Genomic DNA, 144,179 nt, shown 5'->3' with positions numbered 1-144,179 from the left:
AGTATTAGAGAAACAGAAGGAAGAAATATCTGACATCCTGTTCTCTGTGCAAAAGGTGTGTGTGCGCTGATGGGATGTCTCAGTAATGTTACGTTCTATAACATTCCCTCACTGCTTTGCATCTCATCACAAACTGGTAAGACAGACATCAGAGACCAGCCCACAGACTGTCGTGTGATAGGGTTGTTTTCCATTTGTTCCATGTGGGGTGAGCCTGGGGGTTTCCTTTCCAGAGCAGGTGGGTCAGCAGGAGCTGTACTTGCAGCAGGGGTGAGTGTGCGTGTGAGTGTGCCCACAGCACACTGGCCTCTCCCTTCTGGACCTTCTGGACCTTGGGCTCCAGAAGGGAAACAGGACCATCTCTTTCTGCCAGAGGTGACTGGAAATTAGGAGTCACCTCAACAAAATGAACAACTTTGCTCTGCCTGACTTTCCTCCTACAGAGAGCCCACCAGTCCTAGGAACATCCATGGAGAGAGCTTCTAGCAAGCTTTTCAGTCCCAGAGTTCAGAATATATTTGAACATCCAAGGCTTGCCAGGCATTTAAAGAAGGCTTGAACGTGAAACATGGAGGTCAAGATGTAAGAACAAAATATTTTCAGAGGAAATATAAAAATGGAGAGAACAGAAAATATTATTGCTAATACCTCCATATAAAACATATTTCATTCATGAAAAACCAGTGTGTCATGTTCACTTTTTATGGAAGCAGAAGTCACTGCTAGAAAAATGTAAAAATCATGATCTGCACAGCAACGAACTTTCAGGGAGTCAACCTAAATAGCTCACACCTGGAATGTCACTAACATCTCATCACTCTCTCTTCTTTCTCCAACAGAAACAACCCTTGTGTCTTCTCATGGCATGCCTCACTGCTTGGCTCGCTTCAGGCTTTATAAGGACAGAAATCTAGAGGATGCATTCTCCAGAATCATCTTCATCCTTTTTCTAGTTCTTCCTCTTTCATATCTGCTTTATCCATTGATGGCCTTGTCCACCATGTTTATTTAGGCATATGCTCTCCCAAGTTTAGACTTCATTTATGAAGTGGTTTTTGGTTCATTTCGAGCTGCTTTCTGATCTATCCTTTTGGTTTCTAAGACGTCCCTTCCTCTAATCACTCACAACTTTTAAATTCTGATCTTTGCTAGTGTTTGGCACATTCTATGACTTCTTTAATTCTATTCAGCTTATTCTGAAATATTGGGTAGGAATTTCCATCTGTTTTACGGATGAATCTACCAGGGTCTTTCCAGGTGAGCTCTCCAGGAAGCCCACTCTGAAAGGATGTGGCATGTAGGATGTTTATTAGTAAATGCATGGGATTCACAGTTACCCTGGGCAGAGAAGATGATCATGCTGAAGGGACTCCCAGGGGCAGCATCAGCTGCCCAGGGGGTGAGATCCATAGTACAATGACCATTCAGAGGGGCCCTGCCTTGGGCCAAGATGGCCAGAACTTTATGAACTTACATCAGTCAATGTTTGGGTGTGGGTAGCTGTGGGAAAGAGAGTTACTTATGGTAAGGTGCTCACATAGCCCTGGAGCCTCCCCACCCATAGTACAGTCCCCACGGGGCATTAAACCTTTATGTGGAGGAACATATGCTTATCACTGTCACTACACAGGCACACCATTAATTCCAACAGGGGTGTTGTTCTTCTGGGTTTTCCCTTGTCATAACTTTGTGGGTGATCTGAGTGTGATCATTTCTGAGTTCATCTGGGTGAGACTGGTTTATCCGCACACCCAGAGGGGAGACTGGGCCACACCACTACACTGCTAGCCTTGTAGTTGGAGCTCCTCTTGAGTGGTCACCAGAAATTATCCAGCCATTCCCAGAGACCATAAGCTTCCTGGTTTTGATGTTCTCAGGTCGGCGAATTGGATTTTAGGTTCTTGCCACTGAGAGTTATTTTTTCTTCTTGTTCTCATGTCTTTTCTACTGAGTGCTCCTTCCCAGTTTTTAATACCGTATTTTGAGTTTCTTGAGTATATTTTGTTGATTCAATTCTTAAAAACGTGGTCATGGAGATTTTAACTTCCCTTTTGCATTCACTTTTTCCCTTAACTTATTTTTAAATTGAGAAATGATTTGCATAAATGAAAGTCAAGTATTTTAAGTGTAAGTTATTAGTGAGTTTTTGCAAATACATTCACCTACTTACCCATCACAGCAATCACAAAATAAAACAGTTCTATCACCCTAAATCTTACTCTGTGCCACTTTCCAGCTCCTTCCTGCCTTGAGACAACACAGTATTGATTTCTCTTTTCTGGATTTATTAACATATAATGGCATATAGCATTGTGTGAGATAACAGTGTGCGACGTAACAATGATACACACGTGTATATTGTGAAGTAATCATCACAGTCAGATCAGCTAACAACTTCAACTCCTTACAAATTACCTTTTGTGTGTATGTGGTGAGAACATTTAAGATCTACTCTCTTGGCCACTTTCAAGTATATAACACAACAGTGTTGTTAACGAAGGTCGTCATGCTTTACCTTAGACCCCAGAACTTACTCATCTTACCACTACAACTATGTGCCCTTTGACCAACATCTCCCAACCCCCCTGCCCTCCCCCTTGGCAACCACCATTATACTCTCTGAGGCTGATTTCGGCTCTCTGAGATTCCATATATAAGTGAGGTCATACATACCTATCTTTCCCTGTCTGACTTGTTTTGTTGAGCATAATGACCTCAAGTTCTATCCACGTTGCTGCAAATCACAGGATTTCCTTCTTTTTTATTGTTGAAAATAAAATCATGGCACTCTATTTTTTCATTGCTGCATCGACTTCCCTTGTATGAATATGTAAAAATATACTTACCCATTTATCTGTTGATAGACATTTGGGTTGTTGATTCTAATTGGCTATTATGAATAAACCTGCCTTGAACATATTTTGTAAAGTTCTTTTGTGGACAATTGCTGTTATACCTCTCTCTTATGTCTGGGTGTATATATTTAAATACATATTTAAATACATATTTAAATACATTTATATATATATATATATATATATATATATATATATATATATATTTAATTTTATAAGATGCTGCCCAGTGTTTTTCAAAGCAGTTGTGCCACACGATACTCCCACTGGTTGCCTCATATTCTCTTCAACTTTCAGTACTGCCAGGTGTTTTGTTTCGTTTTTGTTTTCGTTTTTGTTTCCTAAATATATTAGTCATTCTAGTGGGGTAAGTAGCATCTCGTTTAGTTTTACTTTGTATTATCCTGATATCAATTGTGTTGAATGCTTTTTTCGTTTTCTTATTGCTCATTCATATGTCTTTTTAGAAAATTGTTCTAGTCTTTTGCCCATTTTAATAAGACTGCTTTTTAATTGTTGAATTCTAGGACATGTTTATAAATACTGGATTAAAGTCGTTTGTAAGATACGTGTATTGTGAATATTCCCTCCAAGTCTGTAGCTTGCATTTCTGTTTTCTCAATGGTGTTTTTAATGAGAGTGAGCTTTTCAATTTTGATTAAGTTTACTTATAAATGCATGGTTTTATGTTTAGTGCTTCTCAGGTCTTGTCTAAGAAACATTTTCCTAAGCCAAGGTGAAAGAAACCTCACACATTTGTTTCTAGCTGCTTTCCAGCTTTAGCTTTAATATGTAGTGTTGGGTTCATTTAAGTTTCATCCCTGAACCGAAGATATCAAGACACAATTTATATATAGTAGTAGACACCCAGTTTAAGTGTGTGACCCACTGTGTTTTGACAAATATGTGTACCCATGTACTTACCACAATGATATAAAACATTTCCATCACACTGAAATTGTTCCACATGCCCCCTCCCAATCAGTTCCCTAGACCACCACTGCGTTTGACAATACTCTAATTCCATATGAATAGAATCACCTAGTATGTACTTTTTGCTTTTTGGCCTCTTCCATTAAGCATATTTTTGAAATTTATTCACGATGTGTGTGACTTTGGAGTTCATTCTTTTTGTTGCATTGTGTAAATACACTGCAGTGTGTCTAGGCAGGCACCCACTGATGGGCGTGTAGCTCTTTCTCGGTTTTCAGCTCTTAGGTACAGAGCTGCACAAACACTTGTGAGCACACATTTCCATAACGCATGGGGTTTTCCATTCTTTATTAAGCAAATACCTAGGTGTGTAATTGTGGAGTCATGTTCGTTAACTTTCTAAGAGATTGTCCAACAATTAGGCTAAGCAGTTTGACATCTGACACTCTTCACAGCAATGTTTGCAATTTATTTATCAGTTCTTGTCATCTTCAACACAACCTATCAGTCTTAAATTCATCCATCACGAAGATGTGTGAGGGGATCCAACTGTGGCTGAACTGGAATTTCTTTCTGAATATTTTTTGGTGTGTCCGTTGTCTATTTCTGTATTTTCTTTAGTTGAATATTTCCAACATCTTTTATTTATTTCCCAATTGGAAGGCAATGGTCTTTCAAATTTTTTGGATTGGATTATTTGTCCTTCTATTGGATTGTAGGTCTTTGTATTTATTACATATATTTTTTTTTTTTTTTTGGTCACATGTATATTATCAAAATATCTCCACCATGGTGTGATTTACTTTTAATTTTCTGTCAGTGTCTTTGAAGAACAGAGTTTTCTCTCATTTCAATAAAGCTTAATTTATTGATTTTGAATTTTATAGCTCATACATTTTGAGTCATATTTAAGAAATGTTTGCAAAACCCGACCTCACTAAGAGTTTATCTAATGTGATTTATTTTTAAAGATTTTATTTATTTATTTGACAGACAGAGATCTCAAGTAGGCAGAGAGGCAGGTTGAGAGAGAAGAGGAAGCAGGCTTCCTGCTGAGCAGAGAGCCAGATGCCAGGCAGAGAGTTAGATCCCAGGACCCTAGGATCATGACCTGAGCCAAAGGCAGAGGCTTTAACCCATTGAGCCACCCAGGCACCCCCCAATGTGATTTTTTAGAAATTTTATAATATTAGCTCTTCCAGACAGGGTAATGATTCATTTCCAGTTAAATTTTTGTATGGTGAAAGAAGACAGCAAGATCTTTTTCTCCACCCAAGTGCATCATTGTTGGAAAAATCATTGAACTATATTCCTGGGCAGGCTTGTAGAAAATTAATTGCTATGCTCATGTGGATCTATTTCTGGACACCCTACTTTGATCTATTTGTCCACATTTATACTAATTCCAAACTGTCTTTTCAGAGGTAGCTTTGGAATCAGTGCAATTCCCTCTGGATTCCTTCCTGTAGGTTTCTCAGGGAAGCCATCTGTAGGAGCAGATACACCTCAGAACTTGCTGGGAAGCAACCCTCTGAGGCACTGGAGATGCCATCCATGGGAAGTGCATCAGTATGGAAATTTGGAGGAGAATTGCCAATGGGGACAGTGTAGCCACTGGTTGTTCCTTGCACTGAGGCCCGCAGGTGGAGGAGAGTATAGATGAACCAGGAACAGGGGTCCCTTTCTAGCTCTGTTGTCCCTTCAGAATCTTCTATTGGCAAAGCTTTCTGTCATATCAGCTGGCAAGGGAGAAGTATTTCAGTATCACAAGAAAAAAAATTATAAGAAGGTTTGGAACTGAAATAAAATTCCATGTATAGTTTTTACAATCTACTTAGGGTTAATGTTATGACTATACTTAAAAAGTAGAAGGCTTGGAATTGCATAGATCCATTTATCCCACTATCATTTATGCTAAAGTACATTACATCTTTGTGCATTAAAAATCCATAGGTCCTCTGCCCCACCCCTATCAATAAAAAAGAAAGAAATTGAAAAAAGGGGCACCTGGGTGGCTCAGTTGGTTAACAGGCAACTCCTGGTTTTGACTCAGGTCATGATCTCAGGGCCATGAGATCAAGCCATGTTAGGCTCTGTGCTGGGCATGGAGTCTGCTTGAGATTCTCTTTCTCTCAAATTCATTCATTCATTCATTCATTCATTCATTAAAACCCCATAGGAAAATGTAGTATATATATATTTTTGCTTTATTCAATGTATTCTATTTTTAACTTTTTGAGGAACCTCCATACTGTTTTCCAAAGTGGCTGTCTTATGACCCAGCAAAGGCACTACTGGGTATTTATACCAAAGATATGGATGTAGTGAAAAGAAGGGTCACATGCACCCCAGAGTTCATAGCAGCAATGTCCACAATAGCCAAATTGTGGAAGAAGCTGAGATGCCCTTCAACAGATGAATGAATAAAGAAGCTGTGGTCCATATATACACTGGAATATTGCTCAGCCATCAGAAAGGATGAATCTCCACCATTTGCATTGATATGGACGGGATTGGAGGGAATTATGCTAAGTGAAATAAGTCAAGCAGAGAAAGACAATTATCATATATTTCACTTATTTGTGGAACATAAGGAATAACATGGAGGACATTAGGAAAAGAAAGGGAAAAATGAAGGGGGGGAAATCAGAGAGGGAGATGAACCATAAGAGAATATGTTCTCTGGTTTCAGGGGGATGGGAAATGGGGGTGGGTGGCTTAGCCAGGAGATGGGTATTAAGGAGGACGGACACGTGTTGCGATGAGCACGGGGTGTTCTATGCAAACAATGAATCATGGAACACTACATCAGAAACTAATGAAGTACTGTATGGTGACTAGCATAACATAATTTTAAAAGTGGGGGAAAAAGTAAGTATTCTAAAAAAATTAAGAAGAAAAATATTTTTTATGTTTACTCAATATTTATAATTTTAATGCTCCTTTCATCTTGATGATAGCTTTTTTAATATCTGTATTTGTTCCTATGATCATGAAAGTAAACATGAGGTTTTTGGAGGATGAGTCATTTTTTATTACTTACAGCATGATTGATTAGGTTCCTAATGACCTAATTCTTCTGGGTTATTTGATGAGAGACAAATGTCACCATATACGCATGGAGATCTGTACTGCATATGAACAACCTTGAAATTAGTAATCTGGGAGCTTATATAGGAGAGAAATAGTTACCCTCCACTCCTGAGAGAGAGAGGGGGAAATGCGCTCTCTTGTTATTTGCAGTTCTTTCAAGATAAACACCCAGTTCCAAGGTCCTATGTTTCCTCCCCTTTGAATGGAAGCACATACTTCTGAGAAAGTCAATCTGCCACTAATCATTTAACATATTTTATGTTTCAAGCCTTGTCCTTCAAGCTAGGTTACATGTTTATTTACTCAGAAAGCCCTCATTATGAAGGAAAATGAAAACATGTACTTTCTGACACCGAACTACTTGACATCCCATCTGTTATAATTTTTCTTTAGCTTGAAAACCTTCCTCCAGTATTTAAGGTAGTTCAAGTCAATTAAGACAAACTTTCTTAGTTTCCTGTTACAAAACATATCTTTTTTTTTACCTTAAATCATAAGGAGTATTTTCAGTAGAAATAGAATCCCAATTCAGTAGTTTTATTAATTTATTTTCTTTTCTCATTTTTAGGTTTCTGTTCACTGCTTTCTGGTACTGATTTTTTTTTCTTTTTCTTTTTTCCTTTCTTTCTTTCTTTTTTTTTTTTTTTTTTTTTTGGTCTGCTTTCAAGATCTTTAATTCAATAAGCCAATATATAGTGCATTATTAGTTTCAGATGTAGAGTTCAGTAGTTCATCAATCGAACATAACACCCATTGCTCATCACATTAAGTTCTCTCTTGAATGCCAGTCACCCAGTTACCCCATCCCCCACCCAACTCCCCTCCAGCAACCTTAGTTTCTTTCCTATGGTTAAGAGCCTCTAATGGTTTGTCTTCCTCTCTGATTTCTTTCCATCTAGTTTTATCTTCCTTCCCCTATGATCCTCTGTGCTATTATATTCCACATATGAGTGAAACCATATGTTAATTGTCTTTCTTTGATTAACTTATTTCATTCAGGTTTCAGTTCCAGCTACACCTTTTTTGATGGCTGAGTAATATTCCATTATATATAGTATAAATAAATATTTTATATGTACACATATATCCATATATATATTTATCCATTCATCTGTCAATGGACCTCTACAATTTGACTATTGTGGATATTGCTGTGGTAAACATTGGGGTGCAGTTGCTTGTTTGGATCTCTCCATTTGTATCTTTGGGGTAAATACCTAATAGTGCAATTGCTGTCATAGGATAGCCCTTTTTTTAACTTCATGAGGAACCACCATACTGATTTCCAGAGTGGCTATACCAGCTTGCATTCCTACCAACACCTACCAAGTTCATGTCTTGAAGAACATGACAGCAATAGACAACAAAAAAGAAATGAAAGGGACGCCTGGGTGGCTCAGTTGGTTGAGCAGCTGCCTTGGGCTCAGGTCATGATCCCAGCGTCCTGGGATCGAGTCCCATATCGGGCTCCTTGCTCGGCAGGGAGCCTGCTTCTCCCTCTGCCTCTGCCTGCCTCTCTGTCTGCCTGTGCTCACTCGCTCTCTCTCCCTCTGTCTCTGACAAATAAATAAATAAAATCTTATAAAAAAAAAAAAAAGAAAAGAAATGAAAGGCATCCTAATAGGCAAAGAAGAAGTCAAACTCTCAGTTTTTACAGATAACATCGTACTTTATGTGGAAAACCCAAAAAACTACTCCCCAAATTGCTAGATCTCATACAGGAATTCAGCAACATGGTAGGATATAAAATCAATGCAAAGAAATCAGTTGCATTTCTATATACTATACACTAACAAGGAGGCAGATGAAAGAGAAATTAAGGAATCAATTCCATTTTCAATTGCACCAAAAACCACAAGATATCTAGGAATAAACCTAACCAAAGATGTAAAGGATCTGTACTGTGAAAACTGTAGAACACTCATGAAAGAAATTGAAGAGGACACAATGAAATGCAAAAACAGTCCATGCTCATGGATTGGAAGAACAAATATTGTTAAAACGCCTAAGCTACCTAGAGCAATCTACACATTCAATGCAATCCCTATCAAAATATAATTAACATTTTTCACAAGATGTTCTTTTTATTTTTTCTTCTTCAGTTTGGCTCTGAGGCAAGAGGGTATGGATTTCTTCTTATTTATCCTGCTTGACATATGCTGGGATTCTTGAATTTGCAAATTCATGTCTTGAAGAACATTCATGAAGTTTCTGGCCATTATTTTTTCCAATAATGTTTCTGCCTTATTTTTTAGTTCATTCCTGTCTAGAGCTCTGATTACACATGTGTCCAACTGATCAGTGTGTGGTTCCTCATGTGCTTAAGGTTCTGTTCATTGGTTTTCATCATTTTCCTGTCTCATTCACACTGAATCATTTCTATCACTCTGTCTTCATGTTCACAGCTTCCTTCCTCTGTTACCTCCATTCTGTTGCCTATCTCATCCATTGAAGTTTTATGGTTTGTTTTGTTTGTTTTTCCAGATAATGTATTTCCCATTCTTTTTTTTTTTCTCTTTCTGTAGCTTCTATTTCTCATCTGAGAATTGTTATATGTTCACTCACTGCAAACACATTCTACTTTTTATCTTTGGACACAGTTGTCATAGCTGTTTTAAAATCTTGGCCTACTAATTTCAACACTGAATTACATCTCATTAGTTCTAAACTGACTGCCTGCTTTCCTGAGAATGGCCATATTCTTCTGGTTCGGTTTACATAAAATAATTTTGGATTTAAAGTGTGACTTGGTAAATATTTTGTTGTAAAGACTCTGTTATAATAATTTGACAATTGTTGGTGTTTTTAGTTTTAGTAGGCAAGTAACTTGGTTGGACTAAAACTGAAAATTTGTTCTCTTGTGTGGTGGTTCAAATGTCTGTTTAAGTCTGTCATACTCTGGGCTGCTTTGAGTCTTGCCCACACAGATGTGCTTCGGGGATCAGCAGACATTTGGACAGAACATATGTGTCGAATGAATCTCTCTCTCTGGCCTTCCCATTTCCAGGATTCTATCCTTACCTCTCAGCATTCTGATTACCTTTTTGAGTTTTAATCTTTTTACAAACAGTGCTGACTCTGGCCTTCATTAAAACCAAAAGCTATGTCAAAGAGAAGCTTATCCCTGTGTACTTACCTTCTTCCTGGTGTTGACTACATGCTGGATCTGCCTGCTGTAATCCCATCTTAAGCACCTTCATGGAGTTGTGCTTTGTGGGGTTTTTCTCCCAGATTTTGTAGTAGGTATCTTCAGGAGGGTTGATCCAGTAGACACTCACTCTGTGAGACCAAAAGCAGAATTTCTACTTCCCTTTACTTTTATAAAAGTTTTAACCCCATGATTTAAATAGAATATTTTTATTTAATATTTTCCCTAATTCACTACTTAATCATTGATTCACTTGAAAATTAATGCAAGAAACAGAAAATTATGTAAGTTTTCTTCAAAGAAAACTTAATTCAAGTAACTATAAATTATTGGAAAGTTTGAAAGGATCAAGAAACTGTCACTGGAATTATTGATTAAAGAACACAGGACAATAGCTGAAATCTCTAACCGAGGAAATGCTGCTGCTGTCAAAATTTTACTGCTTTCTCTCAATACAACACTTAGGAGAAGAAACTAAGTCTAATTCTTCCAAAATACTCAAATTCTTACTATTTTGTTTCTCTGTACAAGCAATATTTAAAAAAAAAAAAAAAGATGACTTTAGTTTTGCTTCCCATTTTCAGTACCAAGAAGGAAACTGCAGGTAGAGGGTGAAACTGAAAGAAAGAAGAGAGGAGAACTAGAGAAACAGATTGAGCTCTGATGATATGGTCCAATGACATCATGGTCTCATGACTTCATGGTCCAATGACATCATAGTCTGTGACTCACACTTTGCCAGCAGCTAATCTCTTGATGTGCTGATGTATGTTCAGAGAAAGGGGCAATGGATTCCCCTTCATTTTTATGTACTGAATCCAGTATAAGTAGGAATTTTATCACTTTTTGCAGTACAATAAGAAATAATTTATCTAGGAATCATTTCATGTTTCGGTTGAGATACAAACCCTACTCCCTCCATTCCTCAGTATAGGGTTGGGTAAAAAGGTTTGTGAAGTCAACCGCTCAGTGTTCCACCTTCTATTCTATCTAGGAGGAATTTTGATTAAATTCCATATATAGCTGTGTAGACTGACAGCTGTAGCCTTTTGAATTGTATCACTAAGAATGAAGTTTTAAGACTTTCATCTACATTTTTATCCTGTTATTCAGACAAAGCCAGCTTGTGGAGAAAGAAATCTAGCACAAAGAATGAACCTAGGTAGAGTAAAAGAGAGAAAGAGGAAAAGACTTATTCAATAAACACCCATTCACTCAACAAATAGTTATTGAATATCTGTTATGCATCGGGCAATATCCTAGAGATGGGGTTTATACATTTAGCAAAACAGAGAGGAAGATCCCCATGGAGTGGAAAACAGATATGTAGAGGAAAAAAGAATCCTAACTGTACATAAAGTTGTGAGACATGTTAGAGAGAAGTAAATCATGGATGAGGACACTTCTCAGAGGTTAACCTCCTCTGAGTCAAGACTCAGCATAATGATGTAATACAAGTTCTTGAATTGAGCCGTATCTGGTCAGATTTGACCTGGACTTCCCAGTCGTTTAAGCTAAAAGTCCCTTTCTTATGCTAATTTGCACCATACTTCTTTCACTTGAAAACCAAAGGTGCTAACATAACACAGTCGTCTTTTACAATGTAACTTTAACCAGTAGAATATCTATTTATCTTATATAGGTAGGTTATACAGATGCATCAGGTAGATAGACACATGAAAAACAGATGATAGATGATGATAGATAGATAGATAGATAGATAGATAGATAGATAGATAATAGATAATTATAAGGATTTGGCTCAAGCAAGTATAGAGGCTGACAAGCCTCAAGATATTCAGCTGTCAGATTGGAAATCCAAGAGAACCAGTGGTATAATTCCAGTGTAAGACTGAACTCCTGAGAACCAGTGGTGTAAGTTGAAGTCCATGTGCAGATGCTAGGGCAGGAGAACACAGATGCCCTAGCTCCAAGACAAACCTGTCCTACTCGGCCTTTTTGTTCTATTCAGATCCACATAGAGGAGTGCAATCTGCTTTTCTCAGTCTATTAATTCAAATATTAATCTCATCCAGAAAACCCTCACAGACACACCCAGAATAATATACAACCAAATACCTGGGCACCACATGGCCCAGTCAAGTTTATATGAAAAGAAAAATAACCATTATATCTTGTTAGTTTTTATACTAAACAGTAGTCTTAAAGTTTAAGTATCCTCTAACAGCCATTTTCATTATATCAAATATAGAACTTTCTTTTTCACGTCAAAATTGTTTATATGTTATGTATTAAAAAATTTTGTTTTCACTTTTCTTCTCAGAGGTTCAATATTTTTAAAAGATTTTAAATTGTTCCTTTGATATATACTACCTTCTTTTTCTTCACCTAATATATCTTTCTTTTACTTTAATGCAAGGCAATATTGTTTATTTTTTCTTCTCTCTCTCTCCCTCTCTGGGGCAGAGAGAGGAGCAATGGAAATGAACATTCCTGAAAGCCTTCATTCATCTGATAGAATCCTAAAAATGTGTAAATATAGAAATTAGAATTCGTTTTCTATAGCAGTTGCTAGAAAATATAACTAGAACCTATGGTTCATGTGTTCGCATTGTCCATACGTGGGAGTGGTGCCTGATTACAATGTTTCCTGGGCAAGTCAGCCACTCACAGCTGTGTGGACCTGCCATTTGGGGGGCCACACGTAGTATTTACAAACAAAACTTTACCAAGGTGAAGGGTCTCAATTTCAGTTTTGTTTACATACGTTTCTCTGAATGTGGAATTAAGGACATCCAGGGCTATTTCTTCACTTGCATGCATTAGCTACATTGAAATCTTTGAGATGGAATTAGGTTTCATCTAAGTTTACTGGAAGCCTGAGTTTAACAAAAGATAATGGTTATTTTTAACTTCCTAGAAAGCAGTGCCTGAGAAGGAAATAAGAGGCAGGCCCTAAATCTGTAACTGTGTCAAAATGTGATTCCAGAAATGTGACTAAGAGCAGTGTTTGTCAGATTTCTTCTTGCTCAGAAACCTTAGGGGTCTTTGAATGGGTGCTGGGCAGCAGCGAGGCTGAGGACAGGTCAGCAGCGCCCTGGGTGGAAATGTTAATTCAGGAAGATGCACTGAGGAGACCAGATGTCCCAGAAACCCCAGAATTCATGGCTTTTTGGAAGGACTCACGTGCACATATGACAATTGCTGGAAGCAGCAGTAGCTGTTGTTAGATCTCTGCTGGTCACCTCTGAAAGTGATATAATGGCAAATAAAAAGACCCAGAGTCAGGATGAGCTCATCTGGGAGTTTCTTCTGCTCTGCTGGCGTCTGCTAGGGATTGCAAGTAGGAACATTTCTGCCTGGAGCCCCTCCAGGACCTGCAGCAAACAGCACTGTGGGGGTAGAACTTGCTGCCAAGTGCCTTCAGTCTTCTCTCACATCCTCGTGTGAGTCACTCATGATTCATGAGGGAAGGTACAGACGGTGGGATTTTTGTATTCTCTCCCTGAAGAGGAAGCACAACAATTTCCAGGGAACTTGCAGTTCTGGAAATTGTGTTGGCTGAATCCAGCAATAGAGGAGTGTGACTTTTACTCTAGTTTCCAGTGCAGGATAGGGAAGCGAGGCACACAAATGCAGAATGAGCACTTCATTGATTTTTCTCCAGTGCCACATTTTTCGTCTATCTTGGGTCAGGCTCTCTGAGAATTGCTGGGATGAATGAGGATCACTGGGGGGCCCCAGGGCCACGCCCTGGAGGGTGCTACTCACAGGTTTTAGTCCTAATCCCTTCTCTTGGGGCAGACATTGATTGGAGATTTGTCATCTCTAGGAAGCTAGCAAAAAGCAGAGAGTCAGGTCTGTGACCTGCATGCAAACTCTCCACCCTTCCCGTCAGCCCTCAAATCTGCTCTTTGCTGCTGCTCTTCCAGGTTTCAGTTCTGCCAGCTAAGACCTCACACTTTTCCCCTTCCCTCATAGCAGGCTCCCACGCCCTCTCCTCTGTGCAAAATTTGTGGGGTTCAGATGAACCTAGACTAACAGGGGGACTCTGTTTCTTCTTTTGCATGATAGAACAAGACTTGATTTGTCCTGCAGGAGTCCAAGCAAAGAAAGGGCTTCTTCCTCACATGAAAGACCTTGGAAGAAAGAGCCCCGTGTCACCCTACATTATGGGTTCTGACATTCATGTTTCTTTCCTTAATCTGCAACAGATTTCAGCTCCTAATGAGCTACCAAGCAACTTGGGACTAATTGCCAAATAATTGCCAACGCCAGTTTTTCTCCTGTTCCCTTTCTATCCAGTTTGACCGGGGAGATTTGAGGTCCATGGTGTTTCCTGCATCCTCCTCATTGAAAGCCCTGGAACTGCGCCAAAAATAATATTCCAACAATGGCTCCCTGGAGATTTGGGAAGTATAAATATAAACCAGCATGTTGGCACCAGAGCTAATAAGAGACCAAAGAAAAGTTTCCAATGATGCGTTAGGGGATGTTGCTCAGAATTCTCAGCAGAGGAGGTAGGAATACACAGTTTTGGGCATTGGAGTGTCAGTCATGGAGAGGAATAGAATATATCCATTTCAGGATAGAAAGGGTTGTAGTAAAACTAATGTTTTAGTCTCCTCTGGTTAGAATCTCTGGGTGTCACGGAATTCTAATAGCCATGTGCTAAGGGCACAAAGAGAAGTAGGCCCTGTTGGGTTATTTTATCTGGAAAACTAAGTGAAGTCCACTGATAGACAAGTGCCAGTCACAAATGATAATTTTGGGAATGTTCTTATAATCCCATAAACGTTAGTCTCGTTAGTGATGGTTACAAAGAGCATGTGAGGAGAGCAAGGCACACATGTGCATGGCAGCTTAAAAACATGGAGGATTGTATAGGGTTTGGGGAAGATAAAATAAAATAGGACATCACCAACTGAGCTGTAGAGGCCCAGAGAAGGCTTCAAACCAGTTCCATAAACTGTATTTCCCAGAGCTCATGGCATGGACCCCTCCTCTCTCCACCATCCCTGAGAGCCTGGCTCCTCTGGGTAATTGAGTCCCCTAGATAATTGAAAAAGAAAGGGTAAATACGTATGACTCCTTGTCAAGAGTGAGTTTCCACATTTAGTTCGTTCAACCTCCACTGTTGACTGTCACATGAAACTATTCCCTGGTGACAGTGGTGTACCAGTAAAGTGTAACAGGGGACAAAAGGGTAAAAAGACTGTCTAACTGAGATGTTTTCCCCTTGCAGACCTTCCGCTGGCTTTAGACCTCACTACCAAATACTGTGTGGACAACAAATCCACAGCATAAGCCTCAGGGATGGAAGCTGAGGAGGTAAATGAATACATTGCTCAGGGAAGAGCCTGGTGCTCGGCTATTGTAAGCCATCAAGAGAGGCAGAGAGGACTGTGAAGAGCCAGAGTCATAGTTAGAAAAATAGAACCAATATCCTGCTTCCAGCCTTCTCTTAAAAGCAAGGGAACCTACAGCGAAAGCACTCAGAGCTGGCATGGATGAAAGTCTGTATGTCAAAGGTGTGGGGTCAGTAGTCAGTTGGTCTCTTGAACTGAGCCACCTTAGCTAAGGAATTTCATTGTGCAATCTACATGGTGTTTTTATTGTCTGCAATTATTTGGTTGCTTGGGATGTTCATTTATTACTTTATTAAACTCAAACTTAATTTTAATTGAGTTGAGGGGGAAGGATCTGCCCATCCTTTAGTGGGGAAAAATTGCAGGGGCTAAATCCCTCAAGATAAGTTGTGTCTAACACAGCAGCGAGCTCTGTTGGAAATCCAGGAAAAAGGTGCAGAGATATAACAGCTCATGCTCAGGAAAGGTCTGACACATTGGACAGATTTCTGTCCTAGGTTTAAAACTACAATTATAGCAGAAATCTAAATCAGGTTTCTCTTCCTGGCAGAGTGGTATGCAGGTGGTAAAAACCAATGGCCAACCTGACCCTGAGAACCTGAGCTCCTTCCAGAGCCACTTCAGGGCACTAAGGCTCCTTCCAACTCCCCTTTCTTCAGTGGGTCAAACAGGTTGTGGGATCGGATCAAAAGATAAACTGACATCAGCACATTATTATTATCATCACTGAAAATATGCAAAAATAAGAGTCGGGTCTGATGTCGGTTTTGTGATTTTGTAAAAATAAAATTATAGGGCCAAAAAGAAATTCTTAGGTGGAAATACACTTCAAGCACATCCAAAAGAAAACATCAGAAGAGCTAGCCACCAGTTCCTGAAGATTAAACAGCATCGGTAGCAGACGCTGACATCTACTAACAGTCTGCAGTGTGCATTTGCTGTGCTAAGTCCCCTAACTTCCATAAGGAACTGGGAAGAGAGGTGCTCTTAGCGTCTTTATGCTACAGATGGGAACACAGAGGCACAGGAGGCTACACAGATGAAAAACGGCAGAGCTGGGTTGTCACATGGGAACTCTTCAGATATTTACTAATTGCTATTTGAGATAGGCAGTGTGAAAAATTTACTTTGACCTAAGCATTGTAAGAAAGGCAGAAATGTCGTGGAAACAGGTGTACTCTGAGTTTTGAAACAGCTCCATAAACTGACACGATGGACAGGACATTTCCTGCCAGCATCTGCCTTTTCCCTTCTATTTGTTGTTCCTCCATCATAGTGGGATATGCTACCTGCATCTTTCAGGGTAAGTAAACAGTCTATTCCTTCATTCCTGTTCTTTGTAGGTCAATCTTGGGGACCGAGTCAACCAAGCTAACTTCTCCTCGGTCACAGAGTTTGTGTTGCTGGGGTTCTCCAACCTTGGAGAAATCCAGCTCATCCTCTTTGCTGTGTTTCTGTGCCTGTATCTGATTATTCTGAGTGGGAACCTCACCATTATCACAGTCATACGCCTGGATCGCAGCCTCCATGTACCTATGTACTTCTTCCTGGGGATCCTCTCCATCTCTGAGACATGCTACACCTTCGTCATCCTGCCCAAGATGCTCCTAAATCTGTTGTCTCTGCTCAGAACAATCTCATTCATTAACTGTGCCATTCAGATGTTTTTCTTCCTTGGTTTTGCTGTCACTAATTGCATGTTGCTGGGGGTCATGGGCTATGACCGGTATGCTGCTATCTGCCATCCACTTCGGTACCCTATCCTAATGCGCTGGCAGGTATGTGGACAGCTGGCAGCCACCTGTGCTGTGATTGGCTTTTTGTTCTCACTGACAGGCTCATTCTTAGTCTTTGAACTCCCTTTTTGTGGTCCCAATAAAATCAACCACTACTTCTGTGACATTTCACCAGTTATCCAGCTTGCCTGTACAGAAACCTACATCAATGAGCTGGTCATCTTCGCTGGTGGAGTTCTAGCACTCATGGTCCCCCTGACTTTCATATGCATATCTTACGGTTTCATTGTCCGTACCATCCTGAAGATCCCATCCACTGATGGCAAGCGGAAAGCCTTCTCCACCTGTGCATCCCACCTCACTGTGGTCATTGTCCACTATGGCTGTGCCTCCTCTGTCTACCTTCGACCCTCAACCAAGTTCTCATCTAACAAAGATAGGCTTGTGACAGTGACTTACACAGTTGTGACTCCATTGTTGAACCCAATGGTGTATAGCCTCAGGAACAAAGATGTCCAGATGGCCATAAGAAAAGTGATTGCCAGAGGAAGGTTTTATCCTAAAGCTCTGTGATGAGAGTACTTGGCATCTATGGAAACCTCCTTTCTGAGGATGTAACAATAATGATACAGCTGATGATACTGTCACCTTTAATTTACATAGCATGGCATAGCCTCACAGTGCAAGCTTCCCCAGGATATTATTTTGATAAGCATTGTGGAGTGCAGCTGTGAAATTGAGTTGATTGTTAATCAGATACAAGTCTCAAATGCCTTTAAACTTGCACATGTAAGTATTTTGATTTCCCAGAACTGGAAACAGGCGTCCTTGGATGCGCAGACCAAGTTCATTCCATTTCAGGAAGGACAACACGTTGTGAAAGGTCATTCCGTCTAGAAGGTTCAACCATCACAAGTTCTCAGTGATATAGAAAAATCTTCGTAGGGTTTTTCACAAAAACCATGGGTAAAATGGAATACATCTAACTGAAAATTATTACTATAATCAGGAGCCATCCACACTGGAAAGGATCCAAAGCTATCACTTCCAATCACTCTCTCATCACGGAGTCCCGCCTGTAGTAGCCCAGCCTCTGACTGAAGGCTAACTAGGGGACCAGACAATATTAAACGCCCCGAAGTGTTATGAAGTCCCACCTTTGTTTCTCTTCCTCCTTTTGGTCCTAGTTTTTACCTCTGGATGTGCATATCTTCCATCTACTATTTCACGTATGTGGTGACAACTGAAACATTTTAACAGGATGATGCACTGTCCTGTCTCAGCTGACGACTCCTTTGACCTTCATGACAACTCAGAGCCCACAGACCCCTCAAAATCCTGGCCATCCATCTCTTCATTATTTTCAAGAAATTTCCCATTTTGTTAAGAGTATTGTTCCAATGGGTCACCGGGAAATGGGGACAATATTCCAGGTGACAGGATAGTCATCTGTCTTGTGCTGGAAGTCAATTTTATGTTAATACACCTTAGGGTTTTGTGTTTTGTTTTCTCTCCCATTTCCTGTTAATTCTGTCACAGGCGTGCTCTTCCCTAACTCCTACGTCCCTTAGGCTACAGGATTTTATGTTGTATATCCCCAGTCCTATCTTTACGAAGCCTATTTTGGTTAGTTTAGTTTAGTTGTGTTATTCTCTAAGGCAATCTCATATCTGGTATTTTGCCCCTTAAATCTCTGCCTTTAGCTTGTGCCTAGAATATCCAGCTCTTTTCATACTTTACTTATAACCTCGAGGCTACTGGTCATCTCTCGTATAACTGCATTCTGTTCCTTCCAGAGCTGGAGGCTACACGGTCCATGTATTGTACAGAAACACAATTAACAGTGGCTGCACGGAAGCCCATGTTGATTATGCTCAGTGGCAAGGAGCCCTGCGCTAGATACACATGCCTGCCAAGCCCTCGTTCTGAGGGTGCTCGTGCTCAGAGGCTTTGCACCCTCATCTTGGGTGCTCCACAAAACAGAGTCACTTTCTCTGTCTCCGGAAGGTTCCATTTAGGGGCACTTACACTTTGACTTCGGCTCCACGTCACAGAATACGTGCTCTTCTCCAGCAACTGTGAGTTCTAAAAAGAAATAGTTCCTCCCTTTCACAAACTACACTCTGGGAAGGGATGTCAGATTGGTGGGCAAGAAGACGAGATGCTCTGTGGCACAGTAGGGACTCCCTGGGGGCTCCGGCAGTCTTCCAGTAGTCTGATGACGGAAGCAGGAGCCTGAGGGAAACTGGGCATGGCTTTCTGAAGTACCATCAGAAAATCTTTTGAGGGGCTTGAAAAGTCCCCTCCATTGTCACAGAGACCGGTGCCACAGTCCTGCTCCCTGTCCAGTCCCCACGTCCCCACCTCGTACCCCTTACAAGGCACGGTGGTGGCAACCATGCACCGTAACAATTATGCTATTTGTAACCCCTCTTAAAGCTCAAGTTCTACGCTTTATTACTGAGGGCTTCCCTTCTTTCTTCCTTCTTACAAAACCCCATTGTGATGAGGGTAAGTGGGCAGAAAAGGTGCAGAGCGTAAGGTTTCCGGATCTAGAGACGATCCTGAGAAGGCGGCCTCACCCCTGCAAGACTCTCCTCGCTCATCACACCACTTTTCCTGACTCTCCAGTCAGAACCTCTAGCCAGCCCCCCTGCCTACTGTCCTCCGTTTCACTTGTCCTTTTAAAATGTTTGTTTATGTAAGAAAAGAAGAGAGAAGTGTTGTATGGCAAGACCTCAACCTTAAACACCCAGAGATCTAATTTTTCCACCATTCCCTTTGAAGTGAATGCGGCCGGAGAAAATTCTGTAATAAATCTGATTATTACAATAAGCTGACAATCAACATCTAAAATGTACATTTATATATATATATATATATATATATTTTTTTTTTTTTCCTGAAAAATATCAACCTATTCTTTGCTGAAGCTGCCGCACATAGGTTCCCTTCTACCTAAAACATTAACTCACGGGTCCCTTGCACAGCCCTCTCCCTCAGTCCTTCCAAACACAGTGCCAGTCCAGGACCCCGCATCATTCGTTAGGGGAAAACTCCAAGGAGTGGACTGAAATGCCCTGTTCCTCTTGTCTCGGACTTTGCAAATGTACCTGCCCCACAGTCATTCCTGTATCTTCTTCCATCCCTGCTGTAGCCCAAGCGTCCCCTTCAGTGTTCTCGGTTACACTTCCTTCTCCGTGCCCGCGTTCTGTCCTCTCCCTGCTGACTGATGCCCTGAACCCTAAGCAAGCCGGCCTCCCCCATCCTGGACGGCAGGGTTGACACTGGGGCGCAGACACGGAGCAGGCGTGTGTCCAGGTGTTTTCAGACTGTGGGTTTACGCCAGATCACACACGCCCTCCCGAAGCGGGTGTGCGAGAAGCCGCAGCCCCGCTCGAAGGAACCAGGCAACCGACGCCAGAGGTCGACCCACGGCCCCTTGATCGTGACCTTTTCAGGCAGAAGCGCGGAGGCTGGACGCTGGGAAAGGAGGAGGGAGCGACGGGCTGATGCCGGGGCGACCACGGAGTGCACCAGCTCCAAAGGCCGGCCCTGACTTGCTCCTTCCGCACACGTTGACCGAGCACCTGCCCTGCGGGGAGATGCGGGGTGAAGGGACGCGGGTCCCGGTTTCCAGCTCCCTGCCCGCGCTCCCTCCCGCAGGGTCCTCCGCGGAGGCACTCGTGGTCCCCGCTCATGACCTAAGGATGCTCAGAGCGACGTCCTCCACGTTGAAGTGATGCTCCCCTCCCTTCCTACACTTTTAAAAATATTTTATTTACTCATTTGAGAGAGAGAGAGAGAGAGACAGAGGCCAAGCCGGGGGCAGGTGCAGAGGCCGAGGGAGGAGCAGGCTCCCCGCTGAGCAGGGAGCCGGATGCGGGGCTCGATCCCAGGACCCTGGGGTCATCACCTGAGCTGAAGGCAGACGCTTAATGGACTGAGCCACTCAGGCCTCCTTTTCTACATATTTTTAAATTAATTAATATATATATATATATATATATATATATATATATATATATATATACCAACATCCTCAAATTTTATTTATAGTAAGCACTGGGTGAGGTGCATAAACAATGAACTTGGAACACTGAAAAAATAAAATAAAATTTTAAAAAATCATTTCTGGGGCGCCTGGGTGGCTCAGTGGGTTAAAGCCTCTGCCTTCAGCTCAGGTCATGATCCCAGGGTCCTAGGATCAAGCCCCGCATCTGGCTCTCTGCTCAGCAGGGAACTTGCTTCCCCCTCTGCCTGCCTCTCTGTCTACTTGTTCTCTGTCAAATAGATAAATAAAATCTTAAAAAAAAAATTAAAAAATAATAAAAAATAAAAAATAATTGCCCAGAGAAAATAAAATAAAAATGTATATACCAATGTCCTCAAATTTTATTATTTATTTATAATATTAAATAATATATTTATAATGTGTTATTTATATTTAAATACAACTGTTAATCATATAAATGTATTAATAATTAATATTTATTGCATTAAATAATATATAACATGTTCTATTATGCATGGTATATGTGTATATATAATGTATGTATATCACACATGTAATATATATTATGTATAATAATAAAGGTGTAAAATATGTTATATATGTATATTATACATATATTATTTAATAATAAATATGCGTTATGTTTATTATGTATTTACATTATATTTATTATAAAAATATGTATATATTTATATTCTTATATTATAATAATTAGTATATATTATATAATATTTACAAATATACAAATAATAAACATATATTTATTGAGTTAAGTTATAAATTTTTTAAGTTGCCTTGAGAACTTAATGAATATTAAAAAGGTAAGTAATGACTCTTGCTCTTACCAAGATGGGTTAATAGAAATTGGAGTTGAACTCCCATCTTAAAAAATTAAATTCTGGGAAAAATGAACATTTTCCGGACATTGTACAACAGGCAGCATAGGGGCCCCAAGAGAAAAGAAGGCACAAACCCCTAACACTTCCATCGTCACAGAGAGTTGCCCTAAAACAAACACCTATAAGGCAAAGGTGACATAAAATGGAGTTGCTCAAAACGGAATCTACTCGATTAATTTCAAAAGGCAGTAAAAAATGAGATTAAAATTTAACACCAGAGATTACTCAGTTGGATAAAAAAAAATCTACTTATATACAATCTCTAAGGTGTCTACTTTAATTATGAACCACAGGTCACTTAAAGATTCAAAGATGGGAAAAATACATGCCATGACCCCCAAATTGAATCCAAGCTGTAGTGACTGTATTAATATCAGCTAATGTTAATTTTAGAACCAGGGACATTCTTTGAGATAAAGGGTGTAATTTCAGAATAGTAAAGTGTTCAATTTATCAAAAAAACATAAAAATCCCAAATATATATGTATACAATCATAAAAATTAAAAATTCATTAAAGAAAACACTGATAACTGACAAACCTGCCGTTATAATTGACTCAGTAACTGAAAGAACAAGGCTACCTCAAATAAGGATATAAAAGGGCAAAGAGGGGCGCCTGGGTGGCTCAGTGGGTTGGGCCTCTGCCTTCCTCTTGGGCCATGATCTCAGGGTCCTGGGATCGAGTCCCGCATCGGGCTCTCTGCTCAGCAAGGAGCTTGCTTCCCCCATTCTCTCTGCCTGCCTCTCTGCCTACTTGTGATCTCTGTCAAATAAATAAATAAAATCTTTAAAAAAATCACAAAACCTGTTGAATAATTATATTGTATACCTGAAACTGACGATACTGCATGTTCTTAAAAAAATTTAAGAACCCTAAAGGCATTATGACAAATGAGCCTGACACAGAAGATTATAGATTGTATGATTCCATGTATATGAATTTCTAGAAAAGGGAAAGCTAAAGGGACAAAAAGCATGTCAGTTGCCAGTGGTAGGTCTAGCGGTATGAGTAAAAGACTTAGTGAGAAAGGCACAAAGAAATTTTGGGGGATGATGGAAATGTTCTGTGTAGTGATTGTTGTTGTTTGACAACTATATACTTTTCCAAAACTTAATGGACTTTAAAAAAGGTGAAATTTATTGAATGGAATTATACTTTACAAATCTGATTTTAAAAAGGCTGACTGCAGTATAAGAAGTGAAAAGTAATTGCTAATAAAATCTACAGTAAGCAGACATAGAAAATCTTCTTTTTAATGTTAATATTTTGAAAACACATGGTATACATTCTAAAATTTACCGAGATTTTCACAAAGCTTGGGCCACTCATTGGCTTTGAACTTTTGGAATCCACAAATGATAAGATGATGACTTTATTTGGATGAACACATACCAGTGTCTCTAGAAAAAGAGAAAGGTGGGAGGAAGTGGGGAGGGAAGGAGAGAGGCAGGGAGAGAGGGAGCAAATCTTCAAGTCTGTAAGAGGGAAGATGGCACAGAGTTAGAAGGGAAGAAGAAAAAGAGGGAGAACGGAAAGAAAGATGGGGGAAAGGGAGGAACAGGAAGAGCCAAAATGTCAAAATGTATTTACAATTCCCATTTTCATCTTCTGTGTTCAAATGTCTATTTATTCAATTATCCCTTCTACAAATACGTATTAAACACCTCCTATGTGACAGAGCTGAATGCACAGATGACACATTAGTAGACAGACAAATCCATGCTCTATGGACTCCGCATGTTAGTGGAAGAACAAAATATGTCCTCATTTCAAATAATTCTTGGAAAATGTTTAAAACTTGTCTACTGAGCTAGAAGAGGCTACCTCTTGGGGATCTGGCTCTTCAGCCATGCTCATGCATGCACAGACACGCAAACACAGGGGATCAGTGTTGAAGTACTGGAGGCTGATGGATAAGGTGTGGGGTGTGGATTCATGTGCTCCTGACTCAGGCCTTAAGGGATTCTGTACGTTTTTAATTACTCAAAGCCACGTCTTCCGTGGGCCCACTTCCTTTACAAAGTATGGTCTTCTTGAGGGCTACCTTTACTTCACGATTCCTCAGACAGTAGATGATAGGGTTGAGGAGGGGGACAATGACAGTGTAGAGCACAGACACCGCTTTGTTGGAATCATAGGCATACATGAGCTTGGGGCGGGCGTAGGTGAAGAGGGTTGTGGAATAGAAGAGGATTACAACTGTCAGGTGAGAGGCGCAGGTGGAAAATGCCTTTTGGCGGCCCGTGCGGAAGTGATCCTGAGGATGGTGCTGAGAATGGAGGCGTAAGATGCCACCACTACACAAAGGGGGACGGCAATGACCATGAGGGCCAAGAAGAAGTCTACTAGCTCAGCCTGTGAGGAGTCCTCACAGCAGACATTGAGGAGCGGAGAAATATCACAAAAGTAATGATTGATGCGGGGTGTGCCACAGTAGTAGAGTCGGGCTATGAACACCATCTTAATCATGGCAGTCATGAGCCCACAGAGCCAGCATCCCCCAGCCAATGTACCACACAGCTGGTTGGTCATGATAACTGAGTAGCGTAGTGGATTACAAATGGCAACGTGGCGGTCAAAGGCCATGACAGCAAGAAGGATGTACTCAGTGCAGACAAAGGTCACAAAGAAGTAAAGTTGAGTCATGCAGCCATTGAAGGAGATGGTCTTATCATGGCTGAGGAAGTCTACCAGCATCTTGGGGCTGATGACTGTGACATACCACATCTCCAGGAAGGAAAGATTGCTCAAGAAGAAGTACATGGGCTTGTGCAACTTCCCATCGCTGCGAATGGCCAGGATAATGAGAGCATTCTCCAGCAAGGTCAGCAGGTAGGCTGCCAGGAACATGAGGAAGAGCAACATCTGGAAGGCCGGCCGTGTTGGAAATCCCAGAAGAATGAAATGTATGGTCGCTGTACGGTTATCTACTTCCAGAACCTTGCTGATCATACCTGGCTGGGGGCACAGACAAAATCAGTTTTTCCTGTGTCCTGAGCACCAGCCTATGGTTCCTGACATTGACAGAGCCCAGCAAACTCATGTCAATAGAAGTCCTCCTGCCATTACAACTTTACTTCCTCCTACGGCATGATCAAAACCAAAATTTGGGCAAAAATGTACTTTAGAGAGCTTATATTTTATTTTTTTCTCAAATTGAGCCAAGAGTGATAACTCATCCAAGGTCCCATAGAAGTGAAATTGGAAACTTCAGACTCCAGTTAGTTCTATACCTTCCTAATACATCTCCATTGAGCATAGGAGGATGGCCTTCATAGCACCCCTTCACTATAAGCAAGAAATCCAATTTACTGCATATGGGAAGGAGATAGGAGACTCAAGTGTTCATCACCCAGATTCTGGGTGACTCTGGAAAAGTCTTATGGCCCCACTTACCTATAAGAAAAGATTTCTACTGTTTTGTTTTGTTTCCTATTTAACAAGGTCATAGAGCTTAAATGAAGCAATATTTGAGCAAACACACAGGGTTAATAGTAAATTTTATATGAATATTCACCAGCTTCCTGGAGAACAAAATCAAATAGATATTTTAAAAGGTAATGTTTTCTTTCATCCAATTCATTGTATAGAGTACTTGATTAGGAGTCTGGAAAAAGTAAATCAAATCCCACTTTTGTCTCCCTCCAGCTAAGTGAGCAAGTGACTTCATTTTCAGAATACTAATTCTTTTATTTTCAAGGTGGATATAATATAATTTCATCACATCTGTAAACATCTAATGAGCTTTAAGGTTTAAATTAAATTCCCATGGAAATTCTTGTGACCTTTCCAGGATGCTCTGCTAATTCTCCCTGCCAAAAACTCAACACAGATCGACACAGCCATTGTTAATGAAGAAGGAGGGGATTGTAAGACCTTTCCAGGGGTATCAGGAAAAATGGAGAACCTGACGCCTTCTGCCATCAGTGAGCCTCCTGTATGGTTACCCCCCACCACCACCACCATGGATGCAGTCTCCTTCCGGGGGGCTGAGAATCACTCCGAACCTGAACCTCAAACCTCCCACCTTCCATGTGGAGTGCCTCACCCTTCCCAGGCTTTCTCTGGCATCTACGGCCTGATTCCTCCCTCCCACACTCGCCCAGAGTCAGTCTCTCTCCTTCTCTTCTCCTCAACAACTCTGCTTGTGTGCAGGACGTATGACGCACGGCTGGGGAAGGCTGTCTGTTTTTCCTGAGCTGGAAAATGGCCGCCCACCCCATCCACCTCCCTCTCGCTACCCAGACCTCGCTTTAGGATCCTAAAGGGAGGCAGAACAGCCATCTCTTAGGGACCCACGTTAGAGAGGAACACAGACACGGATAAACAAACCAATACCTGATAGTGCAAATTCAACAAGCAAGTTTGTTTTCTGGTGGAACTCAGCCTTTAATTCACACACACACACACACACACACACACAGGGCACAAAATGGCCCCTGCTTGCCATGGCCTAGGATTCACGAGGTAGTGTAGGGATGGTGGAGCTTACAAACAAGGGATGGTCCCTGAACCCCGAACTCCCTCAGCTTCTTTCTACTCTTCTCTGAGGGTGAGGATCCAGCAGCAGGAAACTTGTTAGTGAATAACTTAGGCCCACCCTCCAGCCAGGCTTTTGCTCAGCACACCTCTGTCCTGGCAAACGGATGCATGAGATCAACCTGTTTCCAGCTACTGAGGACCCATGAGATCAACCTGTTTCCTCCCTCCCAAATGGGGGGAGCATGTCCATTTGGGAGGCACATCCTCGATGCCCGGTAATAAGACACCAGTCTCTTGAGCTGTATCCTTGGACTCATTCCCTCTTGCATTTCTCTATTCCAACAATGGGCAGGGAGGGCATTATACCTGGAAGTCCTTTCTTCCTGGAACCCTTCCCAGGGTCCCCCAGGAAATGTGATGATGCAACATATTGTCAGGACTTCAGCAACAGGCACTGGCTGTCATTGTCAGAGGAGATGCCTCCGCCCTGAAGCTGGGCTTGAAGGCAGCCCCTGCAACTGGAGATGAAGACCTAGCACATGCGGGGGGGATGTTCTCACAGGCATCGTGCATTCTTTCCTGTACTTCCCCCAGGAATGTCAGGGTCAGAGGCAGCGCCGCTGGGGAAATGAGCATGAGAGAAGGATCGGACAAAATAAAGGAGGAAGAAGAAGGTGTACAGAATTCTGGCAAAGACATCTGACTGAGCAATCTTATCATTTAAGCATAGGATTAGCTTTGTTTTCCAGTAGTCCACTAAAAGAGGAAAAGTCACATAAGAGAGAAAAAAATTGGAATTACAGTATGAGCACCTCTGAGCCTTGAAACTCTCCATATATAGAAGATGTACATATTACAGAGAGATCGACAGATGATAGATAATAGATGGATGATGGGTAGGTAGATGGATAGACAGACTTGTATCTATATATATAATATGCTTTGCCAATAGTCCCATGCTATGTAAATGCAGGACGGGGTCTAGGTCTCAGATCTCCAGGGCTGGGCCATCTTAGTCCCATCAGTGGCTTCCAAGGTCACTTATCAATTCTGTCTGGCAGACAGAAGAGGAAGAGAGCAAGGCTCCGAGAGTGACAGCCTTTGTTCCCACACAAGATTGGCAGCAAGCAGGTCCCTGAACAGAATGGGCTGCCCCCGTGGCAGACGAGGCCTCACGTTTGCAAGATCTGACGGCACAGTACTTCACGTGAGCCTCACCGTCGGCAGTTAGCCCGGACAAACATCATAGTGCCTCGTTGAATCTTACCGTCTTCCTCTTACGGTATATACCGCACAATGAACAGTGAAATCTTCTAAAGGGTTAGAAATCATCCGAACTGCAACCACCATCCCCTTTGCCAGACCCGCCCTCAATTAACGGAGAAACAACACTCTCACTCACGTCCCTGTGTTGCACCTTCCCCCTCCCCCATGTCCTCATTCTCCTTCTCTCCTATGGTCATTCCACTTTCTCTGCCACTTTCTCTCTGTCTGTTTCCCAGGGCGGAGCACTCCTGGACTCTGCATTTTGCGAGGCATACAGGTGGGCCGATGCAGTAAACTGAGGGATCTTCAGGAGCACAGATCACTGGGCAATCAGATTACAGCAGAGTCTTAAAACGACATGACAGCCTACATTACCAGCACTTCTTCATCCGGCTCAATATGCACCTGTGAGAGGGAAATACCGCTGAAGCAAAATCTACTAACCTCACTCCCCAACTGTACGGTGTACCTGCACTTAAGCTCACCACACAATAAGCTCACGGAAGGCAACTAGTTTTAAAATACCAATAAAATGAAAGCTCCTAAGAACCAGGGATTGAAATAAAAATGATTTTAAATCCCCTGGGAATACCTAAGAGCCTTTTTTCAACCCACCATTTTCCCAGTCATGTAACTGAGGACTCTTCTCCAAGTGTTGTCAGGCATGTCCACTGTGGATGGAGAAAAGAGGAGAGATCATGTAGACCAGGAGGAGGAAGGCCATGTCCCCAGGCTCAAGAGGTGCTAGGCAAGCCCAGTTGTGTCTGTTCAGCTTGAAGTAGGTGTAGAATGAGCTATTTATGCTCTGCCAGCTTCTGAGCTACTAGAGGAACAGACAACTCCCTCCCGCCCACAGGGGACCTCCCAGTAGACACAACCCTCAGGAAAGTGTTTGGCCTTTCCAGGGCCCAAGAGGACTCGGGAGAAGTACTAGGGAAGAGCTCAGTTAAATATTACAATTTAAATGGCACAAGAGAGACCTTAGGCTTGAGGCACATCATCTTCCTCCCACCAGACTCTGGAGCAGAGGAAGGTGAGAGAACAGGGCATGTGTGTGTCCTCTTCTCTTTCTGGAGAATGGTCTCAAAAATCATAAGATCCTCTGGGGAATATAGTGCTATAACTGAAGTCATTCAGCAGAAAATCAGAATGGCATCTACTCACTCTTATTTGGGGACCCAAGTACATGTACACACACATCTACAAGCTCCAAACACCCTTAGATGTCACACACACGAGTGTCAGTTCTATACACCTACACGATTCTCATGTGTCAGTGACTCAGTAGATGAGCACATCCATATGTATTTCAAAGAGATTTACATACCCCCATGCCCACCACAGCATTATTAGCAGCAGCCAAGATATGGAAACCACCTAAATGCCCATCAGTGCATGATTGGATAAAAAGATGTGCCATGAGACTCTGGCCATGAGAAAGGAGGGAATCCCACCATGTGAGACAACATGGATGAACCCTATAAGCACAAGTGCTAAGTGAGGTAAGTCAGATAGAGAAAGACAAGTACTGTATGACATCGCTTATATGTGGAATCCTTAAAAAAAAAAAAGTCATACTCATAAAAAACGGATGGTAAAATGGTGCTTATTAGAGAATGGGAGTGAGGAGATGAGACTCACGGAGTTTAAGGGTACACATTCGCAATGAATAGCAAATAAGCCATAATTTTCAATGCACAGTATAATAGATATAGGCAACAATATGGGACTATAATCATGTAACGTGACAAATATGGCTACAAAGACAATCATATTACAATATATAAATGTATCAAAGTGCCATGTTGTACACCTTCAATTTACCCAGTGTTATGTGTCAAATATATTCAATTAAAACAAACAAACATAAAAACAAACAAACAATAACAACAACAACAACAAAAAACATGAGTTTTCATTGCTCTCTGTTAGCTCTGTGGGCAAACACATGTCTCAGGTCTCTCCAAGTACTATGTTCCTCGTTTTTAAAAGGCAATGGCAACATTAACCCAGAAGTTAATAAAACAAAATACCATCCCTTCTTGTTACAACTATTTACAACCATTCCTTGCTACAAAGAAAAAAAGCTATAGTTAAAACTCTGAGCGCTTAAAGGAAAAAAGGAATTCTAATTTCATTCTATTGTTTCTTGTCACAGAAGAAAAAAAAACAGTTAATTAAGGGATAATATTGAAAGATAGGCAGAGCCTATAGCTTTGAATGAGTGAGAAAAAGTGCAGAGCTTATGTACTGTAATATGTCTGACTCATTATGTTTTAGTATAATTATGTGCTTAGCTTTAGTAAAAATAAATAGAGTGATTTTTAAATGTAAAGGTTGAAGTTTACTGGAGAAATTCACATTTTTCCTTGTATTTTATAGTTGTTTCTGAAAATTGTGCTTTCTATTTCCTCTCAATATAAAAATTTTGAGGCAGATAACCACATTGTGTGCTTTCTATGCACTGTCTTATGAATAAAAAATTACACAATTTATTTTTTCTTTTTAAATGCAAGAATATTCTGAGTTAATTGTGATGAAGAGTGCCCCTGTTTTAAAATAAATGAAGTTTATTTAATGAATCATAATGAACACAGGCTCTTCTCTTGTTCCCTTTCTGCTATCTCTCTCTGGTGGAAAGTTGGCTCCATGATATGGAAACCATGGAAGAAGAGGAAATAAAACAAAACAAAATAAAATAAAGTGTGGCAACATAAAAGAACGTAGAACTTACTTGCAGTAGCTACTGGAATCCTAGGTATAGTGTCTGGGAATTAACCCACCACTCTCCGGCTAGCCTGTGAATTACAACTTTAAAGAGACAATAAATCTCACACTTCCTGGAAAGACAAAATAGGAGGTGTGGAGGGAGGTGTCACCATCTTAATCTGGCAACTTAGTAAAATATATGTCATTTGAAAAATTTTTAAAAATCTAAAACTAAAAATCATTTGAAAACTTCTCAAAGAATGCAAGGCAAAAAGCAGATAAATCTATTACATCAGGCACATAAAGTTGAAAATGAAAGAAAGCACAAATCACAATGACTCCAACAAATGGGGATTGATTTTTTATTGTTTAATTTTAAAAAAATAAACAGAACTCGGGAGATCCCTGGGTGGCTTAGTCAGTTATGCAGCCCACTCTAAGATTTCATCTCAGGCCATGATCTCAGGGTCCTGGGATCAAGCCAAGCCCCGTGTTGGGTTTCATGCTCCCTGGGGAGTCTGCTTGAGGGTTCCGTCTTCCTCTCCCTCAGCCTTTCCCCCCACTCACCTACTCTCCTTCCCTCTAAAATAAACAAAATAAACATTAAAAAAAAAAAACCAACTAGGATACAGGAATTAGCTGGTGCTGGTTCTGCTTCTCCACCATGGTATCAAAGACCCATGATTTTCATGTGTTTCTGCATCTCCAGGCTCAGTGAGCTGACCACCCTTCCTCGTGTCTGTTACCTCGTGGACTACTGGGTTGTCTTAGCAAAGAAAAATGAGCCATCCACCCCAGTGAGTACACCTTGGGCACCTCTCACACTAGATGAAGAGCAAACAAGAAGGGCTTCCACCTCCTGCTGGGATGAGATGACCGGACGAGAACCATACCTGAAGGCCATCTGACCTTCTCTACCTCTTCCTTCCAAGAAGGTTGGTATCAAGCACAAAATCCAAGACCAAAATGGCTAGGAAGAGATTAACGTTCTATGCTAATATTCTAATAGAGTTATGATCCATTCCGATCATCTTTGAAGGGAGTGCAAACTTTACTGATTCAACTCAATGACGAGCTGTGATATTGAGTTGTGATATTGAGTGATTGGGTATTGGAAATGCTGAGTTTTCTAATCAATTTATCACCCTTTCCACATAATTACAAAGGGTGCTCTGAGCTTAGCTTTCCACGTAATGGTCTTGAGGACCTGCTCAGTCCTCCAATCTCCATTCATGGTTAGTAAAACAGACACATCTTTTAGAAGTGCATAATCATATGATTTATGACAAAATGATAATAAAGATGGGGCTTAGAATTTATTAAATAGTTACTGCACATTAGCTATTACATGCCGGAAGATATGAGTCTTCACCAAATAATCAAAGGGCACCCTTGGCTTCAGTGTCACTTAGAGAAATAGAGGACAGAGACACAACACGCAGGCAGGCAGCTTCAGGAATTTCTCTCCTGTTGAAGGAGTACTGAAAACAGATGGGGCTTTGTCTCTGGGCTTCAAATTCATAGGGCAAGGGAGAGGCCATGAGATTCACACACAGGAGCACATGGTCCACCTCGATTTGGAACTCTCAAGCCCCAGAAGAGCTATCGTCTCTTCTAAAAGCTCTGTGGGGTCCATGGTTTCCAGAGTTCCCAGCAAAAGGCACGCCAAGTTACGAAAGCAGCCTGGAGCTGTGACTTACACCCAGTTACCTATAATACTTATCATCATTCTCCCAGTCCAAAGGACTTTTGCTCATTGGACCTCATTTGTACCATATGCAGTGTTGCTTAGCAACATTTACCAGGCTTCCAAGAGCCCTGAGCTAGAAAGTTCACAGAAGGTGAATTCTTTCCCGGTGTATATGAATATCAAGTTGTCACATTATATGCTTTCAATACCTTACAGTTTATTTGTCAGTTGTAGTTCAGGAAAGCTGGGGGAAGAAAAAAAAAAAAAAAAAGGTGATCCAAGGTGAAATTTACCTACGAAGAGAAAAGGTGTTAACACTTCACTCCCAGGTACACTAGTTGATATTCACAGCAAGCATATGAGGTAGTGATAATATTTTCATTGTAACAGGGACGACGTAGAGGTAAAACTAAGATCCAAGTGAGATTTCTTGGTTTTAGGAGCAAAATTCTTAGCATAAAACACCAGGCCTTCCATAGCTCTATGAATGGAAAAGAGAACATAGTAAGGCAAAGCTCCATGGAGCCAATCTCAGAAATGTTTCTTTAAAAGGCTATTTAGAAATTCCATGAAAATAAAGTAACTTATATTTTTAAAAGGGTCAGATTTCTTTGTTGCTTTTGTTATTTCATTTTAGAACCTGGAAAACCCAAAATGATTATTGACCAAGTAGTTTTCTTTAATAAACAATCATCTTTTCCCCTCACAAATTGTTTTAAGCACAATTTGCATTTACGAGTATTTGCTCACTACAATTTTTTATCATCATCATTATTATTCTACATATTTCACAACTAAAGAAACATCAAATATGGTTCACATGCGCAGAACGTAACCTTGAGTCAGGGTGTGAAAATCTCCCTAAGCAATTCAAGAAAGTTTCCAAAACTCAAAGAAACTCAAAAGAATGTATATAGTTCAGGCTTTGAATCTGAGGCATCTCACTCACTCTAAGGGAGATACCTGCGTCCCATATCTCATTCCTTCATTCCCTCTCTCATTAAGACATTTTCTACTCTTAGGGCGCCTGGGTGACTCAGGTTGTTAAGCATTTGCCTTCAGCTCAGGTCATGATCCCAGGGTCCTGGGATCGAGCCCTGCATCAGGCTCCCTGCTCAGCAGGAAGCCTGCTTCTCCCTCTCCCACTCCCCCTGCTTGTCTTTCCTCTCTCTCTCTCTCTCTCTCTGTCAAATAAACAAATAAATAAATAAAATCTTTTAAAAAGAGAGAGAGAGACATTTTCTGCTCTTGTGATCATTTGCTTCAGGAGCAAAACTTAAAAAGTATTTAGCAACTGGTATAACCCAGGTACCAACTAATTAAAGCAGAAACTGTCCCGAGCGCTGGAGAAGATTCTGAGAGCAACCTATATACAAGATTGCGACTGCATTTTGTTGACTCTGGAATCAATACTAATTATGTCAATCCCCCTGAGAGTCAAAGAAGGGAGAGGCCGATGAATATGGGACCGTGTTCAGATCGGTGCACATATAGCTGAGTATCGACGTGACGCTTTCCCCCTCCTTGCCTTGCAGACTTGTATATAAGACTTGTAGACTTGTAAGACTTGTAGAGGTGCAGAGTATTGATTAGGTGACATGAGTTTCGGTTCTTGGGGTGCAATAATTGTACTTTTGTGATTCCTCATGGAAGTGGGATTTGAGAATTTGGATCTTTGAAACTGCTACGATAAAGCATATATCACCTTGACATACCCATCTGTAAGTCCCCTTTCTTTTATTTTCTCATTTGTAACATAAGAGGGTTGATCTAAAGTAGGGAATCTCCAGCTAACTATGAACCAAGAGTTGCTATGAAGTTGGAAACTGTGCACAGCATAGTTGTAACCTAGACATACTCTATCAGACCCTCTACAGACTTTTTTTTTTTTTTTTCTGGGAATTTGCATCTTAACCAACCCCCAGGAGATTCGTATGCAGCTAACTCAACTTTAGTTCAGAAAACCTGTTCAAGATCAATGACTCATAAACGTTTGTTTGTGTCAGGAGATTCCCAGAGGCTATTTAGCAGAACCACCTACTAATTGATACTTATGTTCCCTCTGAGCCTATTTTATGATTCCTTGACGTGGCACTACTAAGACGCTGTTCCTGCCTGCCTGCCTGCTAGGTTCTGCTGCACATCAATCTGGAACATCCCTAGAATAGTGGCATCTGCCCAGGACCAACTTTCTGAGAGCATCCTTCACCTCCTTGTTCCTCAGGCAGTAGATGGCTGGATTGAGGAATGGCACAATGACGGTGTAGAGCACAGAGATGATCTTGTTGTGGTTGAAGGTGTACATGGCCCGGGGCCGCGCATAGGTGAAGAGGGTGGAGGAATAGTAGATGACAACCACTGCCAGGTGAGAGGCACAGGTGGAGAAGGCCTTGCGACGGCCCTGAGCAGTAGGAATTCTCACAATGGCAGCGATGATGGCAGCGTATGATGAAACCACAGCCAACAGAGGGAGAAGGATCATCACCAGGGCCAAGAGGAAGTCTACCAGTTCTGCTTGCTCCTTGTCAGAGCAGGTGAGGTTGAGTAGGGGAGAGATATCACAGAAGAAGTGGTTGATGATGTTGGGTCCACAGTAGGACAGTCGGGAAATGAAAAGAAGCTTCATCATGGAGCTGAAGAAACCACTACCCCACGAGGAAGCTGCAAGGCGGATCGCCAGGCTGGAAGGCATGAGAGTGGGGTACCGGAGGGGCTCACAGATGGCCAGGTAGCGGTCATAGGCCATGACCGCGAGCAAGACACATTCGGTGCAGGCCAGGGCAATGAAGAAGTAGAGCTGGGTCATGCAGCCTACATAGGACACTCTTCGGTCCTGGGTGAGAAATGCTCCCAGAAGACGGGGAACCGTGACATTGATGTACCACAGCTCCAAGAAGGAGAGGTGGGCGAGGAAAAAGTACATCGGGCGGTGGAGGCTTGGAGTGAGCCAGATTGTAGAAACGATGAGCGCGTTCTCCAACAGTGTCAGCAGGTAAATTGCGAGGAAGAGGACAAAGAGGAGTAGCTGGAAGGGTGGCGAGGTAGGGAAGCCCACCAAGACAAACTCCGCGACGTGGCCTCCACTCAAATTTCCCATCGTCTCTGTCCACCTGCCTACCTGAAAAACAACAGGAAGAGCAAGATGTTGAGAGACTGGAGGACCAAACTGCTACCCTCCCGCGCAACCCCAGGTAACAACCTTGCGAAGGCGCTCGGTAGTACGCTATCAATTACCGCGACATCTTTTAGTGCCTTCACTTCGCTGTTTCATCTCCCAGCTCAAGGGAAGAGTTCTCAGACTTGAGGATTGAACTTGAGAATTCAGCAATCTAACGGCAGTGGGTATTTGATAAATGCTTGTCATACCGGTCTTACTATTTCCATTTTTGTTTTCTTATCCATGACATGCTCTTCCTTCACTCCCTGCAAAACTGTAAGCCCCAGAGCATCTGGACTCAGTATTTGTTGAGTGAATGAATAAAAAAAAAAAAAAAAAAAAAAAAAAAAAAGGAGGGATAGCTAGCTGGAGACTGAGGGCTTCTCTCTCCAAGAAAAGAGGAAGTGGTAGGTCGAGGACATCACTGAGCTATAGGCTAGGCAGCCTGGATATTTCCCAAATATCCATGCACAGTTAGAGAAATAATTCAGTAGAGATGAGCTAAAAGAGTTCTTTTTAAAAAAAAATATTATTATTTTTTACAGAGAGAGTGCCAGTGGTGGAGGAGTGGGACAGAGGGAGAGAGAGAGAGAGAATCCTGAGCGGCCTCCACATTTGGCATGTAGCCGCCCCCCCCCCCCCCGCCATGGGCTTGATTTCACAACCCTGAGATCGTGACCTGAGCAGAAATCAAGAGTCAGATGTTCCATCAACTGAGCTACCCAGGTGCCTCATTCTTTTAAAATTAATTAAATAACTAGTTAATTAATTAATCTGAGAGAGAGAGAGTGAGCCCAACAAAGAATTATTTTTCCATTCATTTTACAACTATTTTTGAGTACATTTTCTGTGCTAGAATTAGGTTGTCTCCTTGCAGGGCTGGTGTGGAGGTTGAAACATGGACCCCCCCAAAGTGCCCACACCCAAGCTCCGGAACCTGTGCATATTACAGCTGCTGACAGTCTCTGCAGGTGTGACGACAGTAAGGGTATTGAGACGGTGGTCTATCCTGGACCATTCAGGTGCACCTTAAATGCAATGTCAAGGGTCCTTATAAGAGAGAGGCAGAGAGAAACGTGAGCTGGACACACGGAGAAGGAACTGCGGAGGTGGAACGGGGCGAGATTTGGCGACGCTGGCCCGGAGGACTGGAAGCCCAGGGACTACGACCCGAGGCACGCCAGCGGCCACCAGAGGCAAGAGGTGGATTCTGCCCCGGAGCCCTCGGAGGGAGTGTGACCCGGCCGACACCTGGCACGTTGATTTCACACGGCTCACCAGAAAGGAGAGAAAGAATCAATCCCCATTATTTTGAGCCACCAAATGTGTGGAATTTGTTACAACAGTACAAAACGGATGCAGCCGTTGAAACCTGAGATTGGAAGAGACCATCATATGCCCCTGGCCTCCCCTCTGAGCCCGGCAGGCTCCTCTCCATATTGCCAGGGGAGGGCACCTGACAGACACAAACATTTGACCTGAGATTCGATCACGAGCTACATATCATCACACTCTCTCATTTTTGGTGGGACTTCCCATTTTTTTCTGTAAGCAACATAAAAAACAATACATCATGGTCACAGCGCTGCTGAGCGGGGAGAGAAGGCAGCTGCAAGTGAGGGGAGCACAGAGGCACAGAGAAGCTGAATCCGGATGCTGTATCCTCGACCCCTGTAACCCTCTGTGTCAACGAGACTCAAGTTAAAAAAAAAAAAAAAAATTGAAAACAACAAAATCCCACTCCCAACCACAAAAGACAAACTAAAACAACAATACGTGGGCGTGCCAATTGTAAACTGGACATCACATTATTTTTATCAAACGTTTAAATAGTTGCGTGGAATCTAATGTCCACCGCATGTGAGCACTGACATTTTAAATGAGGTTATTATGTCACTCCTTATGTGCTCAGTGATACCTACATGTTGGTGAGAGGATATTGATGAAGACGTCTTTCAAAAATTACGTGAGTGCATGTGCCTTTTTAAAAAATTGAAATTTCAGGGGCGCCTGGGTGGCTCAGTGGGTTAAAGCCTCTGCCTCCAGCTCAGGTCATGATCTCAGGGTCCTGGGATCCAGCCCCACGTCGGGCTCTCTGCTCAGTGGGAAGCTTGCCTCCCCCACTCTCTCTGCCTGCCTCTCTGCAACTTGTGATCTCTGTCGGTCCAATAAATAAATAAAATCTTTAAAAAAATTGAAATTTTACTTTAATTTTTCTCACTGAACTCATAATTCAAGGTATTATATTTTTATAATTACAAGTCTTTTATTGATTTCTCTATATCTGCATGTCTTTCTTATCTCTTGTACTCTGGAGGCTATAAAAGTTTTGAAAAAATTTTCTATTAGATTTTATTCTGTAATCAGCATGCATTTCACCAAAACAATAAAAATACAGGACATATTTTAAAGTATCTTATTTTTTATTGGCGTATCATTTTATAATAACGAGGACTGTGCTTCCTCTCGGTTCTTGTGTGCGTCCGTGAAAACCACTTATCATCAGAATGAGAGCAGTTTCAAAATCCATTCCTTTCTTACTCTTCATTTTGGAGATATAAATACCGAGGAAACTAGTTCATGGAAATAAATGACATTGATACACCACAGTTCGGGGGATGAAAGTCGTTTGGTTATAGTAATAACACTAAATTATTTGAACTTTCTATTAGTTATATGCCAGAAATTACACAGTCATCTATCATCAAAATGGTTTTTATTGATCTATTAACTGACAACTCAATCAGCTTCCATTCAGTTGTGTTGAAAGAAATAAATTGGAAAAGGCAGACTTGTAAAAGGACGTGCTGCCCAGAACGGTTCCTTCCCTCTCCCAGCACAGACGCTGCCCCCACACTACCTTCCCTCTGCCAGACGTGGTGGGTCCGTTATGCCCTCCTTTGGACCGAGGGAGAACAGGTTTTGAAAAGCAGAGAGAGAAAGGTGAAGACATTCTAGGAAAAGCTGATAAGATCTTTGAAGATCAGGGAATGTTTCCCTTGGAAGGAGTCATACCTGGATCTTGGAAAGCCTTTCTGCACCCTCCTGAGCGCATAAACCTGGGTTTGGAAAACGGACTTAATGCATCAGATACTTTTCTGAGAGCACGTTTGGAGAGGAGGACTGGGCAGCCAGTCGGGGGGCAACAAGAGGAGCAGGACAGGAAGGAGGCATAGCGTGCCCTAGGGTTGATTGCAATAGAGGTTGGAAACGGCTCTAAAAGGCCAGCTGGAAATGCCAAAGCCAAGTTCAGGGCATTAGCTGGTGCCCTAGAGTGAGCAATGTCCCCACGTCTGAAAAGGGACCGACCCCACCTCACCTTTCCTCGGTGTACAGATCCGTGCCTAGAACATGGCAGGCAACGAACACATGAGCGGGTTTGAGTTTCAGCCTTGATTTGTATAATCGTGAATCATTTACTTCATTTGGTCACACATTTTGGAACGTACACACACGGAACACAAGCTAGAGTTCTTTCCAGCTGCGACACCGCATGAAAGTTGCTTGAAAGTCCTGAGGGTCGGGGTGGGAAGAAGCTGTTAGAGAGCAGGTGGAGGGTGGAAAGTACAGACTGGAAAGTACACACCGTCTGGTTTCGGGTGTGTCTGGGGCCAGTCTTGCTCCGCAGCCCCTGGTGCCTTCAGTTGTCTGCTGGTTGCATCGCAAGCCAGCAGACGAGGTCCCCAAGACCCTAGCTCCCGCCCACTCTGCAGTGTCACTTCCCATCACCATCACCCTTGGTTTCCAGCTAAGTCATTGAAAACAAAATGACTGACGTTTGCTGCTCAGGCTGGCCTGCTGTTGCCAAGGACTTTCTCCTCCAGCCGGAGCAATGCTGGCCCCTCGCCCCTGTGGCCCCACCTCTCCAGGCTCTAGACCTGCCCTTCCTTTCCGAGGAGGCCCTCCTAGACAGAGTGCTTCGGACTCTCGGCTGTCAGATGCCTCAGGTCGCTCTGAGTTACCCATGCGCTGTGCACACTGATCTCTTGTGTTGTTCGTTCCTTGTTTTCCCTTGTTTAACCTCTGAGCCACGTCTGGTCCTTACGGTCGGGCTTAGCCCAACAGCCCTCCTCGGCTGCCACCTCGACAGGAGGTCAGGGCAGCATTCCGCCACGAGGCCAACACGGGACAGATGAGCCTGAATTTCAACACTCACAGTAATGAGCTCTTCTAAAACATCCTTCTCGTTCGACAACTTAGGTTCCAGAGAATAATTAACAAGGAAGATCTCATTTAACGAGGAATAATCCATAGCGTTTGCCCTAAGACCCCGGAGCAGCTCGTTACCCGCACTCAGGACCGGATGACGCTGCAGGAGGCACCTTGCCTTGGCTCTCCTGCTCCCCTCCACGTCCCCTCCCCCATCCATTACCTGCCACCCCTGCAGGGGAGCCGCGGCTCTTTAAGACACCTCCACGCTATAGCTCGGGTCGTCTGCAGATGAACAGACACCATGAACATCAGTTCTGGGAAGACTTTGTCCAGGAGTCCCTCGCATCTGTACTGGGACGAGGACTCTATTAACAGATCTGCCAGCACATCGGGAGTAGTTATGCATTGACCTGGATTTTCCCTCCTCCAGAGCAGAAACTCTCACTCGTTTCTTGAGCCTCATTAATTCAGTGCTTTGCAAATAATAGATACAAATAAATGTCTCTTGAGTGAGGTAGTAGGTAAATAATGTCATAATTTAGAAGCTTCGCAAATCGATACCCCTTCTCTATTTCAGAGGTGGAAGGCTGAACCCATTTCTTATCTTAGCAAACGGGCTGCTGCTCCTGCTGGTGACATGGGCCATTCTTCCTTGGTTAGGCCGTGTGACAAAGACAGGATCTATGTGAGCATGATCTGCCCACAGCGTGGAACGTACTCATGATTGCAAAACGCGTTGGTGGTCTGTGGGCGTGAGACCATGTGGACATCACTGGGGACACCCTGTGTCCTGACAGCAGCACGAGTGCCTGGCCTCCTGGCTGTTTCTCTCCCAGTGTGCCCCTCTTCCACGTCATAGAAATGGAGCCTGACCGGCACCTGCCTGGCCCCAGGGCCCCAGAAGAAGCCACACAAACCTTTCTCCAGAGACCCCCTGCACCCAGCCGCCGCCCAAGCTCAGGGAAAACGCTTTGTCTTGTTTCCCTTGAATTCTTCACTGGATTATCACAAATTGAGTAACTGTAACTCAGTAAGCCATGGCACGAATCAAAAGCTGAGATCTGTCTGAAACGTAATTATCATCCCGGTCTGTGTCCACATGGCATATATGATGTGGGAAACAGAGACCAAAGAAAAATCATTAAATGTCCTTACCCACTGACAAGCTCTTAAAAGAGGCAGAGTGACATTCCCTAGGGACTCAACTGCCTGCACCTTAACACTTTGCTAAGGGCAAGGGGCAATCCTAGCCTGACTGGCCCCTACACCCAGCAGGGATCAAGTAAGTCTACTTGAACAATTGTGTCCTTTGGGAACTTTATCTCCAAGCCCTCCAAGACAGTGTTGACAGTCATTCCCAAGCCTATGGCCCACTGATGCACATCTAAAGGATCTCGTGACTATGGTTTTATTAGATGGCAATAAATGACCTTTTCCCAACAACAGCTAGCCCCTCAAGGTCCTGGAAACCTTGCTTCCAAAATTCCTTACAGATACGCCATCCCCGGCCCCCTCCCAACCTGCAAGTATATAATGGACCACTCCTCACAGCCTCGGGGCAGCAGCTCTTCCTGCCCACGGGTCCTGTCCCCGTGCTTTAATAAACCACCATTTTGCACCAAAGATGTCTCACGAACTCTTTCTTGGTCACTGGACATTTCTTGGCTCTGGACATTACCCCACCGAACCTCACTTACATTCTAAGACTTCATCACCAAGAGAAGACGTAACACAATCGATACGATGTGCAAGGTACGATGAGACCTTCTCCTGTGCTGGCTTAATCCCCCCAGCGGCCCTATGAGCCCAGCACCGTGGTCCCTTTTTAGAGAGAATAAAAATAGAGGAGTGATTTTTTTTTTTTTTTTCCCAGATCACACATGTAGGAAATTGTGGACTTTAGATATACCCAGAAAACTCTGGCCGTGGAGACCTGGCAGCAAACTGAGTCACCATCCTCTCTGTGTTTCCGGACACAAGCAGCGGCTCACTGGTGCAGCTAGATGGACTCAGTCAGATAAAAACAGATGTGTGTTGTTGGCTCATCTGTGTTCAGCGGTCAAATTCAATCAACAGTTTTCTAACGTTCTCATTTGAATGTGGGCTATGAAGCTCAGGACCAAATATGGTAGATATGGTTTTGGTCCTGCATTCAGGCAAAGACGGGGCTACTCTCCCAACATGCCAGGATGGGCCCCCGCCTGTCCTCCTATGAGCCTCTGCTCTTAGCAGTCCCCTCTCCCTACACAATGTCCTGTCCTCAGACACGGTCACAGATCCCCAGCACTCCACTTCAGTGGAACTGAGAATCATTCCTCATCCCCAGGAGCATTTTAAAGGCACCTCTTGGCATCAGCTCTGTAACTGCACACATTTGGATACTAGCAAAATAGCAGGGTTCTCAGTATGAGATATTTTCATGACTAAGCTTGTTCAGGTTTTAAGCCAATCAAATACCTGGAGAAATTCAAGAGATTTTCAGGATTTTGAGGGATTTGGAGGCCATAGGGAATGAATGAGGCAAAAGTTTCTCACAGGGGTTTGCCTAGTTCTGTGCTTGCCTGGCCCTGCATGTGCTCACATGCTCTGTCTTTGGAGGCTGGTCAGGAGGCTGGTTACCTGCTGCTTCTGGACCGCTGCCGTTGGCTCCAGCCGCTTGTCAGGAAAGCTGCTTTTTCCTGTTGGTCTCGGAATCGTCTGTGGCATGACAGGACAGAGGCTTGGCAGGTGAGCCCTGAAGCAGACAGGGGCAGCGGTAGCCAGGTCTTGTCATGTCATCCTTGGGGACAGAGTCCCTTAGGATGCATTGCCATGGTGACCTACTTCTCCCCAACAAGACTGGCTCCAAGACACCCAGAGGCCGTTCTGTCATGAAAGAGCAAACTCCGGTGGGACATAGCCCGTGAGGGAGCCAGGATAATGCTGTCAACTCCACCGCCTGAGCACTGGCCAGGTGGCGTCTGATGAAGTTCTAGAACCTAGGTGAGGTTCGGTGGGGTGAGGTCCAAAGCCGATGACCAAGAAAGAATTCTTGAGACATCTTTGGTGCAGCATGGTGGTTTATTAAAGCATGGGGACAGGACCCGTGGGCAGGAGGAGCCGCTGCCCTGGGTTGTGAGGGATGGCAGGTTCTGTACCCTGCAGTTGGGCGAGGGTGAGGGAAAGAGTGGTTTCAACGGAGCTTTCATATGCTAAAGAGGGCCTACAAGGTGCCTGGATACCAGAAGCCTTGCAGCTTGACCAATGTTGTCCTTGGGCCAGCCATTCACATCAAGATAGTTCGGAGATTCCTGTCCTGCAGGATGGTGATCTCTGCAAGTTAATTATTTGTTTCTCGTTTACAGCGGTCAGGGGTCACACGTATTACCGAGGGCAGCGGGTGGGGAGGGGGTGCAAGGTGCCAGCTTTTGCTTTGTCCTCAGTCAGCCTCGTGCGCCCTCATCAGCGTCCACATCCTTAGACAGACTTAACAACGATTCGCGTTAAAGTCCGTCTGGCTTCCTCAAGACTGAGGAAGTAGAACAACGAAGTGAGAAAGTTCCAGATACATTGATTGACCGGTATTTTAGATCATTACTTCGTTTTTGAGAAAATATCTGTCAAACTCGGACTGCCTTCGTCAGTGTCGTCTGCCCATGAGTGAGGAGGAGATGCTTCCTCTCCACATCTGCGATCCAGCGGGGTTAGCCTCTTTCCCTGCTCTCCCCAATTCATGTCCCTCCATGGATAGCACTGGGCTAGGAGGGGGCCTGCGCGGCCCAGGGGCTGAGGCTGGCCGGGGGACTCATTTCAGGCACCGGATCCCTGGCTTAAATCTGAATCTGTTCCTCAGCATGAGGGCTTTTCCTTGTCCCAAAACCCTGGGTCCCCGCCTGCCCCTCATGCCCAGGCAGCTTCAGTGTGTCTCTGTCTACCTGGGCTGTCAGGAAAGGGACAGTTACCTCCTGCGGTCTGTGCTGATCTCCCCATCACTGGAATTATTCAACCAGAGGTCGAATTGATGTGGGAAACAAAGGCAGAAGGAAATGTAGATACAATTAGATGCCCTTCTCAACCTGCGGCCCATTGACAAATACCTGAAGCCCACAGAGGACAGCCTTCCTCCAGGAAGCTCCAGCTGTCCTAATGTTAATGCTTTGCTAGAGGGGAAACAACCTTAGCCCCACAGTAGCGAGGCCAGTGGGTCCTGTGAGTCTCCTTTCACACACGGAAGTCCTTTGGGAACCCCTCCCCACTTTGTCTTTACTTCCTCCGTCTAGCAAGCAAGGACATCACCCGCCGTACCTCCCTGCCTCTCACCACCCCAGGGTGGCAGCTCTTTCTGCTCTCGGGTCCTGCTCCTGTGCTTTAATAAAGCCACCATTTTTGCACCAAAGACGTCTCAAGAATTCTTTCTTGGCCACCGGCTCTGGACTCCAACTCCCCAAACCACATCAAAATGCCCTCCTGTTTAGGATGCAATATTGGGAGGAGAGAGAAGGGGAGGGAGTGCCCAGCTCTAGAATTCCCCACGCCTCTCTGCAAAACAATAGGCCTACAAACCATAGTACTTTGCAAAACATTAGATGATGCTATAAGGATTGGGAGAATTAGAGTTATCTCCCTCTTCGGCTTGAGGGGTGAGCAGTGAGAACTCAGGGAGGAATTCACTCTTGACCTATGAAGCCCAAAGAAAGGCAGCGATGTTAGAATTGTTGGCCTGGATCTTAGGTCTGTCTTCATATTACAAGCCTGGAAATAATAAAAAGTAATCACGAATATGATAGAAATCGATGGGACAGATGTAAGCGGAGAAACAGACTCTAGAGAGAGAGGAAGGTGAACAGACATGCTGGAGGAACGGCCTGTGGCCGACCAAAGAAGGAAAAAGACCAACAATGAGCCAAGAAAGGAATCACAGGAGTACAGTCAGATAGTTTCCGGAAGCGGAGGGTGGTGACAATCAGGAGTGAAGTGAAGCAGAATGGGCTGTGCTTACGCTCCTTCCAAGGGAGCCCCAACAAAACAGCTGACATGTAGGGAGCACTTTGACATGGTGGACACGTTAGGAATTTGATAAATATTGCATCGAATTATATTAATACAGTGCAGCGACAATTTCAACCACCCAAACCCCCAAATTAAAGTGGCCTAAATAAAAGAATTCTATTTCTCTATCCCAGGACAGTACAGCGACAAGCCGCTGTGATTGGCAAGGGGCGCTGGGCAGGTTTACAAGGATGCACGAGGCTCTGGTGGGTAGCCAGCTCTGCCATCCTCAAAATAATGCTTCTGGGTCCAAGATCCTTGGTTTTCTTCCTTTGTCTTTTCCTGACCATGCCCAGCACTCTGGGCTGGAACATAGGCTGCTCACAATAATAACAAATGCAGGGTCCTTCGAAAGGACAGCTCCCAGGGTCAGTATCCGAGATTTGTTCTGACCCTCCCAAGCTTCTCCTGGTTGTCTCTTTCTTGTCTGTTCTGGGATTCTTCAGGGAGGCTGATACTCTGGGGCAAAGCAGTCTTTTCTGGGGACAGTATGGCTGAAACCATCTCATCGTCTTATCTCACGTGGGTCTGTGTCCCGAGTGTTGGGTCCCCCAAGAATGGGTCCATGGTCAAAGGAGCGAGACTGAAACAAAGCTAAGGTCAAGCAAAGCTCCAAGCATCAAGAATCAAACCGACCGTCAAACAGACCGGTCGGGGCCACCCCTTACAGAAAGGGTGACCTCTCTCTTCTTTATAGACTAGCTTTTAAGGTCAAAGGCCATGTGGTTGGGCCTGGCCACATACAGGTGACCAATGAGATTGTAATACAGGGAAAGCTGCACAGTCCTGCTAGGTCACACATAAGTGAGCAACTGAATTACAGTTTACCCTATAGTAGAAATTTAAACTAGCCTATCACCTCGGTCAGAATTGGTGCCCAAAGGACACCCAAAGGGCAGGGCCCATACTCCTTGGTAGCTAGGGAGACAGTATGCGCCCCCACTGATAGGATGCCTCCATCTGGCCTGATCCAACCTTGTATTTGGGCTTTGTTACCTGGGACTGGTTTCCCAGACTTGTTTTTAAGTAAGTTCCCTGAAGCAGTGGGGGGAGGAGGTGGAGTAGGGCAGGGTCAGGATGGAGCTGCTCTGGCTAAATAGGCCCGTACACCGAGCACTCCCACAGATCTCTGTGAAAGCTCCAGTCCACCTTACACCACCACTTCCTGGCCTTTCCACAAGGAGAATGGGAGTCTCTTGGAAGAAAAACTTTCCTTTGTGGTGTTGTTTTTCCCCATAGCCAGTGCAGTGTCTTGAACAGGGTAAATTCTTAAAATATGTGGAAGAAACAAAATGACCACTTTGCACATTTACGTTGGGAACAGAAGTGACTTGATGCGCGAAAGACGTCAGGATTCAGAGCTGATGGCCAAGAAAGAATTCTTGAGATGTCTTTCATGCAAAAGGGTGGTTTTATTAGAGCGCGGGGACAGGACCTGGGGGCAGAAAGAATGGCACAGGGTTTGCAGCCCATTATATCCTTTCAAGTTGGGAAGGGGTCAGGGATCGTGTAAATCTAAGGAATTTGGCAGCAAGGCTTCCAGGGCTTTGAGGGGGCAAGCTGTTGTTAGGAAAACTTCATCCATCACTGTCTGATAAAACTTGAGTCACGAGACCCTTCAGATGTGTATCGGTGGGCCATGTGCTTGGGGATTTAAAGATAAAAGAAGTTTCCAAAGGAATTTGTGTGTGTTAAAGTTGACTTACAGGATCTTAGAGGGTTGGGATAATGCTAAGCTAAAATTGCCTTTTGCCCTCAGCGAAGTATGAACGTCAAGGCAGCTGGGCTCTTGCAGGAATGTCACTTTCCTGTTTCGGGAGTCATCAATGGGCTGCAAGTAGGAAAGGAGTTTAATTTAATTTTGCTTCCGTTTCCCACATCGCATTGATCTCTGATTTTATTTCTTCAGATTTATTTTATTATTATTATTTTATTATATTTCTTATTGACAAGACAGAATATCTTACTGCTTTGTATCAGGGACATTTATAGAACAAACATTTCGCAAAATCTAATGAGAAAATAGATCAGAGGCAAAGATCTTGAGTTACAACTTGTGGTTTAGATTGTCTGAGAAAGTGACAGTGTAGAGGGGAAAGCGCTATGCACACTTCGTGCGGGTGGGAGTCTGTAGCCGTGGTTACCGCCAGCTTGCTGCCTGCTAATCCTCTGTGTGGACATGGACAAGTTATTGGTCTGTTCTGCTGTTGGGGAACAGTTGAGTAATTCCCATACCTAAGAGTAGAGAAGTAGATCCCCGGACCGTAGGTTTCTCCAAGGTCAGTGTGTAATACAGGCTGCTCTCTGCAGTGACTGAGCCCATGAGCACTCTTGGGGGAACACCGGAGAGTCTGTGGCCTCCTCTTTACCCCACCCTGCCAATGCTCACCGCCCACGTGGGGGAGTGAATGTCCATGACCATGCTTACCAACAAGATGAAGCGTCTTTCTGTATTTATTGGACATTTGGATCTTTTCTTTTAGGAAGGATCTCTTCACGGCTCTAGAACATTTTTTCTATTGATTGGAATGTTCTATGTATGATATTTTTGTTTATTGTTTGGTTTTTGATAGGGATTGTATATATACTGTGTAAGAGCCTTTTGCCAATTGTATCCGTTGTATATATTTTCTCTCTGTTGGGTCCCCCAAAATTGGGTACGCCAATAATGGGTCCGTGATTAAAGGAGCGGGACTGATACAAAGCGAAGGTCAAGCAAAGCTTTATTTCGCGCCAAGCATCAGGAATCATACTGACCGTCAAACAGACTGGTCGAGGCCACCCTTCCAGAGAGGACGACCCCGCCCTGCTTTTCAGACTAACTTATAGAGCAAAGGCCATGCGGTTGGCCCTGGCCACACACAGGTGGCCAATTAGATTATGACACACACAGGAAGCTCCACAGTGATTCTAGGTGACCAATTGAATTACAATTTACCATAGTAGACATTTGAACCAGCCTATCACACCTTGGTTAGGATTGGCGCCAAAAGGCTCCTTAAGGGCGGGGGCCCATACTCTTTGGTAACTAGGAGACAGTATGCATCCCCCCACTGATTGAATACCTCCACCTGGCTTGACCCACCCTTGTATTTGGACTTTGTTAAGTGGAACTGGTTTCCAGGACTTGCTTTTAAATAAGTTGGGGGGGGGGGCGGCAAGGTCAATTTAAGCTTTACAACAAAATGGCGGTTCAACTGGCGTGGGGCTGCTCTGACTGAATAGGCCCTTGCACTCTCATTCTGTGGAATTCCTTGCTTAGCCTTTATATTTTAAATAAAATAAAGTATTTTATATTTTAAAATAAAACACAGATTCAGAAAATCACCCAAAGGAATAGAGAGCTTAGTGAAATTTTTATTATGCAAACACCTTTCTAATCACTGCCCAGATCAAGAAAAGAATTTTACCAGCTAGGAATCCCTCTGTGTGCCCCTCCCTTAGAAAGTAATCTCTATCCTAAATTTTACATTAATCTTTTCTTTAAATTTCATTTCAGTTTTATGTGGCTCGCCTATCCATCTGCTGAATAATGCTGTGTTTTAGTGAACACAATTTCTCAATTTCAATTTAATCAATCTTTTCAGTTTTACTTAATGCTTTAATGCCCACTTTAAACAATCTTCTCATGCCCTAAGAATATTGTAAAGGTAATTTTTTTTATACCAGCAATAATTTTAATATATGTAAAAGTTTTCTTGTTTTGTCTTTAAAATTCAGGTTTTGATACTCAGAAATTGATTTCCTTGATGTAGTTATTTATGGAGACAGGTTTCCTCCATATAGATATGTGTATATGGAAATCCAATTTTCCTAGCATGAGTTTTCGAAAAGTCTGTTGTTTTCTAAGCCATATTTATCATAAAGCCAATGCCTGTGTGTGCGTGGGTCTTTGGGGGTTCTCTGCTCATCCTCTGTTGGCCTGTTTGTCACTTGGGCCAATTCCACATGGTAGCTGCATGAGTCTTGATGTTTGGTTAAAAAAAAAATATATATATATATATATATACACACACACACACACATGTATTATACTATATATAATAAATATGAATTTATATAAGTAATATATAAATATACATTTAAAAATAGGACCTTTATGAATATATAAATTTATTTAAATATATTAAGTATGTTTATATATTATATTGGATATATTTATATTTTTAAATAAATATGAATATATAAATAAAATATAAATATGAATCATATGAATATATAATAAATATAAATAAAAATATATCATAATATATATATATGACATATATATGTTATTCTTTAAGAATGTCTTGGCTATTTGTAAATCAATTTTAGCCCCCCCGTATAGCTTTCATACCCAGAAAAGGACACTATGAGGATTTTCCCTGGGATTTCTTCAAAGCATAGGTTAGCATGGGGAGACGGACATCTGTACCACAGAGTCTTCTAATCCGTGACATAGTATATCTCACCATTACATAGGTCTTTTAGTTTTCTGTGCAGAGGCCTTGCATGTCTTTTGTTAAATTTATTCCAAGGGCTTTGATATTTTCAAAGCTTCAAAATGCGATATATTTTTTAAAGCCAGATTCTAAGTTTTGCTAATGATAGGGATGTAGCTGGTGTATATATGTACTGAGTTCTCAGCCCTGTAATGATTGATCTGCAGATTATTTCTGGATTTTTCTAACATACGAAATTTTGTAATTCATGAGAAATGACCATTTTTCTTCCTTTATAATCCTTCTGCTTTTTGCTTCTTTCTTACTGCACTGTCTGGAATGAGATCCCAGAGATGGGAGACGCCGTTCTTGCTTGTGCCTGATTCAGCACCGTGGTGTTTACCTGTGTCACCGCCCAGTGAGAAGCTGATTGCCGAGTCCCCATTCTGGACCCCTGAAACCAGTGTAACGTGTGGCGACTACACTCAGATACAAACGGAATTCGACAGCCTCATGAGTTTAAAGAACCTTCTTTTAATTCCTACTATGCTAACAGGTTTTATTCTTTCCCTGAGAGGATGTTAAATTTTGCCAAAATTTTTTTCTTCATCAGTTAATTACATATAATTACACAATTACATAATACATAATTAATTAATATCCTTTATGTTGATAACATGCTAAATTATATTGATTGATTTCAAATGTGCCAATCTTGCATTTCTGGACTAAATGAAGCTTGAGTTTTACCCAAGAGTTCTGTGTCTATGCTCCTGAGTGAGATTTCAAGATCTAGTTTCTACATTCTACGGGCCCAAAAGATGAGTTGGGGATTTTACTCTTTTCTCTCCCATGGGAGGTTTGGGGCAAGTTTGGCAAAACTTCCCCTTTAAAATTTTGGCAGAATCTACTACTAAAACTAACGAAGCAACCCAGAGGTGGGTGGGTGGGTTGGTTGGTTGTTGGTTGGTTTTTTAATGTGGTACATATGAATTAAAATTCCATTTCTTGAGAATCAAATAGCCGTTCTCCCTATATGAGCTTTACGAGAACTTTCCCACTTTACATAAGTTCTCAAATTTATGTTCATGAAGTCAGTCACAACATTCTCTGATCGTTTCTGTGGTGTGACCTGAGAAATGCTCCCCTTCCATTCCCATCAGAGTTGACTCGTACATCCTGTCTTCATTGTTTCATCAGCCTCGCCAGAAAATAATAAGATTTATTGATATTTTCAATATTTCAACTTTTGACTTTTTAAGTCACTGTACTGTATACTTATTTAATTGATTTCTGCTCTTGTTTATTCATTTTTTTATTCATAATCTTTTGTGTTCATTTATTCTTTTCCCAAATTCTTGAGATGAATGCTCAAGCTATTGCTCTCCAGCCTGTGAACTTTTTTAATATGCATTTTAAAGAGCCTCTGTTTCCATCTGAATACCGAAAAGCTATATCCCAAAGCTTTGACTTGTAGTATTTCCATTTTCTCCAATTCAAATCATTTCTCTAGTATTCATAAATTTTTTAATTTGATTCATGATGCATTTAGAAATGTGTTTCTTGATTTTTAAACACGCAGATATTTTCCAGCTCCCGGTTACTTACTTATTTCTATGTCAACAATGAATATTAAATCGGTGACTAGTAGAGTCCACCCCAGTTACTGTATCAGGTATATGCAAGCTAATTGGTCCAAATTCAAGTTCAGAAACTTGTATCTAGGCTTCATCATGTTTTCTACACCCACCTTGAGTGAGTAAATTCTTAGCATCTATTCCCAAGATTTTATGGCTTCCCTCAATTGAATAATCCATTCTCGGAGTGGAACAGGAGTCGAGGAAATACTTGTCATTGAGGCAGTGACCATGACTGAAGTGGGTACAGGCTCTGCCTGCACACCCACCACAAGAATGGTCCCAAGGAAGAAAATAGAGTCGTGGCAAGAGGAAACTGTAATCAGTGTGTGCTCATAATATTTTTCATCCATTATCTCATTTATCTTTATAACATCCCTGTAAATAATGGAGTTCAGACCTTGCCTCTATACTTTTCATGTGTTCGATGTACATCAAGCCTTAATACAAAGGTTATGTCCATCATGAGAAGGCACAGACCTGGTTAACAGCAGAACTGAGCAACGGACTCGGAGAAGTCTCGAGGCTCGTGTGTTCAGCTAGTGCATAAGATCCCTTGCTAGTCCTGTGTGGTATAACCTCTACCATGTTTCTAATTCTAAGTCTTCTGGGTGATATCAAGGTGTAATGCTGTGTTCATGTGGTTTCCTTCATTACACGTTATATGTCTGCCAAAATAATTCCAGAATGCCTGCCACTGTGGGCCCCTTCAGTACCATGATGTGTGTGTGCGTGTGTGCGTGTGTAACATTCGCTTTTGAATATGGTCATCTTAAAGAAAATGGGGGTTATTTCCAGCCCTCATCCATTTCACAGAACATGCAGGCTCTGCTGTCCTGTCTGCTTGGCGGATCAATGTTCCAAGATATCCTGCATAGTCAGAAGTGAGAGTCTGTCAGTGGAAGGACACAGTCATGAACAGTGTTTTTAAAAACCTTCAGTAATCAAGGGTGCTTGGGTGGCTCAGTCGGTTAAGCATCCAACTCTTCATTCTGTCTCAGGTCATGATCTCAGGGTCATGGGACCGAGCCCCGAGTCAGGCTCTGTGCTCAGTTTAGAGTCCGCTTGGGATGCTCTCTCCCTCTCTCTCTACCTCTCCTCCCCTTCATGCTTGCTCTCTCTCTCTAATAAATAAATAAAATGTTAAAAAAAAAATCCTTCAGTCATCAGTATGGCAGTGGACTTAACAAATGGAGGTATCAATCCAGATATGCACAAGGAGACAGTTGATGATTTCTACATAGTGTGTCACCTACTAGAAATGGCTTATCTCCTAGGAGGCACAGTCCAATGTCTCACAGTGTTTCCAAGAAAAATTCCTCATCTCTTGAATCTTTAGATATTTTTAAGCATCTCTTAGTGTTGTGGTCATAAAGGTTGTTTTTCCCTTCTACAATCTTGCTTTTCCCCATCCATCAGTGGAAGGCTGACTGGCAGAAGCCGAGGGTCTTTACAAGAGCCAGTAGAAGTAGAAGTAGTTGAACAACTTTCTTAACAAACTAAGTAAAACTTTGTGATGCTTAAGTTCCCGCACTCAGTCTATGGATTCCTCCATGACAACTCGAAAAAGGCAAATGCCCCAGGCTTCTCCTGATGTCACAGGATAAATGCGTACTGACATCAGGGGACAGTCACTCACGTAGCATTAATCCAAAATTGTTTTTTCAAGAATCTCCTCTTTCCAAGCACCTTTCTTAGGGCATTCTTCATGTCCTTATTCCTGAGGCTGAAAATTAGAGGACTGAGGAAAGGGGTAATGACCGTGTAAGGGACGGCCATGAGCGTGTCGTCCCCTCCTGAAGCTTCTGGCTTCAGATAGACAATGGCTGCAAACCCAAAGTGGACAAGGACCACTGTGAGATGTGAGGCACAGGTAGAGAAGGCCTTCTGCTTGCCCTCGGCTGACGGGATCCTGAAGACAGTGGAAAGAATGAACATGTAAGTGATGATGATGAGCAGGAACGTGCCTATCAGGCCAGTCACGGAGATCACTGTCACAACGGACCCTGTGAGGTCGCTGTCTAGACAGGACAGCCTCACCACTGCTCGCATGTGGCAGAAGAAATGTCTGACAAGGTTGGGGCTGCAGAAGGAGCCCCTGAATATCAGCGCAGTCTCTATCAGAGAGATAAGGAAGCCTCCAGCCCAAGCAGAGGCCACAAGTCGTCCACACCCCACGTTGGTCATAAGCAGTGGATATCTGAGAGGGTTGCAGATGGCCAGAAAGCGATCATATCCCATCAAGGTCAGGATGATGCAATTGGTGCCACCAAGTCCCAAGAAGAAACACATCTGCAAGCCACACCCCATGACGGAGATGCCTCTGTTCCCAGTCAGCAGATCTGCCAGCATCTTGGGGATGATGGTCAGCGTGTAGCAGGTCTCGGAGAAAGAGAGGGCACCAAGGAAGAGGTACATGGGGATGTGGAGAGATCTGTCCACCCAAGTGAGACCCATGATGGCCAGGTTACCTGTGAGGGTGAGAAGGTAGAGGCCAAGAAAGACCAGGAAGAGGAACATCTGCACATGTGGGTACACGGAGAAGCCAATAAGAATGAATTCTCCCACGACTGTCTGGTTGACCTTCATTGTTTCCGTGTCTGAAATCTAAAAGAAAGAACAAATAAATACTCCATTCTCCATGATTCTTTGAAAATTATGTTGTGACGAAGACAGATGATCAGCGTTATAATTACTAACTGATTTTTCATTTAGTTCAGCAAAATACCCTGTGTATATAGGTTATATGTTTTCCTAATTTTTAACCCACTTGTTACATCTTTGTTCAGTGATCAATCCTTGATCACTTATTGGGTGACAGACACACCTTCAGGCTTATTTTTTAGAATGACTTTACTGGCTGGTAATATAATGAGGGGAAAAATATTCTGATTGGTATCCAGATAAAGGAAATTCAGGTGCATTAGGTGAGCCAGATTTGATCAGATTCTGAATTTTTAAAAAAAATTAAAATAAAAACCCTACCAAGTAGTTAATACGTAGTCAGAGTCTGACAGAGCAACTTCCACATATAACATTGTGAATATCTAATGAGTGAAGGTTGATAATTTTTTGTTAGGAAATTGGGGACCACTTTTGGACAACAGCTTATAATTGTAAGGAGCCCAAAGTCATGATCTCTTCTTGGAGAAGAATTTAGGTCCTGAAAGTGAAGAACACATTCCCTCCCCTTGCCCTGAGGAGAGGGAAGATCGTGATACTCCAGGACCCTTCAGATGAAAAGTGACCAATAGAGTACATGGATGCTATTGATAAACAGACCCTTTACACAAGCACAGTGCAGGTAGCAGCTGAAAATTTGCCCACTTCTTCAATGCCAACCCTGGCATCTGAAAAAGATAAATTCTAGAGATTCTGTGAATTCATCAATCATTCTGCATCTGATTTAATCTCAGATTAAACTTCTACAACATGCCGTCTTTCCCTATATTTAATGCTATACTGAGCTGCTGATTTTCCTTTCCTTCACGTCAACATATTTAATAACTAGCACCGGTAGGGTCTGCATTTTGCCAAATTCCTTGTAATGTTTATTGGTTTTATTCTTGACAATGAAAATGTGAAGCACATGGCACGGCTGTGACGTGTGTATGGAAGCTGTGGTTTTTGTGTTTTAGAAATAAGATAGTTGTGTCTATGAAGTGGCATGTTTGGAGCTGGAATCCACCTGTTTTGAGTTTAATTGTGTATTCTTTCCATTGATCAATGTCTCTTCCTTGAGGAAAGAGGCTATCAGTCACAGATTTCTGTATTTCTCACAGCGCTAACAAAATGCATTACGAAAGTAATGGCTCCCAGTATGTGTTGTATGGATAGGTTAGTTATCCAAAAAGCTGTGGAATCTATAAACAGTTTCCCTTTTACTTTGTTATTCAGCACTGTGGAGCGTGAGGAGCACACAGCTAGACAGACTTCCCACTCTTTTTTTTTTTTTTTTTCCGGCTCTTTTATTTTTATTTTTTTTTTATTTTTTATAAACATATATTTTTATCCCCAGGGGTACAGGTCTGGTAAACCTGGTGATTCACAGACTTCCCACTCTTAATTAGATTTTGTTCAGGCAAAGATTAAGTCTTCTGTCAGCAGCATCGAGCTTGGTCACTGACAGTCAAAACAGGCAATAAGGAAATGGTCTAAGTTATAATTATACACTTTAACAAGCACAAATAAATATAAATAAAATAAATATGTAATTATAAATTTTATCATCAAAGGCTACAAAAACAACTCATGGCCCGATGGACTCTCCTCAGAGATCTCCTGCTGCTTCTGTCCTCTTAGACCTGATGAGGCTTGATTTCGTTTTTGGCTACGCGAGAATCATGGGTCTAATCTTTCTCACCACGCTTTCTCCTTTCCTGTTTCCCACTTTCTCTCACTGCATCCACACCTGCTATCTATGGGCAATTATCTTCCCAAAAGGAAACTAGAGCATTCTTTTTTTTTTTTTTTTTTTTTTTTTTTTTTTTTTTTTTTGTCTTCCTGCCTTAGGCAATTATATTAGAAGGGGACAGTGTCTAAACGATCCGTGGGCTTCCTTCGCATGAGGTACGTTAAGCAAGACTTAGGCCTCCTTAACATCCAAATTTAAGATCTCCACACCCACACTTGAAGCTCGTAGTTCTATTTTCCCCTGCAAACGGCCTTCTCACGCCCTTTGGACTGTCTCAGACGACTTTGTCCTCTCCCAGAAGTACGAGGTCCTCCTCACCCTTCTGCTCACGGCTGAGACCTTGTGAACAATCCCTCCCTCAGGAGAGCACGGACGTCTCCCAGTTCTCTCGACTCTCCACAGGAATTCTGAAGAAGAGCCATCAGATTGTGGAATGAAAAGATGAATAACTAAGTACCCCAAAGTGGCGTAAGGGGCAGAAGAGAAGAGCAAAACAAGTTGTTTTTCATACCTGGCATCCTCAGTGCAGACCTCACGGCTCATTTTTCCTTTCTTTTGTTTTCTTTCTGTCTTTCTCTCTCTCTCTTTCTTTCCTTCTTTTTTTTTTAAAGATTGATTTATTTACTTGAAAAGAGAGAGAGAGAACAGGATGGTGGGGGAGCAGTGCAGGGAGAGGCAGAGGGAGAGTCTTAAGCAGTCTCTGTGAGGAGCATGGAGCCTGATGTGGGGCTTGATCTCACAACCCCGAGATCGTGACCTTGAGATCATGACTTGAGCCCAAACCGAGAGTCAGATGCTTAATTGACTCTGAGACCCAGGTGTCCTTCAAGCTCTTTCTAACATACCGATTGCAGAACAGCCTGATTCCCATGATATGCCACATTCCCTCCTCAACAGCCCAAAGGGCTTGGGTTCAAATCCATCATTAAATTCGGGAGCATTTTGAACATGCAAAGAATCAGCAATTCATGTCCCAAGACAGATGGTCCCTTACCTAGTTCTTACCTAATGGTGCGCTCAGTGCCTACTTGGTGAAGCTCCGGTGTTGGAGGGTGACTTCCAGAATCTCCACTACTCTGACACATTCTGAATGCCTGTGTGTGTAGGGGTGAGGGAATCATACACCTCACCCTTACCTGTTTCTGAAGTTATCCCTAAATCGACTTGTGTCAAATTTAGTTTGGGATATGGATCCACTGACAAAAGAAATGCACACCCTTTCCGAAGTCCCAGAGAAATGCAATTTGAAGAAAATGCAGGGACAATTAATTGTGGGGAAATCAGAGTCCAAGAGTCTCCTACCTCGTGTGCTTTATCAGGGCCCTAGGGCTAGCTCAGTGCTGGGCTTATCCTCTTCCACGATGGTCTTCACATGGCTGGAAACCTGCTTTGCTCTTTGCTCAGAAGAGACAGAGATCTGCTTCCTACACAATCATTGATTGAACAGGCTACATTTTTCACCTCGTCAGTGTTAGTTTAGTGACCTTGGAAGTCCATGAAGCTTCTGGGTCTAAGGTTGGGGAGTGAGGAAAAGGCCCCGATTCTGTGCAAGCGTTGGTGTCCTGTGGCCCAGAGCCTCCGACATGAGTTGTGAGGCTGGGCGGCATGACCTCTGCTCTGTGTCTACCACTCGCCCAATCCCAGTGGTTAAGAACCTTCTCTTCCACCAGTTTAGGATGTTGCCTGATCATTACGAGGACCCGAGGCTCCTCCGCTCTGGAGGTTTGGCTCTGGTTAGGAGACCCTCGGGGATTCCTCTCTCCTTTCATCAGAGGAAGCAGGAGAACTTTCTTACTTGAGTTTGTAATTTTCTCTCATTAGTTACAGGGCTTTGTGGAACACGTGCTAGTAAAACTCTGCTGGGAATCTCTGGGGATTTAAAACTTGCAGAGTTCATGTTCTGTCCTTGTTAATTCGCAAGTTTTGTTTTGGCAGAGAAAGGAGGGAGGCCCATCCCTGGCGTCTCCCTGCCCCGACACTCTCACCCTCTCATCACCAGCCCCTGTCCTGGGCATTTGGGAAGCGCTCCCAGTGTTTGAAGATGAGGCTGAGAAGGAATGGGCTCTTCTTACAAGGAATTTGCACCTTGATGGAGGAAAGAAGATGGAGGTACACTGTGTGTGCCGAGGGCTGAAAGTGCTCAGACAAGACGGGACATATTGGACCCGAGTGGTCCCAGGAGGGAAAGACCAGGAAATAAGAAGGCTGGTATCATGTATTGTCATAGTCCAGTGCTTGCAACTATGTAACGACACAAAATTGATCAAATAAATATATTTCAAAAGAATAATTTGCATATATGTGTATTGTGTATATATAATGGCAATGAGATTTTTTTTTTAAAAAAGCTTATTTGGGGCGTCTGGGTGGCTCAGTGGGTTAAGCCGCTGCCTTCGGCTCAGGTCATGATCTCAGGGTCCTGGGATCGAGTCCCGTATCGGGCTCTCTGCTCAGCAGGGAGCCTGCTTCCCTCTCTCTCTCTCTCTCTCTCTGCCTGCCTCTCCATCTACTTGTGATTTCTCTCTGTCAAATAAATAAATAAAATCTTAAAAAAAAAATAAATAAAAAAAAATAAAAAAGCTTATTTATTTCAGGGCCCCTGGGTGGCTCAGTGGTTAAGCCTCTGCCTTCGGCTCAGGTCATGGTCTCAGGGTCCCTGGATCTAGCCCCACATCAGGCTCTTTGCTCAGCAGGGAGCCTGCTTTCTCCTCTCTCTCTGCCTGCCTCTCTGGCTACTTGTGATCTCTGTCTGTCAAATAAATAAATAAATAAATAAGTAAATATCTTAATTAAAAAAAAAAAAGAAGAAGATTAGCCATGTTAGTGTTGGTGAGGATTGGAAGAAGTGTAACATGTATGCTATTGTTGCAAATGTAAAAGCTAGAACATAGTTCACAATTTTGGAAAGTAGTTTACAGATTCCCTAAATGTTTGATCTATTTGAGTCCCAGGCAAATGGTCTATATCCATGTTTCTCAGCACTCCCCTCTAAATACACCTACAAAGCCTGGAAATAACAATCCTAAGCATGACTCGGAAAGGTGAGGCAGAGACGATGGACTGGCCCAGGCAAAGGCAAAATGAAAACATTAATAAATACATAATCAATAAATAATAAACACAAGCTAAGGCTGTTCTCTCTGGCAAAGAACCAAGAAAGGGGAAGTCCAGTAGGGACGTAGTAGGGAGACCTAAAACCAGTGACAGTGGACGCCCTGATCTGCCTGGTCCTGCGGTGTCAGCCCCCTCCGCTCCCCCACACCATCCACCCACAGCAGCATTGCCAGCAGAGCCTGGGGGGGCGACCTGCCGTCCACCTCACACCAGGGAAAGCCATATCCTGAGCCACAAGACAAACCACAAGAATTTTTTTAAGCGTTTCATTCCAGTTAGCTAGCATACAGTTTTCTTTGAGTTTCAGGTGTCGACTGCGGTAATTGTACGCTTGCAGACTCTACCCCATGGTCCCCACAAGGACAGGCCTCCATCCCCATCCCCTCTTCAGCTGCCAGAAGTTTCAAGGGACGGGAACCCTACAGAGCACATGTGGTTCTCTCACCACCATGGGATCAAGCTAGAAGTCAAGGACAGAAAGTCTATAAACACGTGGAAAGGAAACAATATTAAGCAGTCCACCCGGGATTACAACATGCCCGTGTGTGGGATGCGGCGAAGCGTCTGAGAGGAGGGCAGTCCCTAATAGGGAATTGAATTCCTGTCTCGAGAACCCAGAAAAACATAACAAAATTCATCCCCAAGTTCATTTATAGGCTTGACGCAGTCCTTTCCAAATCCCAGAAAGGTATATATAGATAGAAAGATATATAGAGATAGATAGATAGATCTACATAGATATAGATATACATGTCTACATAGATATCTATCTATAGATAAACATCTAAATCTATAGATACACATCTGTAGATATGCATCTATATCTATAGATAGATAGATAGATAGATATCTATATCTAGATATATCTATCTTCTCTGCAAATACAAATCTTCTCTATATATCTAGATAGATCTACCTAGATCTAGATATCTATCTGGGATTTGGAAAAGACTGCATCAATAGAGATAGAGATAGATAGATATGTATCTCTATCTATCTCTATCTATCTCTATTTTATTTTATTTTATTTATTTTTGTAGAGAAGGACAAACATTTTAATTTACACGGAAAGGAACAAGTTCAGGAACACCTGTAACTCTCTTCCAAAAGAAGAGTCGAGCGGAAATCACTGCATCCAGCGGGAACACCCACCGCAGACCTGCGTTCATCAAGACGCGGTGATACGGGCCGAAGCCGCGGAGGAGCCCGACTCCGCTTCGTGGTGTTCTGGCGGCCGTGAAACCTTCCCACTCCCACCTCCTGCCCTCCTGGCACACAGCTGGGCAAGCTGATGAACAAGCCTGCCGCTCTGTCCTGGGGCGCCTGCGGGAGGTGCCAACCAGGAGGTGCCAACCAGGGGTCCCACCGGAGCACTCGCTCGCTAGCCCTCAGGGAGGGGACCGGCCCGTCTCCTCCCGCCCTTGGAGTCCGCCTGGTCAGTGCCCGTTGGGTGCAGAGCTGCGTCCCTGTTTCTTTACGCGGGGAGACAGACGGACACGTGTACCCACGTCTGTAAAATCTCCCTCTCCATAAAATCCCGTATTGCATGTACTGGTGTTTTAATGCCGCTCCTACGGTTCATTTTAAAAAAATGTAGTCAATGGAATTTAGATGCCAAAGTAATTTGCTCTCTTAGATCTTCCATTTTAAAATATATTTTGTATTTTTCTCTGTGAACTTCTCGGATATATGTGTCCCTAAATATTTGTTTATGAGTTTTTGATGGGTCACCTTACCATACTTCTTGGTAACAAAAATGTCTATAGGTTGATTCTTTTAAAGTGTTTTTATCGTCCATTCTGAATGACAGCCTTGCTGGATCAAGTGGGCTTGGCTCCATGTGCTTCTCACTGAATTCCTGAATACATCTTGCGAGACTGTGGACTCTGGGAAACACACCGAGGCTTTCAGAGGGGAGGGGTGTGGGGGTTGGGTGAGCTCAGTGATGGGGATTCAGGAGGGCATGGACTGCTTGGAGCACTGCGTGTTATGCGCAATGAATCACGGAACCCTACGTCAAAAATAATGATGTGCTGAATGATGACTAAGATAATATAATAAAAAAACCTCTTATTAAATGTGAAAATTAGAATTTTAATGTAAAATTATCTCTGAGTAACAGTAGTGCTTTAAAAATTACCTTATATATCAATGAATGATATTTCTTTTTGCTAAAATGAGCTCAGGATCACCTTTACTCCAAAAAAAGTTTGCTTTTTTGTTTGTTTGTTTTTAAGAAAAGCAGGGCTACTCAAGCTTTTAAAATTCCTTTTAAGTTATAGTTCATTAGTAGCCGAATGGTCTATCATCAAAAGGTATTTTTAATAATTTAATGGAGAATGAATTTATCAGTTCTTTTTTTCTACTTTCTCAAAAACAGTGATACAGAATCTATTCCTGGAAAGGACTTGAAAAAATATTCTTTGTCTATCACGAGCATGCAATTTTTCAGTTTCTGAGAAGTTTATCGTAATAGGGTTTTCTAGTTGTCACAAAATGATGGCCAACTATGATCATTTATCTGTTATTTATAAACACATTGCCTAAGTTTATCTATTCGGAAGTATGGGGGAAATAAAAACACTCTGGATCTCAGTCACCTGGTCGATAGATTTTCATTAAAATCCTCTTAGCCTCTCACATGCTTTGGCTGTCTATCTTTTTTTTTTTTTTAATTTTTTATTTTTTATAAACATGTATTTTTATCCCCAGGGGTACAGGTCTGGGAATCGCCAGGTTTACACACTTCACAGCACTCACCAAAGCACATACCCTCCCCAATGTCCATAATCCCACCCCCCTCCCCCCAGCAACCCTCAGTTTGTTTTGTGAGATTAAGAGTCACTTATGGGGGGCGCCTGGGTGGCTCAGTGGGTTAAAGCCTCTGCCTTTGGCTCAGGTCATGATCCCAGGGTCCTGGGATCCAGCCCTGCATCGGGCTCTCTGGTCGGCGGGGAGCCTGCTTCCTCCTCTCTCTCCCTCTGCCTCTCTGCTGACCGGTGATCTCTGCCTGTCAAATAAATGGATAAAATCTTTAAAAAAAAAAAAAAAAAAAGAGTCACTTATGGTTTGTCCCCCTCCCAATCCCATCTTGTTTCATGGATTCTTCTTCTACCCACTTTTTTTATCCCTCAATTTACTTAACTTTGAAAAGGCGGGAGTTAAGATTTCATTCCTTGGATTTACTTATTTTATTTAAATTCAGTGAGTTGACATATCATGCACCGTTGGTTTTAGAGGTAGAGCTCAATGACGCGTCAGCTGCAAACAGCACCCAGTATCAGACACCACTGCCCTCCTGAATGCCCGTCCCCCAGTCACCCCATCCCCCCCCCGCCCTTCCAGCCTCCCCCAGTGTGTCTCCTACAGTTCGGAGTCTCTCAGGGTTTGTCTCCCTCTCTGATTTCGTCATATTTTTTTATATTCATTCGATTTAGGAAACTTAGTGATACAACCTAACTGACTATAGGACTTTCACTTCCAGATGCCAGAGTAGAAGGACCTTCCCGTGCCTCCTGCCTCCTGTAACTGAAAACGCTGGACATTATACATAAAGCACACCGAAGTATCCCAACGCTGGGAAGGACAAGAATAACTGCGCCTTTGGGGCCCAAGGAACAGTACGGTGACCAGTTCTCTGGGTTTTCTTGTTGCCTTGTACTTCCCAGTCCTGGAGCTGCTGAAGTAGACAGCCTGGAAACACCAATCAGACCCCCCCAACCCCCAAAAAAGAAACAAACAAGCAACCAACGCCCTTACTGCTGATTTTGTTGACCTTTTCTATTGTTTTTCTAGTCTTTATTTGTTTCTGCTCCCACTTTGTAATTTCCTTCTCCCTGCTCTCTTTGGGTTTTGTGTGTTCTCCATCTTCTAGTTCTGTCGGGTGTGAAGTTAGGTCGTCTGTTCAAGATCTTTCTTTTCCCTTAGTGTGGGTTATTTATCATCATCAACCTTCCTCTTAGAAGTGCTCTTGCTGCGCCTCCTCAGTTTTGTCATGGCGTCTGTGGCAAGATAGGTTTTTATTTCTCTTTTGAGTTCTTTTCCGACCACTTGGTTGTTCAGGAGTGTGTTTTAAATTTGTATTTCCATAATTAGTCAAGTCTGAGTTCGAGACCTGAAACATCTCCATCACTTCAAGAAGTTCTTTCGTGCCCTTATCCAGTCAGGGCTGAGGGGACCACGAGCGAGGTGATTTTCTCAAACGTTATACAACGTTCCTGTTCTTTAAATTCATAAATGGAAACAAATTCTAAGAGCTGTGTTGCTTGTGGCTTCTTTTACTCAAGGGAATGCTTTTAAGAATTTCCATGGGATTACACGTTTATTCCTTTTTGTTTCAGGATATTGTTTAGTATTCCCATGGTCATGGTCATTTGGGCTGTTTCTAAGTTTTTCATAATTACAGATTAAACAGCTAAAACATTTATCCAAGTCTCCGTGTGGCCACATGCCTACTCTCTCTCTGTTCAGCTTTGTACAAATTGGCTTTTCTTTCAAAGTTGCTCTGCCATTTCGCTCTGCCATCTGCTCTTTGATAAGCACATGTTTAATTTTTATGGTTTGATTGATCAATTTTTTATGCCTATGCATTTTTGTCTCCTGCCTAAAAATATTTTTTCGCCTTCCCCAAGGTAATGAAGACATTTTCTGTGTATTCTTTTAGTTGTTTTGTCTTTTCAGACATTTCGGTCTACACCTCATCTGGGATAATTTCTGTATACGGAATGCAGTGAGGTCTACGTTTTTATTTTTGTTTTGCACTTTTTTCTTACCCCGAAATTCAGTCATTCCCGTACCATCGGTTGGAAAGACTTTCCTTTCCTCATTGATTTGCAAGGCAACCTTACGGAAACTGATGGTACTGGATACAGATGTGACTGTTTCTGGACTTTGTATTTTTTATCGATCTATATACCCACCTTTTTGCTGGTAGCAGTTTTTGTCATTATTGTTACTTTAGAGTGATTTTGAGTTCAGGTGTTTAATTCCTATGATTGTTTAGATCTTTTCATTTCCAAATGATGTCTAGAATTAGCTTCCCAATTTCTACACACATCCTGTTGGAGTTTTTTTTTAATAAAGGTACATTGAATCTATAGATAAGTTTGGGAAATCAAAATTACAATATTGAGTCTTTTTATCCATGAAATTTAATGTATTAAATTTACTTAGATTTATTTTAATCTTATCTCTTAATGTTTAGAATTTTAAAGTATAGGGTACTTCCTCATTTTTTAAAAAATTTAATTCTAAGTGTTGATTTTAAGCATCTGTGTTTTGATACTATTAAAATAAAATGTAATTTCTTATTTTTTGCAACTAATATGAAGAAAAACAGGGGCGCCTGTGTGGCTCAGTGGGTTAAAGCCTCGGGTCTTGATCTCAGGGTCCTGGGATCGAGCCCCACATCGGACTTTCGGCTCGGCAGGAAGCCTGCTTCCTCCTCTCTCTCTCTGCCTGCCTCTCTGCCTACTTGTGATCTCTGTCTGTCAAATAAATAAATAAAATCTTAAAAAAAAAAAAGAAAAACAATTAACTTGAGAACTTGCTAAATGTACTTATTAGGTTTGTAGACCTTCTGTAGATTTAGTAAGATTTTCTCAGTACACCGTCATGTCGTTTGCAAATGAGGAGTTTCATCATCCTTTTCAAATCATTAGATCTTTTATATATTTTTCTCACATTATTACACTGGTTTGAACCTCCAGTACAATGTTGTATAGAGTAGCCAGAGTGCTTATTCTAGGGAAAAGAGTTCAATATTTCACAAAGAGGTATGATAGTGGCTTTAATTTTAAATAGAAACAGAGTTTTTTAAAAAAATCAATGGATATTGATTTTTACCAATAATTTTTACACAAATATTGAGATGAGTAGATTACATTTCTTCACTTATTTGACTGATTTGGTGAATTATGTTAACATTTTCAAATAGTAAATTAGTTCTGCATTCTTGGAATAAATCCCCTTTGTTATGAAATATTATTATTATTATTTACATATTGCTGGAATATAGATTTTTCATGAAATAGGCTCAAGAACATGTTGGAGATGACAGAAGAAAGGACTGATGACAGGAAATAAATCCATAGAAATAAGTTGATCCGAAGAAGAAAAAAAGTTAAAATGAATCAATTCCGTGAGATTTTCCAGACAATATCAAGTAGTCCAATGATTAGAATATCAGAAGGAAATGAAGAGATAAAGAGAAAAATAAAGATAAAGAAGAAAATATTTTAAGAAATAATAGCTGGAAATTTCCCGTACATGGTGGAAGACGATAACGTACAAAGTCACGATGTTCAACAAATCACACGGAGGAAACGTACAAAAGCATGTGCCCACCCAGCATCCTCCAACTGATGCCAGCCGCAGGCAAGGGGAACGCCTGGGAACAGGAGGCATCCGACCCGGCCCGGGGAGCAACGCGACACCATTAATGGCAGCTCGGGCATCAGAAGGTCGGGGGACAGAGACTCAGTAAGTGGCATGAGGGAAGATGAAGAGACGTACTTGTTATTCCGGAAAACTAAATTCCACAAGTAAAGGCAAAGTGAAGGCATTTTCAGGTAAAGAAACATGAAGACCGCGGCCGCGAGCACGTGCTTTAGGAAGCACCGAGGGAGGGCGGACGGGAAGGCGACCCGCGGGGACCTGGATGCGCAGGAGCGCGCCAAGAACACGGTGGGACACGGAAGACGGAGCTGAGCGCGGTGAGCGTGGGGTTAAGCAGAGAAGAGTGTACGCTCGTACACTAGTATTCTCCGAATTTCCCTAAAAAAAGGCCCATATGCTTGTTTGAACATCCTGACGACGCTGTTAGTGACCGCCAGTAAACGCGGCTCTGCCGTTGCAACTTTCCTGCGTTTTGCAGGAAACCATTCAGAACTCCGCTGCCGGAGAGGGGGTGACGTTCACCAAGCGTGCTGGGACCGAGACCAGCAGGGGAAACCGCGCGCCGGGGACCCCTCGGAAGCCGGCAGTCGCGCTGCGGGGAGACCAGCGTCCAGGGCTCCGCGGCTCTCGGACGGACGCGGGTCCCCACGCGCGGCGCGCAGTTCAGAGACGCGGGGCTGAGTCCCCGTCTTCGCTCCTTCTCCCCACCCCCGTGTTTGCTCTCTCTCCCCCCAAAATAAATAATCTTAAAAAATATATAAAATACAAACATGCGTCTGAAAGAAGCGCAGTGGACAGACGAGGACGTGGGCAGAGGGTGAGGCTGAGGGAGGAGCACGCAGGGGTGGGGCTAAGGGAGGAGCGCGCAGGGGTGCGGCTGAGGGAGGAGCGCGCTCTCGGGTGTGGACGTGACCGTGTGGGCCTTCGAAACCCGGCGCGCCCTGGAAAGGGTCGTCTCCGCTCTTGAGACAAAAGCAGGGAAGGCGAATCCCTGTGTTCCTACTGAACACCTCACCAGGAGACTCTAAAACCATGAATCTGAGCTCTGTGACCTGGGGACGGGGGTGTGTGTGTGGGGGGTCGGGTCACTTAAACTCTATGAGGCTCTGTTTCCTCTACTATAAAATGCAATGGTTCACCTTTTTTTTTTTTTTTTTGAAAGGCTATGTTTATTATTTTATTTTATTTTGTTTTGTTTTATTTATTTTTTTTCTTTTATTATTTTTTTTATTTTTTATAAGGATATATTTTTTATCCCCAGGGGTACAGGTCTGTGAATCACCAGGTTTACACACTTCACAGCACTCACCAAAGCACATACCCTCCCCAATGTCCATAATCCCACCCCCCTTCTCCCAAACCTGGTTCACCCTTTTTAAACCAGGTTATTTGAAGTTCTCAAGCAGATTTAACATGTGAAAAGAGCGAATATAATACTTAGGACATAATGGGATTATTGTTTACATCAGATCGCAGCATCTCTTTCCCCGCAGGAGTTCTCCGCGGTACCGACAGTCGGAAGTGCGTCCTGAGACAGCGCCCCGGGGACTGGGGCCCCTCCGAGACAGAGGCTGCTCCACGGAAGCAGAGAGGACTCGCCCCGTGGGGCCACAGGGGCGGAGGCTGTCTCGGGCTCACCTGGGAGCATCCCTTGTGCTCAGAGAAGCCTCTGAGACGGGTCTCGGGGCTCTTCCCCTGCAGGCAGGGCTGTGCCGAGGCGTCTGGGGCCTGGCTGCTGAGAAGCGGGGCTCTGCTCTCCTCCCCGTGAGCCTCGTCGGGTGAGTGGAGGCTCCCCTTGCCGAGCCTCCCTTGCTGGGTCTCCCAGCCGCCGCAGGGTCTCGCCTGGACTCGCACGGAAGAGGCTCCGCGGAGGGCGGCAGAGATACGGGACTGTGACAGAGCTCCGTGTTCACGGGTACCGAGGCCCACGGTGTCAGAGGGTGGTCGTTGTTTGGGGGCTGGACTGTTGGATTAGGAGTCGGCACTTGCTCTCTGGTCCCGTCTCTGTCCCCTGACCCAGAAAATAATATCCCACAGGCTGCCGCGCGTCCTGTTCCAACAGGGTGCGTCCGTGCCCACGTGTGTATTCTTACGTGGGTGCCTGTAGGATGTCGGTATGAACGGGAGTCCGGTGCACCCTCTGCGTGTTGATGTGCTGTCTTGGAAGGCAGGTGTTGGTAACGCGCCTGATGGACTTGTGGATGATGGACACGGTCACCGGGGGAATACGGGTGCACAGGGTTTTGGACCTGTGAACTGGGCGTGGTTGGGGATGAGTGCTTTACCTGTGGCATGCGTGTCTCTCTGTGTAGTGTGTGTGGGTGGGCATGTGTGTGCACACTGTGTGTCCTCGCACACGGACATGTACCTGCACGCAAGTGAGAGCGGGTCCGTACATCTATCTGTCTGGTGCTGTCGATCCCTTCCTGAGGTCTGGTTGCTGTCCCAATGAGAGGTTCCTTTCTGAGTTACAACAGGCACAAAGAAAGGAGAACCCACCTCATCCTGCCCTCTAAGGAAACGAGGCACCTGCCGGCCAGGTGGAAGGCGTCAGCACACAGTTGACCAGGGCCCCCTCAGGATGGGTCAGGCCAATGCAACCGCCTGGAAGGGTTTTGTGTTCCTGGGCTTCTCCAGCTTTGGGGAGCTGCAGTTCCTGCTCTTTGCCCTCTTCCTACTTCTGTATCTTGCTACCCTGACCGCCAATGTCTTCATTATCGTGGTCATCAGGCTGGACAGCCACCTGCACACCCCCATGTACCTCTTCCTCTCCTTCCTGTCTTTCTCTGAGACCTGCTACACGTTGGGCATCATTCCTCGGATGCTGTCCAGCCTGGTCATGGGGGACCAGGCCATCTCCTATGTGGGTTGTGCCACCCAGATGTTCTTCTCTGCTTCCTGGGCCTGCACCGACTGCTTCCTTCTGGCGGTCATGGGCTTCGACAGGTATGTGGCCATCTGTGTCCCGCTGCACTACGCCAGCCGCATGAGCCCTGCCTTCTGCTCCCAGCTGGTCGGCACCTCCTTCCTCAGCGGGTACCTCTTCGGGCTGGGAATGACACTAGTCATTTTCCGCCTCCCGTTCTGCGGCTCCCATGAGATCCAGCATTTCTTCTGTGACACGCCTCCGGTGCTGAGCCTGGCCTGCGGGGACACGGGCCCGAGTGAACTGGGCATCCTTATCCTCAGCCTGCTGGTCCTCCTCGTGTCTTTCTCCCTCATCACCGTCTCCTACGCCCACATTCTGACGGCCATCCTGCGGATCTCGTCGGCCGAGGGCCGGAAGAAGGCCTTCTCCACCTGCGTCTCACACCTCACGGTGGTTGTCGTCCACTACGGCTGCGCCTCCTTCATGTACTTGAGGCCCAAAGCCAGCTACTCCCTGGAGCGGGACCAGCTCATCGCGGTCACCTACACCGTGGTGACCCCCCTCCTCAACCCGATCGTTTACAGTCTGAGGAATCGGGCCGTGCAGACGGCCCTGAGAAGCGCCTTCCGAGGGAGACTGCTTCGTGGAGGATGAAGGCTCCCCCAGCGGCACCATCTCTTCTGCGCAGGCTGGACTGAGACCAGGAACCCAGGAAAATGGGCCAGATGCTCAGGGTCTCCGATCAAAGCCGTCCTCCCCCTGCAACCCTCTGGGAGAGCCCTGTCCTGCTGCCTGCACTTGCCCAGGGCTGCTGGGGAACATGGAGCGGGGAACCCGCTCAGTTCACTGTGTTTAACTCGCACTGAGCTCGGAATCTGAACTCGCACTTTCTCACCATCACTGCAGAAGTCCAGCTCCTTAAGAATTTCCCAGCTGAACTGAACGAGTGGAGAGCAGTTTGGCCTGCTCGAGTTCAGAGCCGCTCTGGCTGGAGTCCCATCCAGGGGTATGGTACAGAGTGTTAAATTACTGCATAATTAGAGCAACCCACCTCTGATGCTCTTCCAAGATCCGTTTGAATGAGTAGCTTGAATGCTCTGTTAAATGAAAAGGTAGGCTGTTTTCTCTCCCCGCGGGGTTCTTTCCCCTTTATTATTATTTTTGTATCACTGTCCTCTGACTCATTGTCACTTTGTGCTCTTCCTTGTCATTGGCTTTCCCGGTTGGTAGATTGTATCTCAGAAAAGACGTAGATCTCCTGTTTTCTTTGATACTCGTCAAAGCTCCGTGACGGCCTCATAATCTTGGGTGTTGAGGATTTCCTCGCTTGTCTCCCTCCCTAGCATGGATACCGTCCTGTGGGATCTGCTGGGGACGTGTTCACTTCCCGCCTGCAATATACGGTGCTCGGCCCCAGTGTGCTTAGGGACCAATGAAAGGGTAATGAAGCCACACGGCTGTCAGGCCCTATAACTTATGGTGTGATGCTAGGTCTCTGCCCCCATGTCCTCGTCTGTAAAATGGCTGTAACCTTGCAGTTTTGCATTGATTACTGAACAGGACTATGCATGCAAAGAATTTAGCACCAGACCTGGATCATAATGATCTTCCAATAGATGTGAGCTGAGTTTACTGTGAACGTACTAAGCAGAGTACGTTGGCTTTTAGTTTAGGGAGAGGTTAATTGCATGAAGAGTCAGAGGCTTCGTGTCTAAGGTAGTACTCGAATGTGTTCCTAACTGGTGGGTAAGTCTTGACTGCAATTAAGTGGGAAGAGAGTATATTCCAAAAGAGGGAATAGAGTAACTGAAGCTTTGTGGCGAGAGGCAGTCTAGGCCTGCTTCAGAGTGTGGTGAGCTCTCCAGAGGGACTGAAACTGTGTCCCAAACGATGCTAAGTTAGTTTGGGTGAAGACTTCTTTGCAGACAGGAGGTTTAATACCTGGCCTCAGACTTGATCCCTTCATCAGGGAGAGTAAGCCTCTGAGCAGAGATTAGAGTGGCATCTGGGAACCGATTTCGGAAGATTAATCCAGCTGCAGAGAGGATGACAGAGCCCGGCAGAGAGGGACCAGAGGCAGGGATCAGTAAGGAATCCACTGCCGTCGTCCTAAGCAGAGACCTGGGGACCAGAACCTGGAGAGTGGGGCAGGAAGATGAAGAAAATGACAAACAGAAGAGATTTTGAAAATGCAGGATTCGCATAATTCAGCAATGAGGGAGCACTGGGGCACGATTTGAGAGAGAGAACTTACATTAAGGGGGTATTTTTCTCAAATAGGAATCCAACTTTTTTCCATGCCCTCAGGGAAGAATCATAGCCTCTAGTTAGAACTTCATGGAAACTGAATTTGGGAGAAAGGAAGCCAGAGTCCAGAAAAGAGAACAGGTTGGAGAGAGGTAGGAGAGTCAGTCAGATGGCAGAAAGGGCCTGGGTCTCAAGCAGTGGGGATCACCAAAAAACTCAGGGATGTAGCTCTAGGGCGGGGGCTTAAACACAGGCTCCAATCTATAGATTGTAAAGGAAAAGAATTAGTAAGAATAAGTCAGGGGTTCCAGTTTAAAGTAAGTGAACAGAAGGTCAAGGGAAGATGAGTACCGGGAGGAGCTTAATCACAAATCACAAGGAACATTTGATAAAAGTGCTAATTGTTAGAAGTTGAGTATTTATAGACCTAACCAAGTTACATATACTGCTTCTGCATTTCCATTTCTGCTTGCGTGCCTAGGTGGTCAGGATCTGACTTCAGAGGGAGCTGTATTTGACGCCAACGGTGTCATCTTCTTATGGCATTTCGTTAGTTCTTCAGACAAATATTATCTTCTCTGGACTTTATACTATTCAATCTCTTTCATAAGATGTCAACAGCCCTTAGCCATAAAGAGCATTTCTTCACCTATCACATGCTTAATAATCTGATTTAGGTCTTGCAGATACTTGGTGGGGGTTGGGAGGAGAACACAACCATATTCACCTTGCCTTGGTTATTACAAGCTGGAGTCCCCATACTTCTTGGTAAGTGTGATATCAATGACACTGATTTTTGATGTGTTTTTTTTTTTTTTTCAAATGCAACCATTCTTGGTAATTCATAAGCAAGTTTTAAAAAAATACTTTCAATGGTCATGTTCGATAGGATCCAACTGTTGAAGCAAAAATCAGTAAAAGGCACTTATACATTATTAGCAACAGAGACAGCATTTTAGATTTAACCAAAATTCGTTTGAATGGTTCCTGAAAGAATTTGCCCCTGACTGAGGAAGGACCACCTTTTGTGCAAAGGATGAGACTGAGACAAAGTGGTAGTCAGGTGGCAGTATTTATGGGCTGGTGGTGAAGGCAGTACAGGATACCAGTAGTCTCACACAAGGCAGAGATGTGATGGAAGGATTCTCACTGGCAAACAACACTGTCGACTTTTACAAATCCAGACAGAATGTTGGCATTAGCCTGAACACTCTTTGGAGACAGCACTCCCTTTTCTTATTTGTTTGTTTGTTTCTTAATTCCTCATTTTGTGAATCTAACTCTTGGTCTAATAGGAGGCAGAAGTCAATCAAAACCTTCTTTTCATCACATTAAAATGTAAGCATGAGTGTGGGGCCACGGAGGGCAGAGGAAGCTCTGCCCAGCCACAGCCTCGTCGTTCTGAGATTAATGATGTCCTCTCTAATGCAGAAGTATGGAGAAAGGGCAGGTTGAGAAGAACACAAGCGTTGGTCTTCTTCCTCTTCCATAGATAAAATACTGGGGTCCTCCAGATCATCAGATATATTTTCAAATGATATATTTTCAAATGTAAGAATTTATACGCATTCCAAACCTCAAGAGAAACCATTTGTGAGTTACAGATGTGAGTCCTAGACTCTTTATTCATTCCGCCATGACCCTTGTTTGTGGTGTGACTAGCTTTCTATCTCTAGAGAACAATTATTTCTCAGAAATACAGATGCTCACATGTGTCAGTAACATTTGACTTCACAGTGCTCTATTAAAAAGAAATACTTTAAAAAATGAACTTTTTTTTTTAAAGGAAATGTTTTATTTCAAAATCAAAACAAAACAAAGTAATACAGATGTGTAGAATCCAACGAAGAAAAAATGAAGAGCTTATCCCCAGAGTAGTGACAGGTTGCATACAAAATGAGCCTGTGATGCTTCCTCTCCCCCAGCTCTGGGAATTCCTTCTATCCCCCAAGCCTGATATGTGTCCAGGTGTTCTAATAAGTGTAATAAATACACACACACCCACACACACAAGACGGTCTCCCTCCTCCCCCATACCTTCTGTCCCTTCCTCCCCCAGTACTTCCCACCACACCAAGATTTGCTATGATTCAGGAAAAGCTGCTTCTCCGTTTCCAAAGAAGGAATTGGTGAAGCCCACATAGTCATAGCCAGCAAGATGGCTTTTGCCTCGTGGGTCCACATACTGCTGCATATGTGAGGCACAGAACTGCACTTGTTCTGGGGTTAGGGCCTGAAAAAAAGCAGAAAGAGATACAGCCATAGGGATTAAAAACAGCTGGCTCCTTGGAGCTGGCAACATACCCCGAACCTGGGACCCAGGGGACAGAGAGACGGGGGAGCAGCAGCCTGCCCTGTTCCCATCACAGACCTTCTCAGAAGTCTATAATTTCTAATGCATACATCCAGCTCGTCTTCTCAACTTAGCCCTTACCTGAGGAGTCCTATCTCACTTGGTCTACACACTTCATCCCATTCCCTAAATTTAGGTTATTCAAGAAGTGGGAAAAGAAATAGCCTTAAAAATTGAGTTTCAGAATTGGAATCGACCCTTATGGTCATTAGAGAATGACTTTAATTTTCAAGCTGGGCCAAAGCAAAATGAAATGGTGAGAGAAGCAAATGGTCACTTGTGCAGGACAATGTTCGAACAACAACAAGATGTGTGGGGGAGAGTAGTTGCCAACGGTGGGCCACCAGGCCCAAGACAAGTTCAGTGACAGTGGACGCAACTGGGATCTGACCTGCTTCATGTCCTCTTTGGTAATATAGGCCTTGCCTTCTGCCAGGGCTTGGAAAGCATTCTCAATTTCATCACTGGACTTGATGTTCTCGGACTCCTTGTCGATCAGGAATGAGGTGTAGTCCTCCAGGGAGACATAGCCCTTCCTGTGGGAGAAATGGTCTCCTCACTCTGAGACTGTGGGCTGCGACTTCTACTTTGACCCCACTCCTCATGCCCTTGTAGGAAAGTAAATGCCGCTTCCCAAGCCCCAGCCGCCATGCCCACAAGAGCCCTCTGACTGGACTCTCTACACAGTCTGGGGGTCTCCATCAGCACCCATTCCCAGGCACTTCAAGTTTTTCAAGATTCTGTCATCTTTGGCGTTAGAAAGAATTCATCCCTAATGGTGGTGCAATCTCTCCATGACTGTACTCCACCCCCACAGGCACACAACCCCACTCTTGTCAGTCGACCTCCAAATCATGCAGGTCTCCTTACAACCTTACACACATGGAAGGATTCTTCTCTCAAGGTCCATTCTCAGAACCAGGTAAGATTCATAAATCAAGCAGAAAACAGGGACTGAGGAAATGACAGAGGCTGTGCCTGAGTTGGAGTCAGCGCCATGAACTTCTGAGCTAATCCTGCAAGGCATCAAAACCTGCCCAACTCACATAGGATAGTCTCTGTCTTCCTGTTCTCGTGATGAGTTGGTACGGTGTTTCTTGGATCATTTTACCCTCTGTACTTGTCCCTCCAAACCCCAACCCCTACGATGGTCTGGCTGTTGGTCTTCTTCTTACCTCCCAGGATCGACGACATCCAAGAACTTCTCAAACTTGGGCTCAGGTTCATCCTCCTCCACCATGGGCAGGTAGTAATTGAGCCCTCTCAAGCAGGACCGGAAATCTTTGTGGCTCAGGCGCCCGGTCAGATTCTCATCAAAATGTCTGAAGAACAAAAACATTTTATCAAGTTCAATAGAGAACCAGGTTAGAACAGAAAAGAACAGTTCTTATTGGGTCAGCTGAGGCTTTAACTCATCACAGGTCATCAGAATGGAATGGGGAGCTTGCCCCTGTTTCTGAATTATTTTTAATCCAAGGAATGGAACAAAGACAGTAAAATGTTGAGCATGGGAGAAATGTATTTTCTGAAGTCCAGGAATCTCATAGACCTATTAAAAACCATGACATGCAGGTAATTAAGACATCTAGGTTTTCATTTAAGATCCTACACCAGCACTGAGGGGAAAAAATTACTTATTTGGAGATTCATTTTGAATGGGTTGGAAAATAAAGAACTGACCAGCTATGAAGTTATACTCACTTATATGTTGTGCTAAACTCCTTTAGTGTCTCCTCACTCACGCCTATGGTGTCTCTGAAAGGAAAAACATACATTAACCCAAGAAATAAAACAGAAAAGTAGCAAAAGACATGCCATGTGGAACAGAGAGGGATGCTAGTGGGTATTAGGCTACTCGGTCATGTAATTCAGGGGTTGGCAAACTATAGCCTATGGGCCAAATCTAGTCTGCCACTTGCTTTTGTACAGTTTAGTGAGTTATGAATGGGTTTTTACCTCTTTACATGGTTGGAAATGATCAAAAGAGGAAGTGTTCCATTAAACATAAAAATTGCATGAAATTCAAATTTCAGTGTCCATAAATAGAATTTTACTGAAACATGGACATGCTCATGAATTTGTGGGCTGTCAATAGCCTGTTCTCTCTATGACAGTGAGTGAGTAGTCACAGCAGAGACCACAGGACTCACCACAGTTGACACACTTATGATCAGTCAGTCTCTCTATAGGAAAAGTTTGCCAATCTCCGATCTAGACAATAATGCTGCCATTATTACCAAGACCTAAAGCTGCTTTGATGTAATTAATTTATTTAGAAAACAAAACAAAACATGTGAATTCTGCTCTTCTGGCTCTACACCTTGGATATTTCTTGCATTCTAGGCATTTGAGAGGGACTTTACAAAAGGGATGGTCTCCTGAAGGGACTACTTAAGATGGAGAAGGGACTCTAAGAACTGGGTGATGAGTAGCTTCAGTGGGATAGGAGCATGGTCTCCTGTTTCATAATAGACTCCCAAATAAAAAGAAATAGTCATTCTGTGGGACAGAAAAGAGAGAACGAGAATTTTGATTCTGGAGATAGCTTGTGTCCTATCTCTGAAGCAGCTCTTTCATTCAGCACCCTGATCTCTAGATCCTGGGGCTAAGTTCCAACACCTAATCCCACCCACACCCTGCAACCCTGGTCATGGGTCTGCAGTACTTGGCTTGGATCTGCTGTTCCAGGTTGTGCTGCATCCTCATCCCCAGCTGGTGGAGCTGGTCCCACTGTTGGGCCAGCCCGATGGTGCTGTACTTGATGTCCAGGACCAGTGCCTCCTCCAGGCTGTCTCCCAGATCCTCAATCTTGGTCAGCTGGCGCTTCATGGCCTGGATCTCCTTCTGCTTCCGCTAGAAAAGCCAAGAAGGAGAGACCAGTCATGCAAGGTACTGGCTTCAAACCAAGGGATGGTAGAGAAGAAGCCGATGAGCTTGAGTTTCCTCTAATTGTTTTCTTTTTCTTTCTTTCTTTCTTTCTTTCTTTTTTTTTTTTTTTTAATTATTCTCGGAACTCTTCCTGTCCTCTGTAAAAAATGAACCGCTCAGGAAATCCACTTATTTGTTCCTTGCTTATGCAATGGGGGAAGGTTAGGAGATGTGACTTCAGTCATTCTGGTCATGTGTAATATATAAATCTAAGGGTTAGTAGCTACATCTTGCAGCAGAGAGGAGGTGTACTCCCAGGACACCTGCATGGCTGGTTCCTAGCGATCTGCGCCTCGAGTTATCTGCACTGGGGACTGGCTAGCTCCAGCCGGCTCCCCTGCCACCCTGTGGACAGACTTCCACAGGACGTACCTGTCCTCCAGGCACATCTGATGCCAACTGCCTGCATCCAGGCCATGCTTTCTCCTGAGCAGGGGAGGAGGGGAGGGTTCTGAGGATGAGGGAGGATGGAGATACTGAGTGTACGACATGGTGCAAAGGCTTGTGACCTTCCAGGGATCAGTCCTACCTGACGGCATCTTACTCTTCATTATCCAAGGCCTTTCATATGGGAGCAATTAGATTTAATTAATTAAATGTTCTCCTTGAGATGGAGCAGAAGTGAAAATACGGTTAAGAAACACTGTTCTAGCCCGTTGCTTCACTCAGCTGTTGAGAGACCACCTGGATTTAATTATATTATCAAGTGATTGTCAATGATGACAGCTTCTGCACCTGTTTTCTTTCTTAATTATCACAGTGACAGTGACGCCTGTATTATGAACTCCATTGTATAGACACAGAAGTCGAGGTTACTGAGGTAAACCAAAGGCCGTGCCCATGGAGCGGCAGTGAGAGGCTAGAACACAAGCCGCTGGCAGCGCTGGAACTAGACCCCGAGGCCCTTGACCTTCTGCCTGGGGAGTTTACCTAGAAGTACTACGGGGGTTGCCTTTAAAGCGTTTCCCTTGCACTCCTCATAATTCTGGCCATATCTCAGCTAATAAGCAAATGCTACTTACTTTATTTGCTTCCAGCTGGGATTCCAGAGTTCCTGTTTCTTTGAGCAAAGACCTAGTTATGAACCAGATATCAGAAGTCAGTATTTCACCCAGACAGACCTATTCCAACACCCTACGTTTCTCTACTCCTGTGTCTATTATACGGCTCCTTTGAACTGAATTTTCACACCAGATTTTCAGGAAACTGAACTGTTCTGCCAACTGGCAAACTGCTCGATGGATGGGAAGAGAAGGAAGGTCTGCTCTTGTTCTTCGTGTCTGCAAGGCTTCGGTCCCTTCCTCATGGCTCTTACTCGACACATACCCTGAACCTAATGAGGTTCAGACGCCCCCTAGTGGGATGCAGACAGTCTGACACTCAGCGTTCTCTCTCCATCCCACCTTCAGTCAGGTACCCTCTGGGTCTGATGGTGATGGAGGAGATGACGAAGATGCCTGGGCGCCAAGTCCTCCTCATTATTAGTTTTACAGAATAGAACAAAACATACATAATAGCATAAGATACTGACCCGTCCAGAAAATAAGCCCTGGGCATGGAGGTCCGGACAGGAATCAAATGAGAGAAAAGAGAAATCACACATTAACACAAATTACTTCAATGATCTTCTTTCCCTAGATTAATGAAATATTCTAAATCTAATAGGAGCCTGTTTTGCACTGCTCCCGGAGTCTCTCCATCTTGGAGGAACTCAGAGCCTCTGTGCAGCTGCTGTGTTAGGATGAAGACCTCTGGTTTCAGGTGATGTGCTCAGTGCTGGGCACATGCTGCCGGGGGATGGATGAGGGACCAAACCAGAGGGACAGGAGGATGAGCTGTGCTCCCTCTGCCTTCTGCCCGATGACTTTTAGCTGTGACACAGGTTTTCCTTTTGCTCACCATCTGGTTTTTCTTTGTTGGGTTCGTAGGAACCGGATATATCACGGATTGTCTAAACCACCCCTTCAACTCTCAAAAGTCCCCATTTCTGATCCAGCTACTGGATAGGGTCCACCAAGTTTGACATTTATTCTAATGTATTACAACCTTCCAAGTCTCCTCTTTTCCAGGTCATTTGCCCCGGAGCATGTGACAAATGCTATTTTCATGTAGAAGACATTCTGCCTCTAATAAAAGCAATTAGCGTAGAGTATCTCACTGATTCTCACCAGGGCTCCGTGATCAGGCAGCATGATAGCTTCACTGCAGGTGCTCACAGTAGGCTCGTGCCCATAAATACATATGTGACCTTGAGTGAGTCCATTTGTCTATGGAACTTCTTAACACACTTGGAGGCAGAGGTAATCACATCTGCTCTATACAATTTTCAAGTTTGCAGGGAGAGTTAGGGAGGCCATGGGTATAGAGGCACTTTGTAAAGTGCAGACATAAGGGCCTATGTTATTTCAGACTTAATCACAGGCAACAGGAATAAAAAATGAGAGTATCTAGGCGAGAATACGGACATGTGGACAATGGGCAGTGACATGACATTCTCTTTTCTTGGTTTTGCAAGGATTACTTTAGAAAACCATCAGTTCCAGACTTGAGAAGCACTCACAGGATATGGTGAATTTAGAACCACATAAGTGCTGTAGGACCCCTTCCCGCTCCCTTCAGGCATGTATTTCATCCCCACGCTGATGCAGGGGTCACTGTGCACCTGGTCTCCAAGATCCACTGAAGGAAGGCGCTGGCGTTCTGCTCAAACTCCTGGCGCATCTCAAAGTTCTTGACCTGTCTCGCTTCTTCCTTTTGCAGCTCCTGCTCCCGTTCCTAAAACCCCGAATCACAAATAGTGGCGTGAACATTGAAGACCTTTCTTTGCAGTGAAATAGCTGGTTCCTACACGCGCCCCTCTCCCCAGTCTAACACGTCTTCCGGAAGCATGTGCTACCTAGGCGCTTGTATTTCCTCCCGACCACCTCTCCTTGCAAAGGGGCGGGAAGCTCCCCTCACACCCCAGAGTGGTTGCAGGTGTCACTAAGACCAAGCCCAGTAACAAATAAGCTAGTAATAAAGGCAAATCGTCCTCTTCTCATTTTTTTTTTTTTAGGTGAAATCTTCATTTAAATGAACATAAACACAGCCCTAAAGGGAAAAGTAGCAACAAGCTGCCGCACCCCACACCCCACCACTGTGGTCTCTCTCTGACAAATAAATAAATAAAATCTTTTAAAAAATAAAATAAAATTGGTGGTAGTTGGGTGACATTTTTCTTTGTGAAACTTTTTAATGTTCTCCATAGTTTCTATGATCAATAATATTATACACATAAAATTATACATAAACACATTAAAAAGGCACTTTGGAGGTAGGTATAAAATAAGGTTGTAGGGAATCTATAGACTGTGAACTTATACACGAACCTCATGAACTTCCATACCCCGTGTTTAGAGCCACCTCCTGGAGCCGTGTTTGCTTCCTTGAATCACTGCTCAACAGCCAGAGGCATGAGAGTGTCTGAATGCTGGGGCGTAGGGTTGTACCCACCAAGAGCATATTTCTGACATTTCCTTAGACAGTTCCTATTCGTGACTGCTGACCCAGCATACTTATTAACTGTGTCCTTTCTTTCTCAAAAGATCCCCCCACAACTTGTACAATACATTGGGTTGTCATGCTCACCACCGTGAAAGAAAGCCTCTGTTGTGTGCCGTTACCTTGATGATGTCAGACAGGTTCTTCCAGAACTTCTCTAGCACCTCCATCGTTAACCACGTGTAAGGGCTGGAGGGCACATTTAAGGCCTTAATCTGCTGGTCCAGCTCCAGCAGATTGTTGAAGTCAGATTGGGCCCCGGCCAAGGAGGCCAGAAAGGCCTCATGATCCTTCTGCAGCTGCCGGACCGCGTTCAGGGAGACACAGTGCACAGGCTCCGACAGGTCCTCCTCGGCATTCTCACACCAGTGGTTGAAAGCGGAAGCCTTGTGTGCAAATTCCATGAACAGCTCCTCAGCCTGCAGAGAAAAAAGTCATCTCCATCTTTCCTGATAAAGGCCATCAGCAAGAGAAAAGACTGAGGATTAAAAAGACCATATTTAAGTATTTTCAGGGTCAGCTCTCCAAGAGGGCAGAACTGAAACTACCGAGGACATGAAATCAGTGGGCGCACGGGTGCATCTGAGGCACTGCCCAGGTCCTGGTCCCCTGATGTGAAACTAGTCAAGTCTTCAACATCTACAAATAAAGAGGCTGAAGGACTCCTAGAGTTGTTTTAGCGCCAAGAGTCCAAACGAAGCAAGGTCCATTTCCAGTGATGAGATTTCACGGTTTCTTATTCTGAAGTGTGTGCCCTCCTTCTTCCTGGCACATGGCGAACATGTACAAGTAGGCATTAAATGAATGAATGGGTGAATCATTCAATCTGAGATCACTGATGGGCTAGGCCACTCTCTCCCATTCTGCTGGCTTCTTCTTTCTCTCTTCTGAAGACAACGCCTCTCTGGTGTCTTTTTGTCTGTGCCAAGTCCTTTTCTTGCTTTCTTTCCAAAATTTATTCAGGGCTCAATCCAGTTCCTACCCTCTAAACTGTACCCTTATCCCTCTGTTACGGTCTGGAATTATCCAGATGCTCTGAATGACTGAACTGTCTGAATTTCTGAACAAGAGAAATAGTATGGATTGTTCCAAACAGTAGGTGACCAAAAATGGTTTTAGATTAAAATGTTCCATAGACTTAGGGTCAGCAGTTTGTATTTCCCAATAGATTTATCTAAGGCAAATGTGAAAATGAGTTTTCATTCCCAAATATGGAGGTTAAGGAGGAGAAAATTGGTCCAAATGGAAGAGGGATGTCAAAGGTGTTAGACCATTACATCTTACCCTGTACTCCCTTCGGCACTCTCTTTGTAAAATGTAAAATACAGAAATAGTTGATATGGCCCCTACACGGGAAAGACACAAAAATCTATAAGGTACCTAGTATCACTTCCTTAATATTATGCATTGTCTCTGTATTTTACAAAGATTCTATAAGCAGGAAATCAAATGACAAACCTCTTTGCAGAGGTTGAAAGTTAAGCAAAATAGAATAAATATGTAAAACATCTTTCTATGTAGAACGCATATATGTGTGTAAAGTTGCCCATAAGTTTATTTAGTTTTTCACTTAGGACTTATTTCTGTAGGTACCAAGCCCTTCAATAATTAGTTAAGGGTCCAGACTGACTGACTTTTATCTGTGTGCTTGTTTCTTAATTCCCTTTCCCGCCTACCCTGACTTGCTGCCTGGTACAAGACTTCTTATGGTCTAGGAATGCTCGGTAATTTCACTGAGCATCTTGACTTCCTTTTATTATTGATTATTTTTTATGATCGGCATTGAACCTTAGCAGCCACCAGTAGACAGAACATTGTCATCACATAAGCCTATAGAGAGCTTAGTGCCTTGTACTGCATTCTCAGGTCCATGATCTCTCTCAATGGTTGTAACACAGACCAGCAGGAGACAGTGGTAATATAGTCGTATTTCACAAATGGAGGAATCAAGGCTCAGAGATGTGAAGTGACATATACAAGGTCTCCCAGCTCAGGGCAACACAAGATGAGAACTCAGGTTTCCCTTGTTGAGTGCTCCTTTCATTTGGTTAGAGGACAATGTAAGGAAAGCCTTTTTTTTTTTTTTTTTTTTTTTTTTTTACCTGCTGTAGGGGCAGCTGCTTCTCTAGCAACTTCTCTTTGTGGGCTGCAGAGGCTTCCAGCAGCTGTTCCCAGCGCCTCAGCAGAGCGTCATGGCGCTGCTCAATAGCTTTGGCCTGACTGTGCTGAGCAGCCACCAGCTGGTCCTTTAGGTCAGTTATCTCTGACAGTCTGTCTCGCTGGAAACTCTGCAGGCTGGCATCCAGAGTGTCCTGGGAAAGACCCAAAGAGGAGCTGTGAACAGAGAAACAATGTAGGTTCCCAGGGACCATTCAAACCTGGGTTCCACCAGATGTTCATCATGGACCAGAGAAGGTCTAGGAAAGAATTAGAGGGAGGGCCAAGCAAAAGGCAACATAACTTAGAGACCTACATGAACATTTGTGGCTGGAGTTATGGCTAAGTTCTGGTGGATGCATGTTCTATAATCAGAGCTTAGGTTAGCTATATAATCAATAATAAAGGAATGTTGCAGCATGATATGATCTTCATTTGTGGAGTCCAAACTAAATGCTCCCCACAGCTCACATCCTTCCTCAGTCTCTTACATCCCCTGTTAGATTTTGTGTTCTGAGAAGTAGCAGTGCACTGCTAGAGATCTTGGAAGTATGCACACTAACAACAGATCCCCTAGAGAGGGCAGTTACACATTTAGTGTGGTGTTGATATCAAAATCACAAAATTCTAGACACTATACTTCCAGCTTTTACACGGTGGCTTGTATTTAAATAATTCTTCCTTTGAGAACAACTTTAATTGTTGGATAAAAGTACAACACATCAGCTGTTTAAACGAGATTGGTACACAGCTAAGGTCACTGGACTTCCAGGAATCAAAACTCTAGAAAGGCAAAATAGTAGTAAAATTAGAGTAATAGTCTCTGTCACCCTTCCCTGTGACACGTGAGCTGCATAGGTCAAAAGACTGAGGGAAAGCAGCTGCTCAGAGCTCTTGATAATCTCATGGGACTAAACAGACAGTTTCTGGGGAACCAGGCAGCCAGGACTGGAGCAGTGGTGGAAAAAATTTGGTTCAATATTCTGCCTGTTTTCCCCTTGAGGCACCCATGGGTTCCTAAACTCTATAGGATAGGAGTCCCAGAAGCCAAGCAGAAAACAGTCGCAAAGAGTCAAAGATGCTAAGTAGAATCCTCAATAGCATCACAGCACTGAACTGAGGACACAGAGGAGTAGCACCAATTAAAGGGATTTAGTTGAACCCCTAAGAGGCCCTAGAAGTAAGAGCTACCTGAAAAGGTCAAGTCCTAAGGAAAAAAAAAAGTCTCTCTCTCTCCCTCTCTCTCTATATATGTATATATAGGTAGATAGATATCTATCTATATATATATATATCTTGAATCATTTCAGTCCCTGGCCAAAACGTAGGGGGGAAGGAGCAGGGGAGGGGGAGGGTACAAATATTTTGAATCAAAATTCACAAGTTACATGACTTTGAATGTAAATGAACTCACTATTCCAATAAAATGATCAAAGTAGACAAACAACACTCAACCCTGAAATTTTAGGAAGCACATGTAAAATATGAAGACACTCCATGTTTTTGTGTTTATTTCAACATCATTCATATTAGCTGCGATATGGAAACAATCTGTGTGTCCATCAACAAATAAACAGAAGATGTGTTGTGTGTGTGTTTGTGTATGTGTGAAATGGAATACTATTCTGCCATGAAATGGAAGGAAATCCTGCCATTTGTGACAGTTTGCATGAAACTTGAGAGCATATGTTAAATGAAACAAGTCAGAGAACCACAATTGCTGTTGATATCACTCACCAGTGGAATCTAGAAAGGTCAAATGTAGAGAAACAGTAGGCTGGCTGTTGCCAAAGGTTGGAAAGAGGGGGAAATGAGATATTTGTCAAAGAATACAAACTTTCAACTAAAAGAATCACTAATTCTGGGAATCGAATGTATAACATGATTACAGCTCAGAGTCCTGTATGATATACTTGAAACTTGGTAAGAGAGTAGATCTGAAATATTCTCAAAACAAAAAAGAAGTGGTAATTACATAGTGGAATAGACGTGTCAGCTAATGCTACAATGGCAATCATTTAGCAGTGTATAAATGTATCAAACCAACAACAAAAATATAGGATATAAAGACATATATGTAAAGAAATAAAAGAAAACAACCAAAGGATGTAAATTGATATATACTTCAGAAACAAAATAAAATAAAACAAACAAACAAACAAAAAAACCCTGGTACTCTAGTATGTGAAGAAGAAAACTTTAAATCAAGAAATGTTATTAGAGGGGCACCTGGGTTGTTCAGTGGGTTAAAGCCTCTGTCTTTGGCTCAAGTCACGATCCCAGGGTCCTGGGATAGAGACTCGCATTGGCCTCTCTGCTCAGCAGGGAGCCTGCTTCCCACCCCACCCCCACCCCCCACCTGCCTCTCTGCCTACTTGTGATTTATGTCTGTCAAATGAATAAATAAAATCTTTTAAAAATATTAAAGAAATGTTAGTAGAAAGAACATTTCATAATTAAAAGTATCAATTCATTAAGATGCTTTATAATTTGAAATGTCAACACAACTGTGAAACTAGCTTCAAAATATATAAAAATAACAAAGTATTTAAACAACATGATTAACCACCAAAATCTGACAGGTAATATAAACCACTGTAAAACACACACATTATTTTCAACTATACATAGACTATTCACAAACAGGCCATTTGCTGGATGTAACTCAAGCTTCCAGAACAATATAGAATGTGTTTTTAAAATAAAGTGGAATTAAGCTAGCCATACACGTCAAAAAAGAGAAAATTCCCAAAGGTTTGGAATTTCAGTGAAATAAACTGTGGAATAGCCAACGAGTTAAATAATTAGTTAGAAACAACAGAAATATCTAATCTGAGTGATTATAACAGAAGTAACATAGGAAATTGTGAGGTGCAGCCAAAGCACTGTTAGAGGGAAATTTATAACCTTACATCAAAATGATAAAAAGGAGAATGCCTACATATTTGATGTTCTAAATGTTTACCTCAACAGATTTTTTTAAATAAGTTAATCTTAAAGAAAGTAATATAAAATGATAAAAATGTAAAAAGATATTAATGGAAAATAATAAAAAATAACAAAGAAAATTTTAAAAAATTGGTTATTTAATAAAAATCATATACTCTTAGCAACAGCAAGACTGGTAGGAGGGAGAGGGAGGAAAAACTGCAAGTTACCAATATTGGGAAAGGAAAATGTAACAATATATCATATCCTACAGATAAGAAAACCACAGACTTGGGGAACAGGATAATCCTAGTGTTTAACTTCCATGTATGTGGGCCATGGACATGCTTGGCACCTGCCCAGGAGCTGCCCTTTCCTCACCTGCTTTGCCAGGAGAGTGAGGGAGGCAGCGAGGTCTGTCCCATTGCCATTGGTCTTCAGACTTGCTTCCTTCTCAGCTAGAGAGCAAAGATGATTGATTAGAGGGGAAAGGTAGCTGCTCTTGAATCAGCCTTGGTAAGGAGAAAAGAAATATTTATTCTAGGTCACAAGAGAGCCCCCTAACTTGGGAGTGGATCATTTACTGGAAGATGGGAGTAGTAGGGGCTGATGGGTGGGTTGTTTGGACATGTGCAACATAGAACTGACTGAACAGAGCTAGAGCCAAGGGAACTTCTGAGTATCTTGAGAAAAAAGAAAAGAAAATTGCAGATTAAACATAAGTTGGGAGTAATCAAACACACTGCTTTTTAAAGAATGTTTTGCCACAGCTCTATCATTTTGAATATCACAGATAAAATCACCAACTTCCCAAAAATGTGTTTTCTGGAATTCTGGTCTGCAGTCAGCCATCAGCATGTTTTCTGAGGTGTGTGTGTGCACACACAAGCACACAAATGTGAGTGTAATTATGTCCAGAAAGCATAGGATTCGGTGAGGAGAGTGGATCTCTCTTCCCATAGGAAGTGAAAACATCCCAGAACCTATCAGTGGAACCCACCAGCACTTCTTCTGTCCCTCACACGTCATACCTATCCAGGCCTCCACCACGTCAGCCTTCCAATTAAACTGCTGAAAGGCGTGATCGTCTTCCAGTTGCAACTTCCAAGCTTTTATTGCCATGGACAGAGAAGGGATCTTTTCTTTGAGAGACTCTATCTTGGCAGAAATCTTCTCCTTTTGCTGACTTTTCTCCTGGGACGCCAAGGTGGAAGGGAGAAGAAGAGACAGATACATGGGTGGACGTCCAGAGCTAAAAGTTGGAATTCTTTACTATGATAAAAGAGGTGTCATTTCCCCCACTCCAAATATGTAACTACTCTCTTCTGGGTCTAATGCATTTATTTTATTTTTCGTCCATGCCTGGGATGGTTATTTCCACTCTAGCATTTGGGAGAGCTTCACATGTTTGTCTACCCGAGTATGGTCTTCTTAGCTGGAATGCCCTCTGTCTAAAGCTCTTTATGTAGCACTTAATCAGTGAGGATTTGTAAAGACAAGCATTTAAACAAAAGAATGATTTTCAAGTCACAAGGAGGTTTCAGTCTGGTCCTCCTCCCTAGTGGCGTACAAAGAAACCTCTTTATATTTTTACAATACTCTATAACCAAATCGTGCCATGAGCTCTTTATAAATGCCATGTTCTGCACACAGTGAGTAAGAGGGTCAACCAAGGACTGAAGAACATCTGCAGGATATACTTGAAAACTTGAAAAAAGAATTTATTAAAAGCAGCAACCGAAGAGATAACTATTTGCTCAGAACAAAAACAAGGTAGCTAGGCAGAGAGTATTAAAATTTGATGTGTGAGTTTTAGCACTTCTCAGGATACTATATTCAAAGCAATCCCTTTTGGAAAATGAGGTTGGCCTGGAACCCCCGAGTTGCTCACCTTATTCAAGATGTCTTCTCCTTGAGCACATATATCTTGCACTCGGTTCTCATGGACAGCAAAGTCACTTTCCAGGGTTTCGTGCTTCTTTAGCAAGCTCTACATAAACGAGTCCGTGAGAATCAATACTTCCAAGCCTGGACAATCTAACCCACCCCCATTCTGACTCCAACTGACGCTCCCCACAGGGACGACTGAGCTACATGGACAGAACAGGGGCGTGTCCACTTCTCCCATCGTGCCGCTGAACGCTTCTCCTGAAGCTCTTCACTTGCCAAAAGTGGCGATCTTACCAGAAAAGAAAGAGACAAAGGACTACAGTGATATTCTTTCTAACTGACTGTGTGAACTTCAGCTTCTTTTTGAACTTCGGAATGAAAGTGTGGGTAAAATGTAAGAATTCTACCATCTTGAAATTTATATAATTCCATGAAAAGTTGTATCTAACATATAGATAATAAGTATCATCTTATACCTAGAACAGACCTAGGAGTGCCTGGGTGGCTCAGTGGGTTAAGCATCTGTCTTTGGCTCAGGTTATGATCCCAAGGTCCTGGGATGGAGCCCCAGACCAGGCTCCCTGTCCAGTGGGGAGTCTGAGTTTCCCTCTTCCCACTGCTCATGCTCTCTCTCTTGCTCTCCTGCTCACTCACTCTCTCCCTCTCTCTCTCAAATAAATAAATAAAATTTTAAAAATAAGAAAAAAAAAAAACTGACCTAAAGGTAGCTAAAGAAACTCTGAGCTGTTTTGAACCTCAGCATTAAACTTCTCTATGTCTACTTGTTGCTGCAAGGATGGAGAATGGAGTTAGGACAAAGCCCAGGAACACTGTGTCTCCTCCTTCTCAGTGTTCTTCTGCGTGTTATCCAGTCCAGCCTGCTCTGCCCACTGCTACTCCCATCCTGAAAGGCCTGGGCTGCCTCTGCTGCCTTTGCCTCGTCTTGTCACAAAGACACCTGTTCACTTTTCCTTCTACATTGCATACTAACCTGGGCCAAAGGAAGAAACAGATTTCATGTGACTCTCATACTTTTAACTACCACATTTTGAAAATAAAAGGATTTCTGTTGTATGGTGTTTTTAGGCATAAAATAAGATGGTTATTTCTTTAAGTACAAGATGGGCTACATGATCTTGTATGATTGTATTATATGTCAACTTGATGCAGCAACCATATATGGAGATTGGACACATGATCCACTGTATAAAATAGACTGATTCAGCTAAGTTTTCACATACACATAATGCATGAAATAAAGTCTCTTCAATACCACCACCTTCTGTTTCCAGTGTCTTTTCTGTGCTTATCCTTGGACACCTCAGAAGCTCAGGTACCCCACATCAAACACAAATTTCATTTAATTAAAATTGGATAGGTGTCCCTCTTTCAAATATATTCCTAGGTAGCCTCCTTAATATTGTCTTAAAAGTTGATAAAGCCAACGCTTAAAACATATTTTAAATATATCTATTACGTGTCTCATGATTGCAAGAAGTTGATCAGAAACCTATTCTCTTCTCCTGACATGTTAAACAAAAGGAGAAGATGAGATCCCTGGAAAGAAATTGAAATTCAACAGCAGGTAAACAACTCTCTTTTCTCTTATTAGCCAGTGCATATGAGCTCAGGAAACCAAACACTCAGAAGGTCAGTGTTTTCTTCATGAAAGATGACATAGAAGGGCTATGGAGACATATATCTTAAGGTAATAAAAGGATTAGCAAAAAAGCTTCATAAAATCTTTTCCTGGAATTCGTACGTTAGTGCAAAACCTTCTCATTAAAATGAGTTTCTGAATGTGATGGTATAGAAATTCCTATTGAAAGATCAGGATTGGCAGAATGGGTTCAAACATCTGATCCAACCCTACATTGTCTACAAAACCACGCATCATCTACAGTGGTGTGGGCAGTTGTGAAAGCGGCACGCTGGCCGTAGGGGACGCTGTGGAACAAAGCCCTGGAGCCACCGGACGTTCCTGCGCAAAAAGATGAAGGGTGCCTTAGCTCTCATCTCAGACAACAGTGAGCTCTAAATGGATTATTAAAATTAAAATGCAAAGCTCTAAACTTTTGGAAGAAGACATAGGAAAAGATCTTCAAGATCTTTCAAGGACTAGGCAAAAAATTTTTTTTTAGATTTGACACAAAGCACAGAAGGTCAACAGTTAGAGCAAACAATCATTTGGACCAGAAAATGGGCAACAGAGGAGAGGAGACATATCGCTGAAGAAAATACAGAGATGGCAAATAAGCACATAAAAAATCTGCCATAAAGGAAATTCACATTCAAACCACAATGAGCTACCCTGCGCTCCTAGCAGACTGCCTAAGATAAAGATGATGACGGCCTCAGATCCTGCAACGGTGGGAAGGAAGCCAGGGTCACGCACACCCAGCCAGCCAGTGTGCAACATGGTACAGCCTCTCCAGAAAGATTTTTTATGTATTTTTAAAATTTTTTATGTTTATTATGTATTTTTATGTATATATATTTTTTCTGTATCTATTAACTGCTTTTACAAAACCAAACACGCTGCTAATCTATGATGCAACTGTTGGACTCCTGGACATTTATTCCCGAGAAATGAAATCCATGTTTATGAGGAAGCTTCTGCATGAATATTAAAGGCAGCTCTACTCCTAACAGCTCAAACGGGGAAACCGATACCCTTCAACAGATGAGCAGATTGAACTGGTAGGTCCATCCCATGAAATACCACCCAGCAGTCACGACAAAGGCACTGAGGCTGCACACAACTGAATCAATTCAATCAGCAGACGATTATGCTGCATGAGAAGCCGACCCTCCAAAGGGACATACCATGTGAGCTCATTTACACCACGTTCTCGAGATGTCAAAAATTGTGGAGGCGTAGAACAGAATGGTGGTTGCCCAGGGCTAAGGATGGGGTGGGGGCTGGAGGGAAGGCGTGCTCTGTAAACGGGGAGAGGATGATGTGCTGCGTCCTGACTGCATTGGGGTCAGGGTCCCAGCAGATGCTGCCATTGGAGGAACCTGGGTAGATGGTAGCATGGGGCCTCCCTTTATTCTTACAACTGCAATGTCTGTCCCCAATTCTCAAGACCAAAGGTTTCATTTAGAAAGGGGAAGCCTTTGGGAATATTTGAGGTGAAACCTTAAACCATTTAAATGTGTCCCATGGGTGCACATGTCCCAAAAGTCTTTTCAGAAGAAAGGGGTCGGTAGTGTGACTTGTACGCTATGCAGGTTTTAACCTTTCTCTTGCCAGTGTGAGTTTTTCCTTATGTCATCACATAAGAGCGAATTAATCCTCACAGAGAATTCTTGGTAAATCCCTAAGTTGTAAGGCCAGTAGGCACAGAAGTCAAGGTCCTAAAAACATTATTTTCTTATGACCACTCTCAGAAGCTTTAAAAATCCATATTAACTTGAGATCATGTGGACCATTTGTTCTTGTCTTTATTGGAAACTCTACACTGTATTTACAAGGATGTCTCTAAATTGTGGAACTGGTGCACCTGCCAGGTAGCCCTGCTAAAACTGTATTTTCTAGAAACCACCACCAATGCCCCGGCATAAGAATCTCTCCTATTCGGTGTAATATTAGTATTTGAGGGAATCTTTAGAGAACCTTCCCCTAGGAGGGAAGATCTGTAACAATGATGACTTGAAGTCACAGAAAGACCTTAAGTCATGGGACTGAGCTTTGAGTCCCGCCTTCACACCTGACTGATTCCACGATCTTGGGCAAGTTACTTAGATCACTGCACCTTGATTTTTCATATTTAAAACTGGCAGGAGTATCCATATTTCCATCGTCTTTTTCTCCCACCAGAGAGTGCTTCTTTTCATAGATGAAGTGTTGACTACTTAAGAAACGATTCAAACAAAAGGAAGATACTGGCCGTTCAGCCTCCAGCTCACCTGGGTCATGGCCAGTGTGTCTCCAGAGCCCCCTCGGGTAACCATAGCTTCCTTCTCACTGATCCAAGCTTCCTCCTCCTCCGCATTCTGCAGGAATTCCAAGTACTCCAGGGATTCCTCCAGCCGATGCCCTCTGCAACAGGGCAGGGAGCCTCAGTGAGGACGAGAAGATAGCAGGACTCGGGGGAGTACCGTGAGTAGAATGGCTGCACCAGGCAGCTGCAGTGGGCCTGAGCCTCAGAACAGTCTGGCCTGAGCTCCTGTGAATGAGGGAGGCTCTGGCCCCAGAAGTTCTGCTTTCTGGCATCATCTGCTCTCTGGGAATCTTTGTTAGGGGAAGGAAGACTTGTCCAAACACGAGGGCCCCGTATCAGAGTTAGAGGACGGCATCAGTGAAGTAGTGTCTCTTTCCACTCAGAGCACTGTGGTTCCTCTTACACGGTGAAGGCAGCTCACAGTGCTAGAAGTTTCCTTGTATTTCCCAGAAAGACATGTCTTCCTGCCACCAGTAGGTATGGAATCCTAGACAGAAACTGTTCTCTTTGGCTTTGTGGCTTCAGGGTTCTCAATGGCTATGTGGCTCTCCAGAAGAAAATATATCCCCTTGGTCTTTAGTTCCGAGGGGCACACAGTGCTAAACTTGGGGCCGGAGGGGGGGGCAGTGTACAAAGTAAGACAGACCCAAGGGTGTGACCTGGTGTGAAGGATTGGCACGTGAGGCCCATAATGATAAAGGACAACAGCAAGTATGCGTGGGAGCAGACGTGTGTTCGGACCATGGACACCATGGTCCTCCATGCCTCTCCTTGGGGTTGTGGGGGCAAGCTTCATGACAGACTGGCATCTGAGCAGGGACTTTGATGATAAACAGAGAAGGGGAGCTGGGGACCAGCAACCCAGGAAGACAGCTTGGCCCCCTAACCCCCACTCACCGAGCGGCAGCCAACTCTTTGAGCTCCTCCCAGTGTTGAAAAAGTTGAGTCAGCCGCTCCTGGATCTCCTCTTGCCCCACAGCAGCCTTATCTCCCAGTCTGTCTGCTGCATCCAGCACACTCTGAAGGACACACACACCCACGTCACCTTAACCCGAAGACCTTCCCCATTTAGTTAGAGTGCCCTGGCAAGGCAGTCAGCTCCTCCTGGCCTCTATGTTATTTATAAACTCTATGGTACTTGGGGTGGTCTTGAAAATCTTGGGAGAATGAAGTCACCTGCCATCAGGTTCACCATGCTAAATAGCCCCTCATGCAACTTCAGTGTCCATACCAGGCTACATTCCGTGACCTGCTTTCTGCATTATTCATGGTCACAGGGCAATGCAGAGCTGTCTTCTTCCCCTGGGGCTCGGCTCAAGTACAACTTTCCCAGATGTCTCAGCCTGCACCAGAGTCAGCAAAAAACTGTGCCTGCAGGGTTGAAAGTGTCCCTTCCAGGGAAAAGCACAGACCCTGGGCAGAATCCTGCTCACAGGAGACAAGGTGCAGAGGTGGGGAGAACGGCTGTGAGCTCGATGCCGAGCTCCTGTGGCCCTGCATGCAGCCACCCCCTGGTGCAGCCTCACCCTACGGATCCACAGACCTCGACCCTTCCTACCTGGATGGTGGGCTCGTGGGCAACCAGCTCCCCCTCGAGGCGCTTCTGCTTCTTCAGCAAGTTCTGAACCCCCTGAAGGTCCCTCCCGTAGTCCTGGGAGCTCACACGTAACAACTTCTCCCTGGGACCAAGGAAGGCAATGGATAGTACTTTAGACACGCGAGGTCACGCTAGAACACAGGTTTTCTAAGAGTGGGTGTGTGGCTAGAGGTGGGGAGGCAGTAAATTCTGGAACACTCAGGTGTCCGTAACCACAAAGATAATTAGCACCGGAGGTCTTCTGCGAAACTTCTGACCACACAAATGAAAATGATATGCTGGTCCCCACGTCCCGTCCGCTCCCTCGCCTGTCTACCTGTGTGTCTTGTCTTCTTTGCTCAAGAACACACATTTCTCTTTGGAAAGAGAAATGATTCTCTTTCCAAATGTGTGAAAATTATACACACACACATATAAACGACCTTATGTACATATGTGGCCTTCATGGCCTTCATTATTTTGTCTATTAATATCAATAATGAATTTAGGTAGAATGGATATAAAAAGCTGATATGGTAGGAGCCACGGCTGTTGAGTAGTTTCCGAGTGTAAAACGTTTGACCACCGCCACAAAGCACAGACAAGATTCTGTCATCTCACTGTTTCTGAAGTTCCTGAGATGTTCTCCTTGCTGCTCTAAGCACAAGATTCCCCTCTAAGTCATTGATTACCAGAAAGAATCATCAGGCTTATAGAAGGGGAACACAATGAGGCAGGTTAAATGGAAAGTCGGGAAAATAATAGGATCTACTAAGATTTTCCCAATCACATGTTTTACCACAAAAGCGAAATTAGTAATGAAACTATGGCAGGTACTGGGTGATGTCCTGTGTGCAGTCTGGTGGCCCCTCAGATTCCGAGGATGGAGCTAGATGGTATTGTGCTGAGCAAAATAAGTCAGAGAAAGGCAGACACCCTATGATTTCGCTCAGATGTGGAATTTAAGAAACAAAACGGATCAGCATGGCAGAAGGGGGAAAAAAGAAAGAGAGGGAGGCAAACTCTTAAAGACAGAGACTCTTAAAGACAGAAAACACACTGAGGATTGATGGAGGGAGGTGTGCGGGAGCTGGGCTAGGTGGGTGATGGAGGTTAAGGAGGGTACCTGTTGTGATGAGCGCTGGGTATTATATGAAGACAAGAATCACTGAATTCTGGAAACCAGTGTTGCACAGTGTTTTTTTTTTTTTTTTTTTTTTTTGCATGTTAACCAACTAGAGCTTCAATATATATGTTTTTTTAATGACAAGAATCTCATCAGTTGAGTACGTTATAAAGACCCAGCTGTCTCATTCAGACATTACACATTCTATGAACTGTTTAGAACAAGCGAGCATACACGGTTACTTAATTTTGTTCCCAGAGTGTACGTGAATTGCTCTCCACTTCTCTGAGCCTGTCTCCTTCTGCCTGCATACGGCAAGGTAATTTGAGAAGAATAAAACCCATGTTAACTTTAGGCTAAGGCAAGCATGGTTAGAGGTAATATCAACTGTAAGAAACAATTACATATTTCAATTCAGCACCAAATGGGAATGTGTTTGGCAGATCATCGGTTCTCTTTGGTTATTGGTGCAGTGTGGGCCAGCCGTACATACTCTATCCATGATTCCTCATCATCTAGGTCCTGGAAGAACTGGAACAAGGCATAGGCCTCCTTGAGTTTCTCATGGTGCGCAGCTGCCAAATCCTGGACATTCAGGAAGCGCTCGTTGACATTATCCCTTTCCTCCACGATCTGGTCAACATTGAAAGTCCCGCTGGAGAGCAGGTCAGCAGCCAACTCATTCAGATCCTTGAGTGCATCCTAGAAATTCCAGGTGTGCTCAGTGAACAGAACAATGCAGATAGGAAAAACAGCCCTGGACTTTAACCCCACTGGTGCAGGTTCAAAGACTGTGTCAAATAGACTCTTTTTGAAGATAGCCAATTTGATGATATGCTCTTTTATCTCAGCTCGGATGGGGACAAGATCAGAGAGCGTGACGCGTAACGTGACTGTAATACTCAACCTGTCCATTCACCTCCTGACATTCTCCCTTGCTGTTTCCTCCTCTTCCCAACTAGAAAATGAGTGTAAGTGCGTGTCTCCAAACAGGACTCTGTTCCTCACAGTACTGAGTCTGGCACAGATTGATGGATAGAAGTATTCAAGAAGACCTATTCTACCATAACATTTCTAGGGTGGCCACGTCCAGAGCACACCCAGGCTCTTCTGTCTGTTTTTATTCTAAGTCTGCCCTTCTAGTGTTGTCTTGGGAAATGTCATCAAGTCCTAAAGCTCTGGAACTTACAAAGCCTTTGACTTCTTGTTCTTTCTGTGTCTACCTCTGCCACCAAGTAAAACTGATAATATAAAATTCTCCAGGATGAAATCAATACCTGCCAACATGTTTATCACTGCTCCCAAGACACATTTCTACTTGATGTTGGAAGGCAAATGGAATTCTCCAGCAAATTTCCAGAGTGTATGTATAGTTCAACTTCATTGTACATGACATCACACTCCAATTTTTTTTTTTTTTGCTCTCTATAATTATGTAAAATAAACGTTCTTTCAAAGGCCAGATCAAATATGAGCTTTGGAGGATAGTGAGTTTATGCAAATGCATCACTAAGAGGTAGACAAGATAGCTTTAGGACCCCCTTCCTGGATCCTCTTCCTTAGAACTGTAGTTTCACGGTAAGTGGCTAAGAGTGAAATGTCACAGCTCTGCAGCTCACGGATTTGATCTGGTTATAATGACTGCTGGCTAAGAATGCTAAGGTCAGTTTTGCAAGAAAATATTTTCAAATGGCCTCCTAAGATGAGAGAGGGCAGTTGGAACCATTTCCATTCTGCCCAGAGGAGTGAGATCCCAACACCGCTTACCTTTCGGGCCAACATCTCTGTTTCCAACAGCTGATGTTTCTTGAGCAAGTTTCCTGCTGAAGCTAAGTCCCTGGCCTGATCTTTCATGGCCAGCAGTGTCTCTGCCTGCAAATAAAGGAAAACGCAATGAAGCTTCCAGATGAAAACTGCCTTTAAGGAGAACATTAGCAACCATATCCCCCAACTTTTCCCAAGAAAGTCAAGGAAATTGTTCATGCATAATCCATTTACTGGCACGTATTTATTAAGCTCACATGCCCCCACCATTCTGAGTATAATTACCTCTGAGAGCCAGAACTTAAAGTCTTGGATGCCCGTGTTGAACCTCTGTTGGCGACTTGCCTCTTCGAGCTTCTGTCCTTTGTCAATTGTCTTCTCAAGCAGGTGGTTCCAGTGGTCTTCCAGGTCTTTCAGTTGATCCTAACCCAAAGAAATTGGGGGATCACTATGGTCTTTAGGATCCTGAGTCCTGTGACAACTTCAAAGGATACTGGAGGGGGCTAGGAGCTAGGGACTAGCCAAAATCCGCCAACCGTTGAATGCCATACATTTTTAACCAGTTAGTTAGTTAGTCTGGGAAACAATAGGAGGTGTTGGAAGGAAGTTTGAGGAAAGGGTCCTGGGCTGTATAGAGAGACTGGTGCCGGCCTAAGTGCCAAAACTCTTGGCAGTAGGGATAGAAAACATCAAACAAGCATGACAACACTTAGGACTTAGTTCTAAAACTTTCTCAGAGTTCTAGGTACTGAGTTTGACAGAAGTGATAAGCTCTGAGCATCATGGTTTCCTGCCTTCTTTATGTGGCAGCCAGAGGGAAGATCGCTAACCAAAGAACACACTCCACATCCCCACCCACGGAAACGTTGAAGGAAGAAGAGGATTCTCCTCACGTGCCTTTAGCCCAAACCACCCTGAACAGAATCCCTACCTTCATGGTCTCTTCACTGATGTCACATGCCTTCTGGTCAATCAGAGATTCCCCCAGTCTGAGGACTCCCTCTACCTCATCAGCTCGGCCCAGGACCTCTTTTTCAAAAGCCTGGTGCTTCACGAATTTTCTCTGAAGGGAAAGCAGAAACTAAATTAGCCTGTAATCTAGGGAAGCAAGATAGATAAATTCTGTTTCAAAGAAAAAGTAATGTTCTGCCATAATAAACGGGGGCTTCCAAAGGACCCACCCCTTCACGTTAGACTCAGAAGCCCCTGAGGGCTGGCAGTGGTCTCAACAGTGAGCAAGAGTTTTGTGTAGGGAGGCGACCCTTCATCCAACAATCTGGATATGCTGGAGTTTTCCAAGATTTCTATTTCGAACTTGCCTGAATGTTGGTGGGATCTTTGTAGGATTCATCGCAGGCTACGGGTAGCATCTCACTGATCCATTCCTCCAGGTCCTCAAGGTCATGGTGGAATTTTTTGAGGTCAGCATAGGCACCAAGTCTTTTCAGCTCAGCAGTCAGCAGTTCTTTGAGAGCATTCCATCTGGAGGAAGAGACTAGATCGCTCTCTGCCCTCGACCCTTCCAGCAAGCTTTGATGCCATATCTGCAGTCTTCTCATTTGCCAACCTGTCCCTTCTCTCATTCTTTACAGATTTGCATGCTATATATAACATAGCTATATATTATTTAGTTATATACTATATATTATAATATCATGTAGAGTGTACATATACATATTATATAACATATATATTGCATCTAATATTACATATTATGCACATAGGTTTAGTTGTTGCATAGTCTTATTATTTTCAAATACAAAAAACACTGGTTAAGTCAGTAATTTTTAAGTCGTATTCCATGCCTTTCATTCTGTGAGTCTAGATCAGGAATGTTTCCAAGTGTCAAGATAGTTTTAGGCATTTAGAAATGAAAAGAACTGAGAACGGGACCTCCATCCTCCATGCTAGCAAAGAGCCACTCTGCTACATCTTCCATAGCTCACAGAACACCTGCTCAGGCCTGACCTGTCTTGCACCCGTTGGAACCGAGCAGCAATCTCCTCCTTGGCATAGTGGTCATCCGCTATGAGCCGCTCTACAACATGGTCTAGCTCAGTGATCTTTTTTTCCTAGATAGAGGAAAAGAAAAAAGCCCAGATGTCTGGAGGTTAGGCCTTCAGCGGAATCCCAGACTCTCTCCTAGAAAAGGACAAAGACACCCTTTGTGGCTTCACAAAGGGGAACAAAACAAGGGCCTGAGAATAAATGCCATGAAACTGGCTTTTAACTCAACAGGAGTAGAAACATTAGTAGTGACACTAAGAAGGGCTGCTATGGTATGTACTCTTCTGTTAGGGACTCCTACGATACTGAGCTCCTGCGGTACTGAGTTCCTATGGTACTGACCTCCCTAAAGAACAGACCCCTCCCATGACCATGGCAAAGGGTGACTCCTGCATTGGGTGGGATGTTAGCATAAGCAGTATATAAAGTCACTTCCAATTCTAAAAGTTAACTTGTAAAAGGCTGGGCTGGCGGTAAGTTGGTCCGAGACCATGAGTGACTTGAGTTGAGACTAAGTCACCATGTGAACTGCCCTGTCTACCTCAGAGTTTTCTCTAAGAAGCAAATGGGAATTAAGATACTTGTAAGTCACAAAACCACAAACATGTATAGAATCTTTGTTATCATCACTAATATTTGTTATTGGAACTCTTGCGTTGGCCGTTATTACCTGGGAAGCGATTGCTTCGTCCAAATCATCCCGTTTCTTCTGCAAGGCCGCTAGAGTGTCTAAGGAACTATGGCCTTCTGACCTCAGGAAATTCTCGCGCGCCAGCATCCAGCTCTCAGCCTGATCACAGTTCCCGTGGAACAACTATGGGAAATGAAGGTAGAAGTTATATCCAATCCAGGGGACAGAGGAAAGGATCTATTTTTCTCCTACAACACGAATATAAGAGATCCTATATGGGTTGCTTATGTTCTTCCAAGAAACATTCACACGGTTGATCTTAGCTCTTCTGTACCTTTTACTCTTCCCTGAAAACACATTGCTTCTGTTTAAGCTACACTCCATTCCCCTAGTGCATTTCCCATATGCTGCACCTAGTGGATGCTGGCTGGTTATTGCTTTAGGACCATCATAACCACTACCCTCAGGGCCACCAGTAATCCGCTCATCTCTTGCATCACTGGCACTAATCACTCAGACTTCTTTAGCCTCAAAATGTTCATCATTTTGTTTTATTAATAATCACTTTCTGTTCCTGCATGGTCTGTCTACACCTCTAATTTCACTACTTCAGATAAAGGATGTTATGTTACTAATCTTTGTGTTTCCAGGACTCCACACCCAGCAGGTTCTCAACAAGAATCAATCAACCAAACTCTCAATCAATAAATACATTTGAATCACCCTCTCTTGGGCCAAAAGCAGATCCCTACTTTGGTCCTTCTAACAGGGATACGAGCAGAGAACACCAGGATGTTGAGAGCAGAATGGCAGAGAGCCAAGAAACGCCCCTGTGCCTCCAGGACGGCAAGCCCGGTGACACGAGCACCTGTAGGAACTGTGCAAACTTGCCCAGAAGGAGCAGACTGAGCTCAATCCTTCTTAACGGGGTCAAGTGTGCTTCACCTGCAACTCCAGACACTGATCCAATATCCTCTTGCGTTGATTCCAGGCTTTCTCCAAGTTGTCCTTCTTCAGCCTGACCGCCTCAAGCTTGTCTTCAATTTCAGGACTGGAACGGTGCCCACTGCTTATAAGTTCTGCACCGAAGTCTTCTAAGGCCTGGAAGGTGGGCGCTTCAGCCTCCATGTCAGCACGACGCTCCTGTGTTGGAAAAAGGAAGAGGCTGGTGGCACCAGGGACATCTCAACAATGTTGCAAAGTGAGGGAAGGGTGGGGGGTCATGTGATCAGTGGCTGTGGATTTTGTAGCCAGACCTGGTGTCGCTCCAGCAGGATCTCCGTGCCGATTAAATCTTCAGCCAGCTCCTCTGAGGACACCAAGCCACCAATGTTACTGATCCAGTTCTCCAGGTCCCTAGAGAAATAGACGTACTTGGATTGACAAAAATCCGTGCAGCTTGCAACAAGGCTATCTGTCCTTGGCTTTTTCCTCCCTAGAGAATATTTCTGGATTCACACCTTCCATCTGGCTTTACATGCTTCACAGACCTTAGGTTTGTTGTTCACACTGGTTTTTGTTTGCTTGTTTTAAAAAGCGAATTTACTATTGTAAATTCATTGCACATGAATCTTCTTGTGTATAAGGAATGAAAATAATCTTTAAAATGAAATAGATAAAAATATAAAATTATAGAGATGAAGACAGACAGACACTTTCTTGAATTTGATAATGATGCCTAAGAAAAATTCCAAGTAAAAGGAAAATCAGGAAGAAGACAAGTGTGATAAAGATGATTTACTAGAAACCAATTGGAAATGTTTGCTTTTTTTTTATCTTGACAAGCTGTTATTTTTTTTTTCAAAGCTTTACATAAATTCTAGTTATGTGGAGCATAACAAAAAGCATGGAGGACATGGGGAGTTAGAGAGAAGGGGGTTGGGGTAAATTGGAAGGGGAGGTGAATCATGAGAGACTATGGACTCTGAAAAACAATCTGAGGGGTTTGAAGTGGCGGGGGGGTGGGAGGCCGGGGTACCAGGTGGTGGGCATTATAGAGGGCACGGATTGCATGGAGCACTGGGTGTGGTGAAAAAATAATGATACTGTTATGCTGAAAATAAATAAATGCATAAAAAAATTAAATAAATGCATAAGATTTTTTTAAAAATCCTAATTAGTTAATATTAAAAGGGGTACCTGCACCCCAATGTTTTCAACAGCATTATCAACAATAGCCAAACTATGTAGACAGCCCAAATGTCCATTTACTGATAAATGGATAAAGAAGATGTGGTGTTTATATACAATGGAATTACTCAGCCATCAAAAAGAATGAAATCTTCCCATTTGCAATGACATGACTGGAGCTAGAGTGTATTATGTTAAGCAAATAAGTCAGAGAAAAACATATACCATATGATTTCACTCAAATGTGGAATTTAAGAAAGAAAACAGATGAGCATTGGGTGGGGGAGGAAAGAAAGAAAGAGAGAAGAAAACTGTGAACGACTCGCAACTAGAAAGAACAAACTGAGGGTTGACAGAGGGAGGTGGGTGGGGGTGGCTAGATGGAGGGTGGGCGGTTGTGATGAGCCCTGGGTGTTGTGTGTAACTGATGGATCACTGAGTTCTGTTGTTTACACTCTTTGACTTAATAATGGGAAGCCCTTATGTTTGAAAATTTCTTCACACGTATTGTCTCTTTCCATTCTTGTAATAATCCAGTAGAGAATTCTGGGAACTCTTCTGTCTTCAGTTTGGAGATGAGGAGGTCAGCCTAGAGAATGTAAGTGATTTGTCCACGTAATAGAAATGAAAACGGACGTCTGGGAGGAACCCGGACACTCAAATCCTCGACCAATACATACTCCATTACTCTAAATGATTCTTGTACATAAGGAGTAAATTCTTGGGTTTAAGGATGAATTCTCTATGGAATCTCAGGAAGGTATGTCTTTATTCTTACTTTGATTCCCAGCATGCGTGCACACATACACAAACACACACGTACACACACTCGTGCATGTGCACACACATTTATGTAAACTCTCTCTCTCTCTCTCTCTCCATGCTCTCGATGAGACCAGGGCCCACTTCTTACTGTCAGCAGTCCAAGAGGAATGACAAGGAAAGCTAAGGTCCATGACCCAGAGGATAAACATCAGGTAACAATGCACTCATTTGTAATTCTGTGTGACGCCCATATTAGCATCACATACAGAGACTCTTTCCTCTTGCTGAAGAAAAAACAAACATCTACTCTAGGGCAGAAAGGTCTTTTCTTTTATAAACTCATGTATTCACTTAAACAACTAAGTTTCACTGGGTACTTACTAAGTACCAAACATTGCAGAAGAGGAATTCACACTTTAAAGGAAAAAAAAAAAAAGGCAAAAAAACACAAAAGGCTAAAACAGCCTGGAAAGCAGAGGGTCATAAAGAGATAAAAGCCAGTGTCAGAGTTGCTTGGATGGAGGGAATATTACCGCTGCGTACTGAAGAGTAGAGTTCACAAAGGGAAGGAGGCAGCATCTGACTTGAGTCTGAAGTCAGAGCAGAATCTGTATGTCCAGAGAGCTGTGAGCAGGTATGATTTGGGGGGTGGCTGTGGACGCTATTTATTTATATTATATGAAAAACTAGAGCATCCCAGAGATGCCAGAGGAACTGCAATTATTTACCAAAAATAAATAATTTTTTTTTCCCAAAAGTATAACATTGTGAGGAGCTACTTCTTGGATCCTTGATTCCAAATGCTCCTCCCAGCAGATGATGGTGATGGGGCAGAACATGGAAGCTGTTCCACAGATAAAGTGTCTGTTTGCTCCACTGTGATAATGTCTAGGGTCTCTAGCAAGGCAACAGAAGTTCTCAGGATTTTATCTTAACATGTCTAAGCTTATGCCCCAACAGTTGTCTTGAGCCCCCTGATATGCAAACTTGTGCTCCGGCTGCCCCCACCTCCTGAACATACTATACCATTCTTAACCTCCTACCTTTCCATGCTAGTTCTGTGCATTTGTTAGGATGCGTGTTTGGACTGTATTGCGTTCGACCGTGGGTATCTGTGCTCTGCTCTGTCTTTCCAGTAGGAAGAAAACGCCCGTCGTCTACACCACTCCACACAGCACCCTATGTAGCATATGTGCTCTAGGCATATGTGTCAAGCATATGTGTCTAGCATATGTGTCAAGCATATGTGTCTAGCATATGTGTCAAGTCAGGCCTCAGTGGTGTCACGTTCGTTCAAACTTGGGTATTCTGTGGCTTGAACTACTGGGGCTATGCTTTCTGTGCCTCCACCAAGGTATGGTCTGGATGTGGACATACCCTCCAAACCAGGAGTAAAGAGCACCTATATCCAGACTGCTCCTAGAAGGTCTGCACGGGGCCAGATGTGACATCGCCCACCCCACCTGGTGGAGCCTGCCATTGGAGCTTTACCTGGCTCGCATAAGGAAGGTGTAGAATTTCTGGGCCTCATTTAAGTTCTCCTTCCGCTCCTCTGAGTCCTTCAGCAGGCTGTCCCATGCCTCCTTCAGCTCTGTCCCCTGCCTCCGCAGGTCATCAGCAGCATCTGGGTGGGACTCACTGAGCCGCTCTGCTGTCTCCACCAGCATGGTCACCTGAGGAGATGCAAGAGCTCTGAAAATCAGCAGTTAGAGCCATACCTAATCTTAGCGAAATACCACTTCTGAGCCCTGGCAATGCTCACTCTCCAGTAGATGTCAGGGAGGTAAGAGAACATTTGCTACTTCATAAAATAGGGCCAATCCTTTCAGTACACACGGTAACTCCCTCTAGTAGTCAAACTGGACATTACCAAACTTCTTTTTAAGATGAGAGGGTGTTGGGCAGATGGTTAAGTGAACCTGTTGATAGTGTCAAGGTCAACTTTGCACCCAAGAGTCCTGACTTTTAACGTGAAAACCGTTTCAATACAGATATTTTCTGTGCCCTTTCTGCTCTGCAAGATAACGCCAGGCTGCAGGATGCCCCTGATTTATCCCAGAGTGCATCTGGCAAGTTCCAGAGCTTTCTTGTAAGTCAAGTAGGATTAAGCTCTTTCAGTTCCTTATTAAGAAAACTGCAACACGCCCGGCCCAGGCCATCCTGGGGGTGGCCAGTAACTCCTGGTCTGAGGCTGTGGGCCTTTTATATGGTTTAGGCACTTGGAAGCCACTAAGAGGTGCTTGGACAGTAGAGGTCATTTCAGGATGTTTTCCCTCCATGTTCTGAGGTCCTGGCCATGACCTTTGGGTGCCCTCATCTTAGGGACAGGTACAAGGTCAAGTACGGAGTAAGACAAGGAGAAACTTGAGAGGAGGGATGGGGAATAGAAACACAGAGGAGGCCACACAGAGGAATCGATGTGAAGAGGGATGTGTTGGAACAGCTTGGGAGCAAATGTCCCACCTTTTCTCCCAGAGGCATGAAGTCTCTCTCAAAGATCTCATGCTGCCGCTGAAGGGCCTGAACGCTGAACAGGTCTGAACCGGGATCGGCCACCTGGAGGGCCTGGCGCTTCTTCTCGATCTGCTCCTTCATATCATCTGCTTCTCTGGCTCACGAGAGTGAAGGACTGAGGGTGACAGTGTGTTCCACAGGCAACCCAGCTGACTCCAGGGACATCCTTTCTACTCATCCCCACCCCCTTCCTGATGTGCTAGAACATAGGCTCACCTCATCCTCCCAGCTACGACTTAAGGAGTAGCTACTGTGACCAATTTCCACAGGCAAGACCAGAGCCTTAAGGAGGCTATCTGCTCAAGGTTAGACCACTACTAACTGGTGCAGCCTGTCCAGGCCAGAGGACCTGACTGCCTAGCCAAATTCTGCATCTCTGTTTTCCTGCTCCAAACACTCAACACTATGTTTAGACCTAGTGACGGTGTTTGGTTACTATTTGCCTGCTTGCTTGCTTGCTTGCTTAGCTAGGTGTGTGCAGACACAGATTTGGAATCAGACATAAAAAAATCAACTGTTGAAACCAATGTGGTATCGGTGACTGGCTGCTGTCTATAGCTAGTTCTGAAACAAATTACATAAACCTCTTATCTCTACTCCGAGTTTCATTACCTATCATGAAAACAGCTACTTACACATCAGGATCCAAGACCAGGCACTAGAATATTAGAGCTGGTTGCCTGGGAGGACCCCATGTGCCGAGTAACAAATTGGCTACAGAATCACCTGACCTCCGCCGATCTAGTCTCTGCATGTTGTAGTAATAGCGATGAGTCTCCTGCAGCAATCAGACTTGGGTTTTCGAGTGGGTTTTAGAGCAGCACTGCCTCTCAGGGTTGCCCTCTCACCTTTGAAACACCTGGACAGCGTGGGCGCTGCCCAGCAGCTGGCGCTGCTCCTCCGCGAGGCTCTGCAAGGAGTTCCAGCGAGTATTCAACTCCTAGAAGAGGCAGACACAATGGGTGTTGGCTAGAAAGCTAACTCAGGTGGCTCAGTGTTGTCCAAAGACCCAATGATGTTTGAATGCTCATTGTTGTTGTGTAATCTACTTCGGAAGCTTCAGTAGGTTTCTTTCCTTTCTGGAGTACTTGGTCCTCATTCACACAGTTGACAAAGGGATGTTTTCCTCCCCAAATGATGTTCTGGAATGGAAACCCAACCCTAGAGCAGCAACCGACATGGACTGCTACAGACACGACATACCAACCTCCAGAAGATGGGTACAGCATGTTGCCTTGGTCGTTAGCAGCTATTATATTTATGGATCCTGAATGGACCAAACCAAGCCACCACTTAGAGTTCAACTTTCCGCAGAGAGCACATGCATTATTCCTATGCACATCTCTTCTCCCTCCTACTCCACCTCAACCACCTGAGAAGAGGCAGAGAACTCCTCTTCCCTGGTTATGACCACTCAGAGAGCTGGACTAGACATCCCACTCATGCTCCTTCTATCTTCCATGGAACGAAGGGTCCCAGTCTAAATCAGGTCTAGAACGTCCCACCTCTCCTCCGTACTGACCTGTGTTTTTCTTCTTCTTTCATCAGATTTTATCAGCGCCTGTCTCCCCTAGTCAGCTTTCCTGACCAGCCCCTTTCCACTGCTACAGCTTCTTACCTACATTTTCTTTATATTCGTGTGTATGAGCATGAATTTTCGGTTTCTGTAAGTGAAGATGTGGGGAGGAGGGAGATATGTGTTGCAATTTATAGATTTCAGATCAGTTTAAATACATATATGGGTGGACTGCTTGAGCTATCGTCTTTGACCTTTCCTGAAGCCGGCTTTCCATCTTCCGCCTGTCTAGCTGATCTGTGGAACATGAGGTTGAGTGTATCAAAGCACAATGTGGCCCCCGAGCTCAGGCGGGCAGTGAGGAAACCATGGAAGGAGTTCTACTTACCTGCCGTATTTGAGCTCCTTCTGGTGTTAGAAGCTTTTCAAATAGAAGATCATCGGCCACCTTATTGATATCCCTCAGCCGAGGCTCATTGGTCTTCAAATCCTGGGTGGGAAAATTTGTCCAAAGCAGCATAAATCCCCTTCTCAGGAGTCTTCATACCTGCCTGCACCTCCTGCCCTAAATATTAATAACCTTACCCTCACATGCAATGCACAAGAAGCCGCCCTCCAATCTGCCGCTAAGAAGGGGAGTTTTAAACTCCCTGACCCCAGTGGCTATTGAGAACTTGGCAAGAGAGCTGCCATTTTTCTGGAGTGTGGAGCACATACAATTTCTGAGATATCTGAAAAATCTCTTCTGATTTACTTAAGCTGCAGCCTGTGCTTTCCTACCAACAGAAACTCCTCTGCCCTCTATAGAATTTCATGGACTAAGTTGTAATCCGTTTGTGTTAAGGCGTGTTATAAGAAATAGCTCTGAGGAGCTCATCACGATGCTTATGGGGTTGAGATTACCCATTACATTTTACAAATGCCTCTAAATGAGCTTCCTCATGGGAGTGTCATTCCTGGTGTTCTTTTATATTTTTGTCCTGCTTCCCTTTATTTCACTTTCCTCTTGCTTTATATATTCTATATGTATATATAAAATCCCTACTTACCTATCTCTGTCCATCCATCCATCATCTATCTAAGTATCCATCATCTATCTAAGTATCTATCATCTATCTATCCATCCATCCATCTGTCCATCCATCCATCCATCTATCCATCCATCCATCTGTCCATCCATCCATCTATCCATATATCAACCATCTACCATCTCTATATCCATTCGTTTATCTATCTATCTATCTATCTATCTATGTATCATCTACCCATGTGGGTCTTTGAATTCTATGTAGAAAACGTCATAAGGAAAAGAAAGGAAGGAAGAGGCTTATATTCACGGCTAGCTAACGTATGCTATGAGTCTGTGAGAATGGAGGATGGATGGTTTCAGGCTGGTAGAAACTTAGAAACTAGCTGTAAGTTCTTCCCACCTTCCCATCTCAGCTTCTGTCCCATAATTAAGAGCTTCTGAAGAGTCCCACAGCCTCCCACCTCAACCTGGGATCCCAGAACGAAGCATGGTGTGGGATGAGTGCTAAAGAGCTCAGGGAGACCACCACTTCCAGGAGGGCCTGGGAGTGGCAGGGACTGTAGGCTGCAGAGCCAAGGCCACTAACCCCTCTGTATTTCCCTTCCACGTCTCATACCCAGAGGGAGATCTGAAATGTGGGACTCTCAGCAGCTCTGAGAAGCATATTTAGCAGATGTGGATTTGAGGAACCACGTAGGAGAACATGTGGGATAAACGGAAGCAGGGTCACTGTCCGAAGCCATCTGGAGGAGAAGGTTGCTCGTTCTCACCGTTTGGAACTCGTCGAACTTCTTCTGCAGCTCCCAGACATCCTCTAGCTCCACCCCGGTGTTCTCTGCCTTCTTCTCTTGGATCCACTCCAGCATGTCGCCCGCCTCATAGGCCAGCAAAAACTCGTTGTAGCGTTGCAGCAGACGACGCCTGCGCTCCTCTGCCCTATCAAGGAGGGAGCGGTACCTGTGTGCAGAAACAGAAAGACGGGGAATGGTGTTGTGAAACATGGAAGAAACACTAAGGAGTGGAAGCAGGGAGAGTCAAAGGAACAAGAAGAAGAGAGAGGGAAAATCAAACGAAGAACAGAGGAGGGGAGGAAGTAAAGTTGGGAGGAAACAGCATTGAAAGCAGAGAGACAAACGCACGGGGTTCCATTAAAAATAATACAAATGTCAGTGTTCCAACAGTGTGACTGCCATCACACCTCCCCTATTCTATAGACGTGAGATGTTCACATGCCAGCCAACACCTGGGTGAGAAGCTGGTGGAGTGACTAAGTTCACGTGGAAGTCAGAAGACTTCAATAACCTCAGAACGCTGGGCAGGCAACCAGAAGGAGTCCCTCCATGAAGTGCCTGACCTCAGGCAATTCCCTTAATCATTCTCATACAAAAACTGAAGTTTTTCAAGGACACAAAGTTGACTTTCAGCTCATAAAATCTGAGAATTTACAATGGCATCGTTAATCTAACAGCAGAGTCATGAGAAGTGTCTTTGCCAATAAGAAATACTTAGCCAAGTGCTGTCCAGTTCTCCTGCTTCTAAAAACGTACTGGTTCTCAATCTGTTCCTGGCGCTGGGCGATGCTGCTCGGGTCTTCTCGCTGCCGCTGCGGGGGTGCGGGCAGTTCATCCTGAGCCAGTTTCCTGACATAGACAGCAGGCACGAAGCCTTGGTGGTCACCAGACTCCACCTTCCACCAGTCCTGGAGAGAGAGAAAGATCCCCACTCCTTCTGTAGTTCTTGAAAAACCGCAAATAGGAGAGGCTTCAACTCTTAGAACTAAGTCTGCAGGCACCGGCCGGACTATGGTGGGCGTGGGCCTCTCCTCCCCACCGCTCCCAGAGCACCTAAAAATTGTGCACAGCCTTAAAATTCGCTCGTGGATGTTTTGTGTTCCAGTATCACCCTGGGCCCCACAGAGCAATCAGGGGTGTCACTGAACGAACACTCCGGATTCGACGTGACGGCAGGGAGAAGGCTGAGCAGAGAGAAGACACGGACCGGCATAGAGCTTACTTGCTCATGGACCGTCCTTCCTGCCTCTCAAACATTCGCTCGCCCCAGGACAAAACCATATCCTGGACGCTCTTCTTTTCTTCCCAATAATTTTTGGAAATTATTGCAATGAAAAAAAAAAATCATCTGAGCGCTTATGAAGAGAGCCGATATTTTGTCCCTATTCTCACAGGCTCTTTCACAGACCTGTTCCTCAGACGTTAAAGAAAACCGAGTTAACAAAAAACTTCTCTTTTTTTCCAGGTTCCTCCTCACCCTGGCCATTGTCGTTCCAGCACTGGGACCAAGGGCATGAAGGAGGGACAAGCAGAGATGAGGAGAAAGGGACCAATTAGGATCACGGAATTGCATTCATAGCTTCTATGTCTTTGGGCAACTTACTTAGGCTTCATGAGTCTTCATTTTTTTTTCGCTGTAATTAACAGTATAACCCCAAAGGACATACACCAGACCTTACAAAATACCCGAAGGAAAGATGCTACTTAATAAATTATGGTGATTGAAGAGAGACAGCCATAGAAAAATGTTCTTTGGGCAAAATCTGGATATCTGGCAGGGCTGGGAAGGCTGACCGTGGAGGCGCTGTCTTGCTGATGGGAAGAAGGTTAGAAGGGAAGGTCACCTTGTTGATGGAACTGAGCAGAGTTAAGACGTCGCCTTTCTTCATGGTGACTTCGCGGTTGCTGCGGGCCTGGAAGTCGTATAAAGCCACCACCCTCTGTTCTCGAGCGGCTCCCTCCACGGGCGCGGCCTGCTGCTGCTGAATGAGAGCAGGAAGCAGATCCCGTCAGTCACCGGCTCGAAACACGTCTCTCTCCAGCCCCTTGGTGGGGAGCCGTGCTCGGCTGGCTGCCTGGAGAGGAGAGCCTCGGGCTGGGCCGTCCCACACGGCCACCAGCCAGAGGGAGATTGCAATGAACCGTTCTCAGACAATGGTGCCGCCCTGACCCTTGAGGGGACAGGGGGCCAGGAAGAGTGAACACAGAATGAGTCACTGAGTGTGTAGTTTGTCAGAAACGTAGGGAGTGCTCCGAGCCTCCAGGGTGTAAAGCAGGTAATAAGGTTGCTACGCCCCAACATTTCAGAAGATTCTTCGAGAAAGTGAAAAACCCACTATCTCTGGTGGTCTTCTGCCTTTCCCTGGCCTATACTGACAACCCTTCCAACCCCTTCACCCTTAAATTATTACATCAGTGAAAAATGGGCTTTTTTTGTTTTTTAAGAGAGGGATGACGTAGAATACAGGAAAGCCCACAGAACTGCAAAAGCTGACACCGTAAACTGAGATCAGAGATCTTGGACCTCTCTTTAGCAAGCAACCTGCTCTCCAAGGTGTAGCCTTCTCTGATTTATACTTTATGCAAATGTCAGACCTCTGAGAGAATGAACGGAGTACGACACACCTTTGTAAGCCATGGCCCACGCCTGCTTCCCCTCAGAGTGGAAGATGTGTGCCTCCCTTACAGACCCTCCTGATTTTATATCCTTGGAGCACCGTGTTTCCTCACCAGGCACAATGCACTCTCCCACCTGTCCCTGAGGAAGGCATGGCACACAGGCTCTGTGCCCGCATGGTGACCTGGCATGTCCTGCCCACGTCTGCTGTCTACTCCCAGAGTACGAGCCCAGAGCCTCTCTCTTTCCTTCCGCTACTGCAAGGAGGCGCCCCGTCACTCAGTGGGTCCCAGCCTCGCTGCTGTGCGGGACAAGCCCTGAGCGCGGGCTCGTTCCTGACCATCTTCACATTCTCCGGCACTCGCAGGACCCATTTCCCCAACGCACCTGAGTATTCGGGGCTTTCGTGTCTTCGCACTCAAATCTTATTGACTAGAAAAGCCCTTCTCATCTACACAGTAAACCATCTTAAAAAATAACCCAGATAAACTGGTTCGCCTCAGCCGTGAGGATCCTCCTACTTTGCAATGGTTTTATTTCTGGTGAGAGGAGCTCCATTCCCTGAGACCCTTCCTCCTGTCCGTATGTCTGTCATGGGCTCTTATTTGCCGCACTTTCTGATCTCCTAATAGACTGGAGTCTTCCTGATCTCCTAAGAGACTGGAGTCTTCCTGCAGTCGGGATTCTGCTTCATTCGAGGTTGTGTACGGTTGACATTTCACAAGTTACACAAACAACCAGGAAGGGACACGAGGAATCAGGAGGGACTGTGAGAAGGAGAGGTGTGCGTAAGGGGGTGGGCAGGAAAGCAGCAGGAATGGAAATAGCGAAGGAAGGACGGTGGAAAGCAAGAGCACATCCATGAACGTGTGACTGCGCTCCCCGAGAGCCCGTTGTGAACTAGGTCTGTGAACGCTACCGAGAGGCTACCGTTCCTGCTTAGAAGGCCCAGAGAACTTAGGATTTCCTTTGCAGTTGCTTCCTGGGTTATTGGACATACAAGCCAGTAAGAAAGAGAATCCTCTCTTGTCGGGCAGGGAGTGTGGCTCCTGGCATCTCCACCTTCTCACCTGGCAAGCCGCCGCCTGGTCCCGCAGGGCTTGCATGCTGTTCCCGAAGGCACTCAGGTCCACCAGGAAGGCCTCGTGCTTCTTCAGAAGAGCCTGGATTTGTTGATGAGGGGCCATTAGAAGTGAGCACGGGAAGAGCCCTAAGCATTCTGGGGAGTCGTTCAGGTATTATTTGGATTGTATCAATTGTCCTAATTCCTGGTAAGAGACACTCTCCATCTATAATAAAGAGAGGCTTTTGTTTGTTTGTTTAACTCTAAATTTTCAAGTATTGGGAAGCTAGGAATTAAATGATCGACAATTTCAATATATTCACCACTTTTGCTTTAATGAAAATGAAGTCAAAATTGCGCAAGTGTTTTATTGACCCACACCACAGCTAGAAGAGGTGCAGCAAATGGTGTTAGTTTTTGGTATTAAATACTAGCATGACTTTAGACGCCCACCACAATTACTTCTAGTGCTGAAGGTTCGTTAAACACTAGGCCGGCTTATGAGACAATGAACAAAACAAGAAGCAGACATAGAGGGTAATTATGACCTTTCAGGTTCTTGTCCCAACATGTCTGCCTGATTTTATGTCAATAAAGTAATGAAACTGTATATATCTTAGAACCATGGTTGATTTGTGAAAGCCCAAGGTTATTCTGGGAAATTTAGGATGGACCAAGACAGGCATGCATGGATCTCTGGCCATGCCCTTTGGGGTTTAGACAATCTTTAAGGAAACTATAAACCTCTGTGGGATCAGGAAAATGTGTGTACATTTTAGGATTTGTGTCAACTCCGAGGTTATCCCAACCAAAGCAAGGCCAAAGATCATCATTCTGGAAACACCCAAATAATCTCCCAAGAACCTATAGCCATCCCACAGTCTAATTTGGTACCGTTTGGTGAGAACAAGGCAATGTCTACCTCCATGCCCCCTTACCCCAGCTGCTTCTTCATCAGCCCCATAGTTAGTGTTGTCCACGATAGGTTCCTTCTCTTGAATCCATGCTTCTGCTTCATTCAGGTCAGCCAGATACTGCTGGAACTGGACATTGGCCTCAAGATCATTCCGCCGTCTGCTGGCCCGAGCCTGGAGAGACTCCATATTGTCATTTAAGCTCTTGACCCTGGAGGCCACATCTTCTGCAGCAAAGTGCCCTGTGGGGGAGTGAGAGAAGGGATGAGTGTCGCCCTCAGTAACGTCACTGTCCTTTAGTCCTCTTGGTGACCTGGGAGAGAGAAAAGAAGGCATGAGTCTGCTGCTTTACGCTGTCAGTGTAGCGGTTCACCGAAATTCCTGGGTGTTAGAATGTTCTGAGATGGAAGGTCGGTAGGTGGTCAGAGAGGATGGCTGTGTCCGTGCGGTAGAGAAGGGTGTGGCGTAGTCTGTGCTACATAGACTTGAAAACAGAAGACTTCGTGTGGGTCCTGCCCAGGGTTCCAAAAACATGTATTTTCTGGAATAAACAGAAAATCCAACAGATTGCCGGTTCTGCCCAGAAGGGATTTATCATCACACGACCAGTCCTCTCACCCTAACAACGAGAAAACAGGACAGACTGCAACATAGGACGACGCCCAGACCACAGGCAGAAGACTGTGACTCTTCAGAGAAGGGAAGGAAATGAGATGTGCCCCCATGTGCAGGGCAGTCTCTGGGCTACAGGGCCGGGGTGACGCCACACAAAGCCAGCCGGCACACTGAGCTGAGCTGAGCAGGCAGAGTGAGCCGGGCAGGCAAGACCAGCCAAGCTCGAGGAACAGGGACCAAGGAGGACACCACCCACAGACAGAGCCCTGGAGATGTGCGGGGGGTTCCCCGCATGTTTGAGACTTACAGGCCCGTGTCAGGAGACTCCTCAAGGTTAGGACAAGGGGGTGAAAGAACAGGAGGCCCAAATCCCTAAGGCTCAACATAGGGCTGCAAGTAGTTAACATGAGTTCCCACCAAAGTGGACCAGAAGAATGACGCCTCAGCGTTGGCCCCATCGTTACATCAGTTCCCGCTTAAGAGTGCTCCCTGGAGGTTCCAAGAGCTTCAGTGATCACAAGCTTAACAAACAAAGACAAGCACATCAAGTTATACTGTAATCAAATTTCTGAAAGCCAGTGATAAAAAGCTTAAAAGAGTAATAGGGGAAAGAGGTATTTTACACAGGGAGGAGCAGAGACAGTAGTGAGAGTGGACTCCGTATCAGAAGCCCCACGAGTCGACAGACAAAGCAGCAGCATCATTAATTCCAGAAAGAAACTGCCAACCAAGAATTTGTGTCAGCTAAAAATGTGCTTCAAAATGAAGTCGTTCAGACCAACAAAAGCTTAGAGGATGTGGGGTTAGCAGACCTGCACTACAAGAGCGATTAGGGAAAGCTCTCCATGTAGAAGAAAAATTATGAGGTAAAAATATCAGTGTAGTCAAAAGAACAAAGAACAAAATATGTGAATGTATGTGAATACATATAGAATAAATATAAAAGGGTTTTTTACTCCATTCTTCCTCTTAAAACTGATTGACTGGTAAGGCAAAATTAGCAACAATCTACAGTGGGATTTATAACATATGTAAAATTAAAATGTGTGACATCGATATACAAAGGAGAAAATAGGAGAAATGGAAACATACTGCTTACGGATCTTATTCTACACATGAAATAGTAGCTTTTATAAAGTTAGGATGTGACACATTAAAGATCTATATATTTAAATCCCAGGACAGTGGCTCTTAAATTTTTGCTCCCAGAATCCTGTTATATTTTTTTAAATTCATTTCGAGCTTTTATTTAAATTCTAGTTAGTTAACATACATGGAAAATTGGGTTCTAAAATTAGTTTCTTGTGTAGAATTCAGTGGTTCATCACATACATAAAACACCTAGGGCTCATCACAAGTGGCCTCCTTAATCCCCATCATCAATCTAGCCCATCTCCTGCCCACTTCTCCCCAACAAGTCTTAGCTCGTTCCCTATAGTTAAGAATCCCCTTATAATTTCAAAAATTATTGAGGACCCCTAAGAGCTTTTGCTCATAGGTGATACCTATTAATAGTCACCATATCAGAAATTGAAACAAAAATTTTTAAAACAAAAGAATATCCAATTCTATTAGCCACTAGAGCAAAGGCATTATCAAACATCATGTAGAAAATTTCACTGTGCACTTACAAAAGAATGAATATAAAAAAGGCAAATAATGTCTTAGCATTATCAAAACCATACTTGGAGAATCACTACTCTAGAATAAACACATATGCACACGTCTCCCATAGACATGTATCCCACAGAACTATATCTAGCAAATATGGAGATAAAATGGAATTGTAGTAAATGCATCATTAATCCAAAGAAAGTGGAAACTGATGGACAAAGAGAAATGAATAGCAAGATGTTAGATTTAAGCTTAACCATATTAATAATTGCCTTAAAATTAAATGGTCTAAACAATCCCATAAAAGAGAGAGATTACTGGATTGCATAACATAAAAGTGAAGCATAACTCTATGCTTTCTGTAAGAAATCTGCTTTAAACATAAAGAAATAGAGTACAACCAAAAAGATGGAGAAACATATATTGTGCAAACATGAATCAAAGACAGCTGGAGTGGCTGTACTGATGTAGCACCAAGTAGCCTTCAGGGTATGGCCAGGGACAAAGAGGGCTATCTATCGTAATGTGAAAGATTTTAATTCATTAAGAAGACACAACAAGCCTAAATATGTACGCACACAAAAATCTAGTTTCAAAATACATGAAACAAAAACTGATAGAACTGAATGAAATAGATGAAATCCACAATTACAATTCAAGGAGAGAAAGAAGAGGAGTCACTATAGTAAAATAGGAACTGCAAATAAACATTTTTAGTTTGAATCCCTCAGTTGAGATCTGAATTTTTGGTCAGCAATGTGAATTTTAAACTATACTTTTGATAGCCGGATGCTGGCTAGCAACACTTTACGCTTCTCCTTCTTCTCTTCCTACCCTCCTCCTCCCCCTCCTTCTTTTGTTGGCAACAAATTATTCTTGCATCAAAGGAGAGATGATCCAATGTAATCTGTGTTGCTTATAGTACAGCCAGAACTTGATGTTTTGATGTTCAGTTTCAAACATCATCATTAAGCAGTAGGGGGTTTTTAAAAACAAGAAGCCAGGTGGAGGAGAGATACTGAGACTATACAAATAAGGAATTTATAGAAATGGTACTAGTAACTATCCAGACTATAACTGTTTTAAATGTAAATGATCAAAATAAATAAATGCAAATGATCTGAGGCAAGTCTTCACAGATCCAGAAATTCCCATGTGGGAAACGGACCTGATTTGTTTTCTGGGGCTTTGTAACTTAAATTCTAAATTCTAGAACTTCTACAGAAGATCATATTGATAATTAGCATAAAAATATTTTATTTAATAATTTTGGCTTAACTGAAGAATGGTTTATTTATGAGGTAGGGAGTTTCCTGCTATTGGATTATATAAGCAATATTGTATCATCATTGTGTTTGTCAGAAATGCCCAAGGGGAATTTCTGCATTAAAAGGGAATGTGAATCAGAGATCTTTAAATTCCCTTAAAGCCCTGAAATTGAGCAAACGTCTTCCTTTAAGTTTAGCATGTGATTATTGACCAGTTCAACCTGAACCATACATACCTTCCTCTACCATTTTGTTTCCCTTCTCTGTTATCGCTTGGATGCTTGGCTCATGGCTGGCAATGTTATCCTGGATGACTTGGTGTCTGTTCAGAAGCTTCTTGGAGACAATCAGGTCCTTGCCTACAGAGAAAAATAAATCTAAGGTCAGGTATTGTTCTAGTGCATGAAATAAGAAGAGGCTACTCTACCTTTTATTACTCTTGGACCTACAAGTTTTACCCTTTGAGGCTGTAGTCTCTGTCTGGACTTCCTGAAATTTATATCATTTGTCTGAATTAACTCTGCTCACTGTTGTTCTCCTTGTCTCTTTGTACTGAGAAAGTTCAACTCATTATTTTACAAAAGAGAATAATATAGGCAGAAAGGCAAGTAACTCTTCAACCAGAAATTTCAATAGCACGCAACCAATTTTGTTTTAGCATATTACGGTGTAAAAAGCAGACTCTTCCACTTACTAATTCCTATGGATGTCAGAAAGTTATCAAATCCTTGAACTTAGGTGTTTTTCACCATGAAAATGACGTGTTATATGTTTTAAAGTTTTCTTTGTAAAGATTAGAAATAACTTATAAAAATATGCCTCCCTTGCTGCTAGCATTAACAAGAACCCACTAAATGCTATACATCGTTAATTCCCTCCAGTTTCTCAGCACTCCAGTTCCAGATGTCAACTACCTATCTCCCATCCACCGGTTCCCCCTCTTCCCTTCAAAAATCCTTCCCTGGACTTCCCACTAAATGACTTTCCAGAAGCTCTCCATGCCTGTCCACCCTTCAAAATGTCTTTTCTCTTCTAGAAGTTCTCCCAGGCTGGCCCCTCCACTGTCACCATCATCAACACCTCATAGATGCTCCCACTATTGGGTATGAAGTTTGCATTCTGCTTGTACCCCAGCACTGCAATGATGGACAGCTCCCAAAGGAAAGGAAGGTGTATGTACTTTTCTCTGCTGTCCTACCACTTTTCTCTTTCCTGTAGCTCAGATCTTCACAGAAGGGAGGCACTGACACTATGGACAAAATTATTTGGGACCTCGAGCACCAACCATGATGGCTCAGCCAAGGGCCTTGGCAGTAACTTAAGTTAGAGCAAGTAGCAAACGGTTGAGCCCTCCAGCTCTTCTCAGGGGCCTTCAATTCATGGCATTGTTCATGGTTTAATTTAGGAGGTAATATGTTCGGTATGAATTTTAACAAAATCTTCTATGGAAGATGGAAAAATTGTTCCTGAGTGTGAGAGGGAAGAGCTGAGAGCAAACTCTGCATCCCCCACAACTGTGTCTCAGGCTGTCCCAGATCTCTCTGAGAGTCTGCAGACCTTGGTCTTCTATGGCTCAGCCCACGCATGCTCAGGAACTAACCAAGGTAGGTGGAAGCCACTGAGGGCTCAGTCTCCTGGATCCAGGCTTCCTCATCCTCCGTGTCCCTGCAGATCTGGTGCAGGAGGAGATGGTCAATAAGCGTCTTTTTCCGGGCGCTCAGTGGTTCCTTCAGAGCTTCAAACCGGGACACTAGGGACTCCTGCCTTGCTTTTATGTCTCCAGCATCAGGATGGTCTATTTTTTCAAAATATACTGCCAGGTCTGTGAGGGTGTCCACCTGATCCTGAGGGAGAGACAGAATAGGTGTCAGGAAATGCCATCGTTTAGTAGAAAGAGGGGGTTGGGGTTCAGCATGAGGAGGCTTTGGGGAGAATCAGCTCCCCCCAGTACTGTGTGATGACTTCTAACCGGATCATGAGACAGAGTGACAGGGGATGCTGAACCGAGGGCCACAGCATCACCCAAGAGCTATTTATAGGAAAGGAATTCCTAAACATTTCAGAAAAACATAATATACAGAGAGTGTGCCAAGGAACTCAGGAAAACCACAGACACAGCGCCTTAACTATCAGGAGTATTAATAAAGCACAAGTAACTGTCAGAGAGTGTTAATAAACCATGGCCTGGAGGAAAACGGGGGGGGGGGGGCACTTTCTGTCCGATTCCCTCCCACACTCCTCCTGCATATGAGCTGCAGGTGTGACTAACACAGAAACTCCCCAGGCTGAAGTTTGTGGCATCCCAGAAACAATGCCCAGGAGATGAAATGGGGTGTTTCCAAAAAGAATCTCATTATTTTGTTACCTTGTTTGCACCCTCATCAAGCCATCCCTGGAGTTATCTAAGGGACTTGTCCTGTTTCCTGTTTTCTGTTTCCTGTAGATTATTCTGTCTTTCCCATTTAACCCAAGGAGCAGGCATCATAAAAGTGGATTTTAACAAGATAGATCAGTAGGACTTTCTAGGGAACAACAGAGTCATCCTTAAGTACAAGCTAGGAGCCCTTGGATGAGAAAGTGAGTCAGCTGGAAGTATGTTCTCCAGAATATCACCCAGTGTCCACAGTCTCACAACTGACTAGATAAACTCAAGTGACAATCTGGTGGGATGCTGGGGGAATAACCCTGCACTCCAGAGTGCACATCCTACACATCCACATCCTAGTCCTCGCCCTGCTGCCAGTTCTCTCTGTGACCTCATGGAAGTCACTTCACAACTATGGGCTTCAATGTTCTTAACCAAAAAATAAAGCAGTAGGATTAAAGATAATTGCAAGCCTTGACCCATGGAATGCCAGGACAGGAAGAGACCATGTTGTGCAAACCTTGCAGTACAGATGAGCATATAGAGATGCGAGAAGGTGAAAAGATGCATCAAAGGTCCCATCAGCAGCAGGTGATGAGCAGGAATACGAAGTCCAAGTTTCTGGAGTCAGAGTGCAACACCAGATACAGGGGAGCCCACAAAGATCCCCTGGCCATGGGGTTCCGACAACCACACCTAGGACAATGACTGCACCACACAAGGTCTTAGGAAGGGACAGCTGACCAACTAAAATTCTGGAAGTTTTGCCTTCGATCCTTTGCTCTCTTTCTCTGTCAATAGTTACTTATTACAAGTGTGCTCAGCGCATGGACGGGAGCTTGGTCTACCATGGCCAGAGAGCTGGCAACCGACCTGATGGGCGCCCACAGCAGACTCCAGGAAGCCGTGTTTCCTGAGTAGGTTCTGTACATCAGACAGGCCTTTCCCGTAGTCCTTGGAGGCCACCTGCTGTTCCACGTCCCCCAGCCAGCGCTCCAGGTCTTCTGCAGTGTTCTTGAACTGTAGCTCCTGGTTGGCTTCATGCAGCTGGTTCCCTAGAATGAGGCAGTAAGAATGTGACAGACACCGTCACCCTTCCTCACTACACAGTAATACGCCTTCCGTAAGACTTAAGGGGAAATACAATATTTTGATATCCGAATGAGAAAAAATATCCATTCCATATGTGATTATACAAAAAAAATCTTAAATTTGTGTAATTTAGATGGTATCTGTTTTTAAATATAGTAACTTTCATTCCCAAAACAAAGATAAATAATGTTTATTCTCTGCTGAGGAGGTACAGTCCTATTATGTGAGATCTGACCATCTTGGGTGTTTAATATTTCAACTGTAACTCTCTATCAAGACCTCCTTTTCAAAGGGATTCAAACCCAAACTCTGCATTCCCCAATAGAAGTATAAAAATCGGGATGGGTTTCCATTTGAAATTTTGAACTACCTTTTTATAAATGTCTTTCTAAGAACATTACCAGCCCTTCCTGGTACCTCCTTCATCAGCAGCCCTGCCTCACAATTTTCCACCATTCTCAGCTAAATTCTTTATTCTTTGAATGATCATTTATATTATTTCTGCTAACTAATTGCTGTATCTCCTGATACTGGGGAGTAGCAGTACCACCTTATTGTTACTGTAAATTTGGATTTTTTTTTTCCTAAACCCCAAATTGGGTTGACATCTAAAGGAATCAGCATGTGTATATCTATTCTATAACCAGGGCAAAGTTGTGTCTATAAATGGAGTCTCCGTCTCACAAGAAGAATATTGACAGGAAGACCTCATTATTTGTGTTAATTACCACAACTAACTGATTTTCCAGAGAGGGGAGGTTACATGTAAGTAGAGGTTATTCAAACAGACATGTGGGAATTTTTTTAAGAGCTTACAGTAGGGCCTGAACACTTTCAGATATGTGAAAAAAAAGCATCATCAAACTCCATTTATAAGAATAAAAGTTTTTTTTTTTTTTAATGGGATTGGGAGAGGGTAAACCACAAGAGACTCTTAATCTCACAAAACAAACTGAGGGTTGCGGGGGGTGAGGGGGCAGGGATAGGGTGGTGGGGTGATGGACATTGGGGAAGGTATGTGCTATGGTGAGTGCTGTGAAATGTGTAAGCCTGATGATTCACAGACCTGTACCCTTGGGGCAAATAATACATTATATGTTAATAAAAATAATTTTTAAAAAGAATAAACTATTGTAAGAACATCACATGTGGTGCTGACAATCTTGTGATGTCTGCTTTAATAACCTGGGGCAAAATATCTTGTCTCATCTATAGAAAATCTAACTTAAGAACACCAGTTTCAAGTGCATAGCCAATACTGGATTCATGGCTCTGGAATATTTGTTAAGGAGACAGAAAAAAAAAAAAAAAAAAGTGGGAGCAAAGTGAAAAAAACGGAAGTAATTTCACTTAAACCTGTGTGCCTGAAGAAAACATAAAATTGTATGTGTATAATGTGGTAAACTTATGTTAAGTTATAAAAACTCTGTTCAATACAGGAAGAAATGAGTAGCCTCCCTTTTTATGGAGGTCACCAGGAAAATTCAAAGTGGTAGAGATTAAAATGCTAGGTTTCAGAACTTAGGAGGTAGACGTTCACCAAAACCTCTGCTTCTCACCTTTCTGCTCTGTAGCTGCCAGCAGCTCCTTCCAGAGGCTGACCACCTCGTCCATACGCTCGGCCACCTTGTCCGAGGCATAGTGATCAGCCTCAATCATCTCCTGGCCAGTTTTCTCCAGTGTGTCGAGCAGGCGTTGATAATCTTCCAATTCATTTTTAAACTCCTCCTGCTTTTGAACGCGGCTCTTCAAGTTCTGTATGTCCTAAATCCAAACGATGAAGGAAACTTATCCGAAGAATGGGGAGCAGAAATATTGAGGATTGGGGTTACTTCTCACTATAAATACAACTGCATTAAGGAGAGGAAACAAGGGAACTGTCCTAGTTCAACTACTGAGCCAGGGAACGTGAACAAACTCATGTGGCCAACCCCTCCTTCTAGCCACACGTCACACATGGCTAATGGATTTGTGCAGCCTAGACAGCTCCTAAAGATCATTTCGAACAGGGCACGCCATGCAAGAATTAACAATCAGACATGATCAACAACAGCCAAACTACGGGGAGAACCCAATATCCATTGTCCGATGAATGGATAAGTAACAGGTGGTATATATAAGCAATGGAATATTACTCAGCCATCAAAAAGAATGACAGCTTGCCATTGGCAATAACATGGATGGATCTAGAGTGTAGTATGCTAAAAGGAATAAATCTGTCAGAGAAAGACAAGTACCATATGATCTCATTCATATATATGGAATTTAGGAAACAAAAACAGATACTCATGGGGGGGCAGGAAGAGGAAGGCAAACCATAAGGAGACCCTTAATGATGGAGAACAAACTGAGGGATGATGAAGGGAGGTGGGCGGGGGGATGGGCAGGAAGGGCGATGGGGATAAGCAGTAGGTGTTTAGGAAAGTGATGGACCGTTGCACTCTCCTCCTGGAACCCATTTTACCACATAGGTTCATTAATTCAATTTTAAATAAAAATTTGAAATTTAAAAAAAGGAAGGAAAAACAAACACAGGGAGCTGTCATGAATGATGACAAAATTTTTCCCATTTCTGTCTGATGCATAATCTCTTCCTCTAGAGAAGATCTGTATACCTTCTGTACGCAGGAACCACACCTCCTCCCAAGAACACAAACACATATTGCCAAGTTTAACAAGATGAAAGGTACAGATAAGGTGCCCATAGCTCTATAAAGATATGAAACAAAAGTAAATATTGTGAATAGGTATTGGCCTCGAAATTAGGAGACTCATTCTAGCCTCAGCTAAGTGTGACAGTGTATGAGTGTATATATGTGAGTATAATAGTTTGCAGGACGTAACACTTGTGAATGAAAAATCCATGTTTTACACAATCCCAACGTAGAGAAATCTATGACTTAGAGAGAAGTCAAGGGTTTCCCAAAGTCACATAAATAAGACAGAACTAAGAGAATTCAAGCCCAGGTTCACCTTCTCCAGAATTCATGCTCTAACACTTATGTTAAACTGCCTTCCAAATAACTGGGTAACTCTGCACAAGTCACTTCCCAATTCAAATCCTTGGTCTCCTCATCAATAAAACGAGGAGACTACAAAACTGTGTAACTCTGCATTATGTCAAACCTTGAGGTTACCTTTAGGTTCCGAGGAGCTTTGAGTAAATTTGAACCTACAACGGGGATCAGACATAATGTTTTTCTATGACGCGGTGCAGAGGGAAGCAGCAGAGGTGGTGGAGGGACAAGAAGCAGCTAAATAAGGAGCCGTGCCTCCCTTCCCCCACTCCGCTATAAAACGGTAGAAGTTGTGCTGGAGAAGGGTGCCTGGATGCACTAGTCAGCTAAGCGTCTGTCTTCGGTTTAGGTCCTGATCCCAGCATCCGGGATCAAGCCCCTGTGCCAGGCTCCCTGCTCCGTGGGGGGTCTGCTTCTCCTTCTCCCACTGCCCACCCCCTCGTTTTCTCTCTCTTTCAAATAATTAAATAAAATTTAAAAAAAGAAAAAGAAAAGGGATAAAAGAAAAAAAGAGAAAAGAAGAAAAGAAAGGAAAGGGAAGGGAAGGGAAGGGAAAAAAGAATTTGTGCTGAAGAAAATAAATGAGAGGCTGTGGGACACAGAAATCCGGAAACCAGATTCTTTGCTTTTCACCAAGTATGGTGCCTTGAGGGGCTCAGGGCAAGAGGTTCACCAGGCTTTTCAGCTCTAGGACTCCAGTCCCCTGACACAGTCCTGATGAGTGTGCCCAGGGTCCGAAAACCCACGTACCTTGTAATCTTCATCGTCGGCCAACTTCTTTTTCTTATTGATCCAGTTCTTCAGGTCATCTGAATCCTCATAGAGCTTCTGCAGAAGCCAGGAATCCTCCAGGAGTTTGCGCCGAGTGGCCGCCTTCTTACGTAGGGCATCCCGCCGGGCCAAGAGCTGCAAAAACCAAGATGAGACTCATCGTCTTCAAAGCCAAGTAGGAACACATGAGATTCACTGCCCAGCTCGGTCCCTGGGCCCCACCTCCTCCCCGGGCCCCAGGGCACAGACGGGCAGACACCCATTCGGGGCTTCCGACGTACGCTATCCCGCAGAGCAGCAATGTTCTCAGAGTCGTAATGGCCGCCATTGATCAGCTTCGTTGCATTGTTGTCTACGGTCTGAAAAACAAAACAACAAAAACTGGAGTGGGTTTCCCTCAGTGTCCCCTGAGTAAGTGGCCACCACTGGGTTAGCTCTTGAAAGAGAAAGCATGGCAATGTGGGAAGTGAACAACTCTCAGGTCAGACATCTGGGACCTTGTTCTGATTTCTATTACAAATTCCATTTCAGAATGTATCGTTCAGTTAATTACTCTTTGATGCCATAATATTTTTAATATCGAGGTTATAGTAAATGAATTTTGATGTCACTTGAAGGTGAACATTTGATTTATTCTTAATTCTTTTTTAAGACTGTATTTATTTATTTATTAGAGAGAGTGAGAGAGGGTGAGCATGTGTTCAAGTTGGGGGAGAGAATCCCAAGCAGACTCCATGCTGAACTCAGAGCCCTGCTCAGGGCTTGATTTCACGACCAGGAAATCAAGTCCTGATCTGAAACTTAGAGTCAAAGCCTTAACAGACTGAGCCCCCCAGGTGCTCCTGTTCTTAAGTTTTCAAGAGGAAGCACTGTGGATATCGTCTTGTGCCGTGGCCAGCCTCTCGCTCTCAATCTCTCACTCTCTTGCTCTCCCCCTCTCCCTCTTCTGCCCGATTATATGTATTCATATCTCTAGCCTCACAGGAAGAAGTGCTAGAAATTTTTACTCATATTCTTACATGAACTTCTCAAATTGTTAGAACTCAGGGTGCATTAAGTGATAGAGAATGGGAAAATAATCTAAAACACATAATAACATTTTATAAACAACAACTTAGTTTATACTGTTTGTTAGTTTTTACCAATAAAAATCAACAGAACAAGCATATGGATGGATAAGGACCATATTAATCCCTGTATTGACTTGGAATTCTATTGTTCTGGTTGCTGCTGTTGCCAGTGGTAGGATGTATGGGTTAAAAGCCAGAACCGGCCGAGGGGACCGCCAAAGACATATAGTACATTGGATCAATAAAATCCTCCCACACTTGTCTGAGCCCGGCTTATACATTGACCAGTTTCTGGGGCATCATAGTGTAGGGTTCACAGGAAAGCTGTGGTCACTTTGGAGAACACAAAGCTGAAGATGTACAGGAAAAGAAGAGTATTGCTTAGACATCTAGATTTTACTAGAGAAAACTAAATGGAGACATTACTGGAGAGGAAAAAAAACCTGAAAAAGTAAATAATACACTATAAACTTCCAAGTCATGATTCTGTGTCAGATATGGATCCAATAGTATCTATTTATGCTGCAGAAAAAATAAAACAATCATCAGGTCATTGGGAAAACATAAGTGACTAAAAAATTCCTCTTTAAAAATTTTCTAAATATGCTTTGTGGAATAAGAAAAGGGATGGTAAAAATTGGTATGATTACTTTTCTCAATGTTTGCTCTTTTGAAAAGAACCCTCATGTTATGTCTAAAAGTGACGAGTGGTTCTCTCTAAGGACGGGTGTTGTATGAAGTGACACAAACAAACACAGAGCAGGTGCCCACGCCAGAGCCCGCATCTCACTGTGATCTTCTCCTCCTGGGCGGTGAAGGCCTCTTCAAAGTCATCATGCTTCTCAAGAAGGGCTTCCACACTGCCCAGGGAGTTCCCCAAGTCCTCATTCTCCAGGAAGGCCTGTAGAAGACAGAGACACATCTCAGCTCTTCCTCATTGGTGAGAAACATTGCTTTTGGAGCATCTCTGAGACAAGGACTAAGGATGGAGAGGAGACGGTGGGAGAGCAAGGTGGGATATGGTGGGCTGGTGGGTAAGGACCAACCTTGAACAGCAGGAACTTCAGACTCCTCCCCAATCCTCTCACACAACTTGATCACCTTTGTTTCTGGGTCTGTCCACATAGAGTTGTCCTGGCCAATCCCTGCTCCATTCTGACTTCCCAACACTCCCCCAAGAGGACCAGTCACCTCCTCCAGGAAATCTCTGGTTAACGTTCCCTGACTCGTCACAACTTTCTATTCCTGATCCCTCAGAAATGTGATATTCATCTGGCCTTATGTTCAGTGGAGGTTAACGCTCCTCTGCTGTGTATGTAGGTATTCTTCTAGTTGTCTGTTCATGAGGGAATTGTAAGAGCCTCAAAGAAGGGGCCAATCTCATCTTCTTCCTGTACATCACCCTCTACTTCCTAAGACAATCTCCAGCCCACAGAAGTGGTTGTGAGGGAGCTGACAGTAGTCATGGGATAAATGAGGGGTGGAGGAAATGGCTTCTGGACACTGGCTTGGCCCCTCCTCCTCCCATTACCTCTTGTCTGCTCATCCAGCTGTCCACCTGCTCGCTGTCGCGATAGAAGAGGTGCAGGTACAGGCACTGCAGGTACTGAAGCTGCCGCTGGTCCCACAGCCCCAGCAGGGCCGCCCAGCTGTTGGCAAGTGCTGTCATCTTTGGAAAGGAAGAGACAACATGAGCATCTAGTAAGTGCGAGGGCTTTGGAAGGATGCACACATGGACAAGAAGTGGGCTTTTCTCTCATGACTTCAAGGTCTGAGTGGGTAGCATGCTTCATATTATGATGAGATTAAGTGGGACTAAATATGTATCAAAATTCCACCCACTGTTCAACTGGGTTACCTTTTCCCGAACTTCTTCAGAGGCTTCGTGACCAGCATCTAGCAGAGCCTGACCAGTCTCATCGACAGATTGGAATCGCTCATCGTAAGAGTCAATCTCGTGCTGTGGCCACAAGACAAAATGTCTTAAAATGCAGCAAGAAACCTTCTGGCACTCCTGGCCCCTCCCTCTTCCTCCCACCGGGTGGCGGGGGGCTCTTCCTATCTACCTTGTGTTGTCGATGCCTGTCCAGCAAGGCCTCCCCGCTAGCCACGTCTGTGGGCAGCTCATCAGCACTGATCAGAGCGGCCTTCTCCTTCATCCAGCCTGAGAGCTCCTCATAGTCCGATAAGAACCTCTGGTACCTGCGGGAAAGGTAAGGTAAAGGACAGGAAGGAGAAACCAGGTGCACGTGGACCGAGCCAAGAGTTAAGGTTGGGTGAGCTGAGATAAGCAGTCCTAATCCTGCCCCTTCCTCCCCCTTCCCTCCCCCTGATGGGCTTCCTGTTCCTTTAGTGGGGCACATCGGGCAGGTTGTCCTTCACTCCAGGTTGCTGACTCCTAGGATGGGTGTGTCATTGTGTGATGACACATCTGTGCCTTGCTTCTCCAACATCACAAGGTCACACCACCCCAGAGGCCCATGAAGTGAAGTCAAGTCCTCCCAATGAGGCCAATAAATAAGACATGACACATGAATAACACGGGGCACCTGGCAGGAAAGGGGACCAGTGTTAAGGTCAGGAGCGCTTGCGTGCCTTAGCTCACCCTTAACCCTATGACTAAAAACAAGACACTAAAACGTTTACCTGTTCAAATAATTAAATGCTCACCAGGTAATTTGGAATTGTAAAAGTAAGATCAACACTGCTCTCTGGTGTTTTAATGACTAACTATAAACATTAACTACTGAAATGATGCCCAACAGTTTGGCAAGCTAACCTACATTCAGGAAATAATTCTAGATTTATTTTTACACTGTTCAGCTTGGAAATATACTTCAGCTCCTGTGCTAGGGCTGGGGATTTTGATGCTTCTTCAGCTGCTTCTCCAGGTGCGTGGGCCATTTTATAGCATTCTACAGTTTCTAAGTAGAGGAAGACCAATGGGGTACAGTGCGGGGAGGAGTCGCTCTGGGTGTTACGTCTGCCAGCAGAGGGCTTCCCTTAACAAATAAAGCTTCCTTTGCCTCCACCACCAGCAGGCAGGAGGGCTGGGTCCCTCATTATTCGATTCTTTTCACTCTTTATTTCTGCTTTTGATGTCATATCTGAACCCTGTAGAGATAGTCAGAGCAACAGAGAGGAGGGATTTCTGACCCATAAGAAGCCTCCAGCTTCGCATATCTGTTGGTAGCCAAGGCTCGAATGTGCCCCCAGTTGGAGACTAGGTCCTCTTTCATCTGCTGGATCTGAGATGCCTCTGGAGGATGGGAAAGCATCAGCTTGTCTGCTCTGGCACATAACTCCTTCACCTTTGGGATGAAAAAGAAACCTAATGGGAAATCCAAGCATTCTGATTCATCCTGACAAAGTCTTATGGGAGGGATCTGACAAAACAACTAATAACTATTGATAACAGTAACATACTTATTAAATTAAAATAAATAAAGATATTAAATAAAATACATAATAAATATAAAAATAACAAATAGTAAATTAAAATGTTAAAATAATTTTATTTATTTTTTATTGTGTTATGTTAGTCACCATGAAATACATCATTAGTTTTTGATGCAGTGCTCCAAGATTCGTTGTTGATGCACCACACCCAGTGCTCCATGCAATACGAACCCTCCATAATACCCACCACCAGGCTCACCCCAACCCCCACCCCTCCAAAACCCTCAGTTTGTTTCTCAGAGTCCACAGTCTCTCCTGTTTCATCTCCCCCTCCAATTTTGCCCAATTCACTTTTCCTTTCCTTCTCCTAATGTCCTCCATGTTATTCCTAATGCTCCACAAGTAAGTGAGACCATATGATACTTGACTCTCTGCTTGATTTATTTCACTCAGCATAATCTCCTCCAGTCCTGTCCATGTTGCTACAAAAGTTGGGCATTAGTCCTTTCTGCTGGAGGCATAATGCTCCATAGTGTATATGGACCATATCTTCCATATGCATTCGTCTGTTGAAGGGCATCTTGGTTCTTTCCACTGTTTGGTGACTGTGGCCATTGCTGGTATGAACATTGGGGCCTTCTTTTCACTACATCTGTATCTTTGGGGTAAATACCCAATAGTGCAATGGCAGGGCCATAGGGAAGCTCTGTTTTTAATTTTTTGAGGAATCTCCACACTGTTTTCCAAGGATAGTTCTGTATGAATACGCTAACATACTGCATCAGCAACAATAATGTACTGACCACTTCTGTCTCTTATCGAGTGCTTACTGCTCAGCACTGAACATGCACTCAATTATTGTCTTTTTAAAATAACACTCAGAAGCAGAAACTATTTTTATTTCCTCCTTCACATGAAAACTGAGAGGTGAAGTATTTTATTTGGTCAAGGTCATTCAGCTACTAAGTGTCAGAAGCAAGGTTGGACCTCAGACTGTTCTTCACCACACTCTATACTGTCTCATAAATACTGTTGTGAGAATCAGAGAGACACGTTTGCCCAGGAGAATTTCTGCCAAGAATTCTAGCAGTGCCAGACCATTCTGTGAACAATTCCTAAGGAGCAGGGTCATTGGGTCAAAAATGTGGGTATGTGTGACTTTCCCACACGCTACCATTAGTGCTTACATTATATTTAACTACAATCAGGTGTTGTCTAGGATTTAAAATTTCATTATCATTATGCATCAAATCATGGGATTTTATTATTCATTATTAGGGGGGAAAGTCAAAATACAAAAATGGAGAAAGAATGAAAGAAATAGAATAATGGAATCGTTTTCGGAAACTGGTTCTAGAGACAAAGCTATGGTCGGGGGCAGCACATGGGGACCTTCAGGGCTGACTCCACTGAACACACTCTGGAGGAGTTGGTTGAGGTTGTGGGTAATGTTGTAAGGGGAAGAAGCAAGGATGGGAGCCTATGAGGGGCAGGGGCTACTCCAAGTTCAACCTGCCTCTGTCTCCTCCCCTAGAGATAGGGACTAGGGTCTTCCAGCTTTCAGAAGAGAACAGAAAAGTGGATCTAGTAACGTGCTCTAGGTGTCCCTGAGTTTATCTGAAGGGAGAAGATAAGAAAGAAGAAGGAAGGAAGGAAGAAGAGGAGGAGGAGGAGGAGGAGGCAGATGGGGAGGAAGAGGAGGAGGAGGAGGAGGGTGAGAAGGTGAAGAGGAAGGAGAAATGTCTTCCCTGATCCACTGAGAGAAGGACAAAGAGAAACCGGATTCGGCGGGAACTGACAGAAATGTGGTTGGACAAAAGGAAAGATTCTCTGACTGCAGGTCCTGGATAAGATTAGGGAGCCATTCCTGGAGGTAGCTTTTTGGTTTTTAAATCCTGAAGTACATTACAGAACACACACACACACACACACACACACACACACACACACACACACACGAGTATATAAAACACGTACATATATTTAAAGAAAACTCCATGGGAAAGTTATGAACTAGAACAAGGAAGTGTATTCAGGGATAAGGAATTTCTCTTTATCAAAATAGTGAATTTACTGTGTCCTCTGGAGGCAAGGTATCCACCAAATGCCTCTCCCAGGCCAAGAGACCAGCCAGGCTTCCAACAGGGGCTTACCTTGTCCTCCATGACTGCAAGGCTCCTCTCAAGGCCCTTGTGACTATGAAACAGGGCCTCAGAGGTAACAAGGTCTTTGCCATAGTCCTCAGAGGTGACTTGAGGCTCCTTCTCCTTGATCCACTGAATGGCTTCAGTCACATCCCTGCCAGAGAGCCACAGGAGTCCCAACAAAGTCAATGGCAGGCATTCCAGGGCAAGCAACATACACAGCAAGGACCACCCTGGTTCACTCAGTTAGCAATTACCTTGAGTTCCTTCTCACTAGCAAAAAGTAATGTAAGAGTTCCTGCTTGTAATGGTTTCCTTTGAGATGAGAGGCCTGAGTGTTATCTGGTCCTTGGGCCTCTAGATACACTTCCCATATCTGGGTCAGCTCTTACTGTCTTTTTTCTTCCCACTCAACCTTCCACTCCCATCCAGGTCCTGCTACACGTTCCTTATCTCACAGCACTTCCATCACTAACTCACCTGTGTCAGATTTATTGCTCTGGGCTCCAGTCACCACACACTTCGCCGTCGTAACTACAGTTGTTGTAACTACACTCTCCCTTGCTGCCTCAGGTGCAAGCACATGATTTACTCTGGTTTGAGATACTGGCCACTAATTGCTAACTGTAGCCAGAAGCTAGCACAAGCACAAAGACGGTGCTGTTGCAGAGTTTCCCATAATGTGTTGGCCAGATTCATACCTTCTGAACCGCTGGAGGTCTGCAGCACTGGACAATGTTTCCTGCCGCTGCAGAGCCAGACTGAGGAGACGTTCCCAGGCTTCGTTCACCTCATCCTGCTTCAGCTTGATCAAGGGCAGCTCAGGATGGTTCTCCTGGAAGGAAACCAGGGCCGGGGATAGGCAAAAGTGAGCCTATTCCAAAAATCATTGAACACGTCTCATTCCACACTGGTTCCTACTTTGCCAGGAATAGAGAAAGATCATCTAGCCAGATGCCAGTCTTCACCATAGCCCTGTGCCCTAGTTTTACCAAGATCCAGAAGCCAACCCATCAGATACTCTATCTTTGTTCGCGACCCTGGGAAAGACGATTAACAGATCGCCCGGCCATGAAGTTATTCTCAGAATTCCACCTTGTTGATGCCTGCCAAGTCCCCAGAAAACCCAGGAAGAAAAAATTCCCTCTGTGAACTAGGACTTTATTTTCCAAAACTCTACTACTGTAGTTCTTAACTCCTTTGGGGTCCCAACACCTTTGAGAATCTAATGAGAGATGGTTCCCTCTTCCCAGAATTACATGCACACACATTTAATTTTGCAGAAAATCTCATACGTCATTGCAAACCATCTGAAGCACTGAGATGTATGTATACTAGATCAAGTTAACGGTATCAGCCTATTTGGACACTTGGCAATCTGGAGCAGTTCCTATGCATCCAAACCTTCCTACTCCCTCTGCCCCTGTCTCTTGCAATTCCCATCCCCATTCTGAATCCTCTCCAGATGGAGTTGTCTACATTCCCCTTCCTGAATGCATGGCCTTTGTGTTTGTAGCTGTGTGCAGGTCTCACTCCACAAGAGCAGAGGCCACACTCTCTAAGAATCAATGCGTCCTATGGTCGACTAGACAAAACGGCCATGTTATTTTGCCATGAAGCCCTCCTTGCAAGAAGGGAAGTCCATGTCCTCAGGCTTTGGGTCTGGGTTGGCCTCGGCCTGGGTTACCGTAGAATGTGTCTGGCATGATCCAAGCTCCTGCCCCTTGGTCTCAAGAGACCCTTCAGCTTCTGTTCTTACCTTCGGGCCACTGACACATACACAAAGCATGCACTTCTGGAAAGTGATAGCCAAGGCCCCAGACATGAGGGCAAGGCCATTTTAGACCCTCCACCCCAACTGTCGCCCTTGAGGTAGGGTCAGAAGAATTGCCTAGCCAGGCAGCCGAATCACCAAATTGGGGAAAAAGAACATGTTTGTTGTTTGAAGTTTGGGGGCAGTGTTTTAGATAGCACTGAACAACCAAGAAACTTCCACAATGAGACAAAGGTGGCAGAGAGAGAAAGTTTAGAGATTAGAAACATGACCTGAAAAAAAAAAAATTGAGATGCATTTTACTTCCTGTACTCCAATACTCATTCAGCCTGAAGTCTCGGGTCTGTTCCTACAGAAGGAGTGTCCCTGTACAAGAGCTGAGACAATGAAGAAACCAAATGGACAGGCACAGCAGCCGACGGTCAGAGTTTCTAGTTCCCTCACAGCACATGGAATCAGACGGGCTCCCCAGTCTTCCTGCGTATCCTAATATTATTTATGCCCACACCAAATTGTTTGCTCAGATGCTGAAAATCTGTTTAAACACTGTCTGGAGTGAATGAAGGTAAAACTGCCTACCTTCTTGCCCCTCTGACTCACAAAAACATCATGTATAATGGCATCGTATACATTATGAGAGCGCACTGTTACTTTATATCCTTTGCTACTTTGTTCTGGTTCTTCTTCATGAGGAAAAGGTACAGCAGGAACATGGGTGATGGGCCTTCTGCCCAGGAGTGACCTCGCTGTGGTCTAGGACCTCCACATGCATACGTGTGCGCACACATACACTGGCTCACCCGCCTCTATTTCCATGGACGGGCAAGAGATGGACCCAGACAGGAGAGGAAATTGCCCCTGGCATGTTGCCACAGGGCCATGCATCCCTGTTTTCTCACAACGTCCCAGGTCCTTCTTAGCCTATCTACTGATGGCTGGAAGGTTTTGGACCCCAGAACCTTTCCCCCACACTGACCCTTTGCTCCCCACCTCACCTCGGCAGACTCTCTGGCATACTTGTTTATTTCTTCCACTTTCTCTCGTCGAGCTTCCAGGTCTGCCTGGAACTCCTCAAACTTCTTATGCAGAGCCTCGGTGCGCTCCCAGTCCTCACCCAGCTCCACGGACGTCACTATTGTCTCCTGTGGGTAAAGGCAGGCTGTTGAGTCACTAGCAAGTAGTTTTTTGCAGTTCAAATGCCCAAAACCATTGCGCACACTCCCAGGAAAGCTCAGAAGGAATGGCTGGTGGAGCCTGGGAGAGGCCCTTCAGGAGAGAGCCGGAGGCAGGAATATATTTCCTGAGGGAGTATCCTGGTCCCAGGGACATTACTGTTTGGGGTAATCCTTCAGAAAGATCAGGAACATTGTTGGTCAAGGCTCCTGGAAGTGCCCTTGTGTGTTCTGGAACATGAAAAATAAATTCATCCTGATTCTACTCAGTTCAACCCACTGGTATCTGCAAAAGCCCTGGACTGAGCCCTCACGTGAGTGCCTCTTCAGTCCTAACTATAGGCCTATCCATCAGGTACTCGGAAAATAGAAACCTCCTTAGTTATATGTACTGAGAGGCAGCCCTTAGGAGAGGAGCTAGCAACACCCTCAGCCTGAACCCAGAGTAAGAGCAAAACTTAGGAGGAGGAGCGAAGGTTGGTGGGAGGGAGACAGGGCACTTTTCCCCACATACAAGGTCACTGATCTCTGGGATACCCCTAAATCTTTGCCAGAATGGCTTCTTAGAAGGAACAAAATCCAGAAATAGACACCCAGAATGCTTTCCAGCAGCCTGCATTAGATTGCTGGGGGGGGGGGGGTGCCTGGGACAGGGATGGAAAGTCCTGCTTGTGTCCTGTGGGTCCCATACCTTGTCTCCGATCCACTCCAGGATGTCAGCGCACTCCTGCAGGTACTGCTGAAGCTTCAGGGCCCGCAGCAGCAGGACGCCCCTCTCCTGAGTCAGCTCTAGCAGCAGGTCCCATAGTCTGTGCAGTTCTTCCAGATGGGCCTTTGGGAGGAGACACAAAACTGCTCAGGCACCGCACCTACTGAGGAGCGGCAAGACATGGAGATGTGTGCAGAGAGGGTCCTGGATAAAAATTGCATTCTCTCGTGCATTAATTGCTCAACAGATATTTAAAGGAGGAAATCGATGTGCCTCGGAGTAGATGTTAAATCCAGCCACACGTGATCTGCCACACGAGAAAAAAATGTAAAAATGCTTTGAGGTTTTAGAGGATGAGAGGGTCATAAGTAATGAGACAGCATGGAATAAGGATTCACGTAACAGTGCTCGATTTCAATTGAAGCTTGAGAAGCAGACAGGATTTGGACAGGTAGGGGACAGGCAGAGGATGTTCTAAGTACGGGCAAGTCATGGAAGAAATTTAGCATGAGCTGTTTGCCAGGAACAGTAAGAGCTACAATGTTGCTAACTAATAATGGAAATTACTGGCACCAAAGCAGTGAGAGAATTTAAGACTGTGTAATTGCAGGCTTTGATGCCAGGTTAGCTTAGAAGATCACAGATTATATAATTTATCAAATTCAAGGTACTGTCTATGTCATGTCCTCAGAAATCTGGAATTTTTCAACTATGCCATTGTTTACCGTAGCCACGAGATCACATTTCTCCCTGAATTCTCCAGTGCTTGTGGTTTGGTGGAGCTCAGTGAGTCTGATAGTTGTGAAGATGTCTCAAACATGTCTTAACTATTTTAATTAATGTAGGTGATTAGTGGCACACAAAGCTGTGAGTAATATAGAAAAAATCTATTTTATATCAATACATAATTTTTGAGACTTTTCTTGTTACAGACTATCCTTTTCAATAAGGATACTTCTTTAGCTTCTGTTAAGTCCATGTTCTCCGACCATATTTTGTTGACAGTAAAATGGACCACAATTTGTATGAAGTGTAGAAAGACCATGTCACATAAATTCGGTGTGACAATTTCAAACAAACTTCAACAGTAAAAACAAACAAATCCACTTGTGCACGAGAGATCCTGAATTGACTCTATCAACACAAATGTGTTGGAAGAGCATGCGAATTGTCAGGAAAGAACTGATAGATTAGTGATGAATTCCAAAGTGATGGTGGTCTTCAGTCCTCAGGGTTCAGGGAAGATTTTCTGAAGAGAAGGGATTTTAGAAGCTTTTTGAAATGAGCAGAAGAGTGGGATTTGAGAACTATAATATTAGTCGCAGCATGTGGGCTGTGAAGGGAGGGAGGTATCACAGAGTAGGGAGAGGTATTTCAGAGAAGACTCACATGACACCGCATCGCTTGTTTGGAGAGTGTGAGGGACAAGGACTCTGAGGTCAGAAGAAATCGTTAGCAATAGCATTTGGGAAAGCCAGTTCATCAGAGACACATGCAACCAGGTTAAAGAGGGCTTGATCTTAAGCGAAGTTTTCTTCCGGAGGCCAAGGAGGAATGCGATGCCGTCCCGAGATCGGTTTTGTATCATTGCTCTCTTCTTCCTGCCTCAGGGGACGTGAAGATGTCCACCATGTTTCCTGCCCCTCCCCAGTGGAAGAGAAGAGGCAGGAACCCTGGTTCCAAACCCCCTATAGCAAGCTTTAGACCTGGCATAGTCACTTAAAACTCTGCTGACATAACCAACAATTGGAAACATCTCTTACAGAGCCCTACCATACATTTACCTTGGTGTCCTCGTGGGCAAAATGCCCCTCAGCAAATCGGGTTTCCCTGATTTCTTCCAGTTCAGGAATGACCCCTGATTTTGCTTGTACTTCTGCCTCGAAGGATTCATGCTTCAGATACTTGGCCTGAAGTTTAGAAATCAGAAGTTAAGTCTAATGAACCCTAGTATGCTTAGAGTATAAAGTTCCTTTTCTTACTTTTGGGCAGAACAACTTGTTTCACAACCTAGATGACCAGAGCTGGAGAAGTCACATCCTAAAAGAAATGACCACTTGAGGCCAATCCAGGCACAAGGTCAGGGGACCCAGGAAAATGTTCTGTCCTGTCCCCATTGACTCTGGGGAGTTTCCAGTAATTACCCTGTTATTTTTTTTAATTAATTTTTTATTTTTTATAAACATATATTTTTATCCCCAGGGGTACAGGTCTGTGAATCACCAGGTTTACACACTTCACAGCACTCACCAAAGCACATACCTTCCCCAATGTCCATAATCCCACCCCCTTCTCCCAACCCCCCTCCCCCCAGCAACCCTCAGTTTGTTTTGTGAGATTAAGAGTCACTTATGGTTTGTCTCCCTCCCAATCCCATCTTGTTTCATCTATTCTTCTCCTACCCACTTAATGGATCAAGAAGATGTGGTATATATACACAATGGAATACTAGGCAGCCATCAAAAGAAATGAAATCTTGCCATTTGCGACAACATGGATGAAACTAGAGCGTATCATGCTTAGTGAAATAAGTCAAGCAGAGAAAGACAACTATCATATGATCTCCCGGATATGAGGAAGTGGTGATGCAACATGGACCCTGTTATTTTTAAGTCTCACTTGCCTTTAGTGAGAATGAAAAGTTGCCCCATATTTGTTCCTCTTCAGAATAGAGGAAGTAAGTGCTATGGAAAGCTGAACACAATGATGAAAATGATCATTAATATAATGGCTTTTTTTTTAATTGAGAGGTTTCTGCTTATCAGTTAATACTCTTGTTGTCATATGTATATCAATCTTTTTAATAAATATTACTCTGTTCTTGAACCAGGTACTTCCTCTCCAACATCAACTACCCCTTTTAGGTAGGTAACCCTTTCTTCTGGTCATGACTCTGTCACCTGCTGTGATAGAAGGAGGGAGAGGAGCCTCCTCCTGACCCCTGTCACGTAGACTGAGCAAGGGCACGGATAGCTCAGTTCCTCCTTGGGAGGAACCTGGGCAAAATCTCCCAGCAGAGTGGAAGCCCTGACCTTTCATAACCTTGAAATATTAAAGTTGCCTGATACGTCATACCTTCCTCGAACTCTCAGTCACTGTTATGCGCATAACAGAACTTCAGACCAGAATTACTTCCATAGGGTGAGTTTCCTCTGTACATAAGACATGGGCTTGAGAAGTTAAGGACACAGGCCATTTAGTGACAGAATTATGGTCCCTAACAGGAAGTCTGAACTTTCTATGACATCATGCCCTTATAGTTAAATACCCACTTATATTACAAGAATGTTTCCCTCCCTGGAGATCTTAGAGTCTGCTCTGAAGAAGTCACAGGAACGGAGTACCTGTATGTTCGTCGGGTCTTCATAGCTCCTATCATCTGCAATCTTGAGTTTCTCCAAGATCCACTTCTCCAGGTCTTCTGCATCCCGTCTGAAAACCTGGTATTGATAGGAATCTTCAAGCTTCTGACCCCTCTCAGCAACCAGATCCTTGAACCTTTTGTAGCGAGTTAACACCTCTTGACGTCTTTCCTGGATCTGCTCTGCTGTTTCCAGCACCTTTGGTCCACCACTCTCCATAGCCTGAAAGTTAGAAATTTTCTATCTCTTGCTGGTTCTCAAATCTCTGTGATGTCCCTTTCTGTGTTCCAAGGTGTTTTCACAGGTTGAACTTACATTCAGATGTCTTGAAGCCTGTAAAAACCTGTTGTCACAAGACACTAGAATATTTACATAATTTCAACCATATGCAGCTACCCTTTAGGATAGTAATTCTTTATCAGTGATTACATTTTCCCAACTTTTCACATAAATATGTGCCACCATTTATTAAGTCCTATAAATAGAATTAATTTTGATTAATGATGGAGACAAGTTTAAATTAGCAAAATCACACATCTCAGAGGGATGAAAAGAGTTGTAGTTTTATTTTCTTTACAGAGGCTAGAAAAGTGTTGACTTGTACTGATCATTCTGAATTTAATCTAATGAATAATTCAACATGGTTTGCAATAAACTTGATGAATGACATACACAAACGTTTGGAAATGTTTGTTTTTTCACATAAAGTATAGCCCATATATGTTTATCTTTTTTATTTGCTTTATTCACAAACACTACAGATAAAAAGTTCAGCACATCCTTTAGCAATTATCATAAATTTCAAGTTATTAACCTCTTGGTAATTGGCTTTTGCAATGTAAAATGTCACACTGTTAAACAACATAAGTGGGATCCAACCTATTTGAGATAATAGCCGGCAAAATCTCCGTAGGGTTTACCTTCTTTCGTCTGGATATGGGCACAGTTTTCCCTGGCTTACCTCAGCCAGAACACTGAACACTAATTTCAAATTTTTAATCTTCTTCCTCCCAAAATAAAATTGCTACTTGGTGGATGTTCTTTAGTAGTTTGGCCACAGAATCCAATGATTCTATGGAGACCCCAATCTTTCTTGTGTATTATTTTGCTCCAAGTTACCTACTTGTTTTCTCTATGACCCCATGTAATCAGGTCATTGCTAGATTTTGATACTGTGTAGCTACGAGCTCAAGATCATTGTTTAAAGTGATATATTCACAGAAAGAGTTAAAATTAAGCTTCTCTACTTCTTAAAAGCCAGGAAACAATTCTTACAGATTCTATCAAACACAGTGCAGAAAGTTCAAAAGAGACAGCTTTCCTGATTATATTGGTGACAAATTGTACTAGGAAGAATTCTGTACTCACGGTTTCCTTTGGAAAGTGTTTCACTTTTCTGGAAGGTCAAGAACCTGGCAAGATAAATTGTATCCAAAAGAGAGAGGAAGACAAAGACAATTCTCAAAAAGTTGTCTAGTCTTCTCCAGATAAAGATGAAAGAAACGTTACATATATGGAAGAGTAAAAGAAAAAAAAAAAAGCAACCTTGGGCCCCAAATCCCGCCAGCTGTAGTCCACGTTATCTTCAGGAGACAGGTTCAGCTGAGGGAGCTGCTAACTTGAGCAGATGCTGGGTGACTCAGCGCTTCAGAGAGACTGTGGCTCCAGAAGTTTCTCAGTAGGACTTTGTAAAACATAAATGTGTTATGAACATAAAGTCAGGTTTCTGAGTGAAAAATTAAAAAGAAAAAAAACAGTTAATAGATGTAAGTTAAAAAGGTTGTGTAAAAAAAAAAAAAAAAAGGTTGTGTAAAAATTTTGTTGTGTTTCTTTGATTAGTCTTAGATTCCATGTAAGTCAGGATGGAATTCTGGACCATCCAATCTTTGGACTCCAGAATGACAGGAACTCAGGACATGCATAGTTTTTTTGTGTGTGTTTGTTTATTTTTTTGTTTTTGTTTTTTTCTCCCCAATGTATCTCTAGAAAATATAACTCAACAACTTCATGAACACCCAGGTGCAGATTTCCAACAGTCTTGGAATTAACAAGATAGCCTAATTCTCTCTGTAGAGTCTTTGTCAAAATAGGAAGAAAATTTTATTCCTAGCTTCATAGATTGGGTTTTTAAAAATCTGATTTAGCTGTACTCTTAGTCATTTAAATGGAAGGGATGAAGGAAGTGAGATGTATGTGTATTTACTTTTATTTCATGAAGCAAAAATTAGGATACCTCATTGAACAAACTAATGAAATCACTTTTTTTTTTTTTTTAATGGTTTTAGTACTAAAATGTGGGATAAAAGTCAACCTGTATTTTTGGTGGAGAGAAAGAGAAACAGAAATTCTTCTCCAAAGGCATACTTCTTTTTGCCAACTTTACAAAAATGAAACAAACAAAAAGAAAATGGTAGAATGGCTTCAGACCCTTCTACAAAGCAGGGAACTCCCTGAGCTAGATATGCTGCCCACACTTCATTCTAGTGTGATTCCAACCTAAATATCCTAGCTTCATGTTCTACTGGAGTAGAGCTAGGTTCTACACTTCTGGTTTCCCTTCCTTCCTCTCCTTCAACTGAGAGAGGTTAAAATTATCTTCTTGAAAGTCTAGTATTGTTTTACTTTTCCATATCATTTCATTATATTCAAATATATAACAGTATTAAGGCAGAAACACAACTCGGGCAATGAATTATATCACACACACCAAGGAACCTCTGATGGAGTTGGAGTGGGGAGAAGACACTCTAAAATCTTTATCTAGGAGAGGGGCACCTGGGTGGCCCAATTGGTTGAGCATCTGCCTTCAGCTCTGGTCATGATCCCAGAGTCCTGGGGTCAAGCTCTCTTTTCAGCAGGGAGCCTACTTCTCCCTCTCCCTCTGCCCCTCTCCTCAAATAAATAAATAAAGACCTTAAAAAAATCTTTAAGATTTTTAAGATTTTTAATCTTTAAGAGTTAAGAACCACCATCAATTATCTTAATATAACTTACATGTTGACATGATTAATTCACATTGCTTTCTGATCTTTAGACAATTCTGTGAAGCAGGTATTATTACCATCCTATTTTTACTTGAGAACAGAAGTAGTGTCTGAGAGGTGTCCTCTCCGATGGCTTTTGGTGTGCAGAGTCAAGTCCCTGTGAGGGTCGCCGCCATACCTCCTGCCCTTTGTCTATTGTAGCTAAGCTTCTCTTAATCCATCAACATTTCTGGTTGTCCTGTTCCAGAAACTTCTCACCAGTGGTGCCAACCCTGGGATAAGCTTATGACCCAAGAAATAATAGGGCAGTATTGGTCACTATGAAATAATAAAATAAAAGGGGGTAAGAGCAATAGTCTTGGGGCGCCTCGGGGCTCAGTGTGTGAAGCATCTGCCTTCGGCTCAGGTCATGATCTCAGGGTCCTGGGATGGAGTCCTGCATTGGGCTCCCTGCTCAGTGGGGAGCCTGCTTCTTTTCCTCTCTCTTAAGTAAATAAATTTAAAAAGTCTTTTAAAAATATGATTATTTAAAAAAAAAAAAAAAGAACTCTTTAGAGCAGGGAGCAATGTGAAAGTGTGCAAGACTTGGGGACGAGGTTTCATGTGCCATAACCAGTGTTCTTTGGGTTTTCAGCCTTTGCAGCCAGGAGAGGCTTATAGGACAAGCTTCTCTTACTGCTCTGACCCCTGCCTGCGAGGCTCAGCCCTGCCCCATCTTCTCAGTCCATCTAGATTGACCGAGTCGCTGCAGTCCCCTTAGCACCACCATTGTTGGGGCAAGGATCAGGATGACTTGAGGATTAATGGACGGACAGGATGAGAACATCTTAAATCTTGGTGGTTTAACACTTGGACCCCTGACTCTCTTGCTACTTTTACAGTTTTCTGAGAATGCTCATTGGCTCTGAGGCCATCGAGACTGACTAGAACACAGAGGAGGTTTAGAGCCCCGTACTGTCTTTCAGTTGGCATGCTGCTCTTAGGTGAGTGAGTGCTGGTGGCTGCGGAGGAGGCTGGAGTGCATCCCAGACAGCTTCATGAGAGAGGAGTCTTACCTTCCATTTTGCAAGGGCAAAAGTAATTTGCAGGGTTCTTGTATGGGTCAAGGTTATCGGCAGTAGGCAGATCTGTGCTTCCCATACCCATTTAATCAGCTCTGTCCAGCTTGCCTGCGGCCTCCCCTGAGTTATCAGATCTTTTCCTGGGCCCAGAAGCTCCAAGAGATGCTCTCTACCTCAAATTCTGGAGTACCCCCAACTTGCAGCACGAACATTGATATCACACTTACTGGGTATATTCTGGAGTCCCACTTTCTTGGCTCATAAACCAACAAGGAAATGATGTTAATTTTAACATAAAACCATTTCTTTCCCATGGGATAAAGGTCATAATTATTTTATTATTTTAAAATTTTTAATTTTTGCTTCTCCAGAATTAGTTCTTGTTTTAAAATGTCTCCAATTTTTGCCTCTTAAGTGGGTTAGAAGATTACGTAACATAATTCAAAAACATGAAGTGATCTTTTTACAGTTAAATATGTTGATGTTAATTCTTAACACTTCAGGTCCTTTAAAGTTATTTGTGCCTTAACTCTATTCAGAATATATATTATTCAAGTTTGCAATCCTCTCATTAAAAAATATAGCTCTTTTGCTCCCTACTATAATCTTCTCTCAGTCTCTCTTATTTTTTTTAATTTTTAAAATATTTTTTAATATTTTTTTATTTAGTATCAAAGCACTGAATAAGAAAAAGCAAAACCCATGATATTTGCTTTATACAACGAACCAAGTGATTGAGGCGGAAGGAGAGGCGGGGCTGATGGCAAGTACACTGGACCGTCAGTTAAAAGGCTTGATGCCTCCATTTAACAACCACATGAGCATTAGAAATTTGCTTTAATTTTGTTAAGTACCTAATGGGGGTAGTAATGACCAATCGACCTGTTTCCTAGAATTGTTATATGGCTCACTTTATATTTTAGTTACACGCCATACATTTTATTCTGAATCATTAATTTTGAAAATCAGAATGAAAAGGTCTGGGATCTGCTTTGGAATAATTCCTCGTAGAGCTAAGGCTGTATTTTTTAAAGAATGATTTGCAACACATCATTTAAAAATCTCACATTAAATTGCTTGATGTTCCCATCCGCTAATAATTTTCTTTGAGTACAGCAGGGCTGAAGGAAACTATATAAGCCTAAGTCGTCATAAACCTTATAAAAATAGCAAGTTTGGTGCCATGGCCCCACTCAGGGAAAAAAGACTTCAACTAAAAAATATTATTTCTCATTAAAATAAAGGAAAGGAGGAGCCAAGGGCCAGGACTGAACATATTATCTCCTTCATAGCCATGATTAAACTATGAAGTTTAGTTCTTGTATTTAAGGGACTAGAGTTCCCACAATGTCAATGAAAGTTCTATTTAACATCTATGCCAGTCATAGAAATTTACGTGGATTATCTGTGACGTGGCTGCATTCCACTGCTACAACGGCTGCATGTGCAACTGCAAACAGACCAGATATCATGTCTTTCCCATTATCTGCCCCCCCCTGTCTTTCTCTGGGGATGTGGGAAAAGTCTGAGTTTTTCTACAACTTAATTTTTTATCACTTGTAATTTGTCAAGAAACATAGACTACCTCTATTCTAAAACTTTATTCTTTCAGCAAACTACTATTGAGCATTTCTAGGGACAAAGAATTCTCACAGACATTGGGAACATAGAGGTGAACAAGGCAAGATGCCTATTCTCGAGGAGTTTACAAAGTAGAGGGCCCACTTTCCACATCACGTATATAATAAGAGTATGCTAACAGCCCCCGTGCTTACAGTTGGCTCCATGCAAACTGTGCATATATGTATGTATATGTATACATACGTACACATATATATGCACCAAGCAAACTGACATCAGTAACATTTGATTTTTCTCATGAAAACAATGGTTTCTAAAAGGTGGAGGAATGGTTTGTTATTTGCAAATATAAGTCACTTGAACCAGGACATTTGTCAATCCGTCACTAAAACACGAGACATTTTCAAGTCTACGTCGAAAGTTCCGTTATATCATCTTCTCTGCTTTCCAGAAACAAGAGAAGGTCACACTGCACTTTGATGAATTAGTGTTGTAGGATTCAGAGGAATATCAGTGAAGAGAATCCCAGCTCTATTTCTGAGGTGACTTTGAAGAAAATTAGTACTGCTTTATGGTCTTTTAAAAACTGTCCAGAGATGAGACTTCTCACTGCAAATGTCATGTGGGTGTACACAAGAGGAAGTGACCCGGGGCATTAGGAGAAAGGTGAGGGGAGACGAAGCATGAGAATGTGGCCTCTGAGAAACAAACGGAGGGTTTTGGAGGGGAGGGGGATGAGGCGATGGGTGAGCCCGGTGGTGGGTATTAGGAAGGGTACATATTGCGTGGAGCACTGGGTGTGGTGCAGAAACAATGAATCTTAAAACACTGAAACAATAAAAATAAATTAAAATAAATTTTTTAAAAAGAGAGAGAGAACGGTAACGATAGCCAGAGTCTTCAAAACAAAATGAAATGATTTTCTGGGCATCTTATTATATCTTACTATCAAGAGGAAAACACCTTATAAGACCTGTGATAAATGTCTACCTCAAGGTGCAAGAACCAATCCTTATTTAGTAGACAGTTGGCTCCTGGGTGGCTCAGTCTGTTAAGCATTGGACTTTGGCGAAGGTAATGATCTTAGGATCCTGGGATCAAGTCCCACATGGGGTTTCCTGCTCAGCAGGGAACCTGCTTCTCCCTCTCTCTCTGCCCCACCCCCACTCATGCTCTCTCTCTCTCTCTCTCTTTTAAATAAATAAATAAACAAACAAATAAATAAACTCTTTAAAAAATAGAAAATAGACATATGATAGATCTTTTCTAAAGTAAAGAATGCATGACGGAAAAACAATCAGGGTTTTGAAGGGGCGGGGGGTGGGAGGTTGGGGGAACCAGGTGGTGGGTATTAGAGAGGGCACGGATTGCATGAGCACTGGGTGTGGTGCAAAAACAATGACTACTGTTACATTGAAAAGAAATAAAAAATTAAAAAAAAAAGAATGAATGAATGAGCAAAAATAACTTTAAATGTCACAAGTTTAATTGCAAACAATTTTTAAAAGCTCATTTACCTCCATTTACTTTCTGAATGTGTCAGCTCTTGGTTTTACTTGGAATAAATACTTCCACTACATAGGAAGAAGCTTTTAGTCCTCCCAGCAAAAATTCTCTCTCGCCATTATCGAGGATGAAAGAGTAAGGTATTCCTTAAAAGCAGTCTACTGCCTGTCCTTAGTGTGTGTCAAGAAATCTCCTAAATTAAATCAGGGTGGATATCTATGGGTAAACAACCAATGCAAAGAAACAGTAAAGGTTCTTCATGTCTCAGAAGAAATAAATTTCTCTTTGAAGTTTTTCTTGACTCGCCAAGAATAGATACTAAGTCTGCTATGATTTTATGAGTTTTGTTATCACTTTTTGCATAGTACTTTCATAGATTTCTCTCCAGTTGTCCTGTGGAAACTCTTTTCCAGAACCTATCAGTGCCTGATACATAGAAATTATTGGGCCACAATGTGGCTGGTTGGCTCACAACTGTGGAAGAAATATCCACAGGTCCACAGAAGAAGCAGCCACATAATGGAACTATGAAGCCATGAGCATTGCCCAGGATGGGGGACATGGCCTTCATGCCTAGTGTGGCCTACTCTGAGATTCCAAGTATTTGGGGAAAAAAAAAAAAGCATTTTCAGGATAAATTCTACAGCATCCTTTTGTTGGTTTACAAGCTCTTCTAAATCTTTCCAGGTGTAATCTGAAACCAGTGTCCATATTTGGAGGGCAGTGAGAGACCCAAAAAAAGGCAGGTCACTCCAGATTGGTAGACGGCAGGTTTAATAAGCAAAGGGAACTTGCATACAAGGTTGTCTTGGGTGACCACAGGATGCGTGGGTCCTCACACCCAGTCACCAGAGTCTTAAAAGTTTATATAGGGGCATTAATGGGGTTCAGTCGTGTATGCTGCCCAGATTCTGTGAGCACCTCATCAACACGTCAAGACTCTGTCCTTGGAGCAGCTCCTGACGGGGGGAAGACAAGCAGAACCAATGTTCCAAGGACAATGGCAGAGGTGTAGACCTCCCATCACCCGGATCCAGCTCATGGGTCAACTGATGTCAACTCTGGTTCCAGACTATGAGTTTCTGCACATCAGAGAATGGGCCTTATAGCACTATCATTCCAACACCTAGCACTTTCCTCTGTATATAGTGATACATTTTTAAAGTTTCTTGAAGAAATAGCCGAGCTATTTTAATAGAATTAACAAGAACCCCAGGAATGGCCTATGCTATTGCCTCTGAGAATGGAGTCCTCCTCACCTCTCCGTTTTCTCAAGAATATCAGCACAATGTCAGGAATGTAGCACGGTGGTTAAGTGCAAGGCTTTCGGAGTAAAAGCGAATGGAGTTCGAATCACAGCCCAGCCTCTTCCTAAATGCATGGCCTCAGACAAGTCATTTAACCCTTAGAAGTCACAGTTTTCTCAATTACACAATAAGAATGATAATAATACCTATTTCTTAGGATTGTTATCAAGTAACATATATACAGGAGACATTTATTACAATATCTTCTATACAGTCCATGCCCAATAATGAGAAAATTGTATTTTTGCTATCAATAAATATAATTGCACTTGTGAATATAAAAATGTTATTTTATTACAAGAAGCAAAACTATGATTAATAAATGCAGCAGAGCTGTTGATAAAATACATCTAAAATTAAGAAGAATGAGTTAGGTGCTCCCGTGCTCACCAAGTCAGAGGCCACACATCTCCTTAAATCCTATGCATTTACTAAGGGCATAGTAAGAAAGTCATTCATGGATGTCAACACACCACGAACTTTCTTTTATTTTCTGCTTCCTTTCTGTTTCTTTTCTTTCTTTTCTGTTTCCTTTGATTTTGTTTTTCCTCAGCTTGGAATTGTTTTTGCTCAAAATACACAGACACACACACACACACACACACACACACACACGTTATCTAGTAAAATTCCATTCACAGAGTAGGGTCGGTTTAATCGTAGGTTTTTAAGCAAAGTAACAAAGTGATCAGATCTAAGCTTTAAGAAATAATTCATCCTCAGTTGGGAAAACAGCTTGAAGGTGGAAGTGTATGGATGTAAGAGAGATAGTTTTAGCTCTATGAAGTTCTAGGGACACTGATAATTTCTAGGAAAGGATTCTATCATACAGAAAGTGGAGAGAAGAGATAAGAAAAGTATGAACCCTTTCCCCTGCTGGAGGTTCATGCATATCAGTTCTCTAACGATATTACCCTTGGGGCAAGTACAGTTAAAATAACTAGTCAGTCAAGGAGTGAAGTAATTCCTTCCTCATTTCTCCGGAAGAGCACGAGACGTTGCCGCACTACTCAAACCCCGCAACGCTACTGGTCTCCCTGCTCCTCTCTTCCCTGTTTTCCCTTGTTTTCTCCTATCAAGTAGATGCTGAAGACTTTCTTTGTTAGGGCATCTCCACCCACAGCCTATGGGTTTTCTCTCATTTACCTTCCCTTCTCTATCTAAGATTTTTATTAGATCATATTAGCTTCTTCTTATCAGCCTTTCCCCCTTACTCCTGTCTTTCCGTCTGGTGTCATAACATTAAGGAGTGAGGATGAGGGCCTGGCTGTGGCACAGTCATGGGAAAATGAGACTGACAATCACAGGAGTTGTGTGGGCGGGCTACGGAGGAGGGGAAATCTCCTAACATTTACCTTGTAATAAAGGTAAATTTACTAAATGTAAATGTACCCTTTATTACATCTTAATTGGGGTATGAGCCCCGGAGAAAATCGCCCTTTATGAAGCATGTATAAGAAGACTCAGTAAGAGAAAGAGCCCTCAAACAAAATAGGACAAGGAGAGTTCAGCATCTTCAAAGCCAAGGGAAAAGGGAAGAGTCATTCAGTACTGTTGGATGCCAGCTGGAACAGTCAGAACGCAGCGT

The 144,179-nt window shown here is 43.5% G+C and overlaps 6 protein-coding genes across 6 annotated transcripts; 2 read left to right on the top strand and 4 right to left on the bottom strand.

The window, feature by feature from the left end:
• The first annotated feature begins 15,306 nt into the window (after window positions 1-15,306).
• Window positions 15,307-17,668, top strand: LOC132026021 (olfactory receptor 10R2-like). The gene is made up of 2 exons (XM_059413965.1): window positions 15,307-15,321; window positions 16,703-17,668. Exons 1-2 carry the CDS (start codon window positions 15,307-15,309, stop codon window positions 17,666-17,668), a joined length of 981 nt encoding a protein of 326 aa, XP_059269948.1.
• A 6,318-nt stretch (window positions 17,669-23,986) lies between these two features.
• LOC132026250 (olfactory receptor 6Y1-like) lies at window positions 23,987-24,963 on the bottom strand. Its single transcript, XM_059414160.1, is given in 2 exon segments — window positions 23,987-24,255; window positions 24,258-24,963. Coding segments are annotated over 2 exon segments (975 nt in total).
• A 9,338-nt stretch (window positions 24,964-34,301) lies between these two features.
• LOC132026249 (olfactory receptor 6P1) lies at window positions 34,302-35,255 on the bottom strand. The gene has a single exon (XM_059414159.1). It carries the CDS (start codon window positions 35,253-35,255, stop codon window positions 34,302-34,304), a length of 954 nt encoding a protein of 317 aa, XP_059270142.1.
• A 16,933-nt stretch (window positions 35,256-52,188) lies between these two features.
• On the bottom strand, window positions 52,189-53,196 carry LOC132026020 (olfactory receptor 10X1). The gene is given in 1 exon segment (XM_059413963.1): window positions 52,189-53,196. A coding segment is annotated over 1 exon segment (1,008 nt).
• Window positions 53,197-67,058: 13,862 nt separating this feature from the next.
• On the top strand, window positions 67,059-68,000 carry LOC132026248 (olfactory receptor 10Z1). Its single transcript, XM_059414158.1, has one exon. It carries the CDS (start codon window positions 67,059-67,061, stop codon window positions 67,998-68,000), a length of 942 nt encoding a protein of 313 aa, XP_059270141.1.
• Window positions 68,001-71,365: 3,365 nt separating this feature from the next.
• On the bottom strand, window positions 71,366-135,618 carry LOC132025813 (spectrin alpha chain, erythrocytic 1-like). The gene is given in 53 exon segments (XM_059413559.1): window positions 71,366-71,762; window positions 71,764-71,826; window positions 72,338-72,482; window positions 73,122-73,268; window positions 73,648-73,701; window positions 74,612-74,799; window positions 75,897-75,948; window positions 76,406-76,423; window positions 77,537-77,649; window positions 78,537-78,833; window positions 80,517-80,726; window positions 83,881-83,957; window positions 84,531-84,693; window positions 85,391-85,489; window positions 89,302-89,434; window positions 90,234-90,355; window positions 90,895-91,015; window positions 92,532-92,740; window positions 93,806-93,910; window positions 94,088-94,225; window positions 94,734-94,865; window positions 95,122-95,284; window positions 95,771-95,874; window positions 96,480-96,623; window positions 97,386-97,583; window positions 97,697-97,796; window positions 100,827-101,008; window positions 101,799-101,943; window positions 102,698-102,789; window positions 103,754-103,855; window positions 105,166-105,352; window positions 105,943-106,094; window positions 107,031-107,168; window positions 108,874-108,966; window positions 109,805-110,022; window positions 113,514-113,636; window positions 114,878-115,121; window positions 116,516-116,697; window positions 118,294-118,498; window positions 120,502-120,657; window positions 120,804-120,881; window positions 122,383-122,493; window positions 123,124-123,261; window positions 123,451-123,552; window positions 123,659-123,794; window positions 124,749-124,903; window positions 127,145-127,289; window positions 127,837-127,970; window positions 129,905-130,051; window positions 130,773-130,913; window positions 132,575-132,700; window positions 134,135-134,374; window positions 135,521-135,618. Coding segments are annotated over 52 exon segments (7,470 nt in total). The 5' UTR covers window positions 134,372-134,374; window positions 135,521-135,618; the 3' UTR covers window positions 71,366-71,456.
• Window positions 135,619-144,179: the final 8,561 nt, after the last annotated feature.

Source organism: Mustela nigripes, chromosome 10 (genome assembly GCF_022355385.1).
Source record: "Mustela nigripes isolate SB6536 chromosome 10, MUSNIG.SB6536, whole genome shotgun sequence".
NCBI classification, from domain to species: Eukaryota; Metazoa; Chordata; class Mammalia; order Carnivora; family Mustelidae; genus Mustela; species Mustela nigripes.
The sequence above is the reverse complement of the archived record's forward strand: the minus strand, read 5'-3'. Positions and strand labels throughout refer to the sequence as shown.

Bases quoted from the DNA above. Each gene is read 5' to 3' on its own strand.
- LOC132026249 (XM_059414159.1), bottom strand. From the start codon at position 35,255: ATGGGAAATTTGAGTGGAGGCCACGTCGCGGAGTTTGTCTTGGTGGGC.
- LOC132026248 (XM_059414158.1), top strand. From the start codon at position 67,059: ATGGGTCAGGCCAATGCAACCGCCTGGAAGGGTTTTGTGTTCCTGGGC.